The sequence below is a fragment of the Cervus canadensis genome, chromosome 25 (assembly GCF_019320065.1).
Source record: "Cervus canadensis isolate Bull #8, Minnesota chromosome 25, ASM1932006v1, whole genome shotgun sequence".
Classification (NCBI taxonomy): Eukaryota; Metazoa; Chordata; class Mammalia; order Artiodactyla; family Cervidae; genus Cervus; species Cervus canadensis.
The window spans coordinates 18,386,704-18,530,882 of record NC_057410.1 but is presented as its reverse complement, the minus strand read 5'-3'; the positions used below and the strand labels follow the sequence as shown (position 1 = coordinate 18,530,882).

Genomic DNA, 144,179 nt, shown 5'->3' with positions numbered 1-144,179 from the left:
AGTTCATCTGCCTAATATTCTGACCTGTGTGTTTATCCAAAGATTTTCTTAGAGACAGCTGAGGTATACTGAAAGGAACTTTGTAAGCAGAAATCTTTTTTTTTTTTTTAAAGCATGAATTTAGCTACTGCTGATCTGTGTGATCAAGTTACAACCTTCTCTAACTCTCATGTGTAATATGGGGTTGATCATTCAGACTTCACAACGGCAGGTTGAGGAGTCAATAAAATAATGCATGTGAAAATGTTTGGTTAAGTACAGTCTGTGGTTGGATGAGAAATTCTAAATGAGTATCCCATTCAGAGGGAGACAGGATGGACCACAGGAACGAATAATGGAGCACTCTGATCCTCTCAGGAAGTGGGGGTTCTATTGGCTACAGGTTGGGTGAACAGCAATGCTGAGCAAGGAACCTAGGGCACTGTCCTAGGGTTGTCATAAACCAAAAACCTGCCAGGTATTTACTACATGTCATGCATTTCTAAAAGCGCTTTGAATATGTCAACCAATTTATACCCGACAACAGCCATCTACGGTAGAGGTACCATCATGATCACCCTCAATTTACAGGTTGAAGAACTGAGACAAAGAGGAAAATACGAAGAGACTCCCCTCCTGAGGCTCAGGTGCTTGGATTCTTAATGCCTCTCCCATCCCCTCCAGCAGAGAACAAAGCTCCAAGACTGAACAGGCCTGAGAAGACCAAAAAGACCTGGGGTCTGAACAGAGAGCCCCAGGCTGCTGGGCTTGGGGTCCTGGGGTATGGGGCAGTGGGGAGGCCAGTGGTCATCAGTGGGGGGGAACAGGTTCCAGTGCAGAGGAGGAGAACAGGATCAGGATACACTGCGTTTACTTCAGCAGGCTGAGCCCCAAGGATGGGCAGAACCAGACATTTCTCTCCACTGGAAGTCAGCACCGTGTTGTGTGAGCAAGGTTGGAGGAGCCCCTGGGAAAGGGCAAGGAGGAACCACTTACACAGACATTACCGAAAGCAGAAGAGACTCCAACATCTTTCATCAGCAATTGTTTCCTTCCCCAGAGGAGTGTGGAGCCTAGAGACCAAGATCAGGTCATGTGGGAAGATACATCTGCAGTTGTGTATCCACATGAGGTCTTCAGCTCACTGTTCCCTCTACTTGGAATGCTCTCCCCCACATCCTTAGAGTCTTTCACTCGCTTTGTTCAGGTGTCTGTTCAAAGTCACTCTGGGGAGCTCTCTGCATCCTGACCCTGCTTTCACACATCAAGCATGAGCTGTAATCACTTCATTCATCATCTTTCCTTCATTTGCAATGTTGAAAGACTTTGTCTCCTTTCTTGCTGTACTCTTGATGCCTATAACTGTGCCTAGTCCATAATAGATGCTTTGTGATGTTTGTTGACTGAATGGGTCAGAATGTGTTCACATCATCACCAAGGTGAACTTATTTAGGATAACAACCAGAAGGAAGCTTAGAGTTCAACCTGGTGAATCCCAGATCTTTTTTTTTTTTCTTTTAATCTATAGAATGCCTTCTTGAAGGACTAAGATACAAGCAAGAAAAGCCTTATTAACTGTGAACCCTGGAAGCGAGGGAGAGGCACTCTCTAGGAAGAAATGTAGAAAATTGTTTGGAGAACACTTCTCTAGACCAACTGCTTCATTTTCAGTAGAGGAACTCGAAGCTCAGAGAGGTTACATAATTTGCTGGAAGTCACTAAGTCCAAAAGTTAGCTCTCATGAACGCCAGTCTCACTGAAGACCATATTTGTACTGGGCAGAACAAAGGTTCTGGCCCCTTGTTTAGATTTTATGTAATAGTTACTCTGTCTGCAGAGTCCTCGGTCTTGCAATTTCTGAATATTGTAAACTCAAGCTCTAGGTAAAGAGTTTCATTTCTTCTTTGTTGTAGTTCTGGCTAAAATTTGGCAAACACAGGAAATGGCCCAACATGAGTTTGTCCAACCTTCTTAATACCATTTCCCTCACGAAGCCCTCCCTTGCACACCCAGGATCTTAGCCTCGTCTCTTTTGGCAGCTCAGCAGTGTTCCTCTCTCCCCCAGTCCTCCCCTCCTCTGTACAAAGTTGAGCCACACGTGTTCCACATCTGTCAAAATCCCCTCCAGCAGCTACACACTCCAAAACACTTACATACACAATTCCTCCTGAGTATGTGCATGTGGTTTGCCCTCTCTCTCTTAATCTCTCTCCCTCCTTCCTTCCTTTCTCTCTCCCTTTCTCCCTTTTATTCTGTCTCCCCTTCTCCCCCCTACAACCCCACTCAGCTCCTGCTGTGATAGGCTCTTCCTCCACCTCACGCAATCCAAGCCTCCCTCTCCTTGGTGCCTCGCTCCTCTCCCTCCTCCAGGCTCTGCCCGGCTTGACTCATTTGCCACTTTCCTCCTTTCCATGGCTCCTGCAGATGGCAGGGGGGAGTGGGACCATTGGCCGTGAGTAGCAAGTGATATGCTATGATGGAAAATTCTTCTCTAAATGAAACTCAGCCATCTGGCAAAATGTGCAACAAGGGGAAACCAAAGCAAGAAGGAAAAAATTCATGCAACATTTGCTCATTTCAGGTTGGGGAGGAATACAAAAACGGAAGATGGTCTACTCTAAGCCATCTAGTTAACATGGAACAGAAAGTAGAACCACCTGGAATAGTAAGAGAAACACCCATATTCCAGTCTGTGTACATAATACTGAAATTCAATATCTGAAATCGAGTTTTGCAAAGAGAAGTTTGTGGTAGACAACATTTTTAATGAAGTTGGTTGGGGACAAAATTTACACCTCTGCCTGATATAATCTATAAATAACATTGCTTTGATCTTCCTGAGTAAAAGTAAAAATGGTCCCATGGAAGATTTTTCCCTAAGTTTTTTGACTTTATCAAATATTTTAATGTCAAAATAAAAAAATTACCTAACATTTCTCTTTTGTATCCATATTCTAAGTAGCCTCTCTGATTTTTAAATATTCTACTCATGTAACCTTAAATCAGAACAGAAGGTCAAAGTTTAGAGTTAGAATCATAATATATCCCTTCTCATAAAAAAGCTATACATCAACCACAATGAAGATTTTTCCACTTTATTTTCAATTGAGACAGAATTTTGGCAAGAAGCAGAGAAAGAATGTGCTTTATGAAAAACAGACAATGCTGACTTTTCCATAACTTGGCTCTATCAAGTAGAAAGTTCTTTTCTAGCAATGAAAATACAAGACTATTTATGTTTGAATAATAATCATATATGAATTAGTCACATCATAACTGGATATGGATTGTTTATGTGCAATGTGGGGAAAGGGAGTGATAATTATCAGAACAACTTCAAGGCCCTCTTAGTTCCCCCAGAATGCGAATAAAATGACAATATGCAAATTTCAAAGCATTGTAATCAGTCCTTCAAGAACAACTCATTCCTGGCTCTTGCCAATGGTATGTGTCCCGTGAAGGGATCCAAGAGTCAACATTTGATCTGCCCAAGAGGACCAGGATCTTTCTGTCGGGCACACATTCCACACATGTGAAGCTATAAACTTGGACCCTGTCTTTCAAAACGTTATTTCTTTCCTGCTCTGTTATTGTTGCTTTGGGCTCTGGGTGCCAACCTCTCACACATTCCACGAAATTCCCCTCAAGGAGGGCGTCTATGACTGAGGCGAAAAAAGGAAGAAAGCCTCTCATCTCCCAGCCTGATGGTGAACTATTTGTTTTCGCCATTCTCTCTTCCTTCCACAAAGTTCCCCTCAAGGAAGGCGTCTATGACTGAGATGAAGAAAGGAAGAAAGCCTCCCATTTCCCAGCTTGATGGTGAACTATTCATTTTCTCTCTTCCTCTACCTTAATCTACGTCTTGGAGTTGTGGCAGTGCCAAAGGAAATATTGATTAGTAAATCCGGAGTAGTTAAGACTCTTTGGATTAGAAGTGACAGAAGAAAACTTCACACTTGCTCAAGCAAGAAAAAAATAAAATAGGAGAGTTATCATAATGATACAGAGGTGAGCACACACCCCAAGACCAGACTGCAGCTGGGCTTCAGGAAGACAAGAACAGGAAAGAAAGGAATGGGGTCAAGAATTTCTCCGCCTCTCCTCCAGACTCTTCTGCCTCATGCTACTTTGTTCAACCAAGTGAATATAAAATGGACACATTGCTCTGGAGTTCAAATATTAAAGTTCTAGTCTCTGAGAGACAGAATCCCACAAAAAAAGGTTCTGACTGGCTCCACCGCACACCCTTGGCCTAATTAATGGTCCTAGGGAGGGTGGAGTTGTCTCCCCAGGAAGTGCTGTAGGCCCGCCCTTCAGAAGGCCTAAGGGGTCGGTGACATGCTGGACAGACACAAGATAAGCAACTACTTAGTGATCGAATCAAGAAAACTTACCAGGAAGTGGAGTCAGGGTGATAAGAAAGAAAAACTATTTTAGCCATCAGAAAAAATATATACATTTGTGATAGACAAGCCTTAAATAAGTGTAAAGCAGATAGAATCCAACATAATAGAAAGAAGAAACATGTAACTTGGGTGACCTATGAGGAAGCATTTCTCAGCCCTTCTCAGAAATCCCCAGGAAAATGATCCCCCCTGAATTGCAGTTGACATAAAGTGAGGCTTCTTAAACTCTGACAGTTTTCTTTTTAAACTTTGTGGGAGGTTGGGGTTGGTGGGAAGGAGGCTGAGTGCACAGAGGGACAGCTTGAGAAGAAAGCGTTTGGCTAGGGTGTCACAGAGCTCCACTCCACTCTGCCCGGGAGACCACAGAAGCAGGAGCTTCTCCATGGAGCCATGGAAAAGCCCATGTCCTCTGCAGTCAGCTCCACCTCTGCCTGTTTCTTTGGCTGTGGTTCCTTCTATAGAGCAAAGAACAGTTTGAAGCCAGACTCTGGTATAGACAGCTCCACCATTCAACATCTCCCAGACCCAGAACCGGGCACACTCAGGGCTGTCAAATTCCTGCATGTCAATCACACGTTATCATGGCAGCAGCGTCTCCCCAAGATAAACGCAATGTTGAGAACATGAAGTACCTTTGCAAAGGGGAAGGATGTACAATGTACTCTACAAGGCAGTCACCTCACATTCACATCCCCTAAGGGACCCTCCCGGACTTGAACCCAAAGGCGGGAACCCAACTGTTAACAAGGGCAAGGTCTTGTGGGTAGGGCTTTTTTGAAAGGTACGAAAGGCCTTAGAAAGAACCAGCATGAAATCTAACAATGTACCTTTGACTTGTATTAAAGGGAGTCCATCCTAGAATACCTGCATTTGAATCAGAGCAATGAACATGAAGGCCCCAAACAGCCGGCTGCGTTAAGAGCTTAACAGTGAGAAGGCTGCCGGTGCGCCCACGTCAACTGCAGCCCACTCGCGGGAAGCAGAAACCCGATGTGTCACCTTCCTCCCAATTGCCCCAGCAGAACACTCATCCTCCAGGAGAAAGATGCAGGTCTCAACAGAGCCTCGCCCTCTCTGCCTCACTTCTCCACTCCTGGAAGCTTCGGTCTCACAGAACGTGTTATCTGAGACAACAGCAGAGAAAGAAGGCGGAATCCACAGGACCAGGGCAAATACAGACCCATTCAAAGTAAAAGAAGGTGTTGCTGATTGTTAATTCCCAAAAGTTCACAAATAACATTACCAGTCAATTTGGTAATGAGAGACATGCTATAGAGTTTATAAATTTCATCTGAAAGAAGATGAGTTTTGAGGGCTTACTTGACTTCTTGCCAAAGAGTTTTCCAAAGACCCTAGGACCATTTATCTCCAAGAGGGGAAAGGCTTTGTTACAAACCTACAAAATGTTAGCTTCTGTCACCTCTGCCCTTCTGAGGACTATCACTGGTACTGAAATCCAGTGAAATCCAGCTCTTTGTCCAAAATAACTCACTCCTTCCATCTATCCATCTGTCAGTCAGTCAGTCTTTCATTAATCTATCAAATACTTTGCCCGCCCACCACCATTTCACTATACCCCAGGTACTGTACTAGTTCCTGGAGATGAAACAATGGATAAGACACCAGCACCACTCTTAAGGGGGCTTTCCCCAGACCTGAAAGAGACACATGTACCCCGGTGTTCATCGCAGCACTGTTTGTAATAGCCAGGACATGCACAAAGACAGAAATATAGATCAATGGAACAGAATAGAAAGCCCAGAGATAAATCCACGAACCTATGGACACCTTATCTTCGACAAAGGAGGCAAGGAGATACAATGGAAAAAAGACAACCTCTTTAACCAGTGGTGCTGGCAAAACTGGTCAACCACTTGTAAAAGAATAAAACTAAAAAAAAAAAAAAGAATGAAACTAGAACACTTTCTAACACCATACACAAAAATAAACTCAAAATGGATTAAAGATCTAAATGTAAGACCAGAAACTATAAAACTCCTAGAGGAGAACATAGGCAAAACACTCTCCGACATAAATCACAGCAAGATCCTCTATGACCCACCTCCCAGAATATTGGAAATAAAAGCAAAACTAAACAAATGGGACCTAATGAAACTTAAAAGCTTTTGCACAACAAAGGAAACTATAAGTAAGGTGAAAAGACAGCCTCAGATTGGGAGAAAATAATAGCAAATGAAGAAACAGACAAAGGATTAATCTCAAAAATATACAAGCAACTCCTGCAGCTCAATTCCAGAAAAATAAATGACCCAATCAAAAAAATGGGCCAAAGAACTAAACAGACATTTCTCCAAAGAAGACATACAGATGGCTAACAAACACATGAAAAGATGCTCAACATCACTCATTATCAGAGAAATGCAAATCAAAACCACAATGAGGTACCATTACACGCCAGTCAGGATGGCTGCTATCCAAAAGTCTACAAGCAATAAATGCTGGAGAGGGTGTGGAGAAAAGGGAACCCTCTTACACTGTTGGTGGGAATGCAAACTAGTACAGCCGCTATGGAAAGAACCAGTGTGGAGATTTCTTAAAAAACTGAAATAGAACTGCCACATGACCCAGCAATACCACTTCTGGGCATACACACTGAGGAAACCAGATCTGAAAGAGACACGTGCACCCCAATGTTCATCACAGCACTGTTTATAATAGCCAGGACATGGAAGCAGCCTAGATGCCCATCAGCAGACGAATGGATAAGGAAGCTGTGGTACATATACACCATGGAATATTACTCAACCATTAAAAGGAATTCATTTGAATCAGTTCTAATGAGATGGATGAAACTGGAGCCCATTATACAGAGTGAAGTAAGCCAGAAAGATAAAGAACATTATAACATACTAACACATATATATGGAATTTAGAAAGGTGGTAATGATAACCCTATATGCAAAACAGAAAAAGAGACACAGATGTACAGAACAGACTTTTGGACTCTGTGGGAGAAGGCGAGGGTGGGATGTTTCGAGAGAACAGCATCGAAACATGTATATTATCTAGGGTGAAACAGATCACCAGCCCAGGTTGGATGCATGAGACAAGCGCTCGGGCCTGGTGCACTGGGAAGACCCAGAGGGATTGGGTAGAGAGGGAGGTGGGAGGGGGGATCGGGGTGGGGAATACATGTAAATCCATGACTGATTCATGTTAATGTATGGCAAAAACCACTACAATATTGTAAAGTAATTAGCCTCCAATAATAAAAATAAATGAAATAAAAAAGGGGGGGGGGTTTCCTGGGGGTGGCTCGGCAGTGAAGACCCGCCTGTGGCATAGGAGATGCAGATGTGGGTCTGATCTTTGGGTCAGGAAGATCCCCTGGAGAAGGGCATGGCAACCCACTCCATGCTCTCCAGTATTCTTCCCTGGAGAGTCCCATGGACAGAGGAGCCTGGTGGGCTACAGTCCAAGGGGTCACAAAGAGTTGAACACAACTGCAGTGACTTGGCATGCACGCATGCTACTCTTAAGGGGCTTTCAGTGGGTGGAGGAAAAACCGTGAGAGAAACAATATGCAGTATTCCTGCCTGCGGTCTCCTAGAAACTTGGCAATCCTGCCTGAAAGTTCTAACCCCATTCAAGCAGGCTATGGCACATTTTCCACCTATTCTCCACAGTCAAATGGTTTCAGTGCTGGAAATGATTACTTTTTCTGATCAAGGAAGTACCAAATATCAGGATAAAGTATCATCCATCATTGGAAGAAAATCTAGTGGAAAAAGTAAATAAATTACAATCTTCAGAAAGAAGGGCCAGTCTACAGAGGTATCAAAAAATGAAACAAAATGTCTTTAAATGAAATGTGTAAGATAGAAAGAGTAAATTTCAGCAATTACACATGTGCCTAAGAGGCTGAATGCCAGGACAAGGGTGGAGTTAAATCAAACATGTAGTTCTAAATCGTAAATTGGATCCTGCTACTCTTTTACTTAAAAACCTTCCTTGGATGGTGACAACCATTTTGCAGTGTATAAATGTATCAAATCAATATGTTATACACCTTAAAATTATAGCTCAGATGGTAAAGAATCTGCCTGCAGTGCGGAAGACCAAGTTTCAGTCCCTGGATAGGGAAGATCCCCTGGAGAAGGGAATGGCAACCCACTCCAGTATTCTAGCCTGGAGAATCCCATGGACAGAGGAGCCTGGCAGGCTACAGTCCATGGGGTTGCAAAGAGTTGGACACGACTTATGCCTTACATCTTAACAAAGCTGGAGGAAAAAAAAATAGAGATCTCACTTGGCACGTTGTTGCTCATATAACAAAATCTAAATACACATCTCACACAAACAGTTGGTTCATTTGTTAATTCATTCAGCAAAGTCTACAACATGCTGTGTAACGTTCTAGGCCGTGGGAACACGGGCCATGATCACTGCATTAAAGAATTTCAGTCCAAATGAGGACACATGAGGACACATGAGATTTTTAAAAAAACAAGTACAAAGCCCTCGGAGCCATATCATACTCTATACAAGGTGTCATGGGAGCACCAAGAACAGAGAGCTGAATTCCTTCCCAGGGCATAGGGAAAATAAGAGAAGGCTTTAGATAGAATAGATTTTCAAATGAAGACTCAAAGGATAAATGGGAATTCTTTACGAGACAGAAGAAAAAAGGCAACACAGCCTATTAATCAGAACAAAAGGACTGAAGCATGATTTTTTTTTAATTTTCCATTTTTTTTGAGTTTTTTTAAATTAATTAATTTTAATTGGAGGATACTTTCTTTACAATATTGTGGTGGTTTTAAACATACATTGACATGAATCACCCATGGGTGCACATGTGTCTTTCCACCCTGAACCCCCCTCCCACCTACCTCCCCACCCTATTCCTCTGGGTTGTCCCAAAGCACTGGCTTTGAGTACCCTGTGAAACATGATTTTTTACCTTATTCTTCTCCGTGGAATTATCCAGTTGTTTGGATGGATCAGTCCGGCAAGACAAGGTGATTATGCCTGTATACATAGCCCGTACCAGGCAAATTAAACTCTGGGCTTTAAGAAATGAGAGCGTTCCTAGGACTGTTTTCATATTTGAGCCCTTTATCTGCTTGAAGAAGACTTCGCAGAAGTATTTGGTATGACAGCAGAAGTTTACCACTTTCAGTCAAGTTTTGTAAACCTATTAAGATTTTTTTCAATGTATTTATTATTTGGTTGCTTTTTAATCTAAAAATCAAGGATGCTTTCAGTAAAAAGTGAAAGGTAAGTTGAAAATGATCCAGATAATTTGATACATATAAACTTTTTGCATAAGCAGAAGAAAATAGTAATAATGTGGTAATTTAGGTTATGTTCACATCTGAATGATAAGATGCATTTATCAAAAAAAGTCTTTTTGGTGCCAGATTTGGTGCTGCATCATTGAAAAGATACAACCCGCCCTTAGCATACATTCCAACAGGAAAGACAGACAATAAATAGGAAATTGAGTTTAAGAGATCATGAGAGTTGTGACACGGGCTTGAAGGAAACACAGAGTGACGTGATGGGCAGCTGCTCCTCTCTGGGGCTGTGATACTTTGGCAGAGACTGAGAGCAAAACTGAAAATCTTTACTCTAGAGTTAATGTTTCATTATTGTTTCTACATGGACTAAGTTAATAATTATTGTATAAAAGCTAATAGAATACACTTTGGAGCTGGACGCACAGAATCTGGCTTTGGGAGAGTTGCTTCTCTTTTCTGGGCATCTGCTTCCTCCTCTGCAATTTGGCCACAATGGTATCCATCTAACCAAGCCATGAATGGAACTAAAGAAGGAAAATATGATAACGTATCGGATACATGCTTCTGTATTAGTCATTTATATCACCCAGCAACCTTTCATAGGTACCATTATTACCCTCATTTTATAGATGAGGAAACTGAGCATCCATAAGGTAGAAATGGGATTTAAATGAGGGCAATTTGACTGCAAATCTCCATGCTTTTAAAATACTGCTCCCCAATATTAGCACTTGACAGTTAGGGCTCAGTTAGTCTTCTTCCCTTCACTTTGGGTGAATACAATTTTAGAAAACAGAAATCCTTTTACAAGTTTATCCTGTGAAAATAATGAATGAGCACAAAGATTTAGCTAAAGAATGCTCATCACCTGTTAAAGAAAATTTATTTAAAATTATTTTAATGTTAATGTCCAACAAATACATCATAGAGCCATAAAATAATGGTTGCAAAATATCAAATGACTTGAAGAAATGTTCATTATATGTCAAATGAAAAGCAAGTTACACTTGTCCAGTGTGATCAGTTTCTGTACGTATGTATGCCCAGAAGAAAAAAGACCAGAAAATACATTTCCTTTGTGCTTTTCTATATTTTTCAAAATTTTGGTGATAAGCATATTCTTTCAGTACAAGACAAACCATCAGTTCAGTTCAGTCACTCACTCGTGTCCGACTCTTTGCGACCCCATGAATCGCAGCACGTCAGGCCTCCCTTTCCAGCACCAACTCCCGGAGTTCACACAAACTCATGTCCATCGAGTCGGTGATGCCACCCAGCCATCTCATCCTCTGTCATCCCCTTCTCCTCCTGCCCTCAATCCTTCCCAGCATCAGGGTCTTTTCCAATGAGTCAACTCTTCGCATGAGGTGGCCAAAGTATTGGAGTTTCAGCTTCAGCATCAGTCCTTCCAATGAACACCCAGGACTGGTCTCCTTTAGGATGGACTGGTTGGATCTCTTTGCAGTCCACAGGACTCTCAAGAGTCTTCTCCAACACCACACTTCAAAAGCATCAATTTTTTGGCGCTCAGCTTTCTTCACAGTCCAACTCTCACATCTATACCACAGAATGAGAGTTATCCAAACACTACTCCTTTTTAAACAGCCTATTCATCTTTTTGTATTTATATAATATTTCTCTTTGTGGAATAATATTCTATTAACAAAGATAAAGTATTCCAACAATACGTTGCATTCTCGGAAGTTTGGAAGCCAAGCGGAGACAAATAGACTCAGCCCTGACATTGGCACTGTCTCCCAGTTTGCATGCAGTAGAGCACCTCCTCTGGGAAGCTCCTCTTTCCAAGTTCATTGCTTTCACTGCAAAGGATCTTTATCTGCCTCTCCAGGCAGCTAGGGGCTTCCCGGGTGGCTCAGCAGATAAAGAATACGCCTGCAGTGCAGGAGACACAGAAGACTCGGGTTCAGTACCTGGATTGGAAAGATCCCCTGCAAGAGGGCATGACAACCTGCCCCAGTATTCTTGCCTGGAGAATCCCATGGACTGAGGAGTCTGCCAAGAGCAACTACGCACCAGGCAACAGAAGGAGCAGGAGGAATATTCATCTCCCTGGTGGAGAGGAGGCACGTCTTGTTTTTGCTACTCAAAATAATTAAAACACTGATCTTTAATGTAGAACAGGCTAAAAGATGGGTTGTTGGAATGAGACATTTTAATGTAACAGCCATTGTCCCACGGTAAGGAAATCAGACTTCATTTTATCTGAATTTAACTGTAAACTTCATCAGCATTCTTCTGACTACAACAACAAATGATACCTTCATGGTTGGAGACCCCTATGGCGCACTAACCTATAAAACAAATGAAGTAGAAGAAGCTTTTCTGCATCACAGAAGATGCTTTGCTTCACAAGAAGATTCACCTCAGGGCTTTTGAAATATCTGGATCCTTCTGAACAGCTGTTTGTTTGCTTACAGGTCATTAACTATTTGGCTGAAAGATGAGATGAGGCCAGGGTGAGCCAAAGAGCAGTGCCACCATGAACTAGAGATCAATTAAACCTGGAAATAGAGCTCTCCGGTGGAGAATCCGACCCCTTATTTTCTCTGCCCTGAGTCTGGGAAGGAACCGTTAGGGAGCCAAGAAAAGCTAGGCACACTAGCAAGAAAGTACATAGTTTTCCTGTATTTCTGAGAATGCCGCTATGAATTCACCCATGGCCAAAGGGGATGGGTGAGGGTCTCCCACAGGCCTCGGTGGGAGCCTGGCCCTTAGACTACTTGGTGGCTAGGACTTTGTTAACAGTCACATGTCTGCGACAGGGGGAACCTGTCAAGGTCCTGCTCTGCTGCGGCAGCTTTGGGACAAGGGCTATTGCTGTGGCTCCAGAACACTCTCTGACACAAGTCTTAAGCCAGAGAAGGGTCCCAAGGGAGTCCTGCCCTGGGGTTCTTTAACCTACTACAAGTAACAGGTCTGACTTCGGGCTTCCCTGGGGGCTTAGATGGTAAAGAATCTGCCTGCAATGCAGGAGACCCGGGTTCATTCCCTGGGTTGGGAAGATCCCCTGGAGAAGGGAATGGCTACTTACTCCAGTATTCTTGCTTAGAGAATTCCATGGACAGCGGAGCCTGACTGGCTATGGTCCTTGGGGTTGCAAAGAGTTGGACATGACTGAGAGTCTGTGAATTGAATTGAGTTGTACCTCTGTTAACTAGATGGACCCAAACACCATTAAAAACAAAAATTAGACCCAGTTTATTCCCTCTCATTTCCTTAGAATTCTATGCTAGTTCTTCCCAACAAAGTCCAGGCCTGGGTAGTGCCATCTCTTATCCCAGCTGAAAAGCAGACTTGTTTGAGGTTTTACTGTTCAACCGTTGCTTTCTGTTTCACTTAATGAAAATTTTAATTTTTCTGGCAATTATTGATCTGGTGTCAGTCTTTCATTCTACAGGCAATGATTTATGGCCAAATTACATAATATGCATTGATCTAAGATCTAACCCCTTTACTGCATTTATTTTCCTACTAGTCTGGGAATCAGAGCTGACAGCACTCACTTTCTGACAACTTAGCCAAAATTTAGAATCATTTAAATTTAGCCAAAATTTAGCATCATTTCAGTGGCACATACAGGAGTCACCCACAGTCCCCTCTCAGTTTAACTTGTACCTGGAATGGTGCGTTCATATTCGCTCAGTCACGTCTCACTCATTGTAACCCTTTGGACTGTAACCTGCCAGGCTCCACTGTCCATGGGATTTCCTGGAGTGGGTTGCCATTTACCTCCTCCAGGGGATCTTCCTGACCCAGGGATTGAACCCACACCTCCCGTGTCTCCTGCATTGCAAGTGGATTCTTTACCCACTGAGCCAAGCCGTGGACTATTGGGTACTGGCTCCAAATCCAAGGTACCTATGTTGGCCAACAAAAGGACCCTTCTAATGCTGATCACATGGCACCACTTTCACATTCCAGGAGTGGCGTCTAAAAGCAGTTGAATCTATTGACCAATTCCTGCCTGGAAGAACCGCGAAATAATAATGATGTCAAACCAAATTCCTTCATCAATTGCATTGTCACAGATAAATGGACAACACTAAACAATTTTAGCCAAAAGTTTTCCCCAGTCAGTTATACAGGACTTCATTTGGGGACTGAATTACCCTGGAATCAAATCAGGTGGTAGTCCTTTTCCAAATTAAACGTAATTCAGGAGTTAAGATACCTCAAGAGCAGAAATAAATGAGCTTTTAGTTAAATTCTTCCCTCAAAAAGTCTGTTCCTCTTGACTTTTTAATGGGACAGAATGTAGGAAATTCAACAAAGTATTTCTTTAAATTCTGAAACAGCTCAGAAATGAAATCCTCTACACTGCCATAGATATTATTGAGTTTATTTTCTGTGATTTTACTCAAGAGCCTTTGTTGTGTAGGTATCCTTTTGAGAAATTTCTTTAAGAGCTTAAAATTCTCCTCCCTCCAAAAAAAAAAAAAAAAAGTGCCTTTCTTTTGTAATAATTCTTGATCCTTAAGAGCTTTGCAAATCATTCTATTTCCTACCTTATCTTGGCAGCTAAAGAGTATAGTGCCTGCCTGGTGAGAGCAAGCCTGGGTGGCTAGGAGAAGGGACAAGAGGGAGAATTTTATTGTATGCATGTTTTACCTTTCAAATTGTGAAACTTATGAATGTATTATCTATCCAAAAAATTAATAAAATTTAAGATGGCATGATGATGGCAACTCAGAAGGCTGTTCTTTATTCTGCTATTATTCCTTCTCTGGTTTTGGTCAGAATCAGCAGGCTGTTTTACTTTGCTTTGTTTATTTTTGTGACAGCCTTAAGAGTTTGACTCATTGAATCAGTCGCTTTTATACTCAGTTGCCTCATATTCCTATCGGAATTAGGCTAGATATAAATACACCAATACACACAGAAACACATGCCACACACAAAAGTTACACTCTCCAATCCTAATGCTAAAAGGTCCCTGGAGAGCTGCTGTTCCCATCCCCTGACCTGATGAATGAGAAAGACCCAGCATAGGGGATTCCCACACCCTCTGTTAATGGGGGTCCTAGATCCAGAACTCAGGTCTCAGGACAATTCCCAGTCCATTGCCCTTTCCATTAACTTTGAAAATACATTTTAAGTCCATGAAAAAAATGATTTGCTTTATAAAACTACTATTGCATACCACTTGGAAAAGCTTAATAATTGCAAAAGCAAAAGGTATCTCCAAGAACTAATTTTCATCTTTATAGGAAAATGAAATGAGCCCAGTCTATTTTTTCTTTGGCAGAGCTATTTATATTCAGCAACGTGTGTTACTTTAAGGAAAAGGACATTAGTATAGTCGGTTTCTGCTCTGCTGGTTCTTTCCTCCCCGTTACCTTGAGCTAAAATATAAACTCCTTAGCACAGCATCCAGTGTCCTTTGGATTTCTACTTTCCTGCCGGGGCTTTCAGCTCCACCCCACCCCCACATACACACAACTCCTCACTTTCTACCACTCCAAACTGTTTCTGAGTTCCCAAGCATTGTGGGTTTCTTGCATTTTCCTGTGTCTGCACTGGCTGTCCCCTCTGCCGGGTTTCTGTCTTCCACCAAAACCACCCAACCGGATAACTCTTCCATAAAGACTCAATGCCACTGCCTCGAAAACACTCGCCTGGCCCACAGATGTCCTTAGTTGCCTCTTCCTTTGTGCTCCCACTTTGTAGATGCCTCCTCAGTGTTTATCTCACTGCAAATAATGATGACATTCATCTCCCTAACAAACCCTGCATTCCAGAACAAGACAGTTGATTTTTTCATAACTGTCTCCACATCGTCTACCCAGCACTGTGCTCAGTGCATAGTAGGTGATCAACAAATGTTCTCAGGAGGAAAAGCGGGAGAGAAGGGAGGAAAGGAGGCCACTATTTGGGATGCCAACCGGGGCGGGGGAAGCCCTCCTATATGCTTGCCTTTGGATTGTGGTCAAAGAAAAGAATGTTTTGCCCACAGCCAGTGGCCCCGAAATAGCTGCTTAAAAAGAACCTTTTCAGAAAACCAGCTAGCCCAGGCCTCACATAAGAAAGCCAGCAGGCACACTATTAGCTGCACATTTCCTTCTTTCTCTCTAGACTCAGGCCTGGGAGCTCCTGCTTAGCAGAACATTCTCTTTGCCCTGTGTCAAGACAGAGACGCATTTGCCAAAGCCCTGGGTCCTGAGCGACGTGCGGAACGCCCTGTGCTCCGCTTACAAAACAGCATCACGCTCAAGACTGAGAATGATGCCGGAGCAGCCCCGGCTGTGCGCCGTGAATTTGTTCTCCCACTCACCCTGGTCTCTTGCACTTTACTTAGCGACCCCAGTTTCTCCCACTGGGGAGGAACAAAAGAAACATGCACAGGTCTGACAGCTGAGTTCTGATCCCCACTGGACCCTGTGCTGTGAGTACATTTTTCCTCTTTTGTCTCAGTTTCCTCTTCCATAAAATGAGTCTCCCACAGCTCTTTTGTGATTCTGTGTTCAGAGCACACGGAGGATGTAGAAATACACACTTAATCAATACGAGTCATCGACCAACACATGGTCGATGTGAAGACACAGTCCCACATGCATAGGTGTATGTGAGGGATAGAAAGAAATCTTGGAGACAAGCCTTGCCCTCCAAGGGCCAACAATCTAGTTGGTGGAGCTTTAATGCACACAATCCATGCCAACTAAGAGGAAAGCAGTGTGCGAAGCACCAGGTGATAGGGAGAAATGGTAAAAACTTTGCCACCACCTGGCTGCTATGTCAGCAACCTCACTCATAAACAGAATAGGAAGAGAATGATCCACTTAACTACTGACAACAACGCAGCTCGCATCCCCATTCTTATGGTGATGCTCATAAGTCAATGAATAAGCTAAGGCTTCATTTAGACATTTTAAAACAATTTCAGCATCAAATCAGAAAAGTGAGAAGAAAAGAAAACTTCACCCTCCTGTATTAACCCCCAAGACTCTAATACAAATAATGTCAATGAGGGTAACAGCAGCAACTTGCCCAGCACTGGTCACTGAGTCCAGTGATGGGCATCTGCACTATGAAAAATCAAATGACTTGGATCCGTTTTGGAGGACTTTGTTCCCATGGAGAGTGCTTCCCTGACACTCACATAAACCTCAATTGTGGAGGAAAAATAGTATCAATATATCCCTGCCATGGTTGTGACAAGAGCTTCATTTCATTTGGCGGTGTTTTGAGAATTGCCCCTCCTTTCTCCTGCTTTCCTCCTTCCTCTTGTCACCCACACACTTTTGCTGATTCTTGCAAAGAAAATCAATGTGCAAAGACAACTTCCCACTGTATTCACATTTCTCCCAGGCCCTGCTGACAGGACTGCCTGCCTGCTTTAACCTATTTAACGAGACGGTAAGAGAATTATAGCTGCTTCCAGGCAAACTCCAGTTTCAGACTAGAGGAGATTGCACGTTAACTTGCAAATATTGAAGTTTAGGCACCACGCAGAATCACGGGTTGGGATCTCAGCATCATGAGTCATTCATTTGGGAAAATTCATTGATTTCATTTTCAGCTTTTTTTCCTGTGGGGTTTGAGTTTTCTTCCCATTTTCTCATATTGATTTATTCTGCTGGGGTGGCTGGAATAGTACTTTTTAGCAAGAGTGGTTTGTAACTCTGAACCTCTATAAAGAAGATTAAGCCTGTTGATTTGCTTGGCACCCTCATTTCCTCTGTTTCTCTATTAAGCTCCTTAAACTTCATCATTTCGCCATATAGAACGCTAAATTAAAAGAGAAATGCCCTGTCAGATAACTAATTCTGAAAATTAAAATATTACCATTTGATTATTGTTTCAGTCTCCCATTTGCCTTTTAACCTAATGGAGTTAGTAAACTCATTTCCTTTGTACATTTCTCTCAATCACATCGCGAGTGACAGGTTATTTTGCTAATGCTTTCAGACAGTCATGTGGTCAGCACACTAACATGAAAGACTAATTTCCAAGTCCATCAGTGGCTCTCACTCACCAGAAAACCACATCCTGGTGGACGCACCGGCCTGGGAGCCAGTTTGCAAGGGATCAGAAATGCTGCCCGCACCCTCTTTCTACTCCGTGGCTGTCTCTGGATTTTCAGGGTTGGTAAGGCAATGGCACCCCACTCCAGTACTCTTGCCTGGAAAATCCCATGGACGGAGGAGCCTGGTGGGCTGCAGTCCATGGGGTCGCTAAGAGTCGGACACAACTGAGCGACTTCACTTTCACTTTCATGCACTGGAGAGGGAAATGGCAACCCACTCCAGTGTTCTTGCCTGGAGAATCCCAGGGACGGGGGAGCCTGGTGGGCTGCCATCTATGGGTTCGCATAGAGTCGGACACAAGTGAAGAGACTTAGCAGCAGCAGCAGCAAGCAATGCCAACATCTTCCTTTTTTTCTCATGAAATGGCATGCAGCCAGCACCCCACAATTATACCCTTCCCATCTTAAACTCTAAAAGAAAATGGATGTTAATCTAGCAAGCTCTATTTGAAAGTTGCTCCTTTTTTACATGTAGAGCCCATAACCATACTACTGAATATGTCATTTTTTTTCTTTATGCTTGCTTGAGCTTCATTTTATTTTAATACCCCACATATTCTGGGCTCAGGGTGGGAGCTGGGGCATGGGATGGAAGTATGACCAGGAGTTGTGGAATTATTAATAAATAAACTTCAACATCTACAAACTTCTGTCCCAGCCAAAGCTCTGATGAGGGGAAAAGCTAATTCAGACATTGCAGGTCATACTTGAAGATATTTATGGAACGCCATGCGCTATCTATAGGAGATCTTTAAGCCTGGGGGCCAAAAGCATAAGCAACATTCTGAAGCCGGAATTGCCACTTTTTATAAAAAGGAGAGAATAGATAGTAATATCTAAGATCTAGAAAAGCCAATCTCAGCGATTCAACTACAATTTCCACAGTTTCTTTTAGACAAAAGAAAAAGAAAAAGAGAAAATAAAGCACCATTCAACCCAGGATATTTCCAGAAAGGTCATTAGCAGCCATTATGCCACTGTCTTAAGCTTTGTAAACGTCAAAGTGAAAGAATTAGTCTTGGTACCTCTGAAATAAAATAGATAGGGTCAACAGCTGTAAGTGAAAGGACATTTATATTTCTTCTTTGTGATTTTTTTCTCAGACTCACAGGTATGTGAAATCAATAGAGTGGTCTGGTTTGAAGGATAACTAAGGAAGCCAGAATCATAGAACCAAAACATCAATCTGTTCTCCAGACCAGCCCCCCATTTTGACTGTGGAGGTCTGCAGTTCATCTTGTTCTCCAAAGTTTGGAGGTATGCTATGGGGCTTCTCCAAGTAGCAGCTGCACCCCTATCACATACAGACAACACTGGACTTCACCTGATTTCTAATGTGGCCACTGGGATTCAGGTCCACCCTTGAACCTCAGATCCTTTGGTTAAACATTGTTAGACCTTGCCCCTAAACCCCAACGGCTGCTTCACCTAGCACATGCCTCCCCATCAACGGAGTCTCTACTGCCCAAAGGCATGGCGCTGAACTCCTGTGGTCCTGTGGATTGCACTAGCCTTGGCTGGGTCACCTTAGGGCTTGGCAGATGAGCCCTACGTGCCCCCACCTCACTCCCTCCTGCCCAGCAGCTCTCCATTAGGTCCCAGTATTCACTCATCATACTGTGTATATTAAGCACCTACTCTGTTCCAGTTATTGTGCAAAACACAGCAGTCACAACATTGAAATAGGCCACACTCTGCCTTCTGGGCTCAGACTAGTGGAAGGGACAGCAAATAAGAGACCACGAAGATTGCTGTGACAGAGGAGGCACCCTAACCTGGCATCCTCCTCCCACTCACCTTTGAAATGGCCTTAAATTCTCACACACAATTTTTACAAGAGACGATCAACTGGGATCAGCTGACTGTTGAAATATATGAGGAGGTGAGGTGTTAGACACTCAGTCATGTCTGACTCTTTGCAACCCCGTGGACTGTAGCCCACCAGGCTCCTCTGTCCATGGGATTTTCCAGGCAACAGTACTAGAGTACAGCCATGCCTTCCTCCAGGGGATCTTCCCAACCCAGGGATGGAACCCACATCTCTTCCATCTCTTGCATTGGCAGGTGGGTTCTTTGCCACTAGAGCCACCTGGGAAGCCCAATTCCAATTGAAATATATCAGTTCAGTTCAGTCACTCAGTCGTGTCCGACTCTTTGCAACCCCATGAATCGCAGCACGGCAGGCCTCCCTGTCCATCACCAACTCCCGTAGTTCACACAAACTCATGTGCATTGAGTTGGTGATGCCATCCAACCATCTCATCCTCTGTCATCCCCTTATCCTCCTGCCCCCAATCCCTCCAAGCATCAGGGTCTTCTCCAATGAATCAACTCTTCGCATGAGGTGGCCAAAGTACTGGAGTTTCAGCTTCAGCATCAGTCTTTCCAATGAACACCCAGGACTGGTCTCCTTTAGGATGGACTGGTTGGATCTCTTTGCAGTCCACAGGACTCTCAAGAGTCTTCTCCAACACCACAGTTCAAAAGCATCAATTTTTTGGCACTCAGCTTTCTTCACAGTCCAATTCTCACATCCATACATGACCACTGGAAAATCCATAGCCTTGACTAGATGGACCTTTGTTGGCAAAGTAATGTCTCTGCTTTTAAATATGCTATCCAGGTTGGTCATAGCTTTCCTTCCAAGGAGTAAACATCTTTTAATTTCACGGCTGCAATCACCATCTGCAGTGATTTTGGAGCCCAAAAAAATAAAGTCTGACACTGCTTCCACTGTTTCCCCATCTATTTGACATGAAGTGATGGGACCAGATGCCATGATCTTAGTTTTCTGAATGTTGAGCTTTAAGCCAACTTTTTCACTCTCCTCTTTCACTTTCATCAAGAGGCTCTTTAGTTCCTCTTCACTTTCTGCCATAAAGGCGGTGTCATCTGCGTATTTGAGGTTACTGATATTTCTCCCAGCAATCTTGATTCCAGCTTGTGCTTCCTCCAGTCCAGTGTTTCTCATGATGTACTCTGCATATAAGTTAAATAAGCAGGGTGACAATATGCAGCCTTGACATACTCCTTTTCCTATTTGGAACCAGTCTGTTGGTCCATGTCCAGTTCTAACTGTTGCTTCCTGACCTGCATACAGGTTTCTCAAGAGGTGGGTCAGGTGGTCTGGTATTCGCATCTCTTTCAGAATTTTCCACAGTTTATTGTGATCCACACAGTCAAAGGCTTTGCCATAGTCAATAAAGCAGAAATAGATGTTTTTCTGTAACTCTTTGCCTTTTTGATGGTCCAGCAGATGATGGCAATATGATCTCTGGTTCTTTTGCCTTTTCTAAAACCAGCTTGAACATCTGGAAGTTCACGGTTCACGTATTGCTGAAGCCTGGCTTGGAGAATTTTGAGCATTACTTTACTAGTATGTGAGATGAGTGCAATTGTGCAGTAGTTTGAGCATTCTTTGGGATTGCCTTCAAATATGCCAGCAAACTTGGAAAACTCAGCAGTGGCCACAGGACTGGAAAAGGTCAGTTTTCACTCCAATCCCAAAGAAAGGCAAACCCAAAGAATGCTCAAACTACCACACAATTGAAATATAATTCCTGTTAAAATGAGCAACATGGAATAGTTCAGTATTTCCCCACAGATTATAATTTCAGGATCACTGCTGGCCAAACTCCTCAAAGCCTGGTGCACATTTATTTAAGGAGGACTCATTGGAAAAGACCCTGATGCTGGGAAAGATTGAAGGCAGGAGGAGAAGGGGACAACAGAGGATGAGATGGTTGGATGGCATCACAGACTTGATTGACATGAGTTTGAGCAAGCTCCAGGAAATGGTGACGGACAGGGAAGCCTGGCGTGCTGCAGTCCATGGGGTTGCAAAGAGTCAGGCATGGCTGAGTGACTGAACTGAACTGAACTGAACTGCCTAAAGGATACACAGATTAGCTGGTCCATTTTGAGGATGTAAATAAACTGCTCAACTCTCTCTGAGGACCTCCATCAAATCTCTTAATTTAGGGGTTTGAGAGAACTCTTAGGGCTCCATGGGACATACCTTGCTCTGCACAATCTAAAATTTAGCAGAAGAGGGAAGGTACTCCTCTCTTCTGGAATACTCTCTTCTTTTGAATTCTTGCACACCACTTTCTCCCTAACTCCTTCCTACTTAACTTCTTAGTCAATATGAAGGTTATTTGCTCTTGTCATCCAAAATTGAATCGTCCCCATCAAACTTGTTCCTGCTTTTAGGTTCATTCATGACCCAGCCTCTGCCCATCTCTCAAGGCTCATATCCAAACCTCCACCACAGCCCTCCCCCTGCTCCTCAGACTGCAGCCAGACGGGACATGTTTCAGTTTCTCAGACTTGCCATATTTACACTCACCATCTCACTTCCCAGGTGGCTCAGTGGTAAAGAATCTGCCTGCCAAAGCAGGAGATGCAGGAGACACAGCCTTGATCCCTGGGTTGGAAAGATCCCCTGGGGGAGGAAATGGCAACCCACCACAGTGCCTGGGAAATCCCATGGACAGAGGAGGCTGGCGGGCTACAGTCCATGGGGTCACAAAGAGTCAGACACTACTGAGCATGTGCACACACTTCACTTTTACACGTGATGTTCCCTCTGCCTAAAATGCTTGAATACCTGTACACACACGCACATACTCACAAACACACATACACACACATCTTTCCCTAGGTTCGCTCATCTTTCAGGTGCCTCTTCTTCCAGGAAAACGTCTATGACTCTACCTCTGTCCCCTCCAGCTGTGTAGCTTGCTCCTGCTATGTACTACCAGAACACTCTGGACCTCTCACTTTAATGTAATTGCTATACACTCTGTGAAGTGTCTGTCACAAAATGAAGCAAATTAAATTGCTCCTTCTGAAACACGGATTTTCTGAAGAATGAGTTGAGGGATACTCTGAGAAACAGCCTCAAGAGACATACTGTTGTATGTTTCTATGAAGATTTTGTTGAGGACACTGTTTATCATTTTTCTAGAGCCTTTTTCATGAAGATCTGGGGGTGAGGGTGCCACTTTCTGCTCTTTGATTTAGCAATAGTTGTGTTTCTCTTGATACAATTCCTTAATCTTAAATACATTATCAGTTGTGTAAGGATTATGTAACCCTTGTTATACTGGCTGCTATAAACCTATACAATAAATTGTGCCCCATTCTTTATGGGGTGAATTTTATGAATTTTTCTCATTTCTGCTTCACATTTCATACCTATTTTCAAATTACAATTTCATATTAGCTTGTTGCATGTTATTGTTGCATAATTGTAAGTGAACAAAACTTTGATGGAATAAGGTCAGGTTTAATTAATCAAATAAATAAATGAAGTGATAAAGGAGTAGAAAGTTGAACAAAGTGGAATATATATGGGGGAAGAAGGTATCAGTTAGTATTCTTTAATTTCAAGTCATTTCAACCCCTAATTGGCTTAAACAACAAAAACAAGATATTGATTTAATTTGACAAGCGCAGTGACAGTTGTTTTCAGATAGAGTTTGATCCAGAGGCTCAAAGAAGATCCATAGGGGTAGAGACTTTGGTTTACTGTTGAATTTCCAGCAAAAAAGGTAGCTGGTACAATAGTGCTCAGTACGGATTTGCTGAATTTCTTGTTGTAGAATTCCTATAATCTTGTACGAAAATCCCCAGATCTGACTTGGATCACATGCCCTTCCCTGAACCAATTTTTTGATCAGGAGTGCTCCATTTCCAGGCCTTGGTCACATGATCCCAACAGCAAACCAGGGAGGAGTCTCCAGTGAAACCTTGTGCACTCACAGAGAAGGAAGGTGGTTCCCCGAAGGAAATTTGGGGCATTACAAAGGAGAAAGAAATGATGGATGGGCAAAAAAAAACAAATATGCATGTCAATGGACTATCAAGAAGATGATGCCTGGGTTGAATTTTAAAAGATAAGCAAGAGTTAGTTAAAGAGGACCTTTAAAAAAAAAAACAAAAAAGAGGACTTTTATCAGTGGGTAACATTCTAGGTGTGTTCAAAGCACAGAGGCATGAAATAGCTTGATGCTTTCGAGGAACTCCAAATAACTTAACACGGTAAGAGCAGACAAGGATTGGAGGTGGTAGAAAGAGAAACTAGAAAGATTAGCAGAGTATAAATATGAAAGACCTTTTAGGATAACCAAATAGGGTGCAATCTATCCGGAAACTTCTGGGAAGCCTATGTAGGATTTCTCAGCAGGCAAACACGCCTTACGGCTAAGTCCATGCAGGTCATCACAGGGTCAGGATGATTCATTCTGGAAACACTAAGTAGGGCTGAGTCTGCAGGTCAGGAAAGAGTCCCAAATGTGGGCAAACGAGACACAAGGAACAGGTACCAAGAAAGCCTAGGAATCCAGTAGACCTGGGAATCAAACAGAGCCTGCCAATATCATCAGGCTCTTGCTTTTTAAAATCCCAAGCTTGTGGCCTAAACCATTGGGAATTATTCATCTTCATGTGAAAATATTCTTCCATGAGCCACGGCCTTCATAACATGACTTGGTGGGGAATTGCATGTTAGCTGGGGCTGCCATAACAAAGTACACAAATTGGATGCCTTAAGCAAGAGAAATGTATTGTCTAACAGCCCTAGAGGCTAGAAGGCGGAGATCAAGGTGTCAGCAAGGTTGGGGCCTTCTAAGTGTTGCAGGAAGGGGCACCCCTTCCAGGGCCCGAAAGGGAGCTCTTGTCTAACACTCATAAATGAATCGTCTGAGGAGACCACGTGCTGACAAAGCAAGAGGCTTTATTGGGAACGGGTGCCCTGGCGGAGAGTATGAAGGTAAGGGAACCCAGGAGAACTCTCTGCCACGTGGCTCACAGTCTCAGGTTTTATCGTGATGGGATTAGTTCCCAGGTTTTCTCTGGCCAATCACTCTGACTCAGGGTCCTTCCTGGTGGCGCACACATTTCTCAGCCAAGATGGATGCCAGCAAGAAGGATTCTGTGAGGTGGTTGGACACGTGGCATCTCCATTTGACCTTTCTTGAACTCTTTGGGTTGGTGATGGCTTATTACTTCTGTGTTCCTTAGTAGGATACCCTGTTGTAAAATAACAGCGCAAATGGTTACTATGGTGCCTGACCAGGGTGGGTGGCTTCAGTCAGTGTTCTTCCCCTAACATAAGGACCATGAGGAAGAATCTATGCTCAAGTCTCATGCTGAGATTCTGGTGGTTCCTTGGCTTATCTGTAAGACACATCACCTTGACCTCTGCCTTCTTCACTGGGTATTCTTCCTATGTGCATATCTGTTTGCTCTTTCTAGAAGAACAGCAGTCATACTGGACTAGAGCTCGCCCAACAACCTCATTTTAACCTGATTATCTCTATAAAGATCCTATTTCCAAATAAATTGCATTCTGAGATACTGGAAGTAAAGACCCCAACTCATGAACGTTTGAAGGACATGCTTCAGTGTATAAAGATGTCATTTACAAAAATATGCATTTGTTATCAAAGCTTTAAAAGAAAAATAGAAAAATAAATAAATAAAAGAAAAATAGACATTCTCTAAGTGAATTGATTTATTTGTAAAAGATTTGGAGATTCTCTTCATTGGGGTTGAGACCTGGGCGCCTCCAAGATGCCAGCTTACCTCTCTTCCTTCATAGACCCTGACACCAAACTCTTTGGAAACATGGCACTGTTGCCTATCAAAAGTCAGTTCAAAGGACCTGCCCCTAGAGAGACAAAAGATACAGATATTGTGGATGAAGCTATCTATTACTTTAAGGCCAATGTCTTCTTCAAAATCTATGAAATTAAGAATGAAGCCGATACGACTTTGATATATACAACTCTCTACATTTCTGGGTGTCTAAAGAAACTCCAAAAGTGCAATTCTAAAAGCCAAGGCGAGAAAGAAATGTATACACTGGGAAACACTAATTTTCCCATTCCCAGAGAGCCTTTGGTTTTCCTCTTAATGCCATTTACGCCAAACCTGCAAACAAACAGGAAGATGAAGTGATGAGGGCCTACTTACAACAGCTGAGGCAAGAGGCTGCACTGAGACTTTGTGAGAAAGTTTTTGACCATCAGAATGATAAACCCAACAAGTGGCGGACTTGCTTTGTGAAGAGACAATTCATGAACAAGAGTCTTTCCAGACCTGTACAGTAAAGACCGCCTTGGACAGACACTGTCTCCACAGCTGTGGGCAGCATTTACAGCAAGATGCGCACATTTCTTTGCCTTTATTTCATAAAGTTTTATACAGAAGACAGAAGAGAGTGTGTCTTTACTTGAAGAGCTCTTTATTAAGAATTTGGGTGGGGAAGAATGAGCTGTGGACTGGTGATTTGAAATGTCTTCAGTATTAAGCTAGTGCTTAATAAATAATAATAAGGAAATTTCTAAAAAAAAAGAAAAGGATTTGGTACCATGTTCGTTTGTGTAGACAAAGAAAATAACACCATTAGGATAAAAGACCCAGAAGAAACAGAATAGTCCACAATGAAGAATACTTTTGCAGATTAAGTCCAAAATGGTTCTTTCCTAACTTACAGGACTTTGCTTGGAGGCTGGTGTAGGGCAGGGTGGTGTGAGACAATGCCTTATACACCAGCACTGTATAAACTTTCCACCTGCTGAGTCGTTTCTGCATGCCTAGCATTCAATTCTCCCAGCAGCTCTCTAGAGGTGGATATTATTATCCTCATTTACAAATGAAGAACCTAAGCACCACTTTAATCCCAACTACATTATTCTAGGCTGCATTTGGTAAGCAGCTGGGTTGAGATTTGAACTCAAATTTCTCTGACCACAAGTTATCACATGTACCCTCCAAAGTAATTTTGGGAGTCCTGGCTGAAGACCAAGTGTTCATCTTTTCTGTTATCTTTTGTTCCAAAAGATGCTGCTCAGTGCACTGTCTAAACAGACAGTGATCCCTCAACTGGCAACTGTGAATACCCTACAGTGCCCAACATGTTTGCTACCAAACAATAGGTGCTCAACAAATGAAACCTTTGTGAGGCCACCACAGAGCTGTAAGTCCTCTGATATCAGATTGATTTATCGATTTATTTCTCATCATACGAAAGTAGCATTGTCTCCAATTAATAGGGAGATTCAACTGCACCTTCCATAAATATCCTTCTCTTGAGCTTCTCCATACCCAACTCTGCTGGCCCCAAGTGCCTACTGGTCCATCAGAGAGGATTTTCTCATGAAGATGCAGCTGCAGGAGCTCAGTGATGCTTTTCTCCCCTCCATCCTCCACTGATTCTATCCCACTGTGTCATTCAGTTTGTTGGAAAACTAGCTTTCACTTCAAGGTCTCCATTGAAACCATAGACAGGCACCCACAGATGGAAAGTGGACTCTTTGCCCTTATAAGTACTGGTTTTCACAACCTCTATGGTGGAATAAATCATTTTGTCAGTCTTCTTGGCAGTTCTGGAGTTTAGGTAGAAGCTAAAAGTCTACAGCTTAATAGAGGCATTTGTAACCCTGTTAAGATAAACACACACAATTCCAAAAAAAATGCTGAGGAGCAAGACAGCCTAGGTTGTTTTCCCCCAGATTCCCATCAGTTACAAACACCGGGAAAAAGTGGAGTTACTTCAAAAGCAACAGTCTTGTTTCCCGAAAGATCTGTGCTCAGAGGTTCAGAAACTCAGGGGTGAATCTAGAGGTGAGAAAGTTTCACAGTGCAGGGAAATCTAAATCAGATTTTGAATTGCAGAGCACAGGGCTGTGGCCAAACGTTTCCTTAGATTTGTACTGTTACCCCTTCATTTTGTCTTAAATGTTATTGCTTTATATCCTTTTTTCATCAACTCCGAATTTGTTCAGTATTCCCTTATTTTACTCCCAGTTAAAAATAGAAGAGATTTGGTGCTCTGAAAATTTCTGAAATTGGCTGTTTTGATTTTTCTTGAAGAAATTTAAAAATGCATCAATTAACACCTCCCCGCCACCCCCCCACGCATGCACACACCCTCATCTTTCAGGAAGATGTTACAGTGTCCTAGAGAGTTGTAGAAGGGATTGAGAGGTCAAGGAAGCCCTAGATTTGCAGAGACACCTGTCAAGTTGGGCTCAACAGCTGCTGTCTGCAACCTTCTGCAACCCCGGGGGAAACAGTACCCCCATGGAATGAAACTCCACTGGTCTGGAACTGGAACGAGTGAGGAGGGTTAAGGTTCTAAGGCGACCCAGATGTCAGGGCAGAACTTTCAAACAGGCTGAGCTCCACTTCATCTGAGAAAATGCGCCTGAGAGCCCAGCCCTGGAAACTGGGCAGACTGAAAACATGGAGAGTAGCTTGGCCAATGGAAAATGATCATCGTGATGAAATTAGTATTTTCAATACGACTTTAAGTGCAACACGCTAACTTGGCTCAGGCCGGGACATTGCGATGAGCTGAGGTTTTCACATGCACTCCTCGGATTTTTTGAGTTTTTACTGAGATGACCAGGGTCGTCGGGGAGGAGAGGGAACGGACTTGAGGCTGAATCTGTGGCTTCTTGCTCTGAGGTGGAGACAGCCCAGCCTGTGGGATTACACGAGATAGGATCGAGTACAATCGAGTCCCCAGCGAGGCGAGGCGCGCCGGAAGGAATCGAAGTAAGAGTTTAATTAACTACACCGCCCCGACCACGCCAAAGGAAGAGAAACCCAAATAGGCAACCCCGAAACCGTTTGATCAGAGGAAATTGGGTTTGTCTTTTTTGCTCGTTCACCCTTCCTGTCTTTCCATCCATCAGAATGCTTGGTTTAAAAAAAAAAAGCGTGTAATTGGAGGCGGGGCAGAGAAGACCCGACTGCACTTGAGAACCCCGGCTGCGCCCAGGCGAACTTCATCCCGCAGATTGCCCGCGCTCAGCTCAGCCCTCCCGCGGCGCCGAGCCGGTCCAACCAGCCCGGTCTCCCCGCGCCCTCGGCCGCCGGAATCCGCCGCCTAACCCTCCAGCCTTTCGCAGCCGAGCCGGGGGCGCGTGGGCGCGCGCGGCCCGGATCCCGCGGCAGGTTCCGCGTTCCGCGTTTTCGCTCGCGCCGGGCGGCCGGCCGAGGGCGGGGTGCGCGGCGGCGCGGACGGGGCTGGGGAGCCGGGCGCACTCCGCCTGCAGCCCCGCGAGCGCCGCCTCCCGCGGCCGCCGCGCCAGACAGCGCGCTCCGGAGCGTGCCCGCCTCGCGCCGCCAGCGCTGACCTCCGCGAGGGGCGCCGCGGCCGGCACGGCCACGTCCCGGGTTCCGGATGATTCCGGTGCTGCCCGCCCTCGCCCGTCGCTGACACCGCGGACGGCGGGTCCGCAGACCCGCCGCAGAGCCGACGACCGTCCAGCCGAGTCCCGCTCCCTCTCTGGGGTGAGTGGGCTCTGCAGAGGGGCTGCGGGTGCGGCTGTGGGGGGCTAGCGCCGCGGGGTAAGGGCCGAAAAGATCCGCGTCACTGCGGGGCATCTGACACTCAGAGTGGTTCGGTGTCGCAGAAAATGCGGGAGATGGGCATAACCGGTTTGTTGGGCTGTGTAGACCGTGAAAGCAGATACTGGGGCTGCGGCACCAGAGGGCTTCAGATAGGCTGCCCGCACCGCTCCTGTTGGCTGCAGCACAACCAACTCTTCCTTTGATTCTTTCCTGCGTGGAAACCCGTTCAGGGGCCCCAGAGTTGGGGCGCTGCGGGGCGCAGGGAGGCCAGGGCGCATTGGTCTGTGTCCGCCGCTTAGGATCGCCTGTCACCTACCGGCGTCCGGAGGCAGGGTGCCGACTCTCCCCTAACTCTCCGGGGAAAGGCTCGATTGCTTAAATTTTCCTGGGGTGCGTCAGCCCCCTACCTCCCGCCCCAGCAGTGGTGTTTTCTGCATGCAACACGAATATGAGAAGGAATGGGCGCGTCGACTTCCCTTTGGGCAGAAAAAGTTAAAGAAACTGGGCATGTTAATAATTAGCAGGACCTGGACTCAGGATGCAGCAGAAAGCTGTTAAATTTTCATTGCCCTCTAAGAAAAACAAACGGCATCGCCGGTGACTGTTGGCAGTGCCGTGTTATTTTGGGGACTTTGGGGAAATTGTCCACAGATTGTCTTCAGGAGGCTGAAGAAGGAGGTGGGGGTGGGGGGAGGACGGCTGGCACCGCTCTGGCTCTGCGTTCCAGCTTGCCTAAGGAGGGTTCAGAATCACAAGCCAAACACGTTTGGTTGCTGATTTCTTGAAGAGTATGGGAGGCAGAGCGGCTGCGGCCCTGAGCAAGGTGAACACAGCATGGGAACTGCCTAAAGGAAAAGAACATGTAAGGATCTTGCCTCTCCCAAGGAATTCAGTTGCATTTGTGCTATAAAAAGCATGTATATTTATGTGGCTTTTAGGATGGGTTTTATGAAGAAGAGGTTATATGTAATGAAATTGTGTGTACCTGCGGTACAGTTTTGTCTACCTCCCAATTTTAACCAGTTCCTCAGAAGGGTGTTTGCTGCTGATGTTATGTAATCAGTGTGGTTCACTGTCAGGTATTTTTTAATGTGCTTGTGGAGTGAAAGGAACTTCCATCTGTTACTTCAGACAAACCCAAGGTGTAGACGGGTGAGGGTTGCTGAATATTTGCCCTGGTCTGGCTCCAGATGTGTGAGCTCAGCTGTTGCCTGTCACTTAGGTGACAACTGGCCTTTTCCCACTAAGCCTCTGCTGTCTCCATTATCCTCAGTGAAGTGTTCAGTCGCCTTCTATTATCAGAGTGGACTCTAGCTGCTTGGGAGGCGGTAGCCTTGTTTGACCATCCCCAACAATATGTCTGTTTTCAGACTTTAGGAAGGGGGGGTGGAAATCCCGTGACAGCAAGATAGATACATTCTGAATTGAGCACCAACTTAATCCAAAGATCCTGCTTTAATCAAGACAGCTCTGGAAGGATGACGCAATATTTGTCAAGCCTTTTTCTCTGGAACAATATTTACTCCCACCAGGGGATTTTAAACTTAAACAACAGTCATTTATCTTGCTGTCTGGTGGGGCCCGGTTCAGCTTGCCTCCATGTGGTCCCAGCCTAGGTGGCTAGGCCGGGCCTGGGACAGGAATCTGTCATTGTAGCCCAGCTGGAACCTGAAGAAAGCAAAATACAGCACCTGCTGGTACCAGGGAGTTCCTAAATGCCGTCAACTGGCGAGTCAGGAAATACAGAGGAGATGTTTTAAAGCCCTTCCAGAAATATTTATACAAAGGATTTAAAGGTTAACAATGCATGTGCTCTACATATTAAAACTAAAAGGTGCTAGAAATAAATGGACATTACCCACAGTTGGAAGTTAGCACACTGCTGATGAACTTGAAAATCTGTTTTAATAAACCATGGCTAATGATAGTGACTTTTCATGACTAAGCCTAGGAAGGAAGGAAAGGGAGGGACTTCTGGAGGGCTAAAGGACTGGATGGAACATAGGGGGAGCCATATTGATATAAGCAAATGGGTTTTGTAAGTTAATTTTTCCATTCTTAATCTGCTACTAATTTGTGATTTATCACTGAGTGACCCTGGTGGCTCACAGGTCTTTAAGGAAAAGTGATATATTTTACTCACATGACAGATTCAATCAGTTCTGCCAGTAATACCACTGAACCTTTAAAAGTTTATCATGTTTTTAAAATCAGGGTCCATGGAACCACCGTTTGTCTCTCTAATTAAGGAGGTTGAAATGAGTCAGCTTGGGTCACCAAGTAAAAGCTAATATCAGCTGAATGAAGAAAAGACCCTTATAAGAGTTAATAGCTAAACTATAAAGTTTAGAGTCAGATGTAGGTAAAAGTCTGGTTACTCCTGATAACCTCTCCTATGATAACTGAAAAGACACAAAAGAAAAGAGGTAACAATGTAAAATTTCTTAAGTTAGAATTTTTAAAAGCTGAAATCTAAGTTTTTAAAAGTGGCATTGTGAGATAATTTCTCTAAAAGCTGTTATAATTACTTGAAAATCAAACAAAAGGGAGTTGAGTATTATGACTGACTCTTCAAAATACTCATGAAACGGATCAGGAATTTTTTTAATGATTCTCCAGGAATTAAATGTACCTGTTTTAATGGTATATATGTAGTAGTTGAGAATGCCCATGTTACAGGAAACAATTTTCAGAAAAGACTATTCTAGTTACTACAGTTAATTTTCTGGTTAAAGTAGTTTATAAAGGGTAAATTTTTCCTTTTAAAGAAGGAAAGTAATTTTAAAAGTCAAGGTGATCCTCATCTGTGCATAAAACTGTTAAAGATGCCAATGGACTAGGGTAGACGCCTTCCACTTGGGAGAAAAATAGCTCTTTTTTCCCCCCGGGTTACATAAAATAGTACTAATTGTTTAACTCCTTCAAGTGAGAATATTCAGTTTGCTTAAATGCAGGTCTAATTATGTCACAATAAAGAGAGTTAGGAAAGGGAGTGAGTTGTGTTTCTAGGTTGGTTGGTTGGTATTTTGAGGGTCCACTCCTGCTTTGCTGTCTGGTCTCAGAACAAAGCAGTAGTGTGTTGTGCCCTGGTATCTTTAGAAGGTCTCTGTGAGCACATGAGCTGGGAGAGGAAATGACAATAGTCCGGGTGCCAAGTCCTGCCTCGATGTTGTTCCTCGAAACCTCAAGTGGCACGTGGAGCCAGAGCCAAGTGCCAGGACCCAGGCGGCCCCACTTCTGGACTCTTCCATCTCTGGACACAAGCAAGCATAGCCCCCAGCACTGCCAGGAACCAGTACCCAACCTTCTTGTCTACTGCCGTGCACAACTGAAGTCGCAGAGGTTAACCATGTGTGTGTTGGTGGAGAAACATCTATGAACAGTGGAAAAGGCCTGGCCCAAAATTGCACTGGGATCTACCTCACTCCCCACTTCCCTCACTCCCCTCTCTCCTGAAGGCAGGATGGTGGGAAGAGACAGGCTTCACAAGTTGGAGCCCGCTGATGTCATGACACTCCTGGCCCGGAGACATGACAGAATAATCGGACCCTTTCCCACGTGCCAGAATGACATGATTTTTCCAAGAACCGTTCCTGAGCCAGTGGTCCACTGGCTCTGACTATTTCCAGTCCCCTGGGGGTTCAAACCTCTCAAAGAGAATGTAAAATCCTCCCTGTGTCTCTGTTTTGTATGCTTGTTTAGACTAAGCTCTAAAATGCATGTTGGTCAGTTTTGAAGAGACCTCTGTAGAACAAGAGCGATTGCCCAGCCTGAACTGATTAGACCTTTCCAGATTCATTTCCCTATGAAGAGAGATTTTAAATGTAAAATAAAAATAAAAGTGTCAGCAGAGTAGAAGCCAGTGTAAACATTCTAAAACTTAGAGCCACAAACTAGCAAGCAGCTGTCATTTACCTGGACTTAACGTTTTTTCCCTCCTGTCGTAACTTGGTCCTAAGCGATCCTAAAAAACAACTGACCGATTTGACTGCAGTTGCATTTTTCTCACTGGTAAGTTTGAAGGAAACTCTTGGGAGAGAAGCCTTTTATTTCTAGTGGATTACACTTCAGGGGGAAAAAAAAAAAGTGAAGGCTGTGTTATTTCAGTTGTTCAAGTACTGAAGTCATGTACTCCTTTCTAAGAGTTTTGTCCTGACCGCTGATTTATAGCACCTACCAGTTTTTGCTTTGTGTACACTTCGCTGTGTTTCCTTCTTGTCTCATTGGGGATCTGGAAAGAAAGAGACGTCGATAATACAGTGAAAATATTGTAGTCAGACGCTGCCAGTAAGGAGACCCCTGGGTGCAGCATGTTCTCCCTGAGCTGCCCTGCTTTTATCTGCAACGCAGATCCCACGGCTTGCAATTATGGTCTTTGACTTTGGTAACAATTCTGTTTGAAATGTTTCCAATTACACACAATATTGGCGGCATGTAGCAGCTGCATGCCAAAAAGCATTTCCAAGTATGTTCCAAGAATCAGCCTGTGATTGCTTTTAATTTAAATAAAGGCTATTTGGTTTCCTGTGAAGTTTTTTTATAACCACCTTCTCCCCACCAACCCCATTTTTGTCACCTTTAAAAAAAAGTCTGATATAAAATAGCCACCACTTAATGTGATACAGTATTGGCCCTGGTTTTCTAGGATGGCTCTTGGTTTTGCGCAAGCATGAGGACTGTCCAATAAAGGAAAACTTAAAGAACCATTGTACAACTGTTTGGATTTCCCCAAAGAAGAAAAGAAGGAAAGATTATCTGACCTTGTATTGTAAGTAGCCAATGTTTCAATTTTTTTGCCTCCTTCTTTATGGATATATCGTTGTAATTGTCTATTTAGGTCACTGAAGATTCTTTGGTACAGTGTCTTTCCTTCAGATTCTTCTAGTTTTCTTTTTGTGAACCCGTGAACATGTGTTAAAGACACATTAAAAGGGTAGAGGAAGGTCAATAAGAACATTCTTAAAACAGTGGGCTGGTGGGGGAAGGGGGCACAGGAAGAGAACCAGGGAAATAATTTCACCATTCTACAGCATCCAAACCTGCCACATTGCCCCCTGTATGGGCTTGAAATCTCTGAATACTGAAACCTTTTAAAACAGCAATGGCTTAAATCTTTTAATAGCTACCAGATATACTTGCCTTATTAAATCTGAAAATAAGAAAATATACACTCTCAGGACTTGGAGTGAAGGGATTAGTTACAGGACTGGGAGGTTCTGTTTCTAGGATGGTTTGTTGGCCCATTTGAAACATAACACCTAGAGCCAGAGGGTATCCAATAGCTGAGGTGCTAAGATGGTCCCAATTAGGGTGTTTTCACATAGGCTCTTTCAGTCCTGGCAAAAGCATCCTATAGAATATAGTGCTTCTTTGGGCTGAACAGTAGTTGACTTGCATAAGTGCCAACATCTCTTCTGGCATTTTTGGAAATCTTCCATCACGTAATAAATAGTGCTGTATAATCCAAATTTGTAAATGCCATGTTTCATGTAGCCCTTGTGGAGACAGCTGAAATTAACCCAGGTTGCTAGGGATTGTTAGATCCTGGAGGTTAGGTTACTGCCTGCATCCAGAGTGCTACCACGAATGAATGATGGTAGAGGCCTTTGATCAAAGCTAGAAGAAGGTGCGAGGTTAGCTTTAGTGTAAGGAGCGCCCACCAACCAACACTTAGACTTGTCCTTTCTCCTTGAAAACTCTTTCAATTAAGCAAACTGTCTCAGAGGAAATTTATTCAACTCAAGGTAAAATGAGGTTTATGTTGCTTTACCAGCTGAGCAGCCCAGCCTGCCAAATACTCAGCCCACCCAGGCCCATGTGGTTTTGTAGGGACAGAACCTAATATAGTTACTATGGTTGGACTGGAAAGTCTGTTAAAACCTATTTATATATTGGCCAGTTCCTCTGCCCTCATTGCACTGCTGTATTCTGGATACACACACATATACAACCAACCCTCTTTCAATCTAATAATAGTAAACTGATTTAGATCATGGTATAGTTTCACCAAAGGCATTTGTACTTTCCCTTTTTCTGTCTTTTATCTCAATGATAAGTAAATAATATGGTATTCTTCTAAAGAAACTCATAACTTGTTAACTGTAATTGATGTTTCCAACTCTGTTATTTACATGCTTGAATAATCTAAATTCCATCATTAGGAACTGGAAAAGACTTAGTGTGGCATTTTGTTTTGCTTCAAAATATCTGCCAAACAATTTAAGGAACTGTTAAATTTTATGTCAGAAGACTCCTTAGTGCTCTGGTATTGGAATACTTGTTATAATGTATGTCAAAAGGAGACTGCATTTTAAATTCTTCTGTGACTATGTAATTAATAAGTATATTCAGTGCTTGAAGTGTGTGCCTGTTACATAATTTTTAGAAAGAGATAAAGTTAGGTCTGAAGTGCATTAGAATATCACAGATGTTTCTTGTAAGAAAATGCATCTGCTTCGTCGGAATTTTGAACTCCTTTCTGATGCTGAGCTTTGTTCCCCGCAAGGGTCGTATGAATAATTTCATTGAGTTGCTTCAGTTCTTATTTACACAAGCCTTGAGAAGAGAGCTGAAGTGATAAATAACTTGCCCCCTCACCCAGTTCTGAAATGCCTTAGCCTTTTATGTTTTTGTGAGTATGAAGGGAGGGAATAAAATATACAGAGAAGATGTTTGTGTTTAACTAACTTAATCATATAAGTTCCCTTTGTGGGTCTTCTATAAGCTTAAACAGCTTGTCAGGCTAATAGCCAAAAACATGTCCTCAAGTACTGCCAAACGTGTTAAAAGCAGACCAGGCTTTCTTTATATTGAAGTCCTGGAAACATATTTTTTTTAACCTTCTAAATTTTAGAAATAAACCAGAAAAGAAATCACTCTCTTCTTCTCCTTACCCACAAAAACCAAAAGTATTATTCATTGCAGTGCTGAAATGGAAACTGATGGGAATAATGATATTTGTGTGGGAGTATTTTAAACTGGCTTGACTTGGCTGTTTAAGCAGGGAGCAACCAGGTTACCATGGTACTTGATGGGTCTTTATTTTTTATATTTTTATGTTGCCTGTACACAGTGACTTTTTTACTTTGGTTCAGGAACTTTTGGTCAAGTACGTGTTCAGTTCAGTCACTCAGTTGTGTCTGACTCTTTGCGACCCCATGGACTACAGCACGCCAGGCTTCCCTGTCCATCACCAACTCCCAACATGACTTGCTCAAAGTCACATCAATCAAGTCAGTGATGCCATCCAACCATCTCATCCTCTGTCGTCCTCTTCTCCTTCCTTTCAGTCTTTCCCAGCATCAGGGTCTTTTCCAGCGAGTCAGTTCTTCGCATCAGGTGGCCAAAGTATTGGAGTTTCAGCTTCAGCATCAGTCCTTCCAATGAATATTTAGGACTGATTTCCTTTAGGATTGACTGGTTTGATCTCCTTGAAGTCCAAAGGACTGTCAAGAGTCTTCTCCAACACCACAGTTCAAATGTACAGTACTTGTACGTTTATCCTGATTTCTTCTTGAGCGGAAATTCAAGAATAGACAGTGGTGATGTGGTATAATAGTGCAGAAGTTTTTTTATTTTCATTTTCTGAAAATCAGAAAATTTGGACTGTAGTACAATAGCTGTGTGATTTCTCGTCAGCCCACTCAGCCTCTCTGGGCCTCAGTTTCCTCATATGCGAAGTAAGGGACTTAGTCCAGGTCAGTACATGTTAACCAGAGATGTGAATCATAAACACCTATGGAGCAAATGCAGAGAGGTTTTCTAAGGGAGTGGGTTTGGGATGGGGTTTTGCACATTTAACTTGAAAAAGCTCCTCAAGTAATTTGATGCCCAGCTGTGGTTAAGAGCCACTAAATTAGATGATCTCTAAGATTTCCTTCCAGTTCTAAAATTTTATGTTTCTAATCCTACTGGACTGAACATTTTTCCTTCCTTCCTTTCTCTTTTGTTCATTCATTCTTAACAGCTATGTTCATTCCTAATGTCACTGTCAAAATGTAGACATTTTAACCCAGTTCCAGGAAGATCTATGTTCTGCTCCTGTGAGTAGATGGTAATTGATGTAAGAGGGGAACCATATTAGTTCCCCATTGCACACCCAACGCCTGACACAGTGCCTGGCACATAGCAGACACTCAACAGCTACAGAGAGCCCAAAAAGTCAGGAAACTTAGAAAATGTGTTAGTGATTTTAAAATAATATGGCCATTATTCCGTAGTGTACACAGTAGTATAAATATAATGTACACATTAAACTTATATAATGTTAAAAGCCAGTGTTACCTCAGTAAAAGATAAATTAAAATGAAATAAGATGCCCAATATTATGCCCAAATAATATGGGCACATAATATGCCCAGTCAAATAATATGCCCAATCTGTTTTTGTCAACCTACAAATACCTTTCAGGTAAAGTGTCTCCAAATTTAAAGCAATGGATATAATTGTTCCTCTGGAAAATAGCATAATAAATACATTATTTCCCTTATGTTTCCAGACTTTGGGGATACTCTGTAGTGTACTGATTATATATTTCCCAGATTAGCAGTTGGTCTCATTACTTTAAATGTGGAGGTGCTTCACCTGAAAAGGTATCTGGAAGCTGACAAAAAAAGATACCAAGCATATTACTTTAAAGTGTAATTAATGCATTATGTAAAACAGTTTATCCTGTGAACACCACAGTTTGCCTTATGTTTCCTGATCTCTTGGACGACTCCTTGAATGAATGATTTTCCAACTTTCTGCCATCACCTGTGTGTGTCAGTTTAAGTGTAACCCAATCAAATCACTATAACGTTTTCACAGTTTATATGACAAATTTACAACCTTATTATAATTTGAAGTCTTATTTTAAAATATTTCAGATTACAAAGGTCAAAATTTTTTAATAGATTGCTAATTACTGTTATTTTATAGCCAGCAATTATGTTGTATCCTTTTACAGACATGATTCCACATCATGTATTTCTTAATCTATAAACTGCTTTAAAACTGTCCATATCCACAGCATGTGTATACATGTATATGTATATGTACACACATGTATATATTGTTTTAGACCAGATAAATCAGAAATCTCAATAAAATGTGAGACTCACACTCAGTTTTTCTCATAATGACTCTGATGCATCTGAAAGTTTTGCTATCAAGCAGGGGAAAATTCTTGGTTGCATAGTTTTGTGGAAATGGATTAAAAGAGTTTGTTGCCCATTTTGTTTCTTGGCTCTTTTCTTCAGTCTGTTTTTAAAAAAGGGTTATTTCCTATCATTATCCATTATTACCATTACTGTAGAACATAGATAAGAAGAACTTAAACCAATCAGTTGGGGCTTCACACGTGTCACTAGTAGTAAAGACCCTGCCTGGCACTGCAGGAGATGTAAAAAGACACAGGTTCAATCCCTGGGTCTGGAAGATTCCCTGGAGTGGGCATGGCAACTCACTCTAGTATTCTTGCCAGGAGAATCCAATGGACAGAGGAGCTTGGTGGGCTACAGTCCATCCATTATAGGGTCACAAAGCGTCAAACAGGACTGAAGTGACTTAGCGCACACGCAGACAAGTCTATCGGTATAATTGCTGATGACATTTACTTAGTAGGAACAAAAGGAGACATTGGAACCTTACCTAGCTTATTGATTTTGTTGTTGCTGCTGTATGTCGCCATTCTTGAGGGGAGGGAGGGTACTGTTTTGTTTTTAATTAAAAGAACTTTAAAAATTGACCTTTCTAAAACCTGGATAACTGTCCAGTTTTCTTTGAATTTTCTCACTGTGAAAGCATGGCCAATAAAAAAATCAGCTAGCGTCAGCTCTTTTTCCCTACTGTACGCCCACTGACAAATCAACTCATCAGGGCCTTAGAGTAGACATTGACACCTGAGTTATCTGCTTGGGTTGTTTGTACAACTTAACTGGAAAATTCTCTTAGTATGTGAAGAGATACTACTGTAAGGCATTTGAGTTAGCTAAAAGATTAAGTAGTCACTAAACAGGGTTTCAGGATCATTGGAGATAAATTGAGGGCTGGTTCAAAGTATTGTATAAGCCTTATTATTTGTAGGTTTCACTTTCCTGAAGTTTCACAGCTTATCTCCTTGTTTGTTCTGGACTTCAAGCTAGTATAAAAGTACATGTGTTGGGTTTTTCCAGGTGGCATCATGGGTCATCCCATCATTTCAGGTCTCAACTTAAAAAGTCATCTGATACTGGGGAGGCCTTTCCTGACCACCCTACATGAAATAGCAGAGACACCCCCCAGCCACTCTGGAAACCCCTTAACCTGCTTTACTTTTCCCCATAGCCCTTGTCACTACTGGATAGATACTTCCTTATTATAGTTGTTTGTTCCAAAAAGAAATCTCTGTGCTGTCTGGTCTGTGACTTGACCCCCAGTCTTAAGAGTACTACCTGGCACATAGTCGGTACTTAATAAAATACCTGCAGAATGAATGACTGCAAATATTTAGGGAGCTTCGGATTTGGGGAATATCCGAATTGGGGGATATCCCCAAATATTTGGGGAGCATCCCCTCCCCAGTCTAATAATACGTATACTAATATATATAAACAAGTTAGAGAGTTTATTCTTATATTCTCCTTCTTGTAATAGGACCATAAAGTTAGCAAATGGCCACCCTTGTTTTAAAGGGTAGGCATTTGGGGACCATTTTAATGTGAAAGATAAAGGAAAAACAGAAACCAAGATAAAGGAAAAACAGAAAATAAGTTGAAAATTTCCAGAACTGAGTCTTTTGGTGGGGTGTGTGTGTGTGGTTATTTTATTTATTTTTTTGGCAGGGGGCAGTTGGCAACTACAGTGGAGTTTCCGAGCTGTTTCCTCCCTTACCTGAATAAAGCCAGAGAAATGTGATTGAGTATGAGGAAAGAGACTGATCAAATACCCATCCTCCTCCCTTCTCTCCATCACAAAGTGGTCAATGATATGTAAGCACGTAGCAAACCGATGCCATATTAATAGAAATGAGGAAATATCGGTAACGGGGAAGCTGTATGACATCCCCCTTCACACTGCTTCTCTGTAACCTTAAAACAAAAGGAGAGGCAGTGTCTGCAGACAGACTTGTGTTATTGCCTCATATGTTAAAATAAGGGTGATGGACCATCTTTCACTCAAGAAATCCTAACTTAAATTCCAGAGGTGAAAAGCTAATCCTCTAAGTGATTTCAGCCAGCTTAGTAGGAAACCTAGCTGCTCAAAATTATTATTTTAATGTCTCAGGTTCCAGGGCTAAATTGGCAATGAGTCAGCTTTCCTATTAAGGCACTGCGCCAACTTATTTGTCCAGAAATTATCCTGTTTTAACTTGGGGGTTCTTTACTGCTAATAAGGCTAATACTTCTGAAGTACACAAAGCACTTTCAGATTCATCTCATTTACCTTCACTGCATCTTTGCATAGAGGTCTAACCAAGGTTATCCCCAATTTATTGATGAAGAAGCTGCCTTTTAGTTCAAGATGCACCTTCCTAAGGAGTTTGGTTTGGATTTTGAGAAAGAAACAAAAGAAAGAGGGAAAAATGAGCAAGCAGTTATAATCTGTCTAAAATTGTTTGACAATGTTTTATTGTTTTATAAATATTTCTGTGTGTATATTGTTCTACATTAAATGCTTTGAGATAACTATAGCCTCTAGTACTGCCAACTTGCATGTAATCTTGGACAGGTCACTTAATTTTCTGGACTCCTTACCCACTCTATGCCTCAGTTTCCTGAATGATAAAGTGAGAGGCCTGATGACCTTTTAGGCTCAAATTTTTCTAGGTTCTGAAACACTGGGTTTGGAGGCAGTAACTTTAGGGGAGTAGTTAATAGATAGGAGCTAAAGGACTTCCCTGGTGATCCAGTGGCACTTTGCAGTGCTGGGGACATGGGTTTGGTCCCTGGTCGGGGAACTAACATCCCATGTGCCTCTGAGCAAGTAAGCGCGTGCACCGCAGCTAGAGAGTCCAAGTCCTGAAACTACTCACACCCAGGTGCCACAACTAGAGGGAGTCTGTGTGTGTGACGCAGTGAAGAGCCCACATGCAGAAACTAAGACCCGTTGCAGCCAAATAAATAAATATTTAAATAAATAAATAGGAGCTGATGTTATTATTATTAATTGTCATCATTACCTATATCCCTGGTTAGAATTATTTAGCAGTCTACTCAAAATTATTCATGTTAACCAGGTGCATCTTTTAAAGATGGTCTTTTTATTCATATTACAGTGCAGCCATTTCAGAATTCAACAGTAGCTGTATTTTAAAGACCTAAGAGAATGTCCGGTTTGGTTTCCCCTTACCAAAAGTCTGGTTTAATAGGTTACATTGTAATTTAATATGAGGAGCTTGAAATGCCTTAATATTCAGAGCAAATTATTAATCTGATGTAGTTACGGCAATGGCATACTTATATTCATACTGAAAGTTACAAATGTGAGCGCTGTGTTTATAAATGGGAAATGTGGAAAATGTATAAAGGAGAACTCACAGTAGTATGTTCACTTACTTATGTAATCACATAGTGATTATAATTTTGTTAAAATGTTCATTGACCAAATTGGAATTAATTGGGGGAAGTTTGAAGAGGGTTTGCTGGAAAATAAGAATAGCCCAGGATCCATTCTAGTTGCATTCCTAGTATTTTTTAAACCATAATAAAATTCTTATCTCCCGACTCTGCCAGTAAAAGCTGGTGTAAATATACAGTCAGTGGTGAAAGTCTTTCTGTATTAATCTTAATATATGTTGGCCTGTGTCACCATACGTACTGCCCTGGCTAGTCCATTTTTCTAGCACTGTAATTAATTAAATCACTGATTTTTAAGCAAATTCTCAGGCTCTTGGATCTTATTCATATTCTAATTAGGCTGAAGTTACAGACGGCCCACTGGGAGGCAGGGTACCACTTATATTCTATCTCTGAAGATGGAGTTTGTGAGTTGTTGGGATGAACACAGCAATGAGCCATGGCCCAGATCCCAGCAGATTCACAAGTGACTGTTAGGTGCTGTTCCAATAAGAAGGCCTATAGAAATGTGACATTAATAATCACCAGTTTGAATCTGGGTCACTTCAGCCATGACTCAAAGATCAAACGCTATCAGCTGGTAATGAGTGTGTGAAAGTGCTGCAGGAAAGCGTTCCATCTCTTAATGACACCTTTGTGGGCCTTCTCAGCAGACGGCTAAAGGGAGGGATAGAAATAAAGTCGCATCTGCTCCTTGGTCTGGAGGCCAGCCCTCCAGGTTACGCTTGGCACACTTTTGCAGAGATGTTTTCTGAACAGTTCACAGTAGTCTGTTATCCCAGCTTCTTAAATGGATATGTAGAACCTTTCATCTTCTGCCTCTTTTCCTGACCATTTATTCACTTCAAAGTAATGGAGCTGTTTTGAATATTCTCCACTGTGTTTTCTCTCCTCTGAAAAGTAAGAAGCAATTTCACTTACGAATTCATGTTCACCGTTTAATGTGAAGCTTTCCATTTTTATTTCAGTTTAGGGGCATCATTTTCACTCAGCATACCATCATTGAGCCCTGTGGTTTGCTAGGTACTGTGTTAGGCTCTTGGACTACAGACATCAATTGAGGATAGTTCCTTTCTCTAAAAAGCTCACCATTTTATAGGGAAGGAAGGCATTTAAGCACTTGTGAAATACTGTGGTGGAGGCATGAATACAGAAATGTACCAGATATAGTAGTGGCACAAAGCCAGAAGTAGGAGTCGTTTGTTCTGTGTGACTTGATAAGGAAGGCTCCAGGGAGGAAGAGATAGTTGAGCTGGGTCTTGATGACCGAATAGGAGTTGGCCAAGCCATTAGAAATGAACAATGGCTCATTTTAGGCAGAAAGCAAAATTTGTGCAAAAGCAGGAAACAAGACAGGCATGATGCTGAGAGAATTACACATCTCTGTGTGTGGCTCTAAGATTAATTATGCTCTATATGTGGCTCTAAGATTAATTGTGCTGGTAGACGTGGCCTTATTGCTCCCTTTTTAACACCTCAGTTTCAATCAGAAAATAAGAGATGAATTTTGACAACTTGCATTGTAACCCTGTCTTTCTTCTCTGTAATTGACTTTAAACTTCTGAATAAGAGCTCTCTCTTCTCCTCCTTAAATGTTGCATTAGCCTGGCCAACCCACCAGGTATTTATTTACACTTGTGTCTTTTCCTTGTTATATTGGTACAATCTAAATTTATTTACTCTTCAGTTTCACTGCCAGATTTCAATTTCAGCCTCAAGTGTTTAGACAACATTTATAATAAGTGTTACACTTCTATGACATTTGCTTTAGTACTGTAAGAGTTTTCCATGAAAGCTAATGGTCGGGAAAAAAAGAAGCCTGAATATCACCAAGTGGCCTCCAGATGTGTTTTATTGTGTTGGTATCTCTGTTTTGTTTTCATGAAAACTTTTTTTAAGTTTAAAAAACCTTACCAAGCAGAAATAGCAGACAATAGACGTGTAGGAGATGAACTGTTTTCATTTCCTGATTGTTATTTCTTCATCTCCTGTTTCAAAAGCTATGATTCAGCTGAAAAAAAATCCATAACAATATAATTTAGAGTACTGTACTGTTTAAAAGCAAGTCATGTTATGTTTGTTTTTCAAAGATAAGTTCACTTCTTAGGTTGGAAAGCCCTCTGTGTTTCAATATGTGGTTCTTAAGTGTGGTGAGATTAAGATGTGATTTAATATCCTTCAGAATTTCTGCCTTCTGATTGTTCACTGAGCAATCAGCATGTTTTCAGGCAGTCTGGCATGTGATAAATATTTTGTAGCATATGGGGCTGAACGTGCCAATTGCAAAAGGTTTTATAAGCTTTAATTAATTTTCACAACAACCAGATGCACTCTGCTTTATTGATGAGAAGCCCACAGACAGTGGAGTTCAGAGCGTTGCCCAGATTCGTTGAGCAAAGTGGTTGACAAACTTTTTGGATAGCTGAACACTCTTCTCAAACACAAGGTTATCCAGAACTCCAGCCTATTAAGTAGGAACTGCTCTTTTTGAGAGGAAGAAAGGGAGTTTGTGATAGGGCTTCCAGATTTATCAAAAAAGCCACACAAGATGCTTGGTGAATTTAAATTTCAGATAAACAATTAAGAATTTTTTTTATGTTGCCTGAACAGACTTGTGGTTCTGCCAAGAAGGAGGGGGTGGGGGAAGGAAGGATGAGAATTTGGGATTAGCAGAGGTAAACTGTTATATATGGGATGGATGACCAACAAGGTCCTATGAACTATATTCGATATCCTGTGATAAACCGTAATGGAAAAGAATATTTTTTAAAAAGAATGTAAAAAAATAATTTTTAGTGTAAGTGCATCTCAACACATGTCCCTAAAGAAAAGAAATAATTGGTAGTTTGTCTGAAATTCAGTTTTAACCATGGATCCTACATTTTACCTGACAACTCGAAGTTCCTATTTCTAGTCCACCCTTTCAATGCCCCTGTGTCCTCAGCCAGGTGAGAGTCCTGGTTCCTTGCACACAGTTTAGGAAGAAATAGAAGAGACAGAAGAAATTTGTACAAATGCTCAGAGAGAATTAATAATACATTTTTCTTCTCAGTACAATTTAGTAAGTATTATCACTTCCTTGGCTTTGTTAGAGAATTTACATGACTGTGTAGCCACTACTACCCATAGTGAGTGAAAGTTGCTCAGTTGTGTCCAACTCTTTGCAACCCCATGGACTGTAGTCCACCAGGCTCCTCAGTCCATGGGATTTTCCAGGCCAGAATACTGGAGTGGGTAGCCATTCCCTTTTCTAGGGGATCTTCCCAACCCAGGGATCAAATCCAGGTCTCCTGCTTTGCAGGTGCATTCTTTTCCATCTGAGCCACCAGCTGTAAATAATTATTGCCTTTGTTTTGCCTTTCTTGTTTTTTAGGGTAAAATACTTCAGTCTCCCAGTCTTTGGAAACAATGTTTGTCAAGTCAGCTATGTGTAGAAGTCAGCAGTTTTAAGAAGCAGCAGAACTGATGGTAAATCAGAATTGCAGGTTGACCAAATAGTCCACACATAAGGAGAAGAATGGGTGGGAGCTTGTGAGCCTAATTCTAAGGCAGCCTCCCAAGGGAGCAGTACCTGGCATGGGCCCATCCTTGGCTTTGGTCTAGTTGACATGTACATGTCTTAGTGGTCCTGGCTGGAGGATATTACCTGGTAACACAATTCAGTTATTTTGCGCCAATATTTCAAAGCAGCCCTCAGATTATAACTCTCATTTTTCAAGCTGACTCCTTTGTGGAATATTCTTATGTGTTCAGCCATTGTATTTCTCAGTGTAACTGAGTAGAGTCTCATTAGTGATCAGAAGCCACTGAATTTCTTTAGGATGAAACAGTCCTTTAATGCTTGAGGGACTCCCTGGACTAACTGATGAGAAATCTTTAAAAAATATACAAGAATCTAAGGACCTTTCCCCAGACCTGTGCTTTGGATTTGATGCCCTGCACGGGTGGCCTTCTAACTCTAGTGACATTTTTGTATCAGTAAAATATTAGTAATAGTTTATTCCTTGGTGGGTAGATTAGAAATGGATTTGATTTCGTGTCCCCTTTTCATTTTTTCCATAATTTGTGCTGTCGTTGTGTTACTTTTTAAATAAGGAAAATAAGTATCATTGATATATTTTGAATATTTCGTGGAAGGGGAAGCCCATAACTGTTTCCATGTTTAAGTGTTCTAAAGTATAGATGAAGATCATCTGGTATATAGTTTTTATTTGCAAATACTTATGTATCTTTGAGGGGCTTCCCAAGTGACGCTAGTGGTAAAGAACCTGCCTGTCAATGTAGGAGACAGAAGAGACGCAGGTTTGATCCCTCAGTCGGGAAGATCCCCTGGAGGAGGGCATGGCAACCCACTCCAGTATTCTTGCCTGGAGGATCCCATGGACAGAGGAGCCTGGTGGGCTACAGGTTGTGAAGAGTCAGACACAACTGAAGCAACTTAGCATGCATGTATCTTTGAAGGTGCACTGGGATGACCCAGAGGGATGGGATGGGGAGGGATGTGGGAGGGGGTTCAGGATGGGGAACACATGTAAATCCATGGCTGATTCATGTCAATGTATGGCAAAAACCACTGCAATATAGTAAAGTAATTAGCCTCCAACTAATAAAAATAAATGAAAAAAAATTCAAAAAATAAATAAATAAAATATGAAATCTACCCAAATTGTTCACACTTAAAATTTATCTCTCATTCATCCATCTGTTCTATTCACTCAACATATACTTACTTAAGAAACAGAGACATATTCCTATACAATACAAGAAAGGGGGTGATTAGTGGAAGCAAAAGGAAAGAAAGATCCAAAGATGTGACCTATCCAGTCCATCCTTCAGGGCTCTGCGATGTGGAGGGCTGGGCTGGTGAATGCACTCATGCAGGAGGAAAGATGCTTGCCCTCAGTTAGCAAATAAGCCCTCTGATGCAGAGTGAGCGAAAATAACTTTCACATCAATCCCTAAAGACCCAGGTCACCCAAATACTGCTGGGGGTTCACTGTCTTGGACCGTGAAAACAAACACAAGCTCCCATCCCAGGAGCTGGGTCTGAAAAGCCACCAGAACCCCTGCTTGTTTCCAAACACAAGGCCTGAGACTCCGGCATGCCTCTGCTTCTCACCACTGGCTCTAACTGCAGACTCGGTTTGTACTGGATCATTTCACACCCCACCCCACCAAGCTGCTTCCAGGGATTTTGTTTTTGATCAACTATATAAGTTATAGGGACATTTTCTTTTTCCTATCCGCTTCTTTTTGAATTCTCTTGGAAAAGGAAATAGCCTCTTCATAAAATTCCCTTTTACTGGTCTTTTTTGTTGACTTTGAAACTCATACCAAGTTTATAAGATGGAGAAACCTAAAATTTTTGTATTTCTTTCTTTTCTGATATTAACATGTGCAAAAAATAACCTATTCGTGATGTTTGTACTTACTTTCACATTTCAAATAGGCTACATTTTGCTGTACATTTTTCAGTGGCTAGATGAAGGTAGAATTTGACAGGTGATTTGAGGGGATTTGCTTGATAAACCTAGGAAATTAAAGATTTTATATTTGCTAAGACAGCTTTTGGGATTAAGGTTAAATTCACACAGACTATTGCATATTGCATTAAATTAGTTATTGTTGACCCTTACAGGTAAATGCTTTTGAAAATAATCTCCCCAGTATATAAAATAGTTGCTTCAAAATAAAGCTAAATATTTTCTTCTTTGACTATATAAAGTTTATATAATATTTTTCAAGAACTCACTGAATATGGAACTTAACTTATTAAGGTTGCACATTTGTATTTGGAAAGCCACTGAAATAAATATAAAGGGACTTCCTTAAAGATTTATTTTACTTATGAGTAAACTAGATGTTTTGTAGATAAATATGGGTGCCATTCATAACTGCCTAATTATAATTCTGTGAACTGTTGAAATCAAATCAATGTCTTGATCAGTTGAGCTGCCAGATGGAATTTTATCAAAAACCTGTACACTTCAGTCATTCTTTAGGACTCCAGTGAATTTTGTCACAAAAATCACCTCACACCCCATCTGGAAGGCAGCCATTTCAACATGGAATATGACAATTGTTTAACAGTGCATAGTAAAACAAATAATCTATGACTCACAGAAGGAACTGTATCCAATTGAAACTTCCAGGGTAATTCAGGTAGGTGGACATAACCACCCAGGTGTCTTGGAACTCTTCCAGTTCCAATTGGCTAATGAGCTCATACAACTGAGGTCTCTTTGCTGTGTCTCCCTGACTAGTTTACTTGTCCATTAGCGCCGTTCCACCTAACATCGTGCTGGGACATTGATTTCACACCGATTCACAGAGGAATACTTTGGGTCACACGGCGACTGTCTCGTCTCCAGCAGGTGTTTCTGTGGGACTCTGATTTCAGAATCTGTGCCGTTCAGCTGCTGACATAATCTTTCAGCTGTACCGGCCAGAGCAGAGTTTCACACAGTGCAGAAGTGCCACACTCCTCATGTTAAATATGAACCTTGGTGGGGTTACATGTTTCCATCATCGATCCATCTGCTCCAGGGATTACATCACCACAGAGGAGTTAATTTGTCTTGTTTTGAGGGTCATGTCTAATTGCATAGGTCAGCAAAGAATAATAGATGACTGTTTTTTACTTTGCTTCATGTCTGTGCCTCACTTTTTCTCTAAGGCTGCCCAGCAGGACAATCAGTTTCTGCATAGCTGGTACCATAAGAATGACATCCAGGCTGGAAAAGGTGACTGCTATCGAAAACCTGAGTTAACCCGTCCAGAAAGTTAAATATAGACCCTCTCTAAACTGACTTGCTCACAGAGAACTCTGCATCCAGTAGGGAGAAAGGAGGCACTAGATGGCAGTCTTAAACAAACTTGAAATGATGTTTCCTCTCTTAAATGCATTACCTGAAAGCAGTCACTTCTGTTCCAAATGAACGTGCAAATCCAGGGGCATTATGAAGTTTAATATCCCACTATAAAAGTTTGCTTTTGATATGGAAAAGTATTCTATATATAAATCTTGCTCAGTCTAAAGGTTAGTTACCCCAGTAAACTCTTTGTAAATTGACAGTATCATAGTTGAAGATGCATGTAGTTCACCTACCTTGCTGGACGTGATAGCTTACCTCGGCCTACTCTAAACATGCTCAGAGCACTTACATTAGTTTGTTGTTGTTGTTGATGTTGTTCAGTTGCTAAGTTGTGTCCGACTCTTTGTGACCCCACGGACTGCAGCACGCCAGGCTCCTCTGTCCTCCACTACCTCCTGGAGTTTGCTCAAACATGTCCATTGATTAGGTGATGCTATCCAACCACCTCATCCTCTGCTGCCCCCTTCCCCTTTTGCTTTCAGCCCTTCCCAGCATCAGGGTCTTTCCCAGTGAGTCCGCTCTTCACATCAGGTGGCCAAAGTATTAGAGCTTCAACTTCAGCATCAGTCCTTTCAGGAAATATTCAGGGTTGATTTCCTTTAGGACTGACTGGTTTGATCTCCTTGCTGTCCAAGGGACTCTCAAGAGTCTTCTCTAGCACAACAATTTGAAAGCATCAGTTCTTCAGTACTATCCTTCTTTATGGACCAACTCACATCCATACACAATTGCTGATAAAACCATAGCTTTCACTACATGAACCTTTATCAGCAAAGTGATTTCTCTGCTTTTTAATACACAGTCTAGGTTTATCATAGCTTTCCTTCCACAGAGCAAGTGTCTTTTAATTTCATGGCTGCAGTCACTGTCTGCAGTGATTTTGGAGCCCAAGCAAATAAAATCTCTCACTGCTTTCATTTTTTCCCCTTCTGTTTGCCATGAAGTAATGGGGCTGAATGCCATGAACATTACAATAGTTTTAAAAATGCACACAGTAGAGTAAAATTGCTTCCCTATGCTAAGATGAGCTTCTTGAAAATACTACTTAACTGTCACTTCAGTTTTTCTGTAAGTGTATTTTCCACCTTACCGTGTGTGTTTTTCCGTGTTGTAAGGTTAATAGTATTAGGTTGGTGCAAAAGCAATAGCAGTTTCTGACCCTGAATTTTAAATCATTATAACTAGGCTCAAATACGTCTTTATTAATCAAAATAGGAACCCTTACAATCAATACATTTTTCCCAACGAGAAATGTTTGTTTATTTCTGTAGCGTAAAAATCCGTGCTTCAGGATTGAACAAACTCTTGGAAAGCGTTTTCTGCATACTGCTAATTGTGGAAGCATTTTTCCTGCAAAAAGTTATCAAGAAGCTTGAAAAAGTGGCAGCCAGTTGGCAAGAGGTCAGATGAATATGGTGGATAACACAAAATTTTGTATGTACAGTCACGCGTTATCATGGAGAAGAATTGGGCCTTTTCTGTTGACCAATGCTGGCTGCAGGCCCTGCAGTTTTCTGTGCATCTCATCAATTTGCTGAGCATACTTCTCAGATGTAATGGTTTTGCCAGGATTCAGAAAGCTGTAGTGGGTCAGATGGGCAGCAGATCACCTGTTACCATGACCTTTTTTTTTGGTTTAAGTTTGGCTTTGGAAAGTGCTTTGGAGCTTCTTCTCTGTCCAACCACTGACTTGGTCATTGCTGGTTCTCATATAAAATCCAGTTTTCATCGCACATCACAATCTGATCAAGAAATGGTTTGTGGTTGTTTCATAGATAGAATAAGAGAAGACAGCACTTCGAAACGACAATTTTTTTGATTTGTGGTCAGCTCATGGGGCACCCACTTATCAAGCTTTTTCACCTTTCCAATTTGTTTCAAATGCCAAATGACAGTAGAATGGTGGACACTGAGTTTTTGGGCAGCTTCTCGTTTAGCTATAAGAGGATCAGCCCTGATGGTGCTCTCAGATGGTTGTTGTCAACTTCCCATGGCCGGCCACTACGCTCATCTTCAGGGCTCTCATCTCCTTTGCAAAACTTCTTGAACCACCACTGCACTGTACGCACATTAGCAGTTCCTGTGCCAAATGTGTTGTTAATGTTGCGAGTTGTCTTCACTGCTTTATGACCCATTTTGAACTCAAATAAGAGGATTGCTTGAATTTGCTTTTTGTCTAACATCATTTCCATAGTCTAAAATACATAGAAAATAAATAGCAAGTAATAATTCATTAGCAAAAAACATAAAGCAAGAAATTCACATTAAAATGATGTATATCATAACCACATTCAAGAATGTATTCCAGCATCAAATGGCAAAGTTCAACAATGCAAACTGCAATGACTTTTGCACCAACCTAATATTTATACTGTGAGACTTTCATTGTTTAAGATAATACCAAAAAAATGTTACCATGTTCCAAGGTATAGTGAAAATTATGCTATACTTACTAGCAAACTTTACACAGATCTGAAGGAAAGTTTCTGTGTTTATATTGGGCCAGATTGCATTCACAATGAACACAACTAATTAAGCTCCAAAGATCCATACATCAAGTATTAGAAATTGCCATCATTGGGTTATAAGGTTGGAGGTGAAGCTTTGCAGGGGTTGTAATGCATTTCTTTTTGTGTTATTCCTCATGTATATGTGTGTGTGTGTGTGTATTTAAAGAGGAATGTGTATCCCAGCTAAAGACAATAACACTTACACTTCTCACCTTTCTGTCTTGGATAATGATGTCATTAGAAGTTAATTGTCTGTTATGAGGTGGAAAAAAAGTGTGATTAAAAAATAGGTGAAGTAGTTTTTAAAAAGATAAAAATATCCCCAAGTGTTTCTCTTTGGGAAATACCCCAGAAAGAGTCTGGCAAGACTGAAAATTTCTATACCAGATTGTCTTCTAATAGCTTTTTAAAAATAGGCTCACAAAGTACAATTCCATTCAGAAGGGGTCAGTTTAGACCAGGGGCCCCCAACCCCTGGGCCACAGACCAGTACGGGTTGATGGTTGGTCAGGAACCAGGCTGCACAGCAGGAGGTGAGTGGCCAAGGAGTGAGTGAAACTTCATCTGTGTTACAGCTGCTCCCCACTGGTCACATTACCACCTGAGCTCCGCCTCCTGTCAAATCAGCAGCGGCATTAGATTCTCATAGGAGCGTGAACCCTACTGTGAACTGCACATGCGAGGGATCTATGTTGCTGACTCCTTATGACGGTTATTCCAAAACCATCCCTCCCCCTCTCTGTCCTTGGAAAAACTTTTTTCCATGGAACTGGTCCCTGGTGTCCCTGGTGTCCGTGGTTGCAGATTGCTGGTTTAGACTTTTGGGAAATGTTGTTTAGTCACTAAGTCATGTCCGACTCTATGACCCCATGGACTGCAGCACGCCAGGCTTCTCTGTCCATCACTATCTCCCTGAGTTTGCTCAAACTCATGTCCACTGAGTCAGTGATGCCACCCAACCATCTTATCCTCTGTTGCCCCCTTCTCCTCTTGCCCTCAGTTTTTCCCAGCATCAGGGTCTTTTCCAGTGAGTCCACTCTTTGCATCAGGTGGCCAAAGTATTGAAGTTTCAGCTTTAGCATCAGTTCTTCCAGTGAATATTCAGGGCTGATTTCCTTTAGGATTCACAGGTTTGATCTCCTTGCTGTCCAAGGGACTCTCGAGAGTCTTCCCCAGCACCACAGTTCAAAAGTGTCAGTTTGGCGCTCAGCCTTCTTTATGGTCCAACTCTCACATCCATACATGACTACTGGGAAAACCACAGCTTTGAGTATATGGACCTTGGTCAGCAGAGTGATGTCTCTTCTTTTTAAAACACTGTCTAGGTTTGACATAGCTAACATAGCTATTCTTCCAAAAAGCAAGTGTCTTTTAATTTCATGACTACAGTCACCATTCGCATTACAGATTATTAAAAAGTCTTTCTTGCACTTAATAAGAATGTCTAATACAGAATATGTATTCCATACATATTTGTTCATCAGCTGACTATGTGTATCAAGGGCATTTTTAGTACACAACAGATCATTTGGGTCAGTAATTTCTTCCATATTATTACTATTTTAGTATTTTAAATTATTATTTGCAGTGAAGCTAACTGGCTTGTAGGCATCAACATAATGAAATGTCCAGCAGATTTAGACCTCACCAAAACACTTCTCTAAAGACTTTTTTATTAAGTGTATAGTCTCTAAGAGGGCTTCTCAGGTGGCGCTAGTGGTAAAGAATCCACCTGCCGGTGCAGGAGACATAAGAGACATGGGTTCAATCCCTGGTTGATTGTAAATCAACTATACCTCAATCAAAAATTAAAACAAAATAGTAATCCTTTTGCCCCTCATACACAGAAATTGGAATTGGCAAAGACAGTGTGCAAATACCTCCAGTTCATTCAGCCTCAGACCTTTATTACACAGTGCTGAGCACATATTGTAATTCATCTCTTTATAGTTTATCTTCTGCACCCTGAAGCTTGGGATAGTTTACCTTCTGCACCCTGAAGTTTGGGGGCCTTAAGGAAAACAATTGATACTCGTGTTTTTATTTTTAGAATAAGCTAAAAGCAGGGGCTCAAAATTTTTTATTTGATGAATAAATAAATGTTTCTCAAGCGAAAAGCCAAGGTTGGGGCCCCAAGTCCTGAGGACTGTGTCAGCCCCATGAGGTCACTGGCCACTTCTGTACCTCTGGTACCTGGCTGAAAATAGTACTAAATGTTTGATGAATTTGGGTGGCTATGGAGAGTTGGAAGAGTTCTTAGGTTTAATTGAAGCTTCTGTATTGAAAATACTTCTACACACATTCTCCTTTAATCCTGGTAGCAAACTGTGGGTCAGTTGTCTCATTTGATAATGCAGAATCAGGTTCCAGATAGTTGAGAGAATCACTGTGAGTCACACAGTTACTAAACGTTTGCACCAGGATAGAATCCAGACATCCTACACGATCCAGTGCACTCTGCCCTAGTTTGCTGGAGACCAGCTCACAGAAGACCTGAGCTGAGACACCCTGTCACCTCTCCGGCCGGCCGCTCTGCTGGCCACTGTGCGTCCTCAAACCTTCGCCACCATCTATATATGTGCCAAGTTAGTAACTTCAAAAATCACCTAGTTGTCCAAGTTAGAAACCTGGATGTTATCCTTGATTCCTCTTTTTCCCATTCCTTCAACCACAAGTCCCATCTAATTTACCTCCCGGACCTTTCTGGGACAGTCATCATCCTCTTCTCTCCAAGGTTCACTTGTTCGTCTTCATTCACTAATCCATCATCAGGCTTCTGGACTCGTCCTCCTCCCTCACACTGCAGAGTGATCCTTTTTTCCTTTTTTGAACACACCGTGAGCACAGTTTGTGGGATCTTAGTTCTCTGACTAGGCACTGAATCTGCGCCCTTGGCAGTAAAAGTGTAAAGTCCTGACTACTGCACCGCCAGGAAGTTGCTAGAGTGATCCACTTCATTCAAATGGTGCTTCTCCCGTGAGTCCTCTATGGGCTGGCTCTTGAGCCCACCCTGTCAAGCATCTCTGTAGGGTTTCTCCTTTGCCTTTAGCCATCTAGCAGCACAGGTGGTCTCTTTCCAGGGTAGAGCCACATTTTTCCTCCTTCCACCCCCAGATCCTCATTCTGGCTCATTGTAGTTAAGTATAGTAGCCATAGAATCAGGCCTCAAAGCCAGAGACCTGGAGGAAAGCTCCTTGGAGGGGAGTTGTAGCTCTTCTATCAGTTCCTTTAGCCCAGTCCTTCTCCAGCGCCCTCCTCTCCCCAGCTTCTGGGATCATGAGGTTGGTGCTGGTTTAAAAAAGAAAAAAGGAAACTAGGGAAACTGGCTGTGGTTGAAAAGTAATTAGCCGAAAAAAACCAAACAAAAAAAGCAGATGCAAACAAATATACAGAACAAATGGATAAAACTGCAGGTTTGGGGAATTCCTGTGGCCAAGCCCTATGGCCAACAAACAAACAAGAGCCTCCACAACATTGGCCAGGCTCTACCACTAAAGATGAGGTGCTGCTTTGGCTATGGTGGGGAGGAAACCCATTGAAAAGGACTCCCTTTTTGTTTACCTTTTCTCTGTCCTTGTGTCCCTGAAGGATCCCATCCTACATTCTGTGCTGCTTTATTAAATGCCAAGTCCAGGGTCTTTATAAACGACATCTGGAAAAGTACCACTTTGGGGGTGGGGCCTGGGGGGAGGTTGAGGTGGGACAGGTACTTCCCATGCCCCTCTTCTATCCACCCTCAGAACCCACCCCTTCTGGATACTTCCCAGAGACTCTGGTTCTCAAGGCAACCCCACCCGCTGGTTTTCTTCCGCTGCTCCCACCTCTCTCCAGCTTGCATGGTTGATCAGATTCTGGAAGGAAGGATCCCATTTTAAAACTTGCTGCACTGATGGCCTCTCCTCTGAGTCCTGCCGTGCAACTTGAATGTTCCTCAGTGCCAGGAGAGTGGCTGTTCCCAGAAAGCTGGTGATACCCAGCAGCAACCCAGATGTCCCTGAATCTGGCAACCCCAACTGAGATGGTAATATTTGTATTTGACCTTGAGCGCACTGACTCAGATATTTATGAATGATATTTTCAAGCATGTGGTATCAACTGTTAACTCCTTTTGGGATTCTTTGTTTACTTTCAGTTTTCTAGTGTTCCTGTTCTTACCCCCCCAAAAAATGTGTTTAAATAAATGCAAACTAAATACAAGCTAATCCTTTTTGTAATAATTGAATTATGACTCTTTACTACCAGTGACATGGAGCTCTACATCTGGATGCATTTCAGTAAATGTATCCTTCTGCTTTTGTTTGCATTCCACTAGGACTTTGGAATCCAAATGATTCTGAAACTGACAAAAATTAAATTAAATCCTTTTACAGCCAGCCCTTCCAAGGATATTTCTTTGAATTCTGCTGTGAAGTTTGGGAAATGTTATTCCTACATTTTAAAACATGACCTCCAGAAAAATTTTGATAGTATTTTGGAAAGGTACATTTTTCCCTTTCCAAAAGTGGATATTGGGAAAAGGGTGAGGTAATGAGTTCAAGATTTTTTTATGTTATTTTAGTTTAGAATTGTGCTGTATTTAGTGTGACTGTACATCCTGGTTTGTATCTGTTGTCCCAACATTGTTATTAATTGCACTCAAAAAGTGTCCTGATTTGCATGATAAATCATAGGTTCTCCTAACTGATTTTATTTAATTATCAAACAATTGATTGGGATTTTTGTTTGTCTGTAATTAAATTTTTCAGAAAAATGGGGGAAAAAAATACTGGGCTTTAAAAAAACCCCAATATTTACATGTAGTTTGAGAAAGAGGCAGTCAGTATTCTTACTCACCCTGCTTGAATTTGGCTTGCCACAGGCAAGTTTCTAATTGTGGCAGTAACTTAGCTCTGTATTTTCCAGAGCTGTGAAATTGTCTGGATCACAATTTTAAAATTGTAATTAAATCTGCTAAAGTTGGAATGCAAGTTACATCTTTGTTGGTGATCCAGTGTTTCTGGCCAGTGATTTCCACCAGCTGTCTTAGCAGCAAAGTTTCTTCCACCTGTATATCATTCATTTTTTTCTCTTTTCCATCTGTGATTTAGGGTACTGAAGCCACTCTTCATATAAGGAGACTGTTTCCATCTCTTCTCCACATCATGATGTTGATATTTAAGTTTTATCTGCAGGTCTTTGCCTTGCCTTGGTTCTTTCTCATCTATTTCATGGTGAATCCTTACACCTTTGGTATTTCTTACATATATTCATTCATTTATTCACTTCTCATTTTTTTCATTGCTAGTTCTATTTTTTTTTCTTTTTTTTAAATTTATTTTTAAGGTATCTTCCAGAGATGCTTTATTTTCAGAATTAACTTCAGCTGATTTCAGGAACATTTCAAGTACACTAGCAACTTTTCTTAATTTCCTTTAGCTCTATTCTGTGTATAATACACTTTGAGTCTGCTATCAGCATCTTTTACATCTTCAAAATGGGTTTCACTCTTTTAGACAATCTCTAGTGAGGTTTCCCTCCCCCTCTTAATCTTTCCCTTTGTAATCTTACCATGTTAGCACATATATTTTAATTTTCTAATACAATAAATGAGATAAGATATCTTTGCCGTTTGATTGATTTGAAAATGGGGAGTGAGACATTACATTTTCACCTATTTGTCTGAGAGCAACCATAAGATGACAGTTTAATGACTGACAAATTTCTCACAGTGATTTTGAATTAGCAATATATCTTGGCCATTCTTAGTTATTTTACATACATGTTTTACATACATTTTCATAGTTATTCTACATACATGTTGAGTCATTTTCTCAGAAAACAGATGTCTCAAATGGAAAATAAGATGAATTTCATTATGTATCCTGATAAAATCTCTAGTGAGGATTTGTAACATATGTATTTACCTGCAATTCAAAAACATTTGTGGACTTCTAAAGTATGATCTTTCCATTTAAACCAAATTACATCATTAATTCTTAGAACAGAGTTAATTTTCTACTGTAAATATTGCACTTGAGACACATATTCACCGAAGATATTAATAGATGCCAGTAGTAAGCTATTCTATGAGTGTTAGAAAGCAGTGAGTCAATGGGGTAGGGAAAAAAATAGTATTCAGGAGACAAATCTGGGTGGAGTAACAGGAAAGTTTAGTAGAAAAAAAGAAGGTCAAGAGAAGTGACTGGGAGTGGTTAAAAAGGGCTTTCATAATGAAAAATGCCTTTGGCTGCTGGAGACTTTTCTATTGTGTTATTATTTTTTTAAAAGATCTTTCCCTCACAAACACACACCAAAGGAAAGCAGAAAAAAGGTTATTACTAAATATATAGTCCCTTGTTGCCTCAGTGACCACCATCTTGCTGTAGCAGATGACACTCTATTATTAGTAGGAGGCATTTGAAGGATGTTGGTTTGATAAAGTATAACCCCTAAGCCACTTCCCTAACATGATCTTTCTAATATCTTCAAAAAGTGTCTGAGGCTTATCTGGTTCTAATCTTGTCTGGCAATGTGACAAATGCCTCAGGGAAGTGGGAAGGATATAACCTGTCTTCAGAGATTTATAGCATTTCAGGCATCACAGATCCTGGAAGACATTTTTTTGTTCTTCTAGGGGACAGGATTCTATTAATATTGTTTTACTATTAACATGAATTAGCAATATTATTACTGATTTTCGGGACTACCAGTGGTACATGTGTTTCTTGCATAAAGATGGTGCCTTCGACTTACCAGGATGAAGGGGTATTTTTTCCAGAATCAGATGCACATTCATTCTTGCCTGTCATTCCTTGTGAACAGTAGTGGCCTTGTCTGAAATGACTGTCTGGGGTTGGGGCTGCTGGCTTTAGCCAAGGCAAAGGGCAGATGTAACTAAATAACTGCCTAGTTCAAATAAAATATAGAAATAACAGATGCTTGCTTTTAATGGAAAATTGGATCACTTACTGTCTCCCACACTTTCTGTCTCTGGCATTTTTTCCTGCACTCTTCAACAAAGAGTCTCAGACAATAGAAATGGTATTAAATAAGCTTAAATATTGAGTCAAAGACTAAGAATATCTAAATGTTGAATGATATCCTGTTTTATCTGTGGTATCTGAAATTTTACTTCTATACTTTGTTTGATGAACTTGTGCCTATTTGTTTCTTTTCCAGAGCATATAGAACTATTATTGGTTAGCACATTAATTTTCTGAAGCAGTATTTAGGGAGCATGGATACAGTTGTTTTACTCGCCAGTGTTTTGTGTTTGTAGAACGCCTTCAGCACAGACTCCAGACTGCACCTGAAGTGTCCTTCCCCTGCTGGGAGAATGGAGGAAAAACCTGTTTAATTGTGATCACTCAAATCAGGTTGAATCAATACTGGAGCCAAAGGCAGGTTGGTAGCCTGTTTCTGAGGGAAGAGAGATCAAGATCTTTCCCTTCACATGAAAAATCTTAAGTAGGTTTTATTTTGGTGCATTTTGATTAGGAAGGAGCGGTTAAACATCTTGACATCAAAATAACTGTTCAGGTTAAAAGATCCCTGACAGCTATATGGATTATGTAGGTTAATGTTATTTTCTAAAAGCCACTAGGAAACAGAGTGGATGTTGAAATGGGAGATATTAGTGACAAAGAAGAAAAAGTGGTTTTTTTGTAGGAGTTTCAGTGCATGTCTGGCACTTCACAGAGGCCTGAACTCATTGTCCTTTGATTTTCTTTCTTTTTTTTCAGACTCTACTGCTCACAATTTCTCAATTTTCTATAGAAATGTATCCTCTACACTGTAACCTAAAAGCTAGGACATCTCACAATTTAAAAAAAATGTATAAAATAAACCATGCAATTCAGTATGCCTGGTTAGGTATCAGATTTTAAAAAAAAAAAAAAAAAGAAAGAAATCCTGTCTATTTGGTAGCTATTTGACTTCTAAGAAAATTAACTATTTCAATATACTTGCATTGCCAGCGGCGTATTCTCCCTTCTCAGCACGGCTTCCCTTGGCTGTGGTTCATACCATATCAACCATGTACATCAACTCTGGCTCCTCTATGGGAAAGTGAAGTTCTTTAAAAGAATATAAGGTCATAAAAGCCAAGAAATAGCACTTTATTACTTTCTATAAGAAGACTTTTAAAAACAGAGTGTTTCTTTGTAGCTTAGTGACCCAAAGGCAACAGTGATGCTTGTCCTGTGAGCCTGTGGTCCAGCTCCCACTCCCGGCTGGCATCTGCTGGCCCCAGGAGAGCTGCTGGGGACCCAGACAAGCCACGTCCTGTTGGAGACTGTCACTGCATTTTCCACAACAGAATTGGAATTTTCCTAAGGCACTTTCACATCTGGAATTTTAAAGAAAGTTTGCCCTTCAATAAAATGGTAGTAAATCTTAGGTAACATTGTGCCTTTTTTGTTTTAATTAATTTCTCTCCTAAACCATTAACAAATTATTGGGTGTTCCCTCCCTTTTTCACCCTTAATGGTAATAATGGACAAAGAGAAGGATTATGAAATGCTCTTTTGTATGTTACCTTTTTAATTTTTTTATTCATTTTTTAAAATTTTTGGCTCAGCTCTGCAGCATGTGGGATCTTAGTTCCCTGACCAGGAATCAAACCTGCATCCTCTGCATTGGAAGCATGGAGTCTTAACCGCTGGACCACCAGGGAAGTCCCTGTATGTTACTTTTGAATTAAGGTGGTATAGATATTTTGCAGAATATCTTTCCATTTCTTACATAAGAATATGCGTGCACTACACTATAAATATTAGGGGCTTCCCTAGTGGCTCAGCAGTGCAGGAGAAGTAGGTTCGATTCCAGGGTTGGGAAGATCCCCTGGAGAAGGAAATGGCCACCCACTCCAGTGTTCCTGCCTGGAGAATCCCATGGACAGAGGAACCTGGCAGGCTACAGTCCATGGGGTCGCAAAAGAGTCAGACACAACTTAACAACTAAACAACACCCAAAGTATAAACATTTTATTTTTGTAAAACACCACTGCTTTATTATGAACATATAGCATTTGTCAGATTAAACAAGATTGAAACACACTTGTAATGAGTAGCTTGTGTGTGACCTGCCTTTATCCAGTCTTCGGAGACACTGTCTTACTTGGAAGCTTGATTTGGAGACTGTCATCACTACCGTATGCCAGTTACTAAGCATGTGAAGTATCTCTCTAAAAGCCAATTTTAATGATTCCAGCCTGCTATTAGAATAGCTTAATCAAATTCTGAAAGTGACAGTTTCTTATTTTAAAATGTCAAAGCTGTTCACTTTTTGATTGAAAAAAATTGTGATGGTTTTGGAATAAGTAATTTAGTGTATGAGAGGAGCCTTTTTTATATGGGGAGAAAAACTGCATGGTTACATAAAACAGTCACGAAACCTAGAATTCTGACTTGCTAGTTTTTATAAAAACAAAATGACTCCCACAGAAAGCTCAGAATTGTAATAACTCAAGTATTCTACAAATTGTGTGTCATAGCTGATATTCGGAGGGATCTAACCCTTACAGTTCCTAAATGTGTAGCCTTTCCCTTCTCCAGGGGATCTTCCCAACCCAGGGATCGAACCCAGGTCTCCTGCATTACAGGTGGATTTTTTACCAGCTGAGCCACCAGGGAAACCCAAGAATACTGAAGCGGGCAGCCTATCCCTTCTCCAGGGGATCTCCCTGACCCAGGAATCGAACTGGGGTCTCCTGCACTGCAGGCAGATTCTTTACCAACTGAACTATGAGGGAAGCCCCTTCCAGTTCCTAAAGCATCTTTTAAACAAACATCAACATCTTTAAAAATAGAGCATTTGAGGGATCCCCTAGTGGTCCAGTAGGAGTAGGCACATTTACTGCTGTCTGGGTTCATCCCTCTTCAGGGAACTAAGATCCTGAAAGCTGTTCAACGTGGCGAAAAAAAAAAGCATTTGCAGATAGGAAGAGAGGGTGGTATGTGAATAGGTGATATAAAATCTGGAGTTTGTTTGCCATTTTGATTATTGATTTAACACCACCACCACCACCACCCCCCCATTTTTAGTGGGGGCAGGAGCTTGCAAACTATGGCTTCTCTCCTACTCTGATGTCATGAAGGACCTAAACTACTTGAGTTTGCAAGTTTAGTTAGACTCTGAAACACATTTTCCAGGACAAATTATGTGACCTGTCACAATTGGCTTGCTTGCTTCACTTGTCCCTTTCTTCATCCACTTAACAGACAACAGTTGCATTGCTCCTCAGCCCAGGCGCTGTGCTGGGCCAGCTCACAGAAGGTTAAAGCAGAATGAATATGTGTTGAATAAACTGACTTTATTTATAGAACATTCACTGTTGTCTTGTACTCTTCCCAAGGCTTAGCTCTGTGCAGCTCAGACAAGATTTTCTGTGGCTCTGTAGCACCCAGCAGTCACCACTCTGGTAGAAATTAGTGCACTGTTCTTGGACTGTGTCCTACACTGGGCTGTCAGCCCTTTGGGGCCAGTGTCTCCTTCTAGCCTGGGGGTCTGGCACGTTGTAGATGTTCTGAAATATTTGTTGAAAAAATTTCTGTGTTATCCATTTAAATCCTTCTTTGAAACCCAGAATGCAGTTGTGTATAGATATTAAAGAAGTCAAGATTGCCTGTATAGACTTCTTGACTAATTGTAGAAATCATTTGTCCAGTCATTATTAATAAAGGTTTATTGAGGTCCTGCTTTGTGCCAGACTTTATCTCTGAACCAGGGTCCAGATAGGAGAACTCAGACCGGGAGCCACACTGCGCTTGTCTGAATCTGGGCTGCCACACTTACTTGCTGGATGATCTCAGGCAGGTCATTTAACCTCTTCTGAAAGTGGGGGTAATAACAGTCCCTCCACTAAAAGGTTGTTGTAAGGATGAAATTAATTGCTTTGTATCCAGTGCTTAGATCCTGTGTGGGTAGTTATTACTGTTGGTGGTTATTAGAAAGACCAAAGACGAGTATGTTGTGAGATGAAGCTGGACAGGTCAGAAGGCCAAGTCTCCCAGTTTGGGGCTTCATTCTCCTCCCTGGGAAGCCATCAAAACCTTTAAAGCTGGGGGAGGGTGGTAATGAAGTCTATCTGTAGCTTTCTGCCTCTGCCAAGGCCAGAGAACCTCCTTCAGTGAATTCAACAAGCACTTGCTTAAGGCACCATTGTAAGTAGCCACTTGAATATAATCAATAGGGCTTTATGTCTGAACCACAGAAAAGAATACAGATTGTATCCAGGAACCAAGTGGGGTGGTAAGTGTTTGCTTACCTTCCAAGTGGAATTAAGAGATACATAATATTACAGACCTACCTCCAGGCTATTTGTAAAGAAAATCAAATTTAGTGATTAAATGCTAAAAGGTGTAATTCTTTTTACTTCCTGGGCTTCCAAGAACAATGAAAGGTTTATATGCTCTGGGAATAAGAGTAAGGTTGTTGCTAATTGTGAGTAACCAAGTAACAGATAAAGAAAATACTGTATAGATATTCCTATTATTCTAGAAATATTCTAGAGGAATGGTTTTAAAAAGCTGTTCTTTAATAAGTTAGCTTTATTTCCTCTTATTAAAATATTTAGAATGTATTATAACTTACAAATATCCGTTTGTCATATTTTAAAATTATGTGTTAAACCATTAAAAAAAACCATGAGGAAAATTTCAACCCTGAGCTCTTATGTCATTTGAAACTTGAAAATACATTGGAAATAATTATTTTTGTACATTCTTATTTAGAAAATAATTGTATGTATGTAGTACTGTCACTGGAGAAGGAAATGGCAACCCCCTCCAGTATTCTTGCCTGGAAAATCCCGTGGACAGGGGAGCCTGGCGGGCTGTGGTCCATGGGGTCGCAGAGAGTCAGACACGACTGAAGTGACTGAGCAAGAACTGTTGTAAATATATGTTGTCAATGCTTTAAAATTTTAGAGATGGGGATAAGAAAAGCAGCAAAGAAACATTGCTAAACTGATTTTACATTCCCACAGAACGATTATTGTCTTCAGCATGTTTAAACACAGTAGTACAGCTAAAACCTCCCAGAATATTTGGGCTTAATTTATTCTATTTTCCTTTACAGGCTAACGGAATTTGTGTATTCTAAAAAAAGTTTTTAAAAAAAGTTTAAAGCTGCTCACCCAAAGTAGTACTTCTAAGCGGACCATCCCATCCAGGTGTCTGTATTAACGCTGTCTGGTATGGTGCATGCATGCTAAGTCACTTCAGTCGTGTCTGACTCTTGCGACCCCATGGACTGTAGTCTGCCAGACTCCTGTCCATGGGATTCTCCAGGCACGAATATTAGAGTCGGGCTTGGGGAAGGTGTTACCTTTTCTGTGGATCAGAAAAAGCAGAAGCCAAACTTGGGATAATCTTTGTTGTTAAAGCTGATGGAAATGTCTAACATTCTGTGTATTTCTGTGTCATGATATCTGGTCTCTCCCTGCCCACCTCCTTCACAGAACCCGTCTCCTCCCAGCCCAGCTCAGCACACCTAACCAGTGAGGTGTGTTTTGCCTTCTGTTTTCCTTTCTGCAAGACATAGCTAGGAAAGTGAACGATAAGAGAAAAGTCCTCAGGGAATTGACGTGTGTTGCTATGGTGAGGTCCTTCGCTGTGAATAAAGATGCTCTTTGGGGCAAAAAAAAAAAAAAAAAGAATGCTAGAGTGGGTTGCCATGTCCTCCTCCAGGGGATCTTCCAGACTCAGGGATCAAACCCATGTCTCTCATATCTCCTGTATCGGCAGGCAGGTTCTGTACCATTAGTGCTGCCTGGGAAGCCCATCTAGTATGGTACTCTGGGTTAAAAAAAGGTCTAGGTCCGTTCTCCATCCTATGTGATTCAGACTAGAGGAACTTTCATATTAATACCCATTATTGTTCAGTGCCTTAGGGAAAGAGTTCATGAAGGGAACTTGAACCTGAGTTTTAAGGGAAAAGTTCCTTGTTTTAAAATCTCCACCCTGAATAGAAATTGGATTTGTTGGCATTAGTAAATGCATTCCTCTTCTTCTCTTGGGTTTTGCTAAAAGACTTTTTTGAACCTAAAACTTCCCCCTTTTAATAGGCACTTGCCTCACCCTGTGTGATGCTTTTTCTGTCTTACAGGTTTCTAGTCCCTCTATTGAACAACTTGTGAATTGTTAATGTGTCTAAAAGGGAAATACAGATGTCATCCACCGCCTTTGGAATGTCCTAGTCCAGACTCCTTTTTAATAGATAATTAGGGAATAAATTTCCATTGTTTTCTTAGAAAAAGTGTCTTTCTCCAGCCACAATTCTGGGCATTTTTTACTGTTTAATTCTAAAAGTTTCCATTTAAAAATTTAGTTCTTTTACTTTTTTCTTTTTTGCTCATTTGTATCTTCTGATTTCTTTATAGTAAGAATGATAGCTACTGAGGTGATGAGCACTTAATACATACAAGGCTTACATGCATTATCTCTTTTAATCTTTACAATAGTAAGTAAAATGAATTCGGTTCTAGGACCCATTGTAGTATCCACTTATTTAATGTTTACATAACTTGATGAGTATTTTTATTATCATCACTTTTCAAAGGAGGAAACTGAGGCAGACATTCAAGGGATTTGCCCCAGGTCCTCTTGGGTAAGTGGCAGAGCCAGGCTTGACCCCAGGTGGTCCAACAGTGTAGCCCATTCTCTTTAACATATCTGGGGAGATACCTTTCCTTCTGCCCATTCAGATTGCCTGATCTTATCTCTGCTTCACAGATGAAGCTGGAGCCGACAGAGGTTAAGTAACTTGCTCTACGTGACAAAGCTGGTAGATGGCAGCATGAGAAGGCACTCTGGTTCTTCTGATTCTAGAGCCTGTGTATATTTCAGTAGCATAATGCAGTGGACATACTTGCTTGACAGTTTTTACAAAAGAAACTGAAGGTGGCATACAAACACTCATATTCTAGAACACCACTTCCCTCTTTGCCAGAAGACTTGTTGTGTTTGCTCAGCTTTAAAACTGGGGTGCACATTTCTGAGAGAATGGCTGCTTACGGTACTGCTCACAGTTACCCAAGTCCAACTCTTAATTTCTTCCCTGGCTAGGTTCCTTTTCAAAAGAAAAGAAAGGATGCGTTCTTCCTGGCAACGGTGCCCCCTGGCAGAGATTCCTCAGGAATATTCATGATTCCTGACTCTTCCTTCTAGTTTCTACTATGAGGCTGGCCATAATGATAAGAATGGAAATAACAAAGATAACTCACATTTATGGAGCACTTTCTCTGTTCCAGGCCCTGGACTAAACACTTTCTATACACTGTCTTATTTGATTTTCACAGCCCTCTATGGTAGACACTATTACTTTTTCCATTTTACAGAAATAGCTATAATGACATTAAGTAACTTTCTTGAATGTATACAGGTAGTGAATGGCTAATAGAGATTTCAGTCAATATCTCTTACACTTTGCAAAACCCGTCTTCTTAACCTCTCTGCTCTTCTGTAGTTTAAAGTCCATAATGATTACTATTTAAATGGACTTCCCTGGTGGCTCAGCCATAAAGAACCCGCCTTCCAATGCAAGAGACATGAGTTCAGTCCTTGGGTCGGGAACATTCCCTGGAGAAGGAAGTGGCAACTCACTCCAGTATTCTTGCTGGGAAATCCCATGGCCAGAGGATACTGGCAGACTACATTCACAGGGTTACAAAGAGTTGGACACGACTGAGTGACTAAGCAACAATAACTAGTTAAACATTGTAGAACCAAAGTGGGAGTTTTGATGGGCTGGGGTGGTGAGGATCAGCTGCTTCTTACCAACTGACTTTAAAAATTCAAATGCTTCATAACACTGGTTTAAAACTGGATTGCTTCTGCTTAGGAAAGTATTAATAACTGGGCTCCAGCATCATACTCATACAAAAGCAGACAGTCAGCTGGCTGCTTTTCGGAAGGGAGGATGTCCAAATAAACATCTCCTCCTCCCTCGGGCCACACACACAGAGAAGAAACAGGCTTGAAGCTGTTGGCCCAACGTGTGTTTCCCTTTCCTCTGTCCTGTCCCTGCTTTATTTATTTGCCACCATACGGAGATGGCACCCTTATTCTTCACAGGTGGATCAATATTTACAGCCGTTCAGAGGACTCTACCCATTCTGTAGGCTGCCGTGTAACAAAAGTTGCCTGTTTTTCTTCACATCTGCTAGCAGGACTGCAGTTAAAATTAGCAGGAGCTTTGAGAGATGGCCAGTTCAAAGGCATTTTGTTTGGAGCGCTCCCAGCCATTTTTCTATTTGCTGGGAGAGGAAAGTATCCCCCGTGGCATACAGGTATGAGACCCAGAGCCGGATATGTGGCTCAGAGCAGACATTTATTTCTCATCTCTATTTTTTCTCATGATCGCCTCAACTTTCTGGTGTATGATAGCAGCCCTCTGTACTTACTATTATGCTTCTTTAATAATTATGCTTATTTAACCTACTGTAAGTTTGAAATTGAAGGTTGCATAGGTGTATATTAACGAGGGCGGTGCTGATAAATAAAAAATTTTTAGTTAATGAATGAGATTGGCTTTAATTATTGAAAAGAAATATGTATGTCTAGCAGGCTTCCTCCGTAAGACTCTCTTATGCTGACTGTGGCACATTTTTCCTCAAATAATTGCAGAGCTCAGCTTTATCATTAAGCAGATGGTTTCTGTTAATTCCCAAGGAAAGTAAATGATTGCAATTAACCAAATATTCAAAACTGGAGGATTTTAGAGTTCAGTCCTGTGACCTCTGGCATAAGTCTGTGTGTGACCCTTTCTTTCAGGGGATGCAGACAATTTCATAACATCTCCCATTTTATAGGGAGGCTTTAAAAGTAATTTTGAGAGTTCCCAAAGCTAAGCTGATGCTAAATCTCTATTGACTGGCTGGTTCTAAATTTTTGTGGTATTCTTTTCGGTCTATTTTTGTTGTTTTGGTAGTGGACAAAGGGTTGAAAATATTCTAGATAAATTTGAGTACTGGAGGGGAGGAAAAGAGTTCCCAAACTCTGTAAATTCAGGTAGTACCGCAGAGGTCATTTCTTTTACATTAATGCTTCTTTGCTTCCTTGCCCTGTTGTACAACATGTGAGAGGCTGTTTCATTGGCTTGGCAGTTTCAAAAGAAAGATAAAACTGATAGAAAGAATATTCCCAGGCAAGCCCACCCCCCCCGCCCCCAGTTAAGTTGACTAATGTTTGCAGTGAATTTCTTCTTCAAATTTGTTGATTTTAACCATATAATATCAGTTCTTCTCTTTCATTTTATTTTTAAAAAATTTTTTTTTCTTCTCTTTCATTTTAAAATTTAGACATTTGCTTAACAAAGTTTTGTTTGGGTGGGCTACTGTGTGCAAGATGCTAGGGCGGGAAGGAAAAAGACTTTTGATCAATTTCAAGGAGCTTACAGAGCAGGTACGAAGACGTTGTGAGTTATCACTGTCCTAGCAGATACATGGATAGGGAGCACTTCAGCATGTGGGCAGGTGTCAGGAAAGAGTCAGAGCAGAGAAAGACTTGAGCCAAGGCTAGAAGGTTGAATAGAAATGTTCCAAGTTGTCAGCGTAGTGAGAGGGAAGGGTGTGTGCAACTCAGGGAGGCCCCAAAGCAGAATGGATTCTGGGCTCTCCGGTAATTAGATGTTGCCAGGATGCAAATTTCATGGGAAGTGTTGGAAGCTCAGGTCAGACTGGTTGGCTGGGGCCAGATAATGATGCCCTTTTCTAACTTGCTAAAGAAGAGTTGAGATTTTTATCCTACAGCTGATACTCTTGGTGGCAGCAGTCTAGAGAATGGACAGATTAGATGAACTGAGACCAGACTGGAGAGATGGTGACCCCTCCATTACAGAGTCTGGGAAGAGACAGAAGTCCATGGGGAGCTTCAGTTTCTGGTTCACAGCACTGTTGGGAGGAGGTGTGCACATCCTAGGAGAGGGGGACTGTGAAAGGAGAAGGGAAAGGGTGCCTTGAGCCCAAGAGGAGATGGTGGAGAGAGAGGGCATTACATGGCCCCAGTGCATAAAGGAGACTTTGAGACACTGTAGGCTCATGAAACTATGATAAACTTAACAACAGTAAGTATTTTAACCCCTTGTCTTTCTTACACTATTTTGCATTCTCACGAAGCCCAATTTAGTGTGATTCTGCTGCGGCTGTTGGATGTATGTTCTTACCCTGACTCAACTTCAGGAGGCCCACCTGTTGCAGCTGTGGCCTGCGAACCCTGGAGGATGAGGAATGCTGACATGGGTACCAACTGTTGCTTAACATTACTCCTCATACCTTTATTCTAACTTCCAATGGGGAGAGGCGACCTCATCTAGAAAGTTATAAGTGGTCCAGGTGCCCTCACTTCTTCTTACTCCAAATCATGGAACTTTCTGAGACTCTGGTTTGCAGCTTTATCATTAGTTTAAATTGTAGGTGGAGGTTGGAGAGGACAGCACATTCTTTCTGTCTGAAATAATAACCTTCATCTTCCATGCCTCCTCTCTGAATACGGGCCTTTAAGGACCAGCTCAAATTCCCCCTCCTCCCACTTTGACTGCGCCTCCTGAAAGGGCGCCAGCCCTTGCTCCTTGGAATTTATTATTCGGACCTCTTATTCACCATTCAGCTTATATGGTCTTGTGTACTTAGTTATTTGGTGTGCTTGGCTGCCGTGTGCTTCTTGATGGACCGTCTTTGGGGGAGCACCCTGGATTGTCCTCTTTGTTTCTTGTATATTATGCTTAATGCTTGCAAATTATTGGCTGGAGAAGACTCCTGAGAGTCCTTTTACTGCGAGGAGATCAAACCAGTCAATCCTAAAGGAAGTCAATCCTGAGTATTCAATGGAAAGACTGATGCTGAAGCTCCAATACTTTGACCACCTGATGCAAAGAGATGACTCATTGGAAAAGACCCTGATTCTGGGAAAGATTGAAGGCAAAAGGAGTAGGGGGTGGCAGAGGATGAGATGGTTAGATAGCATCACCAACTTAGTGGACAGGAATTTGAGCAAACTCCAGGAGACAGTTGAGGACAGAGGAGCCTGGCGTGCTGTAGTTCATAGGGTTGCAAAGAGTCAGACACAACTTAGTGACTGAACAACAATAACAATATTACGCTTATGCTTGGAAACCACCATACATATTTTTGTGTTAATATATACAAGATATTTTTTCTAATACATGTGCTGTGAAAATTTACCTTCATATTCTTCTCTCATAAATTAAAACTGTCAGTTATAAACATAGTTGTCTTCTTTAGGTACATAATACTGTTAATCTGAGAACCTTGAAGGTAGGTTTATCTAGTTCCCAGTTATAATCTAAATTGTTCCAATAATGGTAGCTCATGCATTTTATCCCATTTGGTTTTGAAAAATAACATTGTGAAGTAGGTGTGTTATTTTTTCCATTTGATAGATGGGGAAACTGGGCCTTAGAGAAGATAGGTAACCTGTCCCGAAACACAAAACTCCACCTGCAGATCCTGGAGTTCTGTCCATTGAACTGTTACTGACTGTAGTGTGTGTTACATTATATAACTGCTCAAGTACTTCCTGGCTATCTGTCGTTAGACTCGATTAGAAATGGTTAAAACTGTCTGCCAGTCCCTTACTCTTTTGCCCACCATGCAGCACTTCCTGTTATAAGCACTTGCTAGGAATATGCTTCAGGCGGAGTTTTGAAAGTAGCTCATTCTAAGACCTCCCCAGTCTGAGATTTAATGTTGTAAAAGCTAGGCATATAAGGGAAGTAATATTACAGGGGGTAGACATTATTGCAGCTACAGAAAATGAAATCTTCTCCAAATTGCTCCTGTTAATAATAATACATGAATATGTGTCACCTGCAGCTAATTACAGAAAAACAACTCAGGGTATATTTTGTGAGAACTGTTAGCAAGTAGTCAAAATGGCTGGCTTGAATTTCTTTCTTTCTTTTCCCTTCTTGCAAAATAGTTGAAATGCAGTAAAAGCGAAAGGTCCAAAGACACACAACAACAGAACACAGAGTTCTTGGGAAATTCACAAAGCTACATAATTCAGCCAGTAAATTTAAGGGTTTTATTTCATTGTTAGAAAATCTGATGCTCGTTGAAGTCAGCTTGAGAAACTCTCCTAGAGTACTAGATGGAAGATTTACCACTTTAAAGGGCTCCAAATGAAGAAGAATATTTAATTCTTTCATCAGTTTGCCTCAGATATTCCTGAAAGTTGGACAGTACAAAGAGGCAGCAGCAAGTCAGGTGGAAACGTCCTTCCATTGTATGGCTCTGTTTTCATTTAACTTATATTAATGTCCACTACACCCATTTTGTCTCTGTATAACATAATTTTGCCTGTGATTGATTACCCGCTCACTTCAAATTTATGCATACTGTGATTTAATTAACTTTACCCTTAAGCAACATATTTTGAGACATATTAATGAGGTGGGAGTCTTTTCAGGGTGTTCATAACTTAGACCTTTTTTCTTTTTTTGGCTTAGCATCAGACTTTAAATTCTGTGAGGCAAAGGGCTGACTTCTGAGTCCACATGACTCCAGAGAAGGTCTCTCATATATTTTCAAGAGTGTTTGCTCATCATTGTTCAGAAAAGATTACTTTCTCACATATGAAGAAAGAAAGATTATTTTCTCTACTGCCAATTAAGAATATCTAGAAAAAAAAATCTTTGGGGTGCAGAGATTATTTTTTACTGAGTCCTTTGAATTAGTTTCATGACATTCCTCCTTTAAAATTATTTTAATGTGTTGAATTTTAATATTTTCTAAGAACATACTAAAACAAGATACAGATAAACAACTTAATGTATGTGATTTGGGGAGATTAGGTATTTCTCCTACGTTCTGTTCAATGCATACTTGCTATGAGACTGCAGACTGCATCCTGACGTAATGCATTTGGATATCTGTGTCATTCATCCAGTGACATGCAACAGTATTTTTAAGGCCCACTTACCGTGTGCTGGTTGCTATCAAAATTCAGTGTAGTAGCCCTAGGAGTTCATGTTCACTTCTCCTCCAGAGCTTGAAGTAGGAAAAGTAGCTAATCCTCACCTTCTGTAAGAAGTAGTCAGAGATAATGACTAGAATTTTTAAATTAAATGTAACAGTTCTACATATTGTATAGAAATATAGAGATCAAAAGTAGTAGAAGAAATAACTGCAAGTGTTAAAAGTGGATGACTCTGTTGGCCAAGGATGGCCAAACGACTACCGTTGCTGTTGTAAGCCTTTTAGCACTATTTTGCTTTTAAAAAAATCTGTGTGTGTGTGTATATATATATTTTTTATATATAATGTCGATAAAAATAACCGTTTTCAGAATGATAACAAATTTTACCTGATGGTTAGCATGGTTCTTAGAGTTTGGGGTAGTGGTTGAATTCTGTCTGAATCCTGATGGAACTGTCCTGCCCTGCAGAGGGTGGAGCCCACCATCTTCACTTGGCAGGTGGAGAAAAAGGCCTGCATCTGGGGTTGGTTCATCAGTGTAACTGGGAGATGGGAGTGGGGGAGATCTGGCCTCACCAGATTCCCAACCCCAAAACTGAATGTTGCCAGGGGAATTTTAATTAGTAAAACACGATAGATTTATAGACATAAAAAATAGCTACAAAAATTGAGAAGTTATTGAGGAATATACTATACATATAGACACAGTACCAAAAAATTACATATACTAGCCATCGATAAAAACAAAACAAAACCCACTTTTATAATGGAGAAATATGGTGCTCACCGGCTTAACTAAGTAATCACTCTGAAATTCAGTAACAGGGGGGCAAGCTGATGTTTTTTGATGTGAAACAATATGAAGTACACACCACCACCAGTGAAATTTTCTTTCCAAGGATAATTAACCTGAATCCAATCAAACCTGACACAGGTTACAGGAAATTGAGGGGCTAGCAGATGTTAAAAGATAATATAAGCAAACAACCAAATCCAGAATGTGGCCCTTCTACAAGACAACAGCTGTGATGCTTTAAAAAGCCAATGTGATTTTAAAAAATAGTAAGGACACTACTATTGGCTAAAAAGACTAAAGGAACCTAGTGATCAAAAGCAATATACCACTTTGATTGGATGCTGGTTAGGTGGGAGAGAAGCTGCTTTTAAAACCTTTTAGGGACTTCCCTGGCAGTCCAGTGGTTAGAACTTGGCGCTTTCAGTGTCCTGCTGCTAAGTCACTTCAGTCGTGTCCGACTCTGTGCGACCCCATAGACGGCAGCCCACCAGGCTCCCCGGTCCCTGGGATTCTCCAGGCAAGAACACTGGAGTGGGTTGCCATTTCCTTCTCCAATGCTTGAAAATGAAAAGTGAAAGTGAAGTCTCTCGGTCACGTCCGACTCTTCTCGACCCCACGGACCGCAGCCTACCAGGCTCCTCCATCCATGGGATTTTCCAGGCAAGAGTACTGGAGTGGGGTGCCATAACCTGGGTTTAATCCCTGGTCAGAGAACTGACCTTCCACAAGCTATGCAGCTCAGCCAAAAAAAAATCCCTCCCGCCCCCACCAAAAAAAAAAAGCAAAAGCATTTAAAAACAAATTGAAATCTTTGAATAGGGATTAAATACTTGCTGATATTATGAAAAATTATGTTAATAAAAACCTTCATTTTATTACCTTACTAACTTTGACAATATAGAAAATAAAACCAAAGGCCACAGGAAGCTTACCTTGGTGAAGCCTAGTGCTGTCACAGCTGAGTTCTCGGTGATCCCGCTCCCCTCTTCTCTCTCTCTCTGCCCATGAGTGACATGGATGGAGTTCCCACCTCTGCCGTGTTGCTGGTTTTCCTGGGCACGCCATCTTTCCTTCAGAGCTGCGTTTCTCGATAAGATAAAATAACTGTACAGCCTCATGAGGACTGTGGTCGAGTGACCTTGTGGATGGGACAGTGCTCTTTGCACGTGCGGTGTCAAGCCTGTTTCTCTTCCTTGCTCCACCCCCACCCCCACACACCCCCTATGATGGCAGGGAGCCTGGATTCTGTTACTGATGAGTACTGTCATCAACATCTTAAATGGGGATGTCTCCACCCCGTCCCTTCAGAGAAAGGTCAGCCTGCTGCAGAGACTGTACCCATCAGGCTCCTTCTCTCCTGGACTGTGCTGGTGCACAAGCCCTTTGGGGTGATGGGAGCTTCAGCCTGCGTGATTGTTTCTGGCATCACTGTCTCTTGTCTCTAATGAGGAGAACGGTTCTTGTTCTTCCTCAGTCAGTTCTGCGCTTAGTAAGAGAACAGAGGAGTTGGCACGGTTTTTGTGTAGATAACAATCAAACTAGATAACAAAGGACCAAAACAGTCCTCTTTATGAAGTAAGTCAGATTTTCCTCCTATGCAATATAAAGTACACATTCAATTGTCTACTTCTTCTTTGTTCTAAGCTACTTGGACCTCACTTCAGCAACCCCATGACTGAAAATTTTCTTCTGGAAAAGTGTATCTAATGTTACTGATTCAATACTATATTTCTTGAGATTGTACTTCAGTGTCTTTGAGTCATTTTGTCTCTAAATGGGGGCTATCAAGCATTTCCAGGTGAGCAGATAACATACTTGTTTTTAAGAAACAAATCCCCAAATATCTCTTTTATTTTTCTCATAAATAGATATTTTTATGTCTTAAAGGAAGATTTCTAAATACAAACACAAAGTAAGGGGCCTTAAAGGAGCTTGATGAGAGTGAAGGAAAATATTTCATGGCCACTGAGCCATGATAAATCCTTTTCAGATCTAATAAAAAATAATTGACATTCATTTAAAGCATACTTTGTGCTAAATGCTTAGTTACTATGTCAAGTGACATATGATCAGTATTGCATTAAATGCTCCCATTTATTCTTATTCCCATTTTACAGACGAAGAAACTGAGTCTTAGAGAGAGAGCTAATTTTCCTAAGGTCCACACAATGAGGAGGCAGAGTGGAGAATCTGTGTGCAGCCAATGACTCCAGACTCAGACTCTGAACCATCAGACTGCTGCCATCTTCTTGTCAGAGCAGTCTGCTGTCCTGGGAGAAAAAAAAATGCTCATTTAGTTACCCTCTCAAAGTGAAGTGGAGTTTGAGGAATCTTAGAACAAACTTTTATTGGCTTCGGTTGTGTAAATAAATTTATTGATTTAACTCTTGAAACATTTCCATCTTTTAATGTGTCCAAGAAGGTCTTAAACAAAACCAGGGAGGTTTATGACATACGATGTAATTCCTGATTAACTTGACGAGGTGGGATGGTTTTATGTTGTACTCATCGCAGTTGATTTTCTTACCCCGGCTCGACTGCCAACGGGAAGAGATATCAAATATTCTTCTCTAGGACATTGGATTGTAATTAAAGGGCTCTTCTGTTCCACTGCTGCTTTTACTTTCTCTGAAGTCCAGAATCAAAACCAGAACTCTAGCATACTTGACATTTCTTTCAGTCTTGTGCATTAATAAAACTTTTTTTTTCTTGTTGCTCTGTAAGGAATACATTTAGAAAGGCACAAAGGACTCATTTCTTTAAAAGCGTAGTGTATAAATAGGTGACTTTCAGATGCAAAAGTGACTGATCTCTTAAACCTAATGCAAAGTTCTTAATAACTGACTACATACATAATCACTGAAATTTCTAGGAAAGTGGAAATTGCTGATGGAAGACTATGATAAGGATTATAGAGGTGCCTACTCATACCAAGACAGCTGTCAGCTGTCCCATTAAGAGAGGTGCACTCTGTTTCCAGGGCAGGAAATAAGACCACAGTAATATAAAGATACAGATAAAAATTTCTGATTGTATTATTTTTGGAAACATTTTAATCATTTTCTAATGATAGAATTTGAATATTCAAATATTTGTACTCTCAGGAGACTATTTAGCATCCATTCAAGCTATCAAAATACCTTATATCTTTTTTCTTAACTATTTAAATATTATTTTAAGTATGTATCCTTTAGTAAAATTCACAGTTTATTTTAAAACCATAAAGCACAACTAATTCCCATGTGTTTTCTTGAAGTTGACATAGTACAGCTACCAGTACCTCACTTTTGAGAAATCAGAGACAATGAATGGTTAGGTCAAAGCTCTGGTGTCTCATAACAAGAAAAGGAAGGAATTCCCTGGTCATCCAGTTGGGACTCCATGCTCTCACTGCTGAAGGCCGGGTTCAATTCCTGGTCAGGAAATTAAGATCCCACAAACTGCATGGTGTGGCTTTAAAAAAAGGGAGGAGGTGGGTGGAAAAGAAACTCTTCATGTGTAGCATTGCAGTGCATACTCAGTCGCTCGGTCCTGTCTGACTCTTTGCAACCCCATGGACTGTAGCCCACCAGGCCCCTCTGTCCATGAAATTTTCTCAGCCAGAATACTGGAGAGCATGGTGGTAACTTAAGCCAAATGTAATACACTTACAGGTAAGAGAACTTTCTCCTGGTGTAACCCTACGCTCTGCAGTCATGAAGAGGGATGGGAAGAATAAGATGTGGTGCTCTTTCTGCTGCTGCTAAGTCACTTCAGTCGTGTCCGACTCTGTGTGACCCCATAGACGGCAGCCCACCAGGCTCTCCCATCCCTGGGATTCTCCATGCAAGAACACTGGAGTGGGTTGCTATTTCCTTCTCCAGGTGCTCTGTCTAAAGGAGCTTAAAATCTCGTGGGAAAGATAAAAACATCATACACATTAAACTGTTAGGACACTGGCCCTTTCTGTATTAACTGCAGTAATGAGCCAGAATGGTGATACTATGTCCTCCAAGTGCGATCCTCAGACGCGCAGCAGCTCTGTTACTGGAAGCCTATGAGGACTGTGTAAGGTCAGGCCCCATCCTGATCTGCGGTCTCAGAATCAGCATTTTCATAAGATCCCCAGATGAGTGCTATGCCTATTGAAGTTTGAGAAGTGCTCAGCTGGAATAATGCAAGCAGTGTGTTTTTAGACCCCACAACACTGTCCAGTGAATTTTCTATGATGAAAATAGTCTATTTTCTTCACTGCCTAATTCAAGAGCCACTTGTATTATGTGGAGCCGTTAGCTTATGTGGAAGGACTGATATTGAAGCTGAAACTCCAGTACTTTGGCCAGCTGATGTGAAAAGCTGACTCAGTTGAAAATACCCTGATGCTGGGAAAGATTGAGGGCAGGAGGGAAAGGGGATGACAGAGGATGAGATGGCTGGATGGCATCACCGACTCAATGGACACGAGTTTGAGTAAACTCCAGGAATTGGTGATGGACAGGGAGGCCTGGCGTGTTGCAATCCATAGGGTCACAAAGAGTTGGACACGACTGAGGAACTGAACTGAGCTTATGGGACTATTGAGCACTTGAAATGGAGGGAGTAGAGCTGAGGAACTAAAGTTTTAATTCTAAATTTAAACTTAAATAGCCACATGAAGCTAGTGGCTGAAGTATTGGACAGTGCAGGAGAAGACAGCACTGGATGAAAAATGAAAGATTTAATACTTGTTCCAACACTAATGATACAGACCACGGTGGGAAGGAACCCTTAATGTACTTTGCCTCAGTTTTGTCATCTGTAGGTGATGAGTTGAATTAGATGATCTTGAAGGGGTTTTTTGGTGGGGTTTTATGTGTGTGTTTTAGTATTACTGTCACAAAACTGCTTTTGTTGAAAGAATGTTTCTTTGAACAACTGAATCTTGAAGTGGACATGCCATTTTTAAGAGTTGAACCTGGGCAGAGTCATCAAAGCAGGAAGGAAAGATGTGTTTATCAAGTGGTGGGTTCTGCAAAGGAGGAGAGCATAGTTCAGTACTCAGCACATACAACTTGTCCTGTTTTATCCCCAGACCCTGGATCTCTTGTCTGATATACAAATGCTTGTATGCTCAGTCGCTTCAGTTGTGTCTGTTTCTTTGCAACCTGTGGACTGTAGCCTGCCAGGCCCCTCTGTCCATGGGATTCTCCAGGCAAGAGTACTGGAGTGCGTTGCCATTTCCTACTCCAGGGGATCTTCCCAACCCAGGGATCAAACCTGTGTCTCTTAAGTCCCCTGCACCGGAGACTTTACCATAGGCTTCACCCCTCACGCCACCTGGGAAGCCCCATCACAGTCCAGTCAGTTCCATCACTCAGTCGTGTCTGACTCTCCGACCCCATGGACAGCAGCACGCCAGGCTTCCATGTCCATCACCAACTCGTGGAGCCTGCTCAAACTCATGTCCATCAAGTTGGTGATGCTATCACAGTAAACACTATAAATTTGTTGCACGAGTGAATCAGTGTGATGCTTAAATGTCTCCTCAAATCACCAAAGTTGGTATCAAGTCCATTTACTTGGTCTGTGTTACTAGGTTTTTTTTCTGTTCTTCCTTGGTGCATTTATTCAAGAATAGTCTCCCCTCAGGCCCTATGTAATGTAAAACAGATAATTCAGGGGACATATTTGTGCTGAGTGAGGTGTTTTGATTTAGTAACACCCAAATGGGATCTTTATGTTGAGATTTTATAAATATAGGAGTGGAGTGTATATAAGGAATATGTATACAAGAATGGAGAAGGACCAAAATAACTCTTTAGGTGGACTACAAGTAGTTTTACCAAACAGTTAATTTAAGAACATTTATCCCCAATAAATATGAGTTAAATCCATGATTTTGGGCATGAAATTTAATGAGTCTTCATAGCAAATGGGATGAAAAACCTATACACCTGCACTGCATATTGGGAAGAGGCCCCATTTGAAGGCTGGAAACACCAGAACGTGGGAAACCAGAAGCTGGGAGCTTTAGGTTAGTTCTGGGGCCCTGGATCTTGTGTTCAGGAGGACAGTTCACGTCCAGCCTCACTGAGGTGGGAGCCAGATGTGAAACTGATCAGGGAAATATAGTAATTGGTCAGAGCAGAGATGAGCTAGGCTGATAAGTTCAGTTCAGTTCAGTCGCTCAGTCGTGTCCGACTCTTTGTGACCCCAGCACTTTGGACTGCAGCACTCCAGGCTTGCCTGTCCATCACCAACCCTTGGAATATACCCAAACTCATGTCATTCAAATCGGTGATGCCATCCAATCATCTCATCCTCTGTCATCCCTTTCTTCTCTTGCCTTCAGTCTTTCCCAGCATCAGGGTCTTTTCCAGTAAGTCAGTTCTTTGCATCTCAGGTGGCCAAAGTATTGGAGCTTCAGCTTCAGCATCAGTCCTTCCAATGAATATTGAGGGCTGATTTCCTTTACGACTGACTGGTTTGACCTCCTTGTAGTGCAAGGGACTCTCAAGAGTGTTCTCCAATACCACAGTTCAAAGCATCAATTCCTGGGCGCTCAGCTTTCTTTATGGTCCAACTCTCACATCCATACATGACTGCTGGAAAAAGCCATAGCTTGGACTAGAAGGACCTTTGTCGGCAAAGTAATGTCTCTGCTTTTTAATATGCTATCTAGGTTGGTCATAACTTTTCATCCAAAGAGCAAGCATCTTTTAATGTCATGGCTGAAATCACCATCTGCAGTGATTTTGGAGCCCAAAAAAATAAAGTCTGTCACTGTTTCCATTGTTTCCCTATCTATTTGCCATGAAGTGATGGGACTAGATGCCATCATCTTAGCTTTTTGAATGGTGAGTTTTAAGTCAGCTTTTTCACTGTCCTCTTTCACTTTCATCAAGAGGCTCTTTAGTTCCTTTACCCTTTCTGCCATAAGGGTGTTGTCATCTGCATATCTGAGGTTATTGATATTTCTCCTGGCATTCTTGATTCCAGCTTGTGCTTCATCCAGCCTGGCATTTCACATAATGTACTCTGAAGTTAAATAAGCAGGGTGACAATATACAGCCTTGACATACTCCTTTCCCAATTTGGAAGCAGTCTGTTGTTCCATGTCCAGTTCTAACTTTTGCTTCTTGACTTGCATACAGATTTCTCAGGAGGCAGGTAAGTTGGTCTGGTAGTCCCATCTCTTGAAGAATTTTTCAGTTTTTTGTCAAACTGTGAAATGCTTTGGCGTTTCACAAAAAAGCCAATAAATCAGAAGTAGATGTTTTTCTTGAATTCTCTTGCTTTTTCTATGATCCACTAGATGTTGGCAATTTGATCTCTGGTTCCTCTGCCTTTTCTAAATCCAGCTTGAACATTTGGAAGTTTTCAGTTCATGTACTATTGAAGCCTAGCTTGGAGAATTTTGAGCATGACTTTGCTAGCGTGTGAGATGAGTGCAATTGTGCGATAGTTTGCACATTCTTTTGCATTGCCTTTCTTTGGGATTGGAATGAAAACTGACCTTTTCCAGTCCTCTGGCGAGTTTTCCACATTTGCTGGCATGTTGAGTGCAGCACTTTCACAGCATCATCTTTTAGGCTGGTAAAGGCCAGGAAAATTTTGCAGGGCTCTGTCGTTTGTAGCAGCTGGAGGCATTTTTCACCTTGGCTCTTTGTGGTGAGCGCCACCCACCACCAACATTCTTTTCTCAATTCCTAGTTTGATTTCTTTCTTTAGCATCTTTCTTTCTGGAAACAGACCAGAGTCCAGTTAGATTCCCACAGCTCTGATTCTGTGCCTTTCTGCCCATAGCTGCTACTCCTCCCCATGCTGGTCTCTCATCGTCCGGGTCTCCCTGTCTTTTGGCCTCTGCACGTTTGAACCTTTCATTATATAGTTCACTGGAAGATGTTTATGTCTAGACCAAGACTCTTTTTAATCAGGTGCTGCTTTTACTGCCTGTGTTCAGTTTGTAGGTAAATTATGATGTGGATTTGCTAACCTGTGCTTCCTTCTCTTGCCCTCTGGAGTAGCTGTGAACGCCAAGGCAGAAAGGGACTGTGTCTCGGGAATCAGCATATTCCTGCACCCAGCACCAAATCTGGTGCACCTCAAGCAGCCCATAACTCTTTATTGACTGCTGACTCTTTTTCACCTACATCTCAGAGTTGTGGCTTTCCACTTTGCTGGCTGCCTGCTGCCAGGGAGGAGGGGCCGTTTTCCTCCAGCCTTCTGAATGTCTCCGTTATCTCAGTGGTCATGTAATGACCACTTTCTTGCCATTATGTCTAATACTGACCTCACTCTGGCCCTCATTTCTCTCCAGTCTCCTCGGACTCTGATCCATACTAGGTTCTTTGTTGGTTGAGAAATCCAGCTCAAAATAGCTTCTCTGAGAACTTGTTGGTTCATTCAGTTGGAAAGTCTAGGAGTGAATCTGCAGTCTTGCTTGTTTCTAGTTTGTCTGAACACTGGTGCTCAGTGATTGCTGAGGACTCCACCTCTTCATCTCTTGGCATATTTTTCTCCTTAGTGGGTTCATTCCTGTGCAGTATCGTCCAATATGGACCAGTATGCACACCAACAGCTGTGACTTTACCTCTTTCTCATTTAGAAAAGTCCCAGACGGAGCTCATATGCCATCAGTCATACACCATCTTGGAGCCAGAAACTGGCCAAGGAAATGAAACATTCCAGTTGCCAGAGTGTGAAAGGGTTTTATGCTCGGTCCTAAAGCCAGGAGTAGTGTCTGTCCAACCAAAACCACTGTTGACTGAGGGGAGGGGAGGGAGAGTTGCCTAAAGAAAACAGTTTTTATAAGAAAAAAAATGAAAATACGTGTCAGGAAGACAAAACCTGTAGGTATCTACCATAGTGTGTTGTATGTATTTTTTTCTGTCCTTCCTCCATGGTTTAGATGTGAGTGAATTTGGTCTTTTGTGTCCATAAGGTAGGTTTATCCTTCTAGGAACAGACATGTGTTTGTTTTTTTCCAGTATCCTCTTTCAAAATACTATGCCTTTGCCCTTAACTCTGGGGGCAGTGGACATCTGGGTACAGAACATGGATGGAGAGGCAGTTCATCACAGAGGGTGCTGTGTCCCCAGACCCTGCTCTGGGCTTTATAAGTCATGTCACTTCCTACCGGTACTAACCTCTCAAGTGCTTAATCATCCACAGCTCACAGGACTGCTGTGAGGAGTCAGTCCCTGATTGTACGCAGAGCTCTTAGCATGGACCTGGCTCATCAAAAATGCTTAATACATTTTATCTATTGCTGTTCTTATTAATAATAATAATGACCATGCTGACACACCGTTGCTGGCCCCTCTGCTAGCCTCCCATGAGTTGAAGTGGCTCCAACCTTCTTCCCTTCCCTAACCCTAACCCTAACCCAGCCAACCTTGGATTCCTGAATTCACCTGACCCCCCGTCTACCTGGTGCCAGGACAGGCACATCTGCAGGAAGGCACTTCTTCCCGCTTTCTCTCTCTCATCCATCAGATCTCAGAATCAATGACTTTGTCCTTCATCATTGGAGAGGCCTTTCTTAACCACCACCCCTTCCTGCTCCAAGCCCCAATTATTATTTTCTTTCATAGCACTCTCTTCCTTTATTTTCCTTAACACCATTTTAAATTATTTTTGTATTTTTATGTTTTTGTGTATTTCTCCTAACTGATGTAAGCCCCACTTTAGGCAGTAAGTAGGAGCTCAATAAATACTTCTCAGTAAAAGAGATTAATGTCAGATATTTTCTGGACCTACTTAAGGGTCATGGGAATTTTGTTGAGGATACAATGAGGAATGCCAGAGAGCTAGACAGTATGGAGCTAGTGATGGGGAATATTGAGAGAGATGGTTGAAAAGGAAACATAAGCTGGTTTGTTGTAAGAGCCTTTTGTGGGGAGTCAGAGGTACAGTGATGAAGAGGGTCAGCAGAAAAAGCTGTCTGCTCCATGAAGGTGGATGCCAAGCATGCAACATTCATTTCAGTTTAGTCTTACTTTTTCAAAGTGGATTTTGTCTGTATTTAGCATCGTTGTCAATTTTATATATTCTGTCTCTTTCTGTGGTGTGATTTGAAGGTGCAAGGAGGTACTGGTCACACTGTCTATTGATAATAGATACTGTCTATTAATAATACAATCCCCTGAGTACTTTGAATGGAAACTTTATAAGTAATGGCTATTTATGATTATTATCTAGACTTAACAAATGGTTACTTAGTAGACAATGAAATAATTTACTCACAGTTATTATACTGTAATTATACATACCACATTTAAGGGGCAAATGTTAGAGTTCATGTTCAAAATATAAGTCCTGTTTGAAATGTGAATTATTCTCTATGGACAATAAAATTTGTATTCACTAGTATGAAATACGAAACAAAGACAGACACAGTTACTTTTCAGGGATCAAATTCTTAGAAATAATTGAATGTCTAAGGTCATCACAGATCTAATCAGTGCTGATTGGAGCATATTAACAGAATCATTTATATAACTTCAAAATAATACAGGTTTATTTTCAAACACTTAGAAAATACAGAAAAGAAAAAAGAAATAAAACAACTACAATCCTGTTTCCTAGACTAGCATTGTAAACATTTTGTCGTGTATCTTCCTGTGTTTTTTTCTCCCATTCATGAATTTTTAAAGCATACAATTAGAACCATACTGTACATATGTCATATAATCGGTTTTTAAATTTTCATCCATTATTAACTACTTTCTAAACCTAAATATTGTCTGTAACTGCACTGTTCAGTACTGTCACCACAGAAGCATGGGCTGTTGAACACTAATATTGTGCCTAGTTAGAATTAAGATATCCTGTAACCACAAAAAACTCATCAAATTTCAGAGACAGTACCAAACAAAAAGGGGTGGGGGAATTCCTCATTCTTGATTTTTATATTGATTACCTAATGAAATACTGGGTTAAATAAGATATATTAATAAAATTAATTTCACTTAAAAAAAATTTTTTTTCATGCATCTACTTTTAAAGTTATAGATATCACTTGTACTCTTGTTTCTGTTGGACAGCACTGGCTTTATAGCATCATTTAATAGCTGCATGATTTTATACCACATGATTTTGTAATTATTTAACCAATTCTTGATCCCATCATGTTGAATCTTCAAGGTGCTTCTTGTTTTTCAATATTAAAAATTACTCTTTGAATACCCTGTATATAAATCTTTTTGCACATCTGTGATTGTTTCCTTAGGATTTCCTGATAGAAGTAGAAATCCTGGGAGAACAGAACTTTTTAAACGAGAAATGATATTATAAATAAATGAAGAAGTAAAAAATAATGCTTTTGCTTCTCACTGTGTTATCATTCTCTTTATAGAGAAAGATATGCTTCTGATTATTAACCGTTGCCATTTTGCCTTGAATCAAAAACGCCATGTCAACTATATTCAAATAAATCAGAATTAACGATGACTGAATTGTCTTTGAAAAGTCACCTCTGAATTTTCATGTTTTTTGTGGATTGCAAAGGGTTAAGGGTTGGACTCAGCATTATTCTTCTTCCTAAATTAAAACACGTACACTTTCTCGGTTGTTGATTGTAGACAATCATGAAATGGAAAAAGTTAACAATATATAGATTTTTAAACCTTTCTGATTTATATTTGTAAAACTGCATGATGTGAAGGGGGAAGGGGCTGTAAGCCTACAAGATCCTTTATCAGAGACCCAGAGTATTTGATCTATCATTGGTGGAAAGGTACAATTATTTAACACTATTTGTTGTCCCAATGAATGCTAAGTTGCTTCAATCATTTTCTGACTCTGCGACCCTATGGACTGTAGCCTGCCAGGCTCCTCTGTTCATGGGATTTTCCAGGCAAGGATACTGAAGTGGGTAGCCATTCCCTTCTCCAGGGAATCTTCCCAAACTGGGGATTGAACCCACATCTCTTATGCCTCCTGCATAAGAGGAGGGTTCTTTATCATTAGTGCCCCCTGGGAAGCCTTAACACTATTTATTGTGCATTGAAAACAAAGCCTTAGGATATTTAGCAATATGACATATATTCAATGAACACAGTTGTGCTTTTCTTATAATAGTAAGTGGACAAAATACACTGAATTTTTTTCCATCACATGGCCAGTAGATCCTCTGTGAAGCCTTCCTTCCTTAGGATCTTTGTATGTTGTATTTTTTTCACTAGTGTCTCAGGGAGTTTTAGGGAAAATGTCAGGAATCTTCAGGAGCTACTGAACTCTATTTTGTTTCCCCAGAGGAATAGTAAAGAAAATAACAGTTCAAGAAAGAGAACTTATGTTTGACTAGGCAAGTTAGCATTATTGAGGATTTATTGGACTAAACAGTGACTTGAATATAATTTAGGGGGAATGATTCATGGTGTTTCTAAAATATAAAATAATGACTTTCAGGTTCTCTGTCAGTGTTTCATTTAAAATAATGAATTACATTGTGTACCAACTGAAGAAGCAGAAATAAAAACCCATAATTTAATCCAGCTTAGCAAATTCTTTCTTTTTCCTAAATTTGGAGCTAATGAATTTGAAGATGCAACCCTACCTCCATGAAGCAGAAACTCCAAGCTGGATTTTTCTCCTTATGAGTGAGGGAAGAAGAAAAGTCAGATTTTCATTAGAACAGTATTCAGAACTACAAAAAAAATGAGTTTTTACTTCCTGAAGATAATGTCATGTAAGACTCTACTATTTGTACATTTTGAATTGTTACTTAAGTCGCTTTGTCTTCCCTCCAGAGGAGGTGATCATCCAAGATAAAATATTTACATAACAATTATTTCTAACTTGCAGTGAACACTTTATGTCTTGCCATCAGATTGCAAAAGAGAGGTTCTCCATTTATTTACTTTAAAATGAGTCTTCAGTGAAGACCATCTTTTAGAGACTTCGCTGTCTGCCTCTCATTGAGCATACATGAAAATACACCATGTACTAGCTTGGGATAGTTGTCAATTTTTGATCAGATATATCAGTAAAAGATCTGAAATGACCTGACTTCTCTAAGAGTCACATTTTTATCCCATGGTGGCATTTTAAATAAGAGGTTAGTATTTTATTTCATAAAAACAAGTAGCAAAGTATAAGTGCTTCATCCTTGACTGGATTGACTCTTGCTTCTCCCAGTTAAGTAGGAACGCAGCTGCTATTCTGCCCATTAGAAGTATGAAAAACATTTTTAAAGGTCATTCATTTAAATTTCTTTTAACTTGTGTATATAATTAATAGCTTAGTTTAATTCCACATTAAATCTTTGCCATCTGCAGGATTATCATACAGTGGTGATATAAAAGTCCCATAGGAAGATGTTTAATTAAGTAATTAAGACTACAGAAAATGCTTCCAGAGAAATATTTTGATTACAAATAAAATCAGATATCTAGTTTTGAAGGACTAGAAATTTTTCCTAATTAAAAAAAAATGCCGTTTTTTTAGTGTAATTTTGTAAGTGTTTCCATATGTAGTGCCCCAGAGCAGAAAGTCTAAATCTGACACACCCATTCACTTAAAAGAGGTACAGAGGGAGAGGGGCTGTTTTCAAGGGAAGTTGCCTTTAGTGGTGGTACTTCAGAGGCCAAGAGCCATCTTCGGGTTTCCACATGAAGACTTTAGATGCTACAAGGACTATTTTCTGTGAGAGAGAAGAGGCTATGCAGTCCTTTTAAAAAATTAGCACAGCTCATTCACACATCCATATTAGGTATATGATTATTTTTGATTTTTGATTTTGATTATTTCTTGATTTTATCCATACTCAGTGGATTAAAAAAAAATTTAGAGCAGCTTTAGGTTCACAGTAAAAGTGAGAGGAAGATACACAGATTTTCAACATACCTTCTGCCCGCCCCCACACATCTGTGGCCTCCCGCACTATCAACATTTCTCACCAGAATGATCCATTAATTACAAGTGATGAACCTACATTAGCATATCATAATCACCCTAAGCCCATAGTTCACATTACGGTTCATTCTTGGTGTTGTACATTGTGTGGGATATAACCATACATCGTTGTCATATACAGAGTATTTTCTCTGCCGTAAAGATCTATGCTCCACCTTCCCCCAACTTTTGGCAACCGCTCACCTTATTACTGTCTCCAAAGTTTTGCCTTTCCCAGAATGTCGTATTGTTGGAATCATACAGTATGTAGACTTTTCTGATTGACTTTTTAGTAATATTCATTTAAGTTTCCTCCATATCTTTAATGGCCCCATAGCTCCTCTCTTAGTACTGAATAATATTCCATTATCTGGATGTACCACAGTTTATTTACCCATTTACCTATTGAAGGATATCGTAGTTGCTTTCAAATTTTTGCAGTTATGAATAAAGCTGTTATAAACATCCATGGGCTTTCCTGGTGGCTCAGAGAGTAAAGAATCTGCCTGCAATGCAGGAGATCTGGGTTTGATCCACATCCATATTTGTGTAAGCATAAGAGGAGAAGGGGAATGACAGAGGATGAGATGGTTGAATGGTATCACCGACTCAATGGACATGAGTCTGAGCAAACTCTGGGAGATGGCAGAGGACAGGGAAGCCTGGCATGCTGCAGTCCATAGGGTCACAAAGAGACACAACTAAGCGACTGAACAACAAGTTTTCGATTCCTTTGGGTAAATTCCAAAAGAGGGTAATTGCTAGATCCTATGGTAAGAGTATGATTAGTTATATAGGAAACCGCCAAACCGTCTCTCAAAGTGGCTGTGCCATTTTGTATTCCTACCAACAATGATTGAACATTCTTGTTGCTCCACATCCTCACTGGCATTTAGTGTTGTCAGTGTTCTGAACTTTGGCCATTCTAATAAGTATGTCAGTGGATATTTTTTGAGCAACTGTGAGAATATCAAATAGAGTCTCACTGTCATATTCCTAAATATATCAAATCCTGCCTGACTGATGGAATATAAACATTTCCAGCAATTCACATTCAATACATTTAACTTTTTCATAATACCCAAGATTTTTAAAATAGTAATATTTTATTATGAAATGACATTTAAAGATAGATGTAAAATCAGGCTTAAGTATTATGTTCTTACCTTTATAAATATGAAGACTTCTTGCACATGTTTTTCTCAAAACTGAAGAAGAGTTCTTTTGATGACCTTTTTAAATTTTATAGTGGAGTTTAGTTGATTAACAATGTTGTGTAAGTTTCAGGTGTACCGTAAAGTGATTCAGTTATACATATACATGTAACTATTCTTTTTCAAATTCTTTTCCCATTTAGGTTATTACAGGATATTAAGCAGCATTCCTTGTGCTTCACAGTAGGTCATTGTTGGTTATCCATTTTAAATACAGCAGTGTATACAACTTGTCAATCTCAGCTTCCCATGTAGCTCATTGGTAAAGAATCCACCTGCCAAGCAGGAGACCCAGGTTCAATCCTTGGGTTGGGAAGAGCCCCTCGAGAAGGAAATGGCAGCCCACTCCAGTATTCTTGCCTGGGAAATCCCAAGGACAGAGGAGTCTGGCGGGCTACAGTCCATGGGGTCAGAAAAGAGTTGGACACGACTTAGCAACTAAACAACAACAACATGTCAATCCCAAACTCCCTAACTATCCTTCCCCGTCCCTCCTCACTAGTAACCATAAGTTCGTGAAGAAGAACTTTCCTTAAACAGAATTTTTTCCTTGCCACAGTGAGGCTTTCACACAAATTTAGCTTTCTCATGTAAATTTGAGAATGCTTACACTTCATTTTATTTGTTTAATTGCTTTATGGCAAAAAAGATAGACAATAACATTTTAGATAGACATTAAAGACTATTAGTTCAGTTCAGTCGCTCAGTCGTGTCCGACTCTTTGCGACCCCATGAATCGCAGCACGCCAGGCCTCCCTGTCCATCACCAACTCCCGGAGTCTACCCAAACCCATGCCCATCGAGTCGGTGATGCCATCCAGCCATTTCATCCTCTGTCATCCCCTTCTCCTCCTGCCCCCAATCCCTCCCAGCATCAGGGTCTTTTCCAATGAGTCAGCTCTTCGCATGAGTATAGAGTATATATAAATTTCTTTAGTTGTATTTATCCATATATTTAGCATTTTTCGTATTGTTTCTTTTTATAGATCCAGATATCTTTTCTTAATATGATTTTATTTATTTATTTTTGGCTGTGCTGAGTCTTCGTTACTGTGCAGACTTTTCTCTAGTTGTGGAGGGAGGCAGCCACTCTCTAGTTGCAGTGCTCCGGCTTCTCATCGCGGTGGCCTTTCCTGTTGTGGAGCATGGCTATAGTTATGCAGGCTTCAACAGTTACGGCACGTGAGCTTACTTGCCCCATGGCATGTGGGATCTTCCCAAATCAGGGATCTAACCCATGTTTCCTGCAATGGCAGGCAGATTCTTTACCACTGAGCCACCAAGGAAACCTCTAAAATTAATAGATTGTATTGATCATTAGATATGGAACTTGGGTAGTTATTCTTTCCCAACATCACTACTTCTTGATCATGCCTTACTTATTTTTAAGAATTTTCTTTGTTTAATACCTAACATTTTCATTCCCATTTTATAAATGAGAAAATCAAAACGCAAGAGTTAGAAGATTTGAGTGATTTTGAGACCCAGCCCATTGTTTTATTCACTTCCTGCTTGTGAAATTCAATGGATATACCTTTATTAAGTGCCCTCTGCATGCCAGACACCAGCCATGTCTTCGTGGGCTTTCAGTAAAGTCTTTTCATGACAAGTTGTCCTGGTCATGAGATGGGCCCTCCTGTAGTTCTTGTTGCCTGCTTAATGAATCTTGAGTTGCATCTTGAGTTTGGAAGAAGGAGAGGAGGAGGCAGTTTTCCTTTAGGAAAACACACCCTTAGAGTCTACATTTTCCCAGTAACCCAATCTGACTTCCTCACTTCTCCTTTCTTACCATTTAGTCATCTGAATCTGTAGAGATGATGGTGCTGGTCCATGTTTGATGTTGGACACATCATCCTTGACAAGATCATCTCACAGTGGCTCCTATAAAAAGCAGCACCACAAACTGCTGGGTCTACCTGGGAACTCACCCTCAAATCCAAGCCTTCCTCTCATTCTCATCCCCACACGTAAGGCACCGTGACTACAGAACAGCTTTCCAGCTGGTCTTTCTGCCTCAGCCTCTGTCTGCATCCCTTAGAGCCATTTTCTACACTGCAGTCAATGGCCACTGTTCTACAAGGCACTTCTGCTCATGGTCTGGCCCTGCAGAAATATACCAATGGATCACTCCTCACAAGAGTTCACATGCCAGGCCCTTACAAAGTGGCCCCAGCCCACCCTGCAGACCTCTCTGTCCATGAGTTTGCGCTTGCAGTCTCTGCTTCTCTACCCCAGAGCTTCTCACTGCCCTCTAGACAGGAGAACACCCGGATTTCTTTGGAAGAGGCATTCATCCCTTGACTGTCCTTTGTGACGGACTTTGGTCCATTGGTGACGTTTAACATCTGTTGAGCACTTACTGTGTCACAGGCATGGTGCTTTGTATGAATTATCACTTTCATTGGTGCTATTGATGCAGGTGCATTATTGTCCCAGCTTTAGAGAATAGGGAGTGGAGGCCAGGGAGGCGGCTCAGTGGTGGGTGGCAGAGCTGCCATATGAACCAAGTCTTGATGATTCTAGAAGCCGTGTTCTTAACTTCTGTGCCTCACTATCTTCCAAACAAAAAACATCTCCGAAAAAGGATCATAACTGATGTAGGTGAACTTTAAGATAAATATAAAAATTTTGACAGGAATTATTACCAATAATTTTTATTCAATAATTTTAACTTTGATTTTCTTTTATTTCAGGAAAACTTTAAATCTACTATTGGGTTAGTAGGGAAAAAATTTAAAAGGGTTCCATAACTAAAATTTAGGTGCTTGAACTCACTGGTCCTTTGTTTTTCTATAATTTGCAGTGTTTCAGAATAGCCTTGATTTTCATAATCAAACTTTTTATACAAAACAACATTTTGCAGAGCTGTAGTATTATATATGTACTTGCTGTTTCAAATTACCTGTGTTGCCTAGGCCATTTTAATGGAAATAAAATTAGCTTAAAGATAGGAAGTGTTTTTTATTAGCTCAGTGAAGCCATGGTCAAATCAATTAAAGTGTTAAAATATATTTCAGAGGAAAGAATGTTTAGGCTCATAGATTAACTCAACACAGTTGTTCCTTGGCACTTACTATTTACCTGGAAATGGGTATTGTGTTTGGTACTCTGAAGATAAATGTTATTTACAAAATGCATAGTTAATAAAAATTTGCTTCAGAATGTAGTGTTTGACATCAAAGATCTTTAGCCTGATATTTGTGGTTGACAGGGTTTAATTTCATTTAAGTACAGGATAAGAGAGTCCTCTTAGTTAAGTTTGCATGTAGATAAAAGTTGCAGGTTTATACAAATCACCTGTGTTGACATTGTTTGTAGATGTATTTCCACCTATGCTAGGTAATGTAACCCCCATATTCTTACACTTTAAAATGCCAACAGGGTTCATATTTATAATTGGAAATTCCTTGAACCATCTGAGGATGTGAAAGATATGCATGAGAAAACCCATTGCTTCTCCCCGTCTTTTTTCTTTCCTTTCTTGGTTGTTTGAAGACTCAATAAAGGTGATTAATATCAATCTATCATTTCAAATAAGGTTGGGAACAGATGCACTTGTGTGAAAAATAGTTTACTGAACTATTTACCCAGTGACTTCTTTGTAAAGTAGACATTAAAAGACCTAGCTCCCTGTGTCTTGTTCACAATTCAAGGGGTGCCCCCCCCCACCAGCTGTGCTAGAGGAAAATTCCGAAAATGGGCATCTTGATTAACCTTTAAATGCCTACTCCAAGTTTCAAAGGGACTTTAAAAAAAAAAAAACACCTTTTTTTAGAATCACCTTTCAGCTAACATGAACTGCTTTGGGACATGGGCAGTCTTTATATCAAGGAGGCTAAAGGGTAAAATGGATGGAGTATCACAAAGCTTGCTTTCTTTATGAGAGTTCACTGAAAATTCCTAGATTCCTTAAGGTCAAATTTATGTAACATATCCAGTTTAAAAATAACTTTGCCAGCATCTTGTGCTAAAGAAAGATTCTTTCTGTTAATGGAAGAAAACAAAACTTTGCCCAGACACCACAATAATAAACCCTGCTTGGTGCAGTGGTGGGCTTCCCATGGCAAAATGCCACATGGAGTGCTAAGGAAAGGAGCATTACTGTGGCTAAGACCCAAACCCCACCAGATGTACACTGCTCTCATTTCCAGATATTTAGGGGTTTTTTGGGTTTTTTTTTTTTTACTGTTTGCTACATGTATTAAAACAAGATACATTGTCAAATACATATACTTTCTCATGTCACAATTAGGTGGTAATTCTGTGGACTTGCTGTGGTATAATTTAGAAACCAGGGTTTACTGTACCAAACTGGCATATCACAAGGCCAAAATACAGCCTGCATTATCTGAGTAAAACTCAGTAAAACTTGTCTACTTTGATCTGGTTCTATTGCAAATGGACTGTAGTCATTTAATTCCACGTTATTCTAGTCATACAAGCGACATAGAAAATGGCAGTACAAAGTAAAAAATCCCTGATTTGACTTGAAATATTTGTACAACTAAAACCAAGTTAGGTTGTGCTGAGGGTAGTTGTCTCACTCGTCACTGTTGGTTTATACAGGTAGTGTCTTCATAGGAGACATTCTTCATAGGAGAAATGGAACAGCTTGCACAAGACAATTTCTTTTGAATTTTGACTGGTTAATTTCTACTGTTAATCACCTTTGACTGTATATTCCATTCACAGCCATTTTGAAATTGAATTACACTGTGATTTTAAAAGTGTTTCTCTTCATCCATTAATTGTGTAATTATTAAAGAGATATAATGTTCCTCAAAAGAAGGTTTTAAAGTTTTTTTGCCATCACTATTTTGACTTTCGATTATATAATCAACATTTGTATTAATGCAATATAAATTGCCTCGATTAACTCATTTATCCTTCTATCAGTAGAGGTACACGTTCAGTACCCACATCATGATACCATGATACTGCATCTGATTCAAATTGTGCACATAGCGAAATTTCTTTGAAGCTTACATTCTGATTTGCAACACCTCACTATGGGTATTGTTAACCAGCTGAATTCAGTCAACAATTTGAGGCTCTGCCTAAATTAAACAACTTTTTTTTAAAAGTTAAAAACCTTTTGAATTAAAAGCGTATTGTTAGGTTATATAGGCAACAACATAAAGTGAAGCCTTAATCAAATTAAAACAGTATAAAGGACTATTTGGCATGGATCTTAGTCACAGTATCTCCCCACTGTGCTAAGCACTTTTCATGCATCATCTCATTTAATCCCCATCACAACTTGATGAAGGAAATTTTACATTTCCATTGTATAGTGGAAGAAAATGAAGTTAAGAGAGCATGAAATGATTTGCCCCCATCTCAAAATGGGAGAGGCGGCAGTCTGATTCAGGGCTATCCTTTGGCAGAGCCCATTGTCTGTTAATATTCTTCTTTATGTACAATGCCCACCAAGGCCCTGTGTCTTTCTCTGCCACATGTTTGGTTGGTTATGTTGGAAGAGCATGGTGACAGGTTTAGTTGCCAGGGTGTATCTGCAACTCTGTTCTCTTGTTGAGATTCCATGCGCTCTTGCAGATTCCATGCACTCTTGCACTCATGGAATCTCTTGCAGATTCCATGTCACCCTCTTACTTCCAGGACTCCACATTCACTATAGATCTGGGAACCCATAGATATATCATTTTTCATCCAAACCCGAACACTTAAGAGGATTAAAGAGTTGCTGTCAATAACTGTACATGGAAAAGAGGCACGAACTAAGATTTTCCAAATCAAAATGGGGCCTGTGGTTCTGGTACATGAAAGCAGCATTGCAGGGTGTGTGTGTGTGTGTGTGTGTTGTATCAGGAATGTGGGGAAGCAGTGCTGTAGGTTGAAATATACCATCTCAGGACAAAGAAGATGGAGAAATTCTGGTTTAGAGGAGTATTTCTCAACGGTTTTTAAAATTACATGCCTGTGCCAAACACAGAGGTCTTCCTTTAATGTTATTTTAATTTGCTGAGTAAACACTGGATTAAAATACTCAAAGCCATGGGAGAGTTCTGCTTTGTTTTCAAACTGCCCAACTTTCCCCGCTCTCCACTCCTTTTAGGCAACTCAGAGGTGTTTTCTTACCTACCCCATCACTGGTCTAGAATTCTGTAAAGCACTCTTTTGTAAATGGTCATCCAGCTGTGGGTTAATCAAAAGAATAGGCCATTTTACTAAGTGTCGGAACGCTGTTTTGGTATGATCAGGTACATTAAGCCGCAAAAGTCTGAAGTATTCCTTCTCTTTGCTGAAAGTCTAAAGCTAGAGCTAAAAAATTCCGAAAATGCCTATTAATAACACAGTGGAGGGACTTCCCTGGCGGTCCAGTGGTTCAGATTCTGCATTTCCACTGCAGGGGGCACGGGTTCAATCCCTGGTCAGGGAACTTTGAGCCCTTATGCCACATGATATAACTAAAAACAAAAACAAACAAACAAAAAAACCCCAAAAAACAGAATGGAGGCAGTAGTTTAGTTCCCTGAGTGCTATTTAACAATTGTTCGTGTTGAAGACATTTTTTCAGTATTAAAGATGACAGTGATTACTTCTGAGGGTTATGTATATGAGAGAGAAATAAGGTAACCATTCTTTTCAACATTTCAGGTGTGACTGACTTTCCTAAGTAAAGCAGAGTTTATCAGTTATGATGCCATTGGAGGCCTGGTACTTAACATGAATTATTTTTGTTGCCCACATCAACACCATTGTGCTGTGGGTGCTATTATTGCTCCCATTTTAGAGAATAGGAAATAGAGGCAAAGAGAGGCAGCACAATCAGTGAGTGGCAAAGCTGCCATAGGAACCAAAGCTCCAAGGTTATCTTGTTAATAAGGGCAATTTATAGTCTATTGGAAGACTGTAGGGATATTATTGCTAGGTTTTTTTTGAGAAATATAAGATGTATTTCTCCTGTTTCAACAAGTAGTAGTTATTGCCAAATAAGTTTCAGGATCATTTAACTGGATGCTAATATTGAATACAGTTCAGTTTTAAATAAAAACGGGATTAAAATTCATCTTATAACTTTTATATGAGTGAATTCAGTTGTGCCTTTGTTTTAAAATTAGAAGACAGATGCAGGACAAATATAGAAAAATTAAGGACCCCTGAGCTATTTTTAACATTTTTAAATTAACTTGACAGCTGTTGTTTTGTCAGAACTTAAATAACTTTGCTTCATTAAAAAATAAATCCACAACATATGGATTTCAGCATATTGTATATTTATTATTTGTGCTTATTAGGGAAAGGCACATGAGTTTAAAAAAATGAGACATTCTCCAGGTGTATAAAAAATTGTTGTTGTTAGCAGGCAGGCAATCATAGTATTAAACAAGATACCTGTCCTTAAAATTTTTTGATGCTTTTAATTTAGCTAAATTTTACAGTAAGATTTCTTGCTAATGGAATGAAGGCATTGAATTAGGCTGGGTTTTTAATTCTCTTATTTTTAGAATTATAAACTCACAACTGAAAGAAACATCCTGAGACCTTCTAGTTCCCGCTTCATGCTCCAGAAATTCTTATCTTTCTGGTGTGCAGAAAGAAAGCTATCTATTATGTAGAGAAAAACATCTTTCAGACTACTAAAGTCCCCACTCTTCTTGTTAAGTGTCCAGTTAAGTATTTAAGGATACATTTGTCTTTTATCAACTGAAATTCCTCTCCTTTGCCTTAAACTCAGACCTCAGGAGCTGCAAGGTGGCCTTGAGCTGGGAGGAGACAGTGAGGCTGGTATTTGAGGATGACCTTAAAAATAAGCCCATGGAAAAAATGAAATAAGGACCTCTGGTTAAAGATGGCAGATTGAATATGCACATTTAGCTTTATCCTCTTTCAGAATTTCACTAAGATGACAGTAAATAAATTACTTTTTAAAAGGAGAAAACCCATGACGATGAGAATGGAAAATAAGAAAATAACATATTTTGGAGGCAGGATTGCAGTCACCCTCCATATCCATGAGTTCTGCATCCTTGCATACAGAGGGCTGACGATGAGGGACCTGAGCATCTTCGAATGTTGGTTCTGGGGGAGGGGGGGTCCTGGAACCAGTCCCCTGCGGACACCAAGAGATGACTCTAATTGGTGGCTGACTACGAGGACCCAAGTAGGCAGATCCTAATCTAGAAGAAGAGAAAGTTGAGATGCAGGCTGAGTTGTACCATAGACCTCCCAAAAGGCTCAAGAAGGTTTATCCTTGGGTGAGAGTAGAACAGAGGCTCTAGCTACGGGGCGCCAGGCACGATTGAGGGAAGGGCTGTTGAGCTGCACCCCACAGGCCCACTAGGCCTGTTCTTGCCCAGCTTCAAGACAGAACAAAGAGCTGGGAGTCAGCAACAGAAACATCAGTAGTTTAGTCTACAGTAGCAGCTTATACGTCTAAAGCAAGACCCCACTGTGTGCAGCGGGCAATGGACAGATCTTGTTGGCTGTCTTCACTACTGGGGAGAAGCGGCAATTACCAGTTATCAGGGACTTGACATCAGGTTGTCTCACTGGTTGCCAGGGGAACTGGCAGAGGGGCGCAGCCCTTACTGCCCCTTTGATAAGGACAGTCACCAGCTGGATTGGGGACAATTATGTTGGAAGGTCAGTCAGGTGAGTAGGGTGTAGCTAAAGCAGATACTGGTGGAGCAGGGTCTGTAGAGAAAGCAAGGGAACAGCCATTTTGGATGGCCTGACCATACAGGGGTCCCTGACCAGAACCAGAGGAATCAGATAACATGCCTCAACTTGCCTTCCACATCATTTAGCCAGGTGTCACCCTGTAAGCAGCTGGGAAGTGTTCTCTGGAGAATGCAGTTAGCCAAAAGGAGACAAAAGATGAAAACAAAACTAGAGATAACTAGTTTGACTTTGTATTATGTTAGTCTAGAGTGAAGACAGAATCAAAAAGCTTCCTTCCCTTGACCTCATTCTCCGAAATATAGACAGCATCCAATCAGCTTTTTAGTTTCTCACCTGAAAAATGAACAGATAGCTGACATTGAAAGAAATATCTATTATGAAGTGAACATAGAGAGGGAGGGCAGATAGAATAGATACTACCCAGGGAGACGGTACAGATATAGATATAGATAAAATTAGTGTTATCTGAGAAAGGAGAAGTTGGTGTACCCAGTAAACAAGAACAGAATGCTACAAAAGAAGGAACTTTCATGGGCAAACAAAGCAGCTCTTGAAAATTAAAAAGAAGAAATGAAAAACCATTCACTAGAAGCCTTGAAAGTTGTAGTAATAGAAAATCTCCTAGAATGTAAATTTTAAAACACTGAGAAATGTAAAATATGAGAAAGGAGGTGAGGAAATGGGAAATCAGGTCCAGGGAGCCAACATCTAAATAGGAAGAGAAAACGGAAGGAAGAATATCATTAAACAAATCATTCCACAAATTTTCTGGAACTGAAGGGCATGAATTTCTGGATTGGAAGACCCACCAAATACCCTGTGCAGTGTTGGAAAGTAGAGTCAATATGAAGGACATCATCAGGGAATTTTGAATGCTAGAAATATAAAAGGTCCTATAACTTTTCAGAGAGGAAGAAAAACATGCTTCATGACAACAGCTATTTTAAAAAAAAGCCTTTTAGAATTGTTTGATTTTTAAACTATATACTGTATATTTTCCATGAAATGAAATTTTTAAAAAGAAAATTGAAAAATGGATTAGGCCAGGATGGGCAAAGAAACTTTGCTTCCATTTTAGTTTGATAATGTTGGTCTTTCAGTTTCAGTATCTATTATTCATTTGACAATGGATAATAGATAAGTGGTTCAGATTTAATAGCTCATTAGCCCACGAGTTTCCCAAGGCATTTCTGTTGGTCTGCATGCAGTCGTTCTTTCATAACAAAAATTAAGCTATATTTGGATGTCTACTTCTTATAAGAACACTGGCAAGAAATTCAGAAAAGGAAAAAAAAAAGATGATCATTCTTCCCCCAAATAACCATAAGATAAGAGATATGTCTGGTAGGGGGTTTAATAGTTTGCCAGCACACACACAAGAAAATATGAAATGCAGAAAATAAAAGGATCTGAAATCCCAAAACAGAAGACATAGTTTCAGTTGCTGCAACCTGAAATGAATTGCTTTTATTGGATCATTAATGTTTCATGATTGGGGGATATACTTGTATACCATACAACTGTTGGACCATTTTATTGCAGTGAAGACACCTCAAAGGATTTTTGAAGGCAACAAATGTATATTGGAATAGTCTTGGGGCTCCTGTGTATACTAAATGGAACCTCTCCCTAATATACAATGAAATTATACCCATTTTTATTGTGTAATAAGTTTTGTTAATAATTTTATTTATTTATTTAATTTTGGCCTTGCAGGGTCTTCATTGCTGCATGGGCTTTTCTGTAGTTGCGGAGAGTGGGGCTGTCCTTGCTTGTAGCGCTTGGGCTCCTCGCCGTGGCTCAGTACTTATGGGACGTGGGCTTAGTCCGTGTTGGCATGTGGGATCTTCAAGGGTTCGAACCCATGTCTCCTGCATTGGCAGGCGAATTCTTCACCCCTGAGTCAGCAGGGAAGCCCCTTATTGTATAATATTATAATTTTGTAAAAGAGACACACTTAAGCTTTAAGAGAGACTTAAAAAATGAGGAAAGAATTGACGGTGTGTGTATATATATATAAATATAAGGAATAGATAGTGAGTTGCTTCAGGGCAAAGAGCAGCTGTTGTTCCTCTTTATAGCCCAGTGTCCAGCACACACAGTTGTCCACCCAGTTGAAGCAAAGATAGGAACCTGAAAAGAACTCCGGGGAGGTTGCCCTGGTGAGGGGTGGAGCAATGACAGAGGAGGATCAGATTCAGATCCTGGCTGCCCAGACTCCACAGAACAGTGGTCTTTAGCAAGGCCACCAGGCTCACTGCAAAGTAGACAGGGTTCCCTATAATAATGGGCGGTTATTTGCTTGTTTTTAAAACATCCTTGATATCCTAGGATGTATAAAGCACAGGCTCTGAGAAATAAAGAAAACCTTCTAACTTACTGTTTGATGTCAACAAAATGAAGCTGTTCCTTATTAGGCTTCCTGCTTCCAGTGTCTAAGTGTCTGGATTTCTTTGAAATAACACTATTTATACATGTCTCTAATGCACAGCTATAAGAAAGGGCTGGGGAACCTCAAAGGTAAGTTTTCTGATCATTTCCATACCCATTTTCCTGTGGAACTTGATTTGGGAATATTGGTGTTTGATTTTCAGCGAAGTTAAACAAATAAGGCCAACAGATCAGAGCCCCCATCACAAGTCAGACCTTCAGAGAGAATTCAGTAAAAAAAATTTTTTTTTCCCTGTTAACTTAGTACCTGTAAGGCTTTCTCTTTGCATCCTGCAGAGACATTATGGGCTTTTATTCTTATTTTTATCCTCATCTGCAAATTTCATGTGGATGCCTGCAGATGATCCTGGGTTATCTGCAGACACACTTCTTTCTCTCTCTCTTTCTCTCTCTCTCTCCTTCTCTCTCTCTGATTATTTGCTGAGGCCACAGCTGCCATCCCTTGGCAGCTTCCTCGCCCAGTGGAATAATGAGACCCTGGCTTTTGAGAACTCGGTATTGGGAGTAAATGGTGTTTAAACTGAAGTTTTTCCTGCTTTACTGGTAAAACACAGTCCTTGACTATGCTGCGGGTGTGATGCCCTTGACTATCCCGCCTGTCCCGGACTGTGGGATGAGCCTTTGAAACCTGTGTGTAAACATCTCAGTGAGGGGTAAGCTCGGGCACCTTCCGTGCAGTGCCTGCTCCTTTTGAAGTGTCTGCTGGATCGTACCATTGTAATGCCAGTGGGAGGAAGTCTTTGGTTTACAATGGCAAGGCTCTGAAGAGCCGGCTGGTAAGACTTGGGACCCTGGTGTGAAACTGACCCTTTGAACTAGGAAGAATCTTTCAAGATAAGCAAGCCTTGGCGTTTTTATCACACTTTTTATTAGTGCTCTGAATGGAACAGGTTAGTGTCCTTGCTAGGCAGGTAAATAAAAGCTTTTCAGGCTCTTCAGTAATGACACAGACTAAGATTTAGGCTCCTTTTTGACAACGAAGCAGACCTTCCAATTGCCTATCTCAATGAAGATTTTTGAGAAATAGCATCAATTTGGGGGATTTACTCAGAACAAAAAGATTAATTGTACCAGGAGCAAAATGCAAATGAAACTCAAAAGACTTTTTCAAGAAAAATGTTAAGTTTCTGACTAAAAAATGATCTTGATTATCTTTCAGACCAAATGGCATGCACAACTTTTCTTCATAAAGGTCGTTGGTAGAACAGAAAGTAGAAAAATTGGCTCCATGGTAATCATTTTTTAATTTACATTTTAATATCCCAGATGTTCCACATCTCAGATATTCTCCTGAAATGAACGGTATGCATCATTCTGGCATTAAGTCACTCAACAAACCTTTGTGAGTCCTGATGGTGTGACAGGCGTGAGGCTCGTTTGTTGGGGCAGCACTGGGCAAGGCGGCCTCGCTCTCCATCTACACGAGTCTTCCAGCCCAGCAGAGACCCCAGCATCACACGGGTGACTGAAGAGTGAGCTGAAGGTTGTGGGAAGTGACAGGTGCTGTGGTAACATTCTTCTTCAGTCCTTCCTTTAGAACTTTATTTTGGAGGATGCTTTAAAGGAAGAATCTCATTTCCCCTTTTAAAGTTCTTTGAGAGTTTGTGTTTTATGTCTGAGTTTGCTTTCCAACTTTTCCTTCAGGTTAGCCTGAATGCATCTCAGATGGTTTCCCAGAATAGAACTTTCCATTCAGACTAAGGAGCTGCAGATGAGATGGCAAATAGGGTACATGCCTGGGAACTTTCATTGGAAGCTTTGTATTGTCTAAACCCCAGAGAGATGAGGGTCTGTGTGGCCACCCAGGTGATCAGGCTCATCAAGGCGGGTGGGCTTCTCTGTCTGACTGCTGCCCTCCCCAGGACAGCAAGTCTACTCCACCACCCTGGGGGTGGCAACAAATGTTAAGACAGCCTTTGGTTAAAAGGGCCCCTGTGTATACAGCCGACCTCTGTTCCTGGGTTTCCTAGACTGAAGGAATCAAAGAGTTAGAGGATTTCACAGCCTCAAGACCTTAGAGATCATCTACCATTTTGTGGATGAGAAACTGAGGCCCAGAGAGTAAAGGTCTTCTAGCCAGTTACTGGCAGAAGCAGGACCACCGTGACAAGCTCTGCCCTCCCCTCCATCCGATACCCAGAGTGCAGCTCCACACCACCATTCCCAGGGCCCCGAGAGTGCACTCCATCCATCTCCATCTCGCCTTTCCATTCTCACCACTTCCAGGACCTTTCTGCCCATCTGTGTTTGAAGTCACGCAGTTGTGAGCTATTTCCCACATTTGACCCAACCCAAATGTCTCTCCATGTTGTTTTTCCTTTAAACAAACAACTAAATAATAATGCTATTTATATAGCTCTCTAAGTAATAAACAAAACTCTAAAGAATAAAGCTATTTATGCAACAGTTCTTTATCAATGAATTCTGTTGATGAATTTCTAATTTGGTATATGTTATATACCCATGTATAAAACTGTTGAGACCAGACCAATAAAGGTTATCCTGAAAACTGCGGTAGGGATTTACAGATTTATTACCACTTGCCTTTTTTTCCCCCCAAACAGTAGCTCATTTGTGGGAATTACGTTACGCGTAATGTTCAGGCATAGTTCAGTTTTCAGCCAGAAAAGTCAATGGTACAGGATATTCTAACAGGAAAGTACATTGTGCTAAGATTATTGCCATATAGTAAAGTTCTTAGTGCCCTTAAGCTGCATGAGTGTGGAGGATCCTTTATAAAAATACTTACTCTAGGAGAAACATTCCACCCTCTTCCCCTTTTCCCGTTCTCTCCTTCCTCTGCAAAGCCACTTCTTCATACTTTTCATTTTCCGCTCTAACCATTACAAAAGGAGGATGAATATCTTTTCATGATTTTTGAAAAAATGTAAAAGCAGTGTTCTCAGTTGTCATTAAAATATATTTTCACTTTTGTTTATTTATACAGTTAACTTTTGTAAAACCCCAAAGTGACAAATTGATAGATTAATTCAAATAAGATTGACGTAATTGCATTTCACATCCTGATAAAAATCACACAGGAACAGGAGTTGTAATCCTATCCTACTCTGTATCCTCAGATATGTATTTATCTTGTTCTCTGGCTAATGAGGAAAAATTAATCCTGTCAATACTGCGATTCAGCCTGGTGATAAGCTTCTATGTCATCTGTCACATGACTAGCCGTGGTCATCTTCTATTTCCCTGCATTAAGTCAACACAGATGTGTTGGCTTTGGAAATGTCCATCAGCTTCATTTAGGGTCTGCTGTCTGCTCAGTGCGGTGTAGCCTTCATTGATGGTGTAATGGGGATTGGAGGTTAGTTCCTCCCCAAGAATTCTTTCTTACCATAATATTAATAATAACTGGAGGGGGAAAAATCTTCCATGCAATAAAGCAAATGAGAGGACTAAACAGGAAAAAACCTGGTGTGAGAAGGAAAAGAAAATATTAATCTTATACCAGAGAAGAGCAAGAGATACAGCTGTAAACAGATTGAATCATTTATTGTCATTTTGGAACAACAGCAAGTTGTGGGCTAGGGGAAGTCTTTTCTATCTGGTTCAAACACCTTCCCAGCTTATGTCTTTGAGAGTCACGTGATTTATTGATTTTCTGCTTTGTCTACACACACCTTGATCTTTTTTCCTTTCCCCCTGACTGTGCTGGATCTTTGTTGCTGTTCTTGGGCTTTCTCAAGTTGCGGCAAGCGACTCTGTAGCTGTGGTCATGCATGCTCCTCATTGTGGTGGGTTCTCTCGTTGCAGAGCATGGTCTCTGGGTGCACGGGCTTCAGTAGTTGCTCTGCTGAATATGACATCTTCCCAGAACAGGGATCGAACCTGTGTTCCCTACATTGGCAGGCAGATTCATAACCACTGGACCAGGGGAAGTCCCACCTTGATCTTCTTAGTATTTTCAGTAAATATCCCCTGACCCCCGAAATGACATGTCATCTGCTTGCTTTGTGTCCACATTCTGGGGAGCTAAAGAACACTCAGAACCCAGGGCGACAGCAGATGCCCAGCAGCCTTCAAGGTTCAGCAATCTTACCCAGCAGGACAGCCGTTCCTTTACATCAGTGGGAGCAGCACTTGCCTCAGAAGCATCGTGTAAGTGGAGCCTTTGCAGAGGAAATGTGCTGAAATGACAGAAACTGTGCATAATTAAAATTAAGCATTGCATGGCCCCCGATTTAATTTAAATTTAAATTGAATGGGTTTAAATGTTAGGTATTAAATGGCTCTGATTTCTACAGTTCTCATTTCATGCTTTTTTAAAAACCTATTCTAACAATTCATGAGAAAACTTTGAAAACTATGTTTTCAAAGGTGTTGTGGATTAAAACCAGCACCACAAAGCCACATCCAAAGAATAGTTTCACCTAATGTAACAAAAGAGAAGTTCACTTTCACTTGAGAAAGATATCTTAACCAAGATAGGTCAGATCCCCAAAATAACATCTATCCCTTTAGAACTTTTCATGAAAGAGATCTGGGATTTACTTAGCAGCATGCCTGCTTCATAAGCAATATTGAAGACCTTGGAGTGTCTGGGTAGAATTTTGCTTTGACCAGCTACTCAATGAAAACTTGAAGTAGCTCCTCTTTCTCCTCGCACAAATTTATCACTGTCTTAGGAGAGCCAGTAACCAAAGTGAATTGTGTCTGTAGACCAATGCATGGTTCCTAAACCCAGTTAGAAGTTGCAGTTACCTAGGAAAACTGTATGGCTCCTAACTCAGACTTCTTTTTAAATTTTTATTTATTTTTGGCCTTGGTGGGTCTTCTTTGCTGCACAGGCACTCTCTAGTTGCAGCCAGCGGGGGCTACTCTCCACTTGCGGTTACACGGGCTTCTGATTGCAGTGGCTTCTCTTGTTGCAGAGCACAGCTCCAGGGCACTGGGGCTTCTGCGGCATGTGGGCTCGGTAATTGCAGCTCCCAGGCTCAGCAGCTGTGGTGCGAGGGCTTAGTTGCTCCATGACATGTGGGATCTTTCCAGACCAGGGATTGAACCCCTATCTCCTGCATTAGCAGGAGGACTCCTTAGCACTGAGCCACCAGGGAAATGCTTAACTCAGACTTACTGAATTAAAATCTAATGGTTCAGGCATTTATATGTTTTTAGACTTTATTTTTTTGGGCTCCAGAATCACTGCAGATAGTGACTGCAGCCATGAAATTAAAAGACGCTTACTCCTTGGAAGGAAAGTTATGACCAACCTAAACAGCATATTAAAAAGCAGAGACATTACTTTGCCAACAAAGGTCCATCTAGTCAAGGCTATGGTTTTTCCCAGTGGTCATGTATGGATGTGAGAGTTGGACTGTGAAGAAAGCTGAGCACCAAAGAATTGATGCTTTTGAACCGTGGTGTTGGAGAAGACTCTTGAGAATCCCTTGGACTGCAAGGAGATTCAACCAATCCATCCTAAAGGAGATCGGTCCCTGGGTGTTCATTGGAAGGACTGATGCTGAAGCGGAAACTCCAATACTTTGGCCACCTCATGCAAAGAGTTGACTCATTGGAAAAGACCCTGATGCTGGGAGGGATTGGGGGCAGGAGGAGAGGGGGACAACAGAAGATGAGATGGCTGGATGGCATCACCAACTCGATGAACATGAGTTTGAGTAAACTCCGGGAGTTGGTGATGGACAGGGAGGCCTGGCGTGCTGCGATTCATGGGGTCGCAGAGAGTCGGACACGACTGAGCGACTAAGCTGAGCTGAGCTGAGACTTTCCAGGTGATTCTTTTCTTTTGGCTGCACTGGGTCTTTTTGCAGGCATGGGCTTCTCTTGTTGTGGAGCACAGCTTCTAGAGCACACGGACTCAGTAGTTGTGGTGTGTTGGCTACTCTAGCTGTGGCAGCTCGAGGGTTTAGTTGTTCCAAGGCATGTGGGATCTTAGTTCCCCAATCAGGAATTGAACCTGAGTCCGCTGCATTGAAAGGCAGAATCGTAACCACTGGACCACTGGATAAGTCCCTCTCTGGTGGGAGGAAATCAGTGTAAGTGATTCTTACCCTGACAACCAGTGCAGCATCAGTTGCTCTTGGCTAACTGTTGTTAGGGACAATACCCATCCATAATATCTAAGAGCAAGTTCTTACCCCATTGTACGACTAGAATTTTTAAAATTCATTTAATAGACACTTTTGGAGTATCTCTGCAGGACAAAACAATTCCGCCTTCACTGGGAATTACTGGCCTATAGCCTGTAAAACACAGAAGCCCTCATCCATCTGACTGAGTGGACATATGGTCAAGGAGTGGGCCCTTGGCGGTCATGTTGGATCTCAACCCCAGCCCTGGGAGGGGGCTGTTTTTTAACCTCACAGACTGAGGAGCCACAAAGGCCTGTCTGCAGGAAGGTAAGCACAAAGTGTTAAACCAGAAAGAAGCAGGCAGAAGGCTAGAGGAAGAAAGGGTTCTGTCTCAGTTACTGAGTGTTTCTCTTACTGAATTGTGGTCATTTTCTGAAGCTCGGCTGCAGTCCTGCTGTGTGTTGCCTGAGACACAGGCCTATGTCTCCGTCTGTTAAATGATCACTCCCCACCCTTTTTCTCCTTAAATTAGTCTGGTTTCTGTTACTTACAAAATAGTCCTGTTACAAACCTCATTATTTCAACTCAGCCCAGTTTGCACAACACAGTCCCCTGATATATTTAGCACCCTTGGATGCCACCACAAGGCAGAAGAAGGAGCCCACCTGTGGAATCGGTCCAGGGTGACCCCATTCAGATTTTCTGCCCAGATATGCCCATTTTGGAGGCAAATACACTTTTGTTCATCGTGAGGACATTCTCTTTTCAAGACCCTTGAATTATATAGCTAATAGTCCCCGGTACTCTGCCCACCAGATTTCCCTGAACAAGAATTTCCTTTCCTGGCTCCACTCCCAGGACGCCTGTCCAGGAGACGCACCCCTGAGCTTTCTCTGGCTCTGTTTTCAGAAAACTGCCTTTAGTGTCTAACAACCCCTGCTTTTTAAGCACCCTTGTTATTTTTTTCCTTGGACCCCACTTTTCTTCACCTTTCATTTCCCTTTTTTAAAAACCGTCAGCAGATTTTAGAACTTCTAAAATTCGTGTATGATTTTTGTGAGGAAATGGGGTTTTGTTTGTCTTTGCCACAGATGCAAAATTTAAACTAAATGTTTGTCTCAGACCTCTTTTCCCCAAGAATCCCTTTTGTCACTTAATTAAATAACCAAGACCCTTTTTTGAATTGCATGCAGCTCGACGATGGGAGGACCACAGGGAGGGACTTTGGAGGCTGTAGGAACCTCACACTTGACTTAGGCTTTGTCCCTTTATCATGCGAATTGAGTTAGGGAAGGAAGAAGGTGTGGGGATAAAGATTTCCAGAGCTGGGAATTACCCCAGAGGCAGGGAATACTCTGATGAGAATTTATTTGGGACATTTGCGTTTCCTATGACAGTAAGACCTAGAAGAAAAACCAGCTTTCATAATTTCTGTTACTATTTTTTTTTTTTTTTTGGTTGGATGGTGCTTTCCTTACAACAGATATTGAAGTCTGTGGCCCTTAATTGTGTTTTGTGTTCATGTTCCATGGAAGAGCTCTAAAGGGAACGTCTCATGATTTTGTAAGGTCTGTGCTCTTTTCCATGGTTACTTTAGTTAAGATCTGTATCGTGATAGTCCATTTGGGAAAATTCCAGGGATTTTAGTGTGTCTTAATTTCTTTACTACCCAGCATGGCAAAGAATCCATCCCCTTGTGTAAAATGAGTGTGAGGAACGTCTGGGCATGCTCATCCAGGTGGGACTCACTAAGCCCAAGACTGTTCCAGATGAGTAACAGGTGTGAGGTGTTGTCACAAGGCTCTTCTCTTTGACAGCTGAATTGAGCCATAAAATTTTTGAATAATTTATGCAAGTTTCCAGGATTCAGAAAGCGCTAGTGTCCGATTTCACAATGAAATCCTTACAGTTAATTTTGTGTGTGTGTGTCACTTATCTTTGGCTGAGGTGAAAATATTCAGATCGCCCCATAAGTCAAAATTAATTTTGTAGACTATTATCCATGGTCTTAGCATCTTCTTTTCGCTTTTCAGTAAAATCAGAGTTTATCACAATCATGTGTTTTAATTTATATTTTAAAATATTACAAGATGGCCAAGACTGAGTTTAAGAAACCTTTAAAACATCTTTAATTTTGGTGAACTGGTAAGTTTGCATACTCTTTTTTTGTAAGCTGAATTTTTCCTCCTCAAAAAAAAAAAAGAAAGCAAGGCAACATGTGGTTTGTTACATTCATGGCTCTTCTTAGCCTGTTTTGCATTAGGAGGTTATGGAAACGTAAGACTGAAAGCTCCATAAAGCAAACCTTACAGTGAAGGAAAGAAATAGAGAAAAGAGATGTCTGAAACTTGGCCCTTTTCCCCCATCTGCCCTGAAAATACATTCCAGTATAAAATGTGGGTCCCTGATAGTTGGCAGTATAAAGGAGCAGAAAGGCAAATACTTTAAAAAAAAAAAAAAATCATACCTATTAAGTACCTTGAGTAAGTAGCCTCTATATTTGCCCTTTAAGAACTATCTAAAGCATAAAACTATCTGGGAAAGAACAGATCTGTAAATGTCCAGGCATTCCCAAGCCATTCTTTAACTTTCAGTTCCTCCCCTACTCAAAACAAAAACTGCCACCAAGAATCTACCCAGAGGCTCATAGCTGCCATTCTTGCTGGCAGGCCTCTGGGAGTGACATGGCAGAGGCCCTAGCCCACTTTTTCCCAGTTTGTCCTAATACTGTTAATGGACAGTGAATGTTTTCCTCACAATGCACAGAAAACTTGCTGCCTAGTTAGCACACTAGAGGTCACTTTAAATTATTTTTCCCCTAATAATTTCACTACAAATGAAATTTCTTATTACGCAGCATCAGCATCAAAATGCCCAGATGTTCCTATTACAGGCTTTCAAGGATCCCAAATATTTATGTATATGAACATCATATTTATTCTCCCTAAGAATTTTCTTAATTAGGCATGAGAAATATTTTACTATAGAGTGACAAGCATTTTTTGTAGACTTTAATTGTCTGATTGTGAAAAAAAAATGCTGCACTTCATAAAAGGTGTTCTTAGGAATCAGATAGTTGTACATTCAGAAAAGTCATTATAAAATAGGAAAAGACAAGAAGATGATTAGAAATGTTGCTTGTGTAGGAATTGGCCCTCCTCTTCTATCCTTTGAATGGTGACTCCATTTGAAGAGGTTATCTACCCATGTCATTGGATTCTTTCCAAAAATTTTTGACTCTTTAGATCCTAAAAGCATGATATGTCATAAAACTATTTTCCTAATGATATTTTCAGTCTTCACTATGTTGCTTCCCGCTCCCAAACATACCTATCCAAAAGGTGGAGAGAAGCATTTCAGAGATTCCTGGAATCTTGTTAGAATCTATTGAAAGAGAAGCTAAAGACTTTAGAAATGGCCGATAATGGAAATGAGGTTTGTTCTATTGTATTAGCAGCAATGCAGTCAGTAATCTTAGTTTGTGATAAGTAAAAAATGTGTGCCCTTCTGTAAGAAGCAGATTGTCTTTTACAAGCCTGCTTATATGATATGAGCGATATTATATGAGTCTTAATAGTTTCTGTTATTTGAGCTCATCTGCAACAAATTTTTGTTGGGGGATATTTTAGCAATTACAATAGCCAAGAAATGCTGCCAGACTATTACTTGTATTGTCTTTTTTTTTCTTTTTATTCATTTGCTGCAACTGAACTGAAGGACCTTAGTAAAACAACAATAATAATGTATTATGGTCCTGGGAGTTGAGCTGTAATCAATTTTGTCTGACAGGCTTATTAATGGCTGCATTATTACTGCAGTGCCTTTTTGCCTTCAGGATGTCACGTGAGATGCGTTCAGTTGAATGGGTCACACATAAGCTATAAACCGAACCATTCTCGTGATTTGCCCTTTGTTCAGCATAATCTGCCTCTAAATCAAGGAGCTGATGGTTGGGCTCCATCTGGGAGTGATACCCTTACTTGAGTAAGAGCTTAGCACACCCTGATACTCTAATGACGAATAGTTGCATCAGAGCAATTGTTATATGAATGATCTTCAGATACAGGCCAGTTTTGTTGTATTTGGACAATAAGTGACTTTGTATCTATGGAAGCTAAAAATGCAGTGAACTGCTTCCAAAATCTCAGTGCCTCATCTGTCTGAGGACCGCCAGGATTGGGGGCTGCGGGTGACCCCGCTCCTTTGAGCTGTGCAGTATTTTGGTCCTAGAGGTCAAGGCAGCCAGTGTGTTGTCACTGAGTGCATTGCTTCATTTCTAGATGAAATAATGTGGTATGAAAATTCTAGAATTATCCTTCCTACTTCCTGGTAATATCGCTAAGTCACCAGCTGGGGCAAGCAAAGCATGTTATTTTGCTATTTGTAAGAAGCTCTGCTTTAAAAGCAAATAACATAGTGGTAGAAGACCATAGGCTTTGATGTCAGACCTGGTTCTGAATCCAGACTCTTGCACTAATTAGCTGATGATTAGATGATGGAGCAACTTACATGTCTCATTTGTAAAATGAGGAATATAAGATCTACTTTATCATGTTATAAGAATTTTTTTTAATATACAGGATTTAACACAAGGCCTAGCCTACAAGTACTCCAGATGTTATAGCTACATAATAGTAATAATAATAGTGATGGAGGTTCACTTGGCATTATTATATTCTTAGCGTGACACCAAATAAAATGTTGTAACATGCTATATGTCCAAGATGATGCACAATTCTAATACATACTTGACCCCTCATTCTATGCTGATGCCAGCCCTGTCTTTAGGTCACTGCATGTTCATTGAAAGGAAGGCCCTGTATCAGGTACTGGATGGCCTGCTATGAGACAGTGTACTCTTTCCTCAAAGGACAGTAGGATGCTCATTACATCCAGATCCACCCAGACTGCACTTTTATCCTCACAGACAGCTTCCTCACCATGATCATCATGGGATCATATCACTGCATTTTGTTTGAGAAAGCTCTTTTAAGGAACCAGAAACTTTGTTTGTTTGTTTGAGAAAGCTCTTTTAAGGAACCAGAAACTTTGTTTGTTTGTTTGTTTGAGAACCAGAAAGTCTGTTTCTCAAAATACCTCTCTTCCAATGACTAATATTAAACAAAATAGTGACTGTAGCTCATCCTTATTGGTGTAACTGCCAAGTGGAAAGTTTGAGTTTCTGGGTTGTCCTAAAGCTCTGTGCACAGAGGAAGAGAAGCTGTCTATTAAGTTAAAAGAATTTCTATTTGAGAAAGAAAATAGGCAGTAGTTTTGGTGGAGGTCTGAATAAGATGGGAGTCCTGGGGCTAGTGGAGAGTCTTGGAGGAATGGACGTGCAGCATGGAAACCTCTGGTTTAATGGGACCTCACGGAACATTCCTGGACCCATCCCAAATGAAGTCCTGAAATAAGAGTCAGCCAGGCAGATAAAAATGTGTAGCTAGACAGTTGGACGTAGAGGAAACAGCAGGATTAGGCAAAGGGTCGTGAAACAACGTGATATGCTTGGAAACCACAAGTTCTGGAGCCAGAGGTGAGGTATGACAAGTGATGGAGATACAGTCGGAGGGATCAATGGGGGCTGGAACTGAAGGACCTTCATTTATCCCATGGAGGTGCCAGAAAAACTGAAGAAGGGACTTTTAAAGTAGAAGGATGATATAGGTTTGTAGTGGTCAAGTGAGGGAAAATGGGTATGTAGGGAAAAGAAGCCCCGAGGCTCGGCTGCTGTAGCATCCCAGGATGGGGGACAGGTGAGACAGAAAATGGAAAAGATGCAAAGATGCAGTAAGTCCCTGAATGAGGGCAGGCAAGAAGAAGGGCACTTGGTGTATGAGGCGCCTCTGATGGTTAGGTATCTGGCTTACTGGGAACACTGGCGGTAGGTACCATAAGCAGACCGGGAAGAGAGGAGGAAGGAGGATTATTGGCCTGGAGGTGGGTGGAGCATATCATTTAGCAATTTGAGCTTGCTAAAGAGATTTCACTTTAGCCAATTGGTTTAAGTTCATATCAGATCTTATATGCTAAAAAGAATAATGTAAAAGATAAATTTCATGAGGTTCCTTTACATATTAAAACTAGAGAATTGAACACTAAATTAGTTGACTCACTTTTTTATCCAAATAAAAATAGAGAAAACAAAATCAATGGATTGATAATTGAGATAATATAAGAGTGCTTAATAAGGTCTGAGTCAGGGTCTGTGGAGGGTCACATGTGAACCAGTCACTAAGCACTCAGCAAATATTCCCAGAGAAAACTCTATGTAGCAGGCAAAGTACCCAATGAGGCAGGCCTGAGTATCTAAGCACTTGGGATAGATTCATTGCTAAACAAAATAGGCAGCATCCCTTCCCTTAGCCCCTCTATAATTCAATGCAGATACAATGCTGAAGAGATGAGCCCTCCAAGCATAAAAGACAAAGGAAATATTAAAAATAACTTTCGTCAGAAGATAGTTACTTACCTAGAGTTATGTGATTTGATCCAATATAATAATTGGAATTCCAACTCCTGGCCCTGGCCCAACCTAGGAAAGCTGGTAAACCAGTCCCCACTACAAAATCACCTTGTGTAAATTCCCACAGTTCCAGAAGGGGACTTGGTATCTTAGATAAGGTAAAGAAACGTTATGGAAAGCTTGGCTGACCTTTTGTTTTTGGCAACAGGCTGCTTGAAATAATTCTTTGCTGACACCTCTGTAAGAACGTTATTGTACATGGTAGTTGTTAAAAGCTGGCCTGCCTTCGTTGGCCCAGATTTTTCCTTGTGGAAAGTCGACCATCCTAGGTAGTGGAGAATTTAAATAGCATGAAAAATACAAAGGTGAACTAAATAGCTTTGAGCATGTAGTTCATGAAGCAAAGCAGCAAATACTCTATAATTTTCATTTTTAAGACAAAGCAGTATTTATTATTTACATGTTTTGCACAGAATACAAACTGCGAGACTGCAGACCTCACCTAACACACTAAGTTTCCACTTTCTGTTTCATCTCTGCAGCAGGCTTGGTTGGGTAGTTCTACATAATCCTCCAACCTTAGTGTCCTGTTCCTGTCTCCTTCCATAATGATGGACCCTGAGCGCTAACACGGGAGGATGCCAATGCTATATTTTAAGAGTGGATTCCAACAGGAAGATAAAGTTTGAACTTAGAAACATAAATAGCAACACTTTGGGTTACCTTGAGTTTTCTCTTTCATGGACAGTGAAAAATATTTGCAGTTTCAAGCTGGAGCTCTCACATCAGGGCTAAATTGTTGATTGTCTTTCCAGTACACCATGGGAATGCTGACTTAAGAAATGGTGGCCCCCATCTGCCAGCACCCTCAGCTCTCACAGTCCCTGCTGGGCCACCGCAGCCCACTCTCTCCACCCTCAGACACACTGCCCTTGACTCCCGGAATGGCTTTCAGGCTCTTTCCATCTGGTTTCCCTGCACTGTTCTCTCTGCCCTCCGTCTAATGAGGGCAAAGATACAGTCATTTCGCTCTTGAAGCCTCTGTGACTCCCCGTAGCCCCTGGGATAGCTGAACAGCCCTGGCCCACGCAGCCATTTAGAGTCTGGACCTGCCTCCCCGCTGTGCTCCGGCACATCACTGTGGGTTTTCTAAGGGAAGCTCACTCTTTCGGCCCTCAAGCTTTGACGGGCCCAACCTGGGCCCTGGTTCCTACTCCCAGCTCCTCTGATTACCCTGATCACCTACTTCAAATCCTTTCAGGCCCAGCTCAGGTGTCACCCCACCTTCCTGGATTCTCATCTTCTAACCAGAATTGATCGATCAACATTTCCTCATACTCCTATATTAGAATTTTAACCATACCTCAATTGTAGTATAATCACAACATACCATGGTTTCTTAGGTGTTTTGGAAAATTAAAACAATTGTTAATTTTCCCCACTCATCTTATGTGTTTTCCTATGCCTTTTATTTTTATCAAGATATAAATAGAATATGAAATTTAAATTAGACCTACACCCTCCCCTTAAGGACTTCATATTTAAATTTCATATTCTGTGAAGTCCTTAAGGGGAGGGTGTAGGTCTAATAGAGCTGCTCTGAATTAACTATCTTTTGATTCAACCAAAGAATCTATCAATAAATCAATGGATGAATTCATGAAGCATCAGCTCAGGCAGCTCTTGTTCCAGTATGTCTGGCTCCTTGGAAATGTGGGACTGGTGACTGCAGCAGAGATTTCACCCTTCAGGTTTGTGAATGAGCAGAAGATAGCACAGGGAGGAATTTTGTATTCATATATCTTTCTGTATCAACTAATAACAAATCAAGAAATCATTTTCTGCTTCTGAGCTTTTCTTCCTTATATTAATATTGTAGAATATTTTCTTTAATGTTTCTTAAACCATTTTTATAAAAGTTTTATATGAGCATTATGAAAAAGAAAAAGGTTGTAAGTAGTGTGAAGATACAAAGGTACGATTATTTTACAAATAAGCGGTTGACCCTTGAACAACACAGGTTTGAACTACACAGGTCCACTTACACTTGAAAGTTTTTCAGTAGTAAATGCTACAGTGCTGCACTGTCTGTGAATCTTTGGATGCAGAGGAACCAAGGGTAGGGAGTTACACACAGATTCACCCCCACATTGCTCAAGGGTTACCTGTAAGTTCAAAAGTGAAAGTTTCCATCTGCCCTTCTCTAGAAATCATATTGATTCAGTAATTATATTCCTCTAAGTAGTTTTGCTATGCATACATTAGCCCATATATTATTAGCTATAATAATGTGATCATACTATGTATTGGGATTTGCATCTCCATATTATCCTATCTTTCCATGTATAGATCTCTCAATATTTAATAACTTTATTTATAGATGTGCTGAGTCTTCCTTGCTGTAAGGGCTTTTCTCTAGTTGTGGAAGCCAGTGCTACTGTTTAGTTCGGGTACTCAGGCTTCTCACCGCGATGGCCTCTCTTACTGTGGAACATGCATGGGCTGCAGGGTGCTCAGGCTCCCGTAGTTGCGGCTTCCAGGGTCTAGAGCACAGGTTTAGTCGTGGCACATGGTGTAGTTGCTCTGCGACATGCGGGAGCTTCCCACACCAGGAATAGAACCTGTTCTCCCACACTGGTAGGCAGATTCTTCACCACGTAGCCACCAGGGAAGCCCCCTAGATGTTCCAATATTTATTGGAAGATTTATTCTTTATTTCTTAACATGTTGGCAGTTTTTCAGCAATGAAGTCTGAAGTATGTTGTATTAAACCACAGATCTACAGGAATAGAGAAAGTTGAAAAACTTAAGGAAAGGTTTATGTTCTTAAGGAATACTGGTTTAATTACCTGTCCATGGAAAGAGAGATTTCCTGGACTGGGAAAGGGTTATTTCAAAGCAGCAGAGAGTGAGTGGTGGGTTTTTACTAGAAGTCATAACTCTGAATGAGAGTCAAATGGAAGGATCTGACCTTGTATTCTCCCACCCAGCCTGGGCTATAGACTCAAGACACCTGCCTGGTATTATTGTCACAACCAGCTATCAAATTTTAAGAGACTCAAAAAATATTAGAACTGGTGGAGTCTCTGGAAGCATCTAGTTTGAGATGGTGAAGCCTGAGGTCCAAGTTAGAAGAGTGGATTTGAGGAAGTAATTGTGGGAAGGGTTTGGGAAGAAACCAACCCAGGACTTCAATAGGGCAGTTTTACTTTCATCAGTTTCAATATTGATTCCTATTTTAGTTGAAAAATAGACTGTGTTCCCTCCTTAGAAGTTCTAACCACTGACATACCATTTTTAGAAATGAAAAAAAAAAAAAAAAAAACAACTAATACCTTATAGAAGTGATTTGTCCCTGAGCCTAGTAGTTAACGGAGAATAGACTTTTAAGTCTCCTAACTCCAAACCCAGCGCATCGGGATATTTTGCAGGGAGGATTTACCTTACCCTCAAAGGAGTTAGGAGTTGGGGGAGGGGATGGCTGGCTGGGAGGATCATAGTAGTAAATCTAAAGAGGGACTGGGTGTAGAAAATGTTAAAGAACCAGTGCTCTCTAATCACATTGCTTTAAATATAATCAAAGGCGGAAAGAAAGTAATTGGAGACCTAGAGAAACTGCAACCTATTATAAAACAACATCCAGCCTATTAACTCTCAGAAGAGCTGATACTGCCTTCAGGTCCTTCCCTAGGGCTGCTGAGGACTCAGCTGACCCTAGAATTTGCATGTGATCAGTTAGCCATCGGGATATACTGCCCAATTGGAGATACAACACAAATGTTAGAGTGAAAAAGAAGGTAAAACACTTCACATAAACATTTAGTGGTAGCAAATTTGGTAACAGACTTGAAAATTATGATTATGATTGTTTTTCTGGATCTTGGTTTTTTTCTGGACAAGATGTAGGATCCTACAGGTTGTTGTCAACTCCAGCATTATCTGACTCTGTGATTTATTTTTTAAGCTATTTTCATTAGAAATTGCATCCAACATTACAGATGTTGTGATTCTTTTAGTTACCTATCTCTACATAGTCAGCACTACCCAATTGCTGTCCTGAAAACTGTCACCCTACTTAACATTCCCTATGCCAATCGCCCCTTAAATTTAGTGAGTGAAATGTCATTTGATGAATTTCAGAGTCCTTGATCTCTCTTTTCTATTCAGAAACATAGACACTCAATCATTTAAATAGACTCTTCCTAGATGACTGACTTTTAGTTACAAATCCTTCCACATAGCTGAGACCAAGAGCAACTCTTACTCTTCAATAAAGTAGGTCTGTTTAACAAATGGAAAAATAGAAGCAAGGAGCAGAAAAGACCTCAAGGTCACCATATACAAATCATAGGAGAACCAAGGAATAGAACTCAGTTGTGCTTTATACTTTGTACGTTTCTCTCTTTCTCCCAGACCCAATAAAGCTGACAGGTATTTGACAACCAAAGTGCTCTCTCTTTATTTCTCTGCCCTTGGCGTTTTTCTTTCTCAGTCTCCTCCATTAAGACACTGGAATTCTGTCTGGCTTTAGGTTAGAAACAAAGTTCCTTGTTCAGGTATGGTATGGCAATGAAGGCCTGAGAAGAATGTCCAAAAATCATTCATTCATTCAACTCCTGCTTATTGAACTTGTCTACTAAGTGCGGGGCATGAATCTTAGTGCTGAGAGTATAGTAACGAACCCCCAAAGGCTAGGGAAGAAGACAGACAGCAAACATGAACAAATAGAATGTCAAGCAAGAGTGCTGTGAAGACAACACAAATAAGGTGGGGGGTGGGGGTGGGGATGGGACATGGGGATATTTGGGAAGGGCAGCTGGAAAAGACCACTCTGAGCGAGAGTAGGGCAGAGACCTTGCTGGCTAGAGGGAACCAAGTCCTGTGAATTTCTGGGCTTCCTTTCTCAGCCTCCTGGCAAGTGTGATTTCCAGGCAATGAATATTCCTCCCCGCTAAAACAAAAGGATGCTGGTTGGGGGCCTTGCTCTCCATCCTGCATAAGTTCACCCTTGACAATAACAATGCCTTTCAGACCCGACTAAGGTCTGTTACATTCAGATTGAACTTGAGTAGGAAGATTTTAACTGTCTCCAAACCAGCTTCATCACTGAAAACACTTACAATAGGCAATAAAGCAGACAGTAACTGTTGAAAATGTAACAAACAGTATTTACCAGTAACTGCTTGAGAAGAAGCACACTTAGAATGGCAGACATTTAATACTGGTAAGTGTTGCTATGGCTTGTAGTTGGGAGGGTTCTGGGGCCTTGGCTAAGGTGTAGCTTTCCATTAAAGCTTTCAAAAAGGATCCACCTGGCAAAAAGCATTGGCCTGCTGATACTCTCTGCATTATAATGATATGATAGTTTGGGGTTTGATTTAAGTCAGTAATGGACTGCACACTGTCAGCTGATGACTTCCGTGAGAAAGTCCAAACAGAAATGAAATAGGGAAAAGGAAATCTGACCTAGGTATTCACGACTCATTTCACAGCTCCACAGAGGAAAGTGGTCATCTTTGAAGTCCACCCTTGCTCTCTCACCAATCTCCATACAACCTGAAGGCAGAGGAGATCTACATTAGAACTGTTTGGGAACCATCTTCACAACTTGTGTTCTAGATTTACCAACATAGAGTATATTTCAATAACAGATCCTGTTGCAGTGTTTCCAAGCTAATCTACCAGCAGAGCCATTACCTTTTGGGGGGCCTCTGCCACTTTAAAAAAGTAACTTAAAAAAAAGCAGCTTCTCAGCTGCCTTGCTTTGCAGCAGAGATAACAGAAATTGGCCACAGAGTTATTCACTTGACTGCTCTATTTATAGCAACTTGTTTGTGTATTTTTAAATCACAGTTACAATGGGCTATTGTTCAGTTGTATACTGTAGAAACATATATGTTGCAAATTACTTCCAAGGAATCCTGATGGTCTAAGGATTTTTTTTTCTAATATAACCTGAAAAAGAGGTAGGATACCCAAGGAACTGGTGACCATTTTAAGTTGCGTTTTATAAACTGATAAAGCTTTTAAATAGTCCATCTTTTTCTCTCTCTTCTTTTGGCATATTGCCTTGTGATAAGGAGGCTATTGTAGAAATTAAAATTTGTAGTTTTGAAGTGACTCAGTCTTCTGCTTCAGATTGTAGTTTCTTCCTGGGCTTGCCTTGAGGTCCTGTTTTTGCTTCTCTTCGTCCTATGTAGGCAACTAATGCCAAGCTTCACTTTCCTTAGTGTACCTAGAAATATTAACAGCTCAGAAAAAAGATTAGCCATGAGTATGAGCATAGTCCTTGTCTTTGAATAATTATATTCACTTAACAACTCTTATTCATGTACTTGATTGAGTGCATCCCGTGACCTGGTTCCGTTTCTCTGGATGTTATTTACTGATAAAAATAAATCTGCGCTAAAAGCAGTAGGAACCTCTCCGAAATGCAAGGCAAGTCCTAAGAGGAGAATTCATATGTTAATGAGCCCTTCCAAGTGAGAACTTGGTTAAACGTGCCATTTGCTGACATCATTGTTATGGGCAGAGAAGAGATGATTTCTCTAAGAGGTGTCCTTGCATATGCTCCCAGCGTTTTCTGGCCCGCGCGTGCACCTGCGGGAGGGGGAAGTTTACATAAGCGTCCTGGGGTATTTGCATCTCGGCTTTAACACTCACTAGGGCTCCCGGGAATGGAGCGGGCGGACCGAGGTAGGAGCTCGAGCCACGAGGCTGGCCAAGTGGGTGGGTAACTCTTCGAGGAATCGTTCGTGCGCGGGACCTTGTGGAGACCTGCCAGGGGCCCGGTCAGCAGTGACAGTTCCTGGAAAGCGGGTGGCAGCGGGATCTGGCCGGGTAGGCTCCTCCTGCGGGCGGGAGCCGGGAGCGGAGTTGGGCGGGGATCGCCAGCCCGGCGGCCGGCCCGCAGCGCCGCAAGGAGGGTGGGACCGTCAGGAAGCGAAATGGTTACTTTTTTTTTTTTTAATGCGGGCTCTGGTTACTTTTGAAGATCGCGGGCCCAGGAGCAGAGGGGAGACGGGTTTTTTCTTTCCGCGGTGGCGTATCCTGGAGAGACGCGGAGCTGAGGCGTGGGGGATGCGGTGGCCTGGGCGAGGCGACTCCAACACTGGGGAGCAGAGTCGGCGACGCCGGCGGGGACGAAGGGTCTCTGGAAAGCTGGGGGACTTCTTGCCGGCCCCCTCACGGCAGGTTAGACGGCGGCCGCGGCTGAGGATCGCCGCGTTGCACCGAATGGGGACTCACAGGACCGGCCGGCTGACCGCGCGTCACTGCGGGGCGGGGGCGACCCCTCGCTGGCCGGGCGGGGCTGACACTGCGCGGCGACGGGGCCCCCGCGCTCGCTGCCCCTGCCCCTCGGCTCCTGCCCCTGCTCCTGCCCCTGCCCCTCGGCTCCTGCCCCTGCTCCTGCCCCTCGGCTCCTGCCCCTGCCCCTCGGCTCCTGCCCCTGCTGGGGTCTCGTCCGGAAAGGGGTGGGCGCGGATGACCCTAGGGACCCCCACTCCTGTCTTCCTGCGGGAGCACCCGCGCCGGGCCGCCAGCCGCGGCCGGTCGCAGAGCGGGGGACGGCGAGTGCGCGCCAAGGGCTCCGCGGAGGGGCTGCAGGCCGCGTTCAGCCCCGCGGCCGCAGGTGGGGAGCCGCCGTCTGGGTTCCGGGGCTCGATGGCGATGGGCCGCGGGGGCTGAATGCTGAGGCTACGGGGAGGGTTTCGCGTTGGAATCTGGGGATAGACGCGGGGACCGGCGGTCGAGCGGTGGAGCGAGTGCGGTCCTGGGTGAGGAGGTCACGCTGCCCCGAGGGCGGCGCGGGGGCCTCGAAGGCTCCGGGCGTCGAGGAGCTGCCCTCGCGGGGCTCTCGCCGGCGCCGTGAAGGGCTTGTCTCCTCGCCTCGGGGTCTGGAGCTGGGCGTCTAAGTGCGGGAGGCCGCGGAGGCGGAGGAGCCCAGGCCCGAGGCGGACCCGCGGCCCGGGCGCCCCCTGGCGGCCCGAGCAGCCGGCGCCGCGCGGAGGGTGGGCTTGCGGGCCGCGGGCGCGCGGGCTCCGACTCCGGTCGTTCCTGAGGCGGACGCGGAGGGCCCGGCGGAGCCCCGCAGCCCGTGCCCCGCGGCCCACCTCGAATTAGCCCGCGGCGTTTTTCGGAAGGACGGGGTGATATCCCTTCCTCGACTCCTCTCCCGCGGCCTTTTTAAAAACCTCGGGTTTTCACATTAATCTGTGTCAGTATAAGCCAGGCTATGTGTGGAATTTGTTTTTACAACTCGAGTCTTGTGACTTCTCAAACACTTTCTTGAAGTGTTTTCTCTGGAAACTTGTTTCAAATGAGGGCTGTGCGTCTCACAAAGAGGAGTGTTGTTCAGGAGCCAACAGGTGACGGTGAAACCCGAGTCTGTGTGTACATTGGAGTCAAGTCTGGCTGCCGTTTCCTTGGGCCGCCGTTGAAAATGGAAATTCAGAAAGTCAATAGGAGACTTGAATACGATTTTGAGAAAATATCTGCGTCTCCCATTATGGAAAACAATGAATTCGTGAGACAGCGCCTCGCGCCGCCCGCCTCAGCCTCACACCGTAGCCTGCCCTTTGGATTCTGCCTTGCAGGCTGGCTTACTGCCAAATAACCTGCCCCCCAAAGCGCCGCTCTGGCAAAGGACCCTGCTTTGTCATCAGGTTTCCTCCTTTTGTTAAGCAGTCTGTCTTACTGTCGTGGAATGTATTTGTGCATGAAATTAGCCTGCTTTGAAACCCTGCAGAGTTCCACATTTCCTCTTGGAAAAATAGATAGCTGCTTGGCAATGGTGTGGTGCCTGTCGGGCCACTCAGCTGTCGGAAAATGTACCAGTTGGATGGAGGTTTACCTGGAAAATACAGAAAAGGCCAAAGGGCACATGGCCTAATGTCACTAATTGCTGGTATGAAGTCCTTTTAGTCAAGGAATGTTTCATAAGCAATATCTTCATTGTTTTTATTTTACAGTTATTGTGATTCATTTCAGAATAAGTACAATTGGGTTGGGCTGTGTTGGCCAGGACTTTCTTATTGTCTTTAGCAGACAATAGGCTTGAGTGCTCTTTATGTGAAAACTTTAAAGAGATTGCAGTTTAGTGACGTTTGCTATGAAATTCAAATCTTGATTGTAATAGTTTTGAGACCTATGGCTTTTGTAGACCTCTGACTTTTTTTTTTTTAAGCTAAGGACACCATAAAACTAGGGTATATATGTGTGTGTGCACACACATGAACGTGCTTGGATGTGTGTGTGTTTGTAAAGAATGGAAGTGTTACAGGATTCCCTACTACCAAATGAGTCTGTAGTTAAATTTAAGTCACCTGCATATTTAGCCTGGCTGAATTAGAGCAGATCTTGAGTGGGTGTGTGTGACCCGAATCTTCTATGTACAAAGGCCTTGTTAACAAGCAGTTTAACAAAGAAGTTGTTAAGCAGCTTGTGGCCCACAGGATGACACTTAGCAGCAGGGGACACTTAGGGAATGTTAGCCCAACTGACTTCACAAATCAGTATCTGTTCTGGTTTCTGGTGATCAAAGGACTTCTAACTTTCCTGGGCATGTCCACACCAGAAATAACTTTTTCCTAAGGATCCTGCAGTGCTGCGGGTAGTCTTCTCATAGGAACTAAAGTGGAATTTTATTAGGAAAAGCATTTGTAATTAAGGGTATGACCTTAGACTTCATTAGTCAATGGCTGGCACTGAAAATTATTCTGTTTTCTATTTGCATGATTTTGATTTGATTCGTTGACTTGGTCCAAGAAAATGATGACTAATAGGAACCATACCAGCACTGATGTACAGTTATAACCTCAATGTGAATCTGATTGAACTCATTCATCTCAATGCTCTCAAATCCTCACTCCCTGCTGACTTGCCTAGACAGTATTTCCATATTGGTGCATTGTTTTTCAACCATCTAGGACTCAGAACCCTCTTTGACACAGTTTTCCTCTTTCTTATTGGTTCCTTTTACTTTCTCTTTGCAAGCCACTACCTTTAGGCTCTCTTGATGACAGTGGGCTAGTAGGGCCCTCCCAGGTTCCTTTTCTCTTTTCTGACCATCACTGTCATATTAATTGTAAGACCAGGAGGGAAACCTTCCTACTTTATCTGCCTTTTGTTCTTTTCCTTGCCTATAGGGTTCAGTCCAAAGTCTCTTCTGCTTGAGATATGCAATTATTCAGTGGTACCATTGTCATCTGGGAAGAATATGTCTTTCAGCAAAACATTGACCCTTTACTGCCTCTAGACTTTCATATACTATGTTGACTTGTTAAGATTTTTAGGGAAAAATAGTAAAGGCTCACTTATGTATAGGTCAAGGTCAATCAAAATAATAATCCTTAACTATCCTGGATGCAACATACAGCTCAGTAGAAAATAAATGATCTCCAAGTGGCCAAAATAGCATAGCAAATAATAAGGCGGTTTTTTCGTTTGAATAACACCTTCACATACTGTATGTGATCTTAAACAGTGATTGCTGTGCTTATGGGAGGAATGCTTAAGCCCTTGTCCATATAATAATGGACAGCATAATAATAATAATAATAATTTACAGCATAATTATTCTATATACTTGTGGACAAACTTTTCAAACTGTAATTGCCTAATTTATAGAATATTGAAAGCCACAAATTAAAGTCATGTGTCTGGAGCCATGCAATTCTGGACATCAGCTCTGCATTGTGAGATAGTCCTCAGCTCCTCGTTGAGGATGGTTCCCAGGCTGTTCCCAGCTGGATGGCTGACTTAGAACTCCTTTTGTTTAAACTCTTAAAGCCAGTGTTCTTTACACTGTTCATCTTCTACTCAAAATGAAAACAAATGATCAGCCAAAGGCTAAATCATACATAGTTTACACACACCACCACTATTAAAGAAAGCAAGGAAATTCCAAATGAAATTTGGAAACATTCTTATCACAGCAGGTACTTAAAAAAAAGAAGTTCTAGCCTTTAATGGAATGAATGTCAGTTGCCTTGTTTTTTGATGTTTCTCAGAACGATTCAATAATGGTCCTTAAATATAAGGATGAATGAATGAGTGGAGTAAGTGAATCTGGAAAATAAATTTCGTAAGGGACTCCTCCTTAAATGATTGAATTTGGGGAACAAGTGCCAGCTCACAGCCTCATAGCGCCATTGGGGGCTCCCAATTTCTGCTCTGTGTAAGACATCGGGAAAGATCCTGCCATGTTCCATAGACTGCTTACACATGCAGTGTGTGTGTCTCTGTCTTAGTGTCTGCCTGCCAGAGGTTTTATGGAGGGACTAGTTACTCCGACCTCATGCCAAGGGAGCTGGGAATGGTGGCCAATAATTAATACTGTTCGCTCTTCAGGAGGCTGGAGTGCCCTGAACTCAGAAAGAAGATGAAACTCCCTGTCAGCATTGAGTCTTTGTTACTAACGTGTTCTTATTTTGGATGTCCTGGTTAGCTTCCAGGTGTATGTAATCAGAGTGAAAGTACCAACTGGCACATGTCAGTGATAACTTTAATTCTTTATATTTACTTAATTATTTTATCTTTAAAACTGTCACATCCTTAGGCCATCTTTGGAAGGAAAAGAGTTGCTGTTTGAGGGAACCAGGCCTCACAATAGCCTGGGGATTTGGGGGAGGTGCTTACTGAATGCCCAGGGCAACAAGTTGCCTTCCCTCAGCTCTGCTCCTGTCCCCGGGGTCAGGTGTTCTTTTGACAAGTATATGATGATTGAGAAGTCAGACATCTGTGAGCTGTTTGTCTCTGAATCTTTTTAAATGGTGACCAGTAGCTATTTAACTACCTTGAAGGAAGAAGGAAAAGAAAGGACAAAGCAGGGGAAATGGGACTCTTCCACTTTAGAATCCTCATCTTTCTAGGAATAAGCATCTCATCTCTCCTTACCCAGCCTCGGGCCTCTTCGACGTGTTATTAGCTTTAAGATGTTGCTTGCCCTACACATTTCCTTCATGGTCAGACTCACTGTTTTACTTCTTTTCTCTGCCTGATCAGACTTATTTACATCCAGAATCATAAAGACATTGGAGAGGTAGGGCCACTACCGGTTCATTTCCTTAACAGGGGCAAACCTGACGCAGAATTGGGTAATGCACGATTGCCGTTCACTTGTGGTTGAGTTCATTCCGTTTATTGCAGCGTTTCAAGACCAGCACAAGAAACCTGCCTCAGAATAAGCACAGAATACTGATGGTTTGAGCTATTCTGGCTTCTTATTCAATTTTTTCTGGCATCTAACATGGTATCTTGCACATAGTTTTATTTTTTTTAAATAAACTTTAAGATACCATGTTTAATTGTGGTTAAGTAAGAGAATGTAAAAAATATTTTCAAATGGTTCCCACAAAAGCATGTGTGTATGTGTGTGGAGGAGGAGGATAAAGCAAATGAAGCATAATTGATGAGTCTGGGTAAAAGACTGCCAAAGTTTGTTCCTTCGGAGAAGGCAATGGCACCCCACTCCAGTACTCTTGCCTGGAAAATCCCATGGACGGAGGAGCCTGGTAGGCTGCAGTCCATGGGGTCGCTAAGAGTCGGACACGACTGATCGACTTCACTTTCACTCATTGGAGAAGGAAATGGCAACCCACTCCAGTGTTCTTGCCTGGAGAATGCCAGGGACCGGGGAGCCTGGTGGGCTGCCGTCTATGGGGTCGCACAGAGTCGGACACGACTGAGGTGACTTAGCAGCAGCAGCAAGTTTGTTCCCTACTCTTCTTACAACTTCTCTGAAGTTTGAAATTACATCAATATAAAAATTTACAAAAGTAAATAATATGAGACACAGGATAGGGCCAGCCTTGTCTGTGTAACTGTGGTTCTGCCAAAAAAAAGTTTCACTTTATATCAAACCCGAAAATTCAGTTTTTAAAAAATATTTATTTGTTCATTTACTTGGCTGTGTCGAGTCTTAGTTGTCAGGTCTTCTTGTGCAGCTCAGCATGTGGGATCTTAGTTCCCCTACGAGGGATAGAACCTACATCCCCTTCATTGGAAGGTGGGTTCTGAACTACTTAACCACCAGGAAAGTCCTATTTCAATTATTATTCAACTTACTTGCAGATTTAATTTGTTGATTCTGTTTCACATGATCAATGTTAAGAGACAATACCTGGAAATAGACTGAATAGGATTTTCCTATTAGATCTAATTTAGTGATGGTTTCATGTTTGGCCTAAAAGATATTTAATAGTATTTTGGCAAAAAGCAAATGCAGCCACATGAAGATGTCATTAGGAAGACCCTGCCTCATCACCCAGAGCATAAGCAATGGCCAGGCTTCCTTCTTTTGTGCTGCAAAGTACATACCATGTAGTAATGTAAATGTCTACATAAGGGGTATTTATGCGATCACATTTCTGTGATTTTTGTTATTTTATATATTCTTATATGTATAAGAACTGTCCTCAGCAGTCAGTTTCTTACATGTGATGTAGTCTGAGACAGTGATATACTTAACAGTACACTCTCTGGGTCTGCTGACAAGCACAGGTCATTTATAAAAGACAAATCTGACTTAAAGTTTTCACGCTATCAAGCAGAGAAAAAGGAGCTATGGCAATACAGCATCTCTACCACTGCCTGGTAAGTAGGAGGTCACCTGGCTAAGTTGTATTTTTTTAATGTTGTTTTTGGACAGCTCTTAGAACTTACTAGTACATGTCATGTTTTGTCATTTTAAGTAATTATCCTCTGATATAAAGGAAAAAGACATTCTCCAAATTAAAAGCTCTGAAGCAACAGTTCAGGAGGCCATTGAATTTTTATGATCCTCTTGACTCTATGTTCTCCTTGAAACGCCCTCTCTGGGGGAGGTGGATGGGCCCAGCCTGGTGGTGTCATCAGGCATGTCTGACTACTTCACAAACGAAAAAGTTCCACCCAGGAGGCAGCGCGGCGTTGCAGGGGTTTAAGGTCGCAGATGAACCGTGTTCTAAGGTGGCTGCTCTTGGACAGGTGACCCATGGCCGATCACTCTGAGACTCGGTTTGCCCTTCAGTTTTCAGCAGATATGCCCTCATGGGGTTGTTTGGTGTGTGGTGATCGGATGTCACATCACTGATCATGCCAGGCTGGGCTCAGAGGAGTGAGTTAGCTGTCAGCAAAGGACACGGAAAGCCACACCCATATCACTCGCATTTCTTCAGCGCATCACTTCGCCCGTGAGTGCGGAATGACAGTTTGCAGCACAGTTTGAGGCGAGGCTGGTACGGCTGTGGGAGGTGCTGGCTGGAGACACGGCCAGCACGCCCAGGTGACTGGGAGCACGGGGACCATGGCATCCAGTGCCGATTGCTTAGTATAGGCATTTACTGTGCAGTTGCCACCAGAGGCTGATCCAGGAACGTAGCCATAAGCGTCAGTCAGGTCTTTGGCAATCTGCATCTTTGTGCTAGCATGGAAAATTCATTTGCCTTAATTTGTGGTGTTTTCTCTTGTTTTAAAATACAGTGACATTTAATTTTTAGGTTCTGCTTAATATTTATGTTCTTGGTAAAGTCTGTGCAGAGCAGGTACCTTCAAGTCTCCCTTTTCAGCCATACTTGGCAAAGGACAAACGTGTATATGTCATGATTTGGGTTCAACAGCGTTGAAGGCACCCTTTCTCCTGGTAGGGGTGTTTGAGTTATGAATTAAATTCTTAACCTCTGTTTTTCTCCCTTCGATATGCAGGTGTTATTTTTTTTCAAAACAAAAGGGAAAGAGTAGATCCAAGAAGTGCTCTGACTTTCATTAACACATCCTTTTTTATTGAATAGTAAGAGAAATGTGTCGATGTTTAGAAAGCCTCCCCTCAGTTGAGACATGAATGAAATGCACCTGCGTGAAATGATGTCTTGTGTAAAAGGTCAGTTCCCCCCAGTGGTGGGGCAGGAAATGAGGTCAGCTTTACTTTTTGTTCAGGGTGAATGAAAGTTAAGTTTATTAGTTGGAATACTGCCTTCTGTGTGGCATTACTCCATTTTCTAATAAAAATTGTAGCTTTTGGATGTTTGGCCCCCCTTTTGTGAACTGTTGGAATTTTGAAGTTTTAGTGTCCTTTGATTCATCAAAGAAAAGTCATAAGATTTCGTACTCATAGAACTTAATAGGTAACATGTTCTAACACTTTCAAGTATTTAGCGTTGCACTGAGAGAGTCACTGACAAATGACTATCAGGCTGACAGTGTTTTTCCTCCCTGTTGAAGCAAATGAGAGGATTATTTAAAGCAGAAGAATTTTCAGAAGTCTGATGTGTTAGACATGCTGCAGTGTGACTAGACTCTGGGTTTTAGCTGTGTGACCTTGGGCAAGTCATTTCCTAAATGTTCATTGAAAGGACTGATGCTGAAGCTGAAACTCCAATACTTTGGCCACCTGATGGAAAGAACTGACTTGTGGGAAAAGACCCTGATGCTGGGAAAGATTGAAGGCAGGAGGAGAAGGGGTCAACAGAGGATGAGATGGTTGGATGCCATCACCGACTCGATGGACATGAGTTTGAGCAAGCTCCGGGAGTTGGTGATGGACAGGAAATCCTGGCATGCTGCAGTCCATGGGGTCACAAAGAGTCGGACACGACTGAGCAACTGAACTGAACTATCTGTAAATTTCTTTCTTTTTTTTTTTTGTTGGAGGGAAGTATAAAAAGCAGCATCTGATCCTGAAAGTCTTTTTTTTTTTTGTCTTCATGACTGGGAACGGGGGATGATTTTTAAGAACCAGAAGGAACTCAGAAGGAATATGCATGGTGATAACAAAGTTCTTAGGCTGTATGTCAGGACTGTTGTCTAAACACTCATCGGCTTTCATCGGAGGAAACTTTTCAGAGCTGGGTTTTTACCTCATGTGTCCAGCAGCAGGTTGAGAGCATGTCATACACGAGGCAGATGGTGGTGTGGTAGTTTAGTCACTAAGTTATGTCCCACTCTTTTGCAACTCCGTGGACTGTAGCCCACCAGCTTCCTCTGTTCATAGAATTTTCCAGGCAGGAATACTGGAGCGGGTTGCCATTTCCTTCTCCAGGGGATCTTCCTGACCGGGCTTGAACCCAGGTCTCCTGCATTGACAGGCAGATTCTTTACCGACTGAGCCTCCAGGTACTGCAGACCTTTTCACTGAAAGCCTGCCATTAACACAGTTCAATGCTAATAGTCACTGCACTTGATTTTATTTTAACCTAATGCTCAAATTCAGTGACTTTCTTATGAAGGAACTCATTAATGAATGTCTGGCCGCCTGTAGCCCATGGATATAAAGGCCTGTGAATTTAATGTGCTGTGTAAGGACTTAACTGTGCTGTTTCTTTCCCTGAGTAAACGAAGTTCAGTGCCTCTCGGACTTTATTGGAAACCTGAAACCTAAGCAGTGTGGCCCAGCCGACCCACTTGTACTGACTGGCAGGCAGCATGCCTCCGCTGGGAAGATGGGTCAGGAGATGCTGGGGACCAACGCGGGTGACTGGAGCAATCCTTTCACAGCACATAGGAGTGGACAAGGCGGGAGGCTCGAGCCCAGCTTCTTCCTATAACTCCCGGGGCTCCGCAGGGATTTCATTTGCGGGAAGTTAGCAGCGCAATTTTCTTGAGAACTTTTTTAATGAACAGTGTGTAGAGAAGTACCTTTTAAAGACATCTGGAGATAAACTAGTTTGGGTGGCATTTTCTCAAATGCTGAGCTACTAACGGGCCCCTTTCTGCATGGTACAGCCCTAGTTTTTAAGATCTGGGGGCCTGGGGGCGGTGACACTGGTCATTTGGCCTCTTTCTCCGGGCCCCGATGTGTGTACATATGTGTTCAATAAAAGCTCTCGGAGAGCAAGACTCATGACTTCAGGTTCATCTCTTTGGTTGTCTTATATTGTCCACAGCAGCCACGGTCTGATGTCCTGTGACTGAGAAGCCAGCTGTTGACTCTGTTATGATGCCTTTGGAGATGGAGCCCAAAATGAGCAAACTTGCCTTTGGATGCCAGCGGAGCTCCACATCGGATGATGACTCGGGCTGCGCGCTGGAGGAGTACGCCTGGGTGCCCCCAGGCCTCAGACCCGAGCAGGTGGGAACCACATCGTCCACCTTTCTGGTTTTCAGTGTGATTTAAGGTCTTCGGTGTTCTGTCTTTTAGTGATCAGACATCACTGCCTCAGTGACATGCTGTGTCCTCGGGCCTTACTCTTCTTCGGATGGTTTTGCTTTTTTAAGTCACAGTTTCTCAATGAAAGTCTCCAGCCCCTTTCATACTCTTGGGTCCAAAAGGATGTTATTTTTTCCCTGATGAGTGAAACCCAGAGTGCTGCCTTTGCCTTTGTTATATGGATTTCTGACTTAGGTGTCCCTTTGGAGAGAGTGGGAGGAACTTACTAACCTTTCGAAAAACTTCAGTAACAACAAAAAGGTAGTGAAAGGGGAAGGTTTCTGTGGCAGTTCTCTGCAGTGCCTTGGCTTTGGGAGAGAGGAGACAGAGCTCTGAGACCATTTCAGTGTCACTGCTTAGATAGACCTCTGATAACCGTGCACAGGAAAGAGTCTGTCACCACACCATGTGAATCGGGAAAAAAAAATTAAAGAGCCAGTTTTGTGCTTTGTTGTATTGTTATTTTAAGGAAGATGAGAACATTGTGTGTACCTGTTTTTATCTTCCCAATGTCCTTATAATGACGAACTTGTTAAAAAACTGCTGCTGACAGACACAAGGACCAAGGTAGTTTGAAAGAAGGGGAGGCCATTGGGCTCCTGAGTTATGGTTGTGCTTCCCGTCTGGTGGGCACCCCCTTGAGAAGAGGGGTTTCCGACTCATCCTGGGCCTCACCCACCACCTGGCACACACATATCTGGTGTTTAGCGTTTGCAACCATACAAGTTCCGGTGGCCGATACAGTGGGACACGGGGAGGAGCTGGGCTCCAGGTAGGAAGGCCGTGTTTCGACCGACCTTTAATAAGAGAGAACCCTTCCTGCAGCTTTGGTGAGTTGGTTTGTGAGATCTTGAAATATTGAAGCAGACAGGCCCCAGATTCTAGTCTTCTCATTTCTTGAATCATTTTCATTCTTCCTCAGCACTGCAGCATCCTTTGCAGTATTCATTAAGGGGTTTCCTTTAGATACAACAGAAAGAAAAAAAAAATTCAAACAAAACTTGAGTTCTCCTTTCAAAATGCACTAAGTACAGCTCATTATAGTGTCCCTCCAGTTTCCTGGGGGAAATTAACTCCAGGTATTTAGAAAACAGCACCCATGGAAGCAAAGAAAGCTGAAGCTTGAGAGAACCTGATAAGGGAGCGTTTCCAAAGTTTAACAGAACAGCTTTTGTCTTTGCGACATGTGAAATTCAGAGAGCAAATCCAGGGTGTTTGTGTAGTGGCTGGATTGTGGACAGTGTCACACAGCCTGTGTGGGCACTTCCAGTGTTCACTCAGAACTCTCTTGGCTGACCCTAGGGAGATCACTAAGGAATGGTAGCATTAAATGTGCATATTTTATGGTGCGTAATTTATGATGCCCCTGGTTGTTACTACAAATTACATTCCTGGAGAGCCCTTTAGCAGCTGGGTGCTAGCTAGCTGGGGGTTTGCGCTTCTGCTGGTCTGGCTCAGCTGGTCTTCTCGTTAGCGGCCAGCAGCCACATCCTGTCAGAGGCTGGAGCCCTACCTGAAGGGCAGGGTAACTTCTCGGGATGGACTGAGCTGAAGTGTTCGCTTCCTGTGTGCTGATGTCCTCCTCCCTCTCTCCCTCAGATCCAGCTCTATTTTGCTTGCTTACCAGAGGAAAAGGTTCCTTATGTTAACAGCCCTGGAGAGAAGCACCGAATTAAACAGCTTTTGTACCAGTTGCCACCACATGATAATGAGGTAAAATAACAGGAAGAAGGCTAATTAGGAAAAAAAAAAATCCACCCTCAGCGTTGTGATGCCTCCCGTAAACTTCAGACTCTTGCCTTTCTTCAGATAGAATTGGGCTGGAGAATACAGCTCTCCATTCTTGAAGAGAGAAAAGGGTGTCAGTGCAATAAACTTAACACAAGTTGCTTTTTTATAGTGTTTGCAGCCAGTTACCAGGAACCTACAGGTCCCTGCAGTTCCTCCACCCCTTCGCCCAGTCAGAGCTTTATGGGGCTTTGGGCCTGCAGTGGGCTTGAGTGCCTCTAGAATGTATAATGAAGGTGGCAGTTAACCAGTTTAAGCCTTTTGAAGAAAGGTTAATGCCTTAGGTTTTGGGTTTTTTTTTTTAGCATTTCTGCTGATAAAAGTTTAAATTAAACTTTTCATCCTTTTTTTTTTAAAACAAAAAAGGACTTCTGTAGCAGTCCAGTGGTTAAGACTCCATGCTTCCAATGCAAGGGGTATGGGTTCAATCCCTGGTCGAGGAACTAAGATCCCATGTGCTGCATGGTGTGGCCAAAAAAAAGGAAGACTATTCCTTCAGATTGCATTTCACTTTTGCTAGAGAGGCTGCATGATCTGGTGTCTTTTTAAAGGTATGGGGTCATTTTTAAACTGGGGATTCAGGAGAGCAGACCAGCTACACTTGCTGTTTTATTTCCCGAAACTCAGTTCTGGAAATAAAGAATTGGTGAGGGAGGCTGTGTGCCTCAGAGGGTGCTTCTGTTTCCTTCTGTGAAGGTGCGCTACTGCCAGACTTTGAGTGAGGAGGAGAAAAAAGAACTGCAAGTGTTCAGTGCGCAGCGGAAGAAAGAAGCGCTAGGAAGAGGAACAATTAAACTTCTGTCCAGAGCAGTAATGCACGCCGTGTGCGAGCAGGTAGCGAGTTCTGGATGGAAGGGTGGTGATGTCTTGGATCAGCTGAGAGGGAGGGGTGGGAGGGAGCGGATGGCCAGGCCAGCATCGGTTTGAGCCCTAAAAACCTCCAAAAACTATAAGAAAAGCAACGTAGCTTCATATTAAATGGGGATTCCTGTTCGTAACTGGCCACACTGCTTGGTGTATGGGGGAGGCAGCCCCTTAAGTAAACATGGGGTGAAATCATGAGGTCCTGGCATGGAGGGCGCGGCTGGGGTGTGCCTCATGTTCAGAAACGCAAGGACATGATACAGACGTTCAGGGCCTTAGTGGGCATTCTCAGAGCAAGAATAGATCCAACAGGAGCCCGCCCCTGGAAGACCACCGCGAGTGTTCTCAGCGAGCAGTCCAGCGTGGTAGGTAGTAAAGCCGAGGCGTGTTCACTCCAGTGCAGAATGACAGTTCCACAGTGAAGAGTTGTTTAACCACTAGCAGGAGGGATCAGAAAGTCTCGCTGATAGATCTGGGATTGGGTGTTAAGTGGAAAAGGCAGAGACTGCAGTCATTGAAGAAGCATCGTTTTAAATCTAAATCCTTTTGTTTTTAGTGTGGGCTGAAGATAAATGGAGGTGAAATTGCGGTGTTTGCCTCTCGAGCGGGCCCGGGAGTGTGCTGGCACCCATCCTGTTTTGTCTGCTTCACGTGCAGTGAGCTGCTGGTCGACCTCATCTATTTTTATCAGGATGGAAAAATTCACTGTGGCCGGCACCATGCTGAGCTGCTCAAACCCCGGTGTTCAGCATGTGACGAGGTAAAAAAGTTCACCCCTTAACACCGGGAAAAATAAATAAGCTTCTAGTCAGCCAATATTCCACTGTTCACACCTCAGCCAAATAGAAATCTCCACTGCATGTGCTGTGTGTATGTAGTTTTAAGATTACCCTGTACAGTGGTATAATGGAATCCTATGCAGCTAATGAAGAAAATGCAGCTGGTGTCTTTGTGCACTGATGGATTATGAGAAAAAAGCAAGTTGCAAGAAGAGTGTGTAAAGATTGATCTTATTTTTGTTAAAGGGGGGAAGAACAGACCGTATACATAGTTGTAAACACTCAGAAACAGCGTGTAAAGACATACACTTGAGTTCACAGTGGTTAACCCTGGAGCATGTGTGGGAAGGGCTGGTGGTGCAAAATGAAGTTTTTCTACCGTAGGCTTTTTATTTTTAAGGAATTTTAGATTTACAGAAGAGTTGCAAAAATATCACGGAGAGTCCCTGTATACCCTTCTCCTAGCTTGTTAATTATCTTATGTAATCATGGTATATGCATCAAAACTAAGAAATTAACATTGTTATAATATTTTAACTAAATCATAGACTTTGTTTAGATTTCCTCATTTTTTCTACTCATGTCTGTGTTTTATTCTGACACCCCATCCAAGGAACCTCATTGCATTTATGCATTATATCTCCCTAGTCTGCTTCAATCAGTAATAGTAAACTTCCAGTTTTTTACTTTTGTATATTTAAATTTCTTCTATGATGTGCTATTTGAAAAGTTTGTGAAACCAAAAATATGGAAAAATCAAAAAGCCGTTAATCTGGAGATGGCCATCAGGTCAGAGGAAGCATTATCTGCATTAAGTGCTGTTCACTTGTCCAGCCCCCAGATCGCTGTAACTGGTGACTCACAGCCACTTTAGTGAGGTTTTTTTTTAATATTAAAAGGTGCACAGGCCACTAAATTACTTCAGGGTTAATGTGTTCTTTGCCACATTATGCCTACAAAGTGTGACTGGGGAGCAACATTATGACCCAGTGTATTACCTCCAATGCAGAATTCTGTGTTTTCTTTTAAAGTGTAAGCATGCACTTCGTTTCTCTTTTTCAATGTTTTCAATTTCTGTTCTTGTTCTGTAGCTACATCAAGTTACATGTAAGCTTGAGGCTGTAAGAAACAAAGATCCAGTGCCTGTCAGTTGCCCAGAAAACACGCAGTTACTTGGCCTTTAAAATCATTCACAATGATTTTCTTTCATCCTGTGGTTTCTTGTTTCTCTTTAAAGATAATTTTTGCTGACGAGTGCACGGAAGCTGAGGGCCGGCATTGGCACATGAAACACTTCTGCTGCCTGGAGTGCGAGACGGTCCTGGGGGGACAGAGGTACATCATGAAGGACGGCCGCCCCTTCTGCTGCGGCTGCTTCGAGTCCCTCTATGCAGAGTACTGCGAGACGTGCGGGGAGCATATCGGTGCGTCTGTGGCCCAGCCTGCGGCTTTGTCACTTGGCCGTCACTCTGTCTCTGATTATCCAGTGTTTTTTTCTTTCTTTTTGTTTTTGATGGAGGTATAGTTTACGTAGATGTACAGTGAAATCTGAAAGATTTAAGTGTTTTGGTTTGATGAATTTTGATGAACGGGTGTAGATTGGATTCTCATCACTCCTGGCAGTTGTGATCTGTTAAGTCCCCATGAACATGATTATCCAATACCTAGCCATTGCTCCTGGAGATACAGTGAGTTAGTTCCTCTGAGCCTCTGGTTGAAACAGTGTCATAAACCAGTCAAACAGATAATCTTATTTCCTGTGTATTTTGGTTTAAAGACACTTATTTAATATATGTTGTTGATTCCTTAAATTGAACTCACAGTCAACAGCCCTGTCCCACCTGCTTGGACAAAGCTCATCTGACCCGTGGATTGCCTCTGTGAGGCACATCACAGCCTTCTGTGCTGGGCCACACTAGAGAGCACTTCAGCTGTGCTCGGGCCATTTTAAACAACAAAGTCACTAAGAGAAAGTACAGACATGGGAAAGAAAACAGGCCTGTGTGAGGTGTGAGCACTGACAAAAGAGGCCCCCCTGTCACCTCAGCTAGGATGCAGCAGCATCACTTGACTCAAATTTTTTGCCACTTTGCACATGTCTGCAAGTGACCTCGGAGACTCTGCAAGGATTGATTTTGGAACTAACAGGAAATTTAGCACATAGATCAATTTATAAATGAGAATGAACTGCACCTGTGTAAGTCCCAGCTCTATCAAGATCCAAGACAGTCTCCTCACCTTCAAAGGTTCCCTCATGCCCACAGTCTGTCTTTTCTTCATCCTCTGTGTCAGGGCAGAACCATAACTTGTGATTCTTTCCTTTCTCGAAACAGGTGTGGACCACGCGCAGATGACCTATGATGGGCAGCACTGGCATGCCACAGAGGCCTGCTTTTCCTGTGCCCAGTGCAAAACCTCTCTGTTGGGATGCCCCTTCCTTCCCAAACAAGGCCAGATTTATTGCTCGAAGACATGCAGCCTCGGTGAAGACATGCATGCCTCCGATTCCTCCGACTCTGCGTTCCAGTCGGCTCGGTCAAGAGACTCCAGGAGAAGTGTCCGGATGGGCAAGAGCAGCCGGTCAGCAGACCAGTGTCGTCAGTCACTCCTTCTGTCCCCTGCGCTGAACTACAAGTTTCCCGGCCTGTCGGGCAATGCTGACGACACCCTATCTCGGAAGCTGGACGATCTGAGCCTTTCCAGGCAAGGAGCAAGTTTTGTCAATGAAGAATTTTGGAAAGGCAGAGTAGAGCACGAAACCCCAGAAGACCCTGAAGAATGGGCGGAGCACGAAGATTATATGACACAGCTCCTCCTCAAGTTTGGTGATAAAAGTCTCTTTCAGCAGCAGCCCAGTGAGATGGACATTCGAGCCAGTGAGCACTGGATAGCTGATAACATGGTTAAAAATAAGACCGAGTTAAAGCAAAACAACCAGAGCCTTGCAAGTAAAAAATACCAGTCTGATATGTACTGGGCACAGTCACAAGATGGGCTGGGAGACTCTGCTTATGGGAGCCACCCGGGCCCGGCGAGCAGCCGAAGACTGCAGGAGTTGGATCTGGACCACGGGGCTCCAGGGTACAGTCAGGGTCAAACGCAGTGGTGTGGAGACTCCCTGGAGTGCTTGTCAGACCTGAAACCAGAGCAAAGCGTTCGGGATTCTATGGATTCTTTGGCTTTGTCTAATATCACAGGTATGTAATCTAGGGATTATGGGGTGTTTGAAAAAGGAGCCACTGAAAAGTTTATGCCAAAAGTTACAGTTCAGCAACCAGTAGGGTCTATGTTTTTGGTTTTTTTTTGGGGGGGGGGTGGGGCTATGATTTTTAAAACCGTAGACCATGGGAAGGAGAGAGTTTCAGTTAAATGCTAAACACTGTAGCAAAACAACAGTGTATTAAACAGCAGAGACACCACTTTGCTGACAAAAGTCTGTAGCATCAAAGCTATGGTTTTTCCGGTAGTCATGTATGGATGTGGGAGCTGGATCATAAAGAAGGCTGAGCACCGAAGAATTGATGCTTTCGAATTGTGATATTGGAGAAGACTCTTGAGAGTCCCTTGGACAGCAGGGAAATCAAACCAGTCAATCCTAACGGAAATCAATCCTGAGTATTCATTGGCAGGATTAATGCTGAAGCTGAAGCTCCATACTTGGGCCATCTGACATGAGGAGCTGACTCATTGGGAAAGACCCTTATGCTAGGGAAGATTGAAGGCAGGAGGAGAAGGGGGCGGCAGAGGATGAGATGGTCAAATGGCATCATCGACTCAATGGACATGAGTTTGAGCAAACTCCAGAAGATGGTGACGGACAGGGAAGCCTGGCGTGCTGCAGTCTGTGGAGTCACAGAGTTGAATACAATTTAGCGACTGAACAGAACAGATAGCCAAGCAAACACTCGCATACGTGTATGCATACATATAAAATAAGCTTTCAGTACAGTCTTTGGGGACAGGTATTGTTACCCCTGTTTTGGAGAGAAGAGATGAATTTATTTGGATGATGGAGTCTACATCTGTATTTGAAAGATATTGGACTCTTTGGATCATTCTGTATGAATTAAAGATATTAAAATCAACATGCATACTCCATAAGCACAGAACATTTTTTTTTAATTTTCCTGAATTGCCCTGTGGCAATAGACAGTTCAAAATTAGCTAAGTTCTTTTTTAACCCAGATTATAAAATAATTTCACTTTAATGTTTTCAAAACACTTTGGTGTCAGTTATCTACATTTCATCCTTACAATGACCCTAAGAGAGTGGATATTATTGCATTTTACAAATGTGGAAAGTTGAATTACCGAGAGACTAGGGAATTCCCTGGCGGTCCAGTGGTTAGGACTCCGTGCTTTCATTTCCATAACCCGGGCTCAGTCCCTAGTTGAGGAACTAAGATTCCACAAGCCACGTGGCAAGATCAAAAATACAAAACCAGAACACCAAAAAAACCAAGAAGCTAAATGCCCAACTTTATATAAGTATTTAAAGATAAGATTGATCCTAGAACCCAACCCTCCTGAATCTTACATTTGCCACAAGTTTTTGGGTACTGTTGTTGCTTGGTTAGTTTCATAGTTCAACCAATGACACTAGTCCTTTGATAAAGGTTATGTTACATTGTAACATAGGCAGGAGAGGCTTGAGCAGCTGCCAGGAGGATCCCAGACCAGGTTCTGGGCCCAGAGGGTTAAGACAGCTACCCTCCTGACTTTGGTTGGGCTTGTCAACATTAAAGCCTATAATTTAGGGGAACTTAAGGAATGGTGGGTAAGACTAAATACTAAGCACCTCCTGTTTGCTAGGCCCTCTGATAGGTGTTTCAACATTTAAATATCAAAAATGAACATTTGGTATACGTCGTGTTATTGCTGACTTTTCTTGACAACAATCAGCTCAAAAATAGGCTTTATTTAGAAATTGGGAAGCTATGTAGTCACCAGTTGACAGCAGTTCACAGCACTCCCTGTTGTTCCTTAAGACATGTCAGCTGGGTTGTGTTCATTTCTCTTAACTTGCCTGAGCCCTGTTATAACAAGGAGCGCAACATCATCGGTTTTGAGCAAAGTTTTAAAATGGAATTAACCTGGAAGTGGAATATCAGCTTATGGGTTGACAGAGCAGAAGATTGGATAAAGGCCTGGGGTCAGGGGTTTGGCAAACTTTTTCCATAAAAGGCTAGCTAGGACTTTTGGGATGTTATAGTCTGTTGTAACTACTCAACTCCACACTGTGGAAAAAACCATAAGCAGCAGAGAAGCAAACAGATATATCTGGCCCAGTGAAACTGTATCCACACATAGGCTGTGGGCTGGATCTGGCCCTTGGGCCATTCGACTACCAGTCCAGGTAAAAGAGAAGACTAGTCTTGGCTTAAGAAGAGGGCCATAATGATGGCTGTGTGCATGCAAAGGGAAGGACTGCTTTGAGAGAGATTCAGATGAAACAGCTGGCTTTACTGGATTGAGAGACAGAAGCTTCTGTGTGTCATGTTAATAAATTAATGACAGAACTGTTATGAAGAGCTTTTAGTTTGGCTGCTCATCCCATGGGCTGTAACTCATGTTTGACCCCCAAATGCCTGGGGCTCATAAGAGATGCTGGGCCTCTTGTTTCAATGATGAAATTCATACCTCTTCTCGATTAAGTGTATATGTCCGTTGGTTTTGCCCAGTGATTGTTCATCAGATATTGAAATTCAAGGGACTTCACTTCAAAATGCTTCTAAAGCTCGTTGGTAATAACTGTCAGAGTGTTAGGGTTATTGACAGTCATGTCTTGCCTTGGCTTTTCTTGTAGGGGCATCAGTGGATGGAGAAAGCAAGCCGAGGCCGTCATTGTATTCTCTGCAAAACTTTGAGGAAATAGAGACAGAAGACTGTGAGAAAATGAGCAACATGGGGACTTTGAACTCTTCCATGCTGCACAGGAGCACAGAGTCCTTGAAGAGCCTCAGTTCAGAGTTGTGTCCAGAAAAGATCCTGCCCGAGGAGAAACCACTTCACCTGCCGGTGCTCCGAAGGTCCAAGTCTCAGTCCAGGCCACAGCAGGTCAAGTTTTCAGATGATGTCATTGACAACGGAAGCTACGAGAACATCGAAATCCGGCAGCCGCCAATGAGTGAGAGAACTCGAAGACGGGTGTACCATTTTGAAGAGAGGGGACCCAGGTCACATCACCATCGCCGCAGGAGAAGTAGGAAGTCCCGCTCAGACAATGCCCTGAACCTTGTCACAGAAAGAAAATACTCTCCCAAGGACAGGCTGCGGCTCTACACTCCCGATAACTATGAAAAGTTTATCCAGAATAAGAGTGCCCGGGAAATCCAGGCCTACATCCAGAATGCTGACCTCTATGGGCAGTACACCCACGCCACTTCTGACTACGCCCTGCAGAACCCGGGAGGGCCGCGATTTCTAGGCCTCTATGGGGAGGACGACGACTCCTGGTGCTCCTCCTCCACCTCCTCCTCCTCTGACTCAGAAGAAGAAGGGTATTTTCTTGGACAACCAATTCCTCAGCCCCGGCCACAGAGATACGCCTACTATACAGACGACCTTTCTAGTCCAACTTCTGCACTCCCCACGCCTCAGTTTGGTCAGAGGACAACTAAATCCAAGAAGAAAAAGGGACACAAGGGCAAAAACTGTATTATTTCTTAATGTGGTAGCTGTGGAGATTGTATTTAAACTTAGCCATTAACCATCTTAAATCATATCTTTTTTCTTCCATAGGAAAGTTGCTAAAATAGATTCAAGTGCTTTGCCCATGTAAATGAGACCCCGACTGCTGTTTACAGTGTCAGATTTAACCTTTGGAAGGTGTGATTTCTCCACTTACCCTCCTTGGATGGTGCCAGGTAGACATGACCTCGTGTGTCTGTTGGGTGCATCACAATTTGACACAGCTGCTTTGGTCTCCAAACCTCGAGAGATCCGCGAGAAGCTGTTGAGAGGTGATTGGATGGGGGTGTTGATTTTTAGACAATGAGAACTTGAGCCACCTTTGTCAAGCAATAGTGTTTGTCGTTCGTCTGCACCAGATTGACCCAGGTCCTGACAGTCTGTCCAGTCGTGTGGCATGCACGTAGTCATGTGCCCCAGCCAACACTGTGCAAGGCCACCTCATCCCCTCCCAGCCCTGATTAGCCAGGTAAACATTATATTAGCTCCAGCTACAGATGGAAAAGAACATTGCTATTTATAATGTAGTATTTCATAGACTTAAGTGTATTCCTAATTTAACGGTGCAAATATTAATGTACATACTGTACAGTTCAGATTTTAAAGCTGATATTTTTATATCCCTGAAATGTAAGATGTTTGTTACACTGCAGTGCTAGATTTGTTAGGGAACCAGAAACAGCATTTATGGATGAAATGATTGCTTGTATCTTAGTCAGGGTTTATAAGTTTAGATGGTCAAATTTATATTGCCTAGTGATGGAAAGTTCTTCTTTTTTTTTTAAATTTTTCAACATTAAAAAGGCTCTGTATGCATGGTGGGGCTATGTAAATACTCTTTAAAACTATGGCCCTATTAATCTTACAAGTGTTATTTATGGGTCAAGCAATGTAAACTGTATAAATGTAAAAACAAACAAAAATAATCTCCCCACACATACCCCTAGAATATATGGTTAAAAACAAGGAGAAGCTGTTTGGGTGAATATTTTTTTCCCCTTGGGGATGGCAGGGGGTGCCTTTCCCGTTTTCAGCAAGGTAGTGATTATCTCAAGGAAAGAGACCAAAAAACTACAAGGATCTGCTCTCTGTGGCAGAGTGCTTTGTAGGTTGATTCCTTTTCACTCTTCCCTTCCAGCTAATTTGTCGGCCTTTAACAGCAGTTTTGAAAACCAGGCCTTCTGGTTATGTTTTTCTTTTAAAATCTTTAAATTAGAGGATTCTGTGCTGCTGGCTACTTAAAGTTAATCTGGGGTTCTGTTTCAAGGGGGAATTACATTGGATTTGAACTGACAAGCTAGTACTTCGATATGGGTCATTCTTGCCCATATGTTTCAGTCCTAACTTAGTGTCCTAGTGGTATCTCAGACCTTTAGGAAGGTATTTAATAAATGCTTAATCAATAACAAATGACCTTTCTGAACAAGATCTCTTCAAACACATCCAGATCCACGTTCATTTTGCTCCTTTGACTAGCCTTGCTGTTCTACCATTAACAGACCAACGTTTGACTCCTGCACGTCCACTTGCCCTACTAGCTTGTGTGAAATAGTACTTGAGGCATAGAGGCAGAGCCGCCCACATGTACTGGTGTGGGAAAAGCTCTTGGGCCCTGGGAGGGCAGACCTGAATCCAATAGGAAAACCAGCAGTCAACAACATCCCCTGTACTCACCCCTGGATAGGGCAAGGCTTGGTATCCAGGCTAGACAGAGCCCTTCAGAAGCACACCAAGGTGGGGGAGATCTTCTCAAAAACTTCATTATCATCTCCCTGTTCTGATTCATTTTAAAAACAGCATTGCAAAGAAAATGCATGCACATGGTTTAAAAAAAAGCGAAAGACATGAAGTATCTCCTTTCCACTCTCCTTCCCTTGGTTCCCCTCCCTAGAAGTAACCACTGTTACCCATTAGTTGTGTATCCTTCAGATGTTCAAAGCATATTCACATTAATGTATCTTTTTAAAATGGCAGGAAACTAGACCAGCTAAGACTTGCTTTTCTCACTTTACATGTGGGTATTCCACGTTAGTGCGTATAGGTCTACCTCACTCTGTTCTTGCAATGACTTCATAATAGTCTGCTTTTGGATATACCGTAATTTATTTCACCAGTCCCTTGGTGATGGGCTTCAGTTTTCTCATAGACACTTTATCCTTCATTGGCACATATGCACATAAATTCTGAGTAGCACGGTTACTGGGAGAAAGGTTATGCGTTTACAATTTTGATGGCCGTCGCCAGTTTTCCTCAAGAAGGCAATCTCCTGATCCTCATTTACAATGCAAGTGCTTGTTCCCTCACGATCTCACATGACAGGAGCAGGTTTCCAGACTTTGAAGATCTTTTCAGAACCTTTGCTGCAAACAGTGGGCATCCTTTTAGAAAAGACCTTTGCCTTGAAAGGGTGGATAATGAAATACTCAGCCTTACTTGGCCTGGAGAAAGGCAGGTATAAGCTGAAGTCACTGTCCTCAGTAGTTTTCAAGTCCTAGTTGCTTTTGCTCCTCCTAGTAATCACCCCATTCATTTCTTCATTTCCTTACATAAGGGTTATATCGACTGCCAAAGGTTTAAGGAAATGCAGAAATATTTATTCACAATAATAATGTAAGCTTTGAAGCTTTTAAATCTTGGTTGATAGCAATAACAAAGAAGACTGACTGTCTACAAAGGAAGAAAGAGGCAGCTGCCCTGCAGCCCTGTAAAGAATTAGGCTAGAAAACTAGGCCTACATTTGCTAGAAGGTGTTCATAGATTTCGTTAACAAAGTGTTTGGTCCGTCACGAAACTCAAAATTTAGCCCCAAGCTAAGTATCAAATACTAAAACACTGCCTCTGGTCTCTACATGGGTGAAGCAGAAGCCCAGTGATTGCCTTTTCCTCACTTCAGACCAAACTGGAGCACATACAGCCCGTGGAGGGATGCTGATTAAGTCAATGGGCGCAGCTTTCAGTACTCAGTAAGAGAAGGACTCACCTTGTGTGTGTACCTGATCTCCTTGACACTCAGCTTTCTAGTTCCTGAGTTAAATAAGTATCACAAGTGCAAGGGGAGATGTGCTGTCTGGCGGTGCTAGTGCTAAAGGGTCCACCTGCCAGTGCAGGAGATGCGGGTTCAGTCCCTGGGTCAGGATGGTCCCCTGGAGGAGGAAAGGGCTACCCACTCTAGTCCTCTTGCCTGCAGAATTCCTCGGACAGAGGAACTTGGTGGGCCCCAGTCCACAGGGTCGCAAAGAGTTGGGTGCAACTGAGCATAGCTCTCACGTTAGATCCAAAGCATAAGCCATTGTAAGACAGAAGTAAAACTGGAATGAGCACCGAAGACGGCTAGGTGTCCACGTGTGGCACGTGGCCCTGCCCTGTGTGGTCCTCGGGTGGCGGGCCAGGCAAGTTAGAACAGGTGTGGAGGTGCCGTGGGACGGCCGACGTGGGGTGGGCAGGCTGCGGCTGAGCGCCGCGCTCCTGTGGAGCACGCGACTGCTGCCGGGCAGAGAGAAGCAGTGCTAGGACGTCAGTCTTTCCAAAAGCAGCCAAGAACTTGAACTCTGGTAAAACGTCTCCCACCTTCTCAATGCTAGCAACTAATTCAAACATTTCTGAAGCCCTTTGAGCAAAATGAACCTGCCATCAGCGCATGGGTTATAAATTTAGGCACTTGAAGTCATCCCTTAGAGCTGTCTAGAGGAGGCACAACTAATTACTATCTACAGAAAGATGTGACTTTTTTTTTTGATGTTCAAGGAAGAAAAATTATTGGGATTTCAAAAAATTCCACTAAAAGCCTTATTATCAGATTTAATGTTAGCAACACAATTATAAAAAAGGGCCTTTTTAATTTGTCAAATGAGAAAATTGCCTAGTTAGATTCTCTAGCTGTTCTTTGGAACTTTCTAACAAGGCACGCTCCTGAAGAGTTGCGTGGGTTTTCTGCTCGCGCTCAGAGCACTCGGGGAAGGCTTCCAGGCTCACTGGAGAAATAAGCAGGAGCAACTGAGTTTTGCATCTCTGAGCTCTGGCATGCATCTCTATGCCAAAATCAGGGTGGTAACTTTCCTAGGGGAAGAAAGGTGAAGGGTGGCTTTTGCAGCTTACAAAGGAAGTGTAGAGGACAAGTAAGACATGGGGTATGTGTGTATAGACTTGCTCACAGGATTACAGCCAGTCTTCTTGCTTGAACAAGCCAAGCTAGCTGGTCAGATTCCCATTTGAGAGATCAGTTTTAACCTCAACTCTTATTTTTACAAAAGAAATTTCACATCCCTGCTGCCGTATGTGCACAGGCGCTGTTAGGGCAACTGAGAAGGAACTTGCAGAGCATTCTCCAGAAGCACTTGATTCCAGACAACATGAACAGTACCATCAAGAATATGAAACTAGTTCTCCTAAGTGCTATCACTTGTTTTAGCATGTTTAGGTCAACAAACTAAAAGCAACTGACATTGGAAAAAGTGATTACTAGTCTAATATAGACCTGCCACAAAGTTGATGTTGGAGAGATGCAAAGCATGCTGGAGTCTAGAATTCAGGGGATGTGGGTTAGGAGACTCCCCTCGCTCATTAACTCAGGCGGGTTGAGTGCTGTGACCCAGTTTCCATTTCTGTAAAATGAGAGGTGCTCAACCATCTCAAAGGCTTCCTTCCAGCTTTGGTATTCTGTGAAGACCAAACTGAATTCATTGGGTCAGCCAGCAGACAGGTCACCCACTCAGCATAAAGTGTCATTTCCCTTTTCTGACTCTTCATTTACCAACATACTTGGCAAAGATTCCTGAAAGGATGATCCTTCCAGAGACCATGGCTCCTGGGAGTTGGTAGCTTTAAAGACGATTGGTTTTAATGCTTGGGACTCTGAGTGGGCATGAAGTTTGGCAGTGGTTATCTCCCTCTAGGTGCATATGCTTCAAAGGTTGGCCTTTTCCTTTAAGTAGGCAGTCTGGAAATGGCATAGAGAATATGGAACACAAGATATTTTCCTCCCTCGTGTTGTATTTTTCCCCCAATTACCAAGATAAAATGATTTTTTTTTCTACAGTGCAGTTAGTGGCAGTCTGGAATCTCTGAACATGTTGTAAGCAAAGCTGAAAGAGTGTTAACTATGTTTAATTAATGCTGGCTCCCAGTATAGGAGAGTTGAATTACCAGGTTTATTCCACTTAACTGGCTCTTCTCAAACCACTGTGGGTCCAGGTACCACACTAAAGAGCTGAGTTCCAGGCTATGTGGTAGCTGTGGGGGCTGTAACCCTACCTGCCCCTTAACAACCACGTCTTATGAACCTGTCAGATGTTTTCTAAATTAACTCCGAAGCAGAAGTCATAGAAATCAACATAGACGGTAGTAGTGACTGAACACAGGTGAAAATCTACGGAGCAAGGATTTTATCAAAAGTTGTTTGTAAGTTATTTTTATATATTGCCCATCACAAACATATTACACTGTAAAGGTACATACCAACAGCTAGTGTGTCCTGGAGTCACCACTGGAACCTAGTTCTGAATGACCACTAAACTTCTACTTCTTTTAAGAACACTAAATTTTAAAGTTGAAAGATAGGGGTAAAACACTAACTCTGCCCCTTCCAGCTATATGACCTTAGGTAAGCCCTTAATTGTAAAGTGATTGGCTTACAACATGTAAAAGTGTTTGTGAATCTAAAAACATTAGAATGGTCCTTCTAACCTGGTTCAGATAATGAAATAAATGAAAAACATGGTGCTCCTCTAATCCTATATTTAGTATATTAAACCTGAAATGTAAGCTACATCTGATGGTACACTTGATTCTACTCTACAGAAGTAACGGAATACAAAGTTTTTAAAACAGAAGTTCCTACAAGGTGGGGACCAATTCCATGCCCCTACCTATACTTGCAGGATGTCACCCTTCACTCAACATTCGCACCTCAGGATGGGGGCAGGCCGTGTAGGCTTTGTGGAGGTCAAGTTGCCCCAGGGCATGAGATGTTGAAAAAACGGTGCCTCTCTTCTTGGCCCCTCTCTTCTTGCTCCTGTGTTGGAAAGGAAAGGTGACTTTCACACATGACTCCCCTCTCTCAGCTGAGGAAGCCCTGCAGTGTTGAGGAGCCACACCCCACGCCCACCCTCTGTGGTGGTGGAAGGCCACCTTGGTTGAGCCCACATCACAGCTAAGGTTCAGTCCTGGCCAGTAAAGGAAAGGGAAATTGAACACTTGACCACAAAACATGCCTTGACCTGCTGAGCTGTGGTTCTGTGGGACTGTGGCCTCTCTCCCACCCACCCCAGCCCTCCGCCCTCTCTCACATACAGATGTTCTCACATAGCCCCATCCTCTGGGGGCTGACCCCCTTCCGGCCTCAGCAGCCTCAGGCAAGCAGACGGTGTGCTCATGCCAGGCGCTGGTGCTGGGTCTGCTTGAGGGCACTAAAGCCACTTGGCCAGTGCGTCTTCCTGAGAGTTTGGTCGTGAAGGGGGGCCTCTTCCCATCAGACCGATGGGGGACAGCACACATTTCTGGTTGCTGGGGCCTCACCCTCTCGGCGAACCCTCACTGCCCTCAAGGACAACAGCAGGGAT

At 41.9% G+C, this 144,179-nt stretch overlaps 1 protein-coding gene, 1 long non-coding RNA gene and 1 pseudogene across 8 annotated transcripts; 2 read left to right on the top strand and 1 right to left on the bottom strand.

Annotated features, from left to right (window-relative positions):
• The first annotated feature begins 25,259 nt into the window (after positions 1 to 25,259).
• Positions 25,260 to 25,810, top strand: LOC122427732 (annotated as a pseudogene).
• A 2,303-nt stretch (positions 25,811 to 28,113) lies between these two features.
• Positions 28,114 to 143,898, top strand: PRICKLE1 (prickle planar cell polarity protein 1). Of its 6 annotated transcripts, none has more exons than XM_043446349.1 (9): positions 28,114 to 28,262; positions 33,709 to 33,831; positions 127,239 to 127,423; positions 129,101 to 129,214; positions 129,986 to 130,123; positions 130,710 to 130,913; positions 132,170 to 132,356; positions 133,266 to 134,129; positions 136,739 to 143,898. In XM_043446349.1, the coding sequence occupies exons 3-9, from the start codon at positions 127,289 to 127,291 to the stop codon at positions 137,599 to 137,601; spliced, it is 2,505 nt and encodes an 834-aa protein (XP_043302284.1). In that variant the 5' UTR covers positions 28,114 to 28,262; positions 33,709 to 33,831; positions 127,239 to 127,288; the 3' UTR covers positions 137,602 to 143,898. The 6 variants fall into 6 exon arrangements, with proteins under 6 accessions (XP_043302284.1, XP_043302289.1, XP_043302288.1 ...); XM_043446351.1 differs by lacking the exon at positions 28,114 to 28,262 and adding an exon at positions 29,792 to 29,925; XM_043446354.1 differs by lacking the exon at positions 33,709 to 33,831.
• On the bottom strand, positions 42,385 to 72,766 carry LOC122427114. Of its 2 annotated transcripts, XR_006265358.1 has the most exons (4): positions 72,628 to 72,766; positions 70,904 to 71,004; positions 43,514 to 43,610; positions 42,385 to 42,492 (listed from the first exon to the last, which is right to left on the bottom strand). It is a non-coding gene; the product is annotated as an uncharacterized LOC122427114 (long non-coding RNA). The 2 variants fall into 2 exon arrangements; XR_006265357.1 differs by lacking the exons at positions 42,385 to 42,492; positions 43,514 to 43,610 and adding an exon at positions 59,177 to 59,310.
• Positions 143,899 to 144,179: the final 281 nt, after the last annotated feature.

Excerpts from the sequence above, each read along its gene's own strand:
- PRICKLE1 (XM_043446354.1), top strand. The coding sequence starts at position 127,289 with ATGATGCCTTTGGAGATGGAGCCCAAAATGAGCAAACTTGCCTTTGGA. Across the intron at positions 130,124-130,709 it reads TGCACGCCGTGTGCGAGCAG|TGTGGGCTGAAGATAAATGG; the intron begins GTAGCGAGTTCT and ends TTTTGTTTTTAG. Across the intron at positions 130,914-132,169 it reads GGTGTTCAGCATGTGACGAG|ATAATTTTTGCTGACGAGTG; the intron begins GTAAAAAAGTTC and ends TTCTCTTTAAAG.